The following is a 144179-nucleotide window of genomic DNA, read 5'->3' on the forward strand; positions in this document are numbered from 1 at the left end:
ATGCAAAACAAAGCGATGTGTTTGACCTGGGTTCTAACTGTGTAGCTCTCTTAAGTGTTCTAAAAGATTTCTGGACCAGAATTGGTTAATTAGCGCTTTGTGTTGCACTGTGTTACATATGACCTAACCAGAGATAAAAAGGTTTAAAGGTCTCTTGTAACCCTGCAATGCCATTTGTAACACAAAAATAACCCCCTTTCATTACTGGCATGCCACTGTAGCACGCAGGTTATTTTTTCCCTTCACTGCAATAAGGGCAGCTTTCGCATCAGAAGAATTCTTGGCAAATTAATGCGCTACCTCTTGGGCTAATTAAATTAGAAAGGATCAAAAATACAGAGCGGCTTTTGTGGTGGACACAATGTCGTGCTTCATGCATCTTGCTCAGAGAGGAATTTCTGCCATTTAGCCCCCTTTTGCCTCTAGCAGTGTTCTGGACTCTCTAACACAGTCAAGTTCCTAATTTGCCTCAATGAGAGAGAATTATTAACTGATAATAAGAAAAGGAGCATTCACAGCTTCAGGCTGGGCCGTGTGGAAAAGGGTGATCTACCCAGCACCTGAAGCGCATGCAATTTATTAATTCCTGCCTAAAACAATGCATTCAGGAGTAAAATTGCTGTGCAGATGACAAAAACAATTATGCCTTTGATTTGTTCATTCTAAAAATGTGAACTACTTTAGCTCAAATATAACCAGATTAAACAACTAAAGCAGTTGCTCACCTCTCTTTAAATCCAGTTTGGATTGCAGTGAGTGTGTTTTATGTCGAGAAGTTGCCACCGCCACTTAAACTGATTGTTCCTATTGAAATTGCTGAGTGCACAAGTGATTTTGACAATAATTAATATTGTTCTCTCTATACTATGGTCCTTTGTTTGGAAGATGACATTGATGATGGTGTTGCTATCTTTATGGGCATTAATCCCAGAAAGAGAGATGTAGGCTCCTGCAATCAATCCTTGCGTGACTATTTGCTTCTGTAGACTTTCCCTGATTTGCTGCTGTTTATAGAGTCTTTTGTTTGCAGGTCTGTCTCTTTGCTTTTTGGGTATCGTGGTAACTGATCAAAACAAGATACCTTCATTTCTACTTGTAGCAATGTCACTAATGGCCTATTGCTTCCCAGTTATTATTATTTCACAACAGTCAGAGCTCCTTCAGTTGATGCTTGCTAGTTTCTTCTGTTGTTTTTTTGGGGAATGACTGTAGTTATTAGTGAATCAGCTTGCTATCTTGAGGTTACATATGTCCACAGTTAATAAACCACAGGCTAAACTCTAGCTGTAACAACATTAAATTGACTGCATTTTTGTATAAAAATGATAAGATGAAAAAAGACATTGCAAATTGTCCCTGACCATACCTGTTGTATAGATCATTGGCTTGATCATAATTTTTGTTGGTTATAAAAGTTTTTCAAAGTGGAAAACTGCCTCCCTTTGTTCTTGTCTTTATGTATGTTGTGGACATCTTTGAGTCTTCACCCAATGTGAACTAGTCGTTGCTTTTGGGATCTTTGGCCTTTTTTTTGAGATTTTCATAGTATATACAAATACATGACCTTGAACTGTTTCAAGACTTCCATGGTGCACTGCTGTCTTTGCACTATGACCAAACATCCCTTCCTATGTGTAGGCTGGATTAGTCCCCAGTTCACTTGTGAAAAAAAATCAAAGTCAATTGGAGATCCATACAATGTGTCAAACCAGATGTATCTCTGAAAAATAGAAAACTGTCTAATGTCATTTTTTAAATTTTTCCTGTTTGAATCAAAAAATATAATTGCTAATCAATTAAATAATTACTTATTTGAAAGGCAGAGTAATAAAGAGAGAGAGAGAGAGAGAGAGAGAGAGAGAGAGAGAGATCTTCCATCTGCTGTTTTATTTCCCAATGCCTACTACAGTGAGGGATGTACCAGGTAAAAATCAGGAACTCCATCTGGATCTCCCATGCAGGTGGCAGTAACCCAAATACTTCAGCTATTGTCTGCTGCCTCCCAGGGTGCATATGCAGAAAGCTGGATCAGAAGAGGAGACAGGACTCAATTCCAGCCATTCTAACATGGAATATGGGCATCTCAAGTGGTGGCTTAATCAGCTATACCACAACACCTGCTTTAGGACAGTCAATTTTTTTTTCTGTTTGAATATATTACTTTTTAAAAAATATTATTTGGATGCTGGATGGTTGTTCTAATTCAGCATCATCTATTTTGATCTGATTGATCATTTAATCTTAGACTTTCTTCATTCTGTCTAATCCGTATCTCCTCTTTACTCAAATGCCACCTACATAAAGTTTGCTTAAGTTATTCCATATCACACATAATATTTTCCCTTCAATCCTTCTAGAATTTAATTCATGGAACACAAAATTTCACGATTGCTACATAATTAGGAATCTTGGTCTGGTCTCTGCATGATCTTTTGATTACCTAAGCATTGATATCATGTAGTATGCCTTCTTTTATTGCCCATAGCATCTAGCTTGGCATGACATAGATACTCATTAAAGTCTTTTTGTTTTGCCAATTGTTTATTTTTTAATGGATACCAGGGATCAGTTCTCTTGGCAAAGTTAAATGTTTGTGTAAAAAAAATGCAGATATATAGAGACTCATATAAGCTGGACAACTTTCTAAAGACAGGATATGAAGAGAAAATTGTATTACATAAAATTACCTTAAGAATCTTTCCTTGAGGCTGTGGCATAGTACATAAAGCTGCTGCCTGCAATGCTGGCATCCCATAAGGGCATTGGTACAAATCCTGGCTGCTCTGTATCCAATCATGCTCCTTGTTAATGTGCCTGGGAAAAGCAGCAGAAGATGTCCAAAGTCCTTGGACCCCTCCTGCACCCATGTAGTAGACCCAGAAGAGGCTCTTGGTTCTTGGTTTTGGTCTGGCCCAGACTTAGCCACTGTGGCCATTTGAGAAGTGAACCAGTGGATGGGTGATATCATTTTCTCTCTGTTTCTCCTTCTCTCTCTCTCTAACTGTGCCTTTCAAATAAATAAAAATAAATATATATAAAAAAAAACTTTCCTGGTCGGCGCTATAACACTGTAGGTTAAACTTCCACCTGCAGCAATGGCATTCCATATGGGCGCTGGATTGTGTCCTGGTTGCTGCATTTCCTATCCAGCTCCCTACTAATGGCCTGGGAAAAGCAGCAGAAGATGGTCCAACTACTTGGGCCAATGTACCTGGGTGGGAGACTCAGAAGAAGCTCCTGGCTCATGGCTCCAGGCTTCAGATCTGCCCAGCTCTGGCCATTGCAAGCATTTGGGGAGTGAACCAGCAGATGGAAGACCTCTCTCTCTCTCTCTCTTTCTCTCTTTCTCTCTCTCTCTCCCTCCCTCGGTTTGTAATTCTGCCTTTCAATAAATAAAACAAATCTTCTAAAAAACAAGCAAACAAAAAACTTTTCCTTAAGAAGCTACCACATTGGAACATGTTGATTCTATTACCTTATTGAGCCCAAAACAACAAGATTTTCCTCCAATACTGAAACAGATAGAGTTTGTTTGCTTTAATATAAATAAATAGTTGGATTGTTTTTGGGGTCATATTGGAGAAAAAACGGATTTGCTATCTCCAAATAGTGGCATCACCATCACTGCTGGAAGCTCTTTAGTATATGAGAACTGGGATGGCCTGAAGGAAGAGTGGCTTCAAGTCTTTTATTTCCTGCTCATTCTGTAGAAATAGTTGGCAGAATTGCTCTGCTACATACAGTCTTTTTGTTTATTTGTAGATATTTTTTGGCCAAGTTATGTATGGTTGTGTTCACATATAAATGTACAGTATGATGTACTCCAGTGTGCATTTGCTCTCTTGTTTCAGGAAAGTTCTGCTACATTTTTAAGAAGAGGTGTTTGGGCAGGCACCATGGCTCACTTGGTTAATCCTCGGCCTGCTGTGCCGACATCCCATATGGGCCGGGTTCTAGTCTTGGTTGCTCCTCTTCTGGTCCAGCTCTCTGCTGTGGCCTGAGAGGGCAGTGGAGGATGGCCCAAGTGCTTGGGCCCCTGAACCCGCATACGAGACCAGGAGGAAGCACCTGGCTCCTGGCTTCGAATCGGTGTAGCGCCAGCAGTAGCGGCCATTTGGGGAGTGAACCAACAGAAGGAAGACCTCTCTCTCTCTCTCTCTCTCTCTCTCTCTCACTGTCTATAACTCTGTCAAATAAAAAAAAGAAGAGGTGTTCAATACATGGACTTATAAATGCAGACATGGGGCTCTTCCTTTAACATGATACCTATTCAACATTCCTTTGTCTTCATTATGATGAGTTTCACGTGGTGATCAAGCCACATTGGACATACAATCCTTCATATGGAAGGGCTGTCACTCCCTTAAATCACAGGCAGGTTATGAAAAACAGTGATCAACTTTCTTGCTGTTCTCAAAGAGTTCTGTAGAATTTCCTTTATGTTCTGCAAGACAAGGGGGGAGAGAGAGAGAGAGAGAGGTGCTCAACCTCCCTGTTATACACTGCACTTTCCAATTTTGCTGTCATAAGTTATCTTAAATCTAGCAAGAAATCTGGCACCCTAAAAGTTTGGAAGACCTGAGACGGGAGGGGCAGTATAGGCTTAGCAGGAGGTTCGCCATCTTCAGAAAACAGGTTTTCAGATGTTGGGTTTGAAGGATTTATGGAGGTCTTTACCTTGCAGATTGTTGCCAATAACTTAGGGTTTGCTAAGATAGAAAATGACATTGATAAATAGGTATTTTGCTGCCTAACTATTGTGTACTTCTTTTTTTTTTTTTTAAATATAAAGGGTTTCAGAAAAAATATGAAATGTTTTCAGATGGTTGATATTTGTCTACAAGCTCTCATTTTCATATAGTGATTGCAGGTTAAACACATACTTTTACACATATACATTTTAAATCATGGAATGCGCATTCTGCCATAAATTTTTACTTTAGGAGTGTGGACTGCATGAAAGATGTCAGTTATTTTCTAAATGAAAGTTCTGACACCTTAACTTAGTCCTACAATCTCTTCTTGGTCCTCATACTTTTAAGAACTTACTTCCCTCTGAACATATATTGGATTCAGAGAAACAGAACATGCCTGACTACTTTCTTTCTGGAATGAGAATGCTGTGTTTAAAAATATCATCTGTATGTGCTTTATTTTTATTTCAACCATACGTGCTTTTATAAGTATTTGAAAAGAAAATATTTTAAAGATTTGAAATAGAAGGAAGGGAATATATGTGAGTTACAGCAGCCTCAGGGTAACAGTATCTCACACACTAATGATTCATATGGAGTTTATGTGTCTATTTATGCTGTCATTTATTTAGGGGAGCGGTGGCTACAGAAAGAAAGCCCTATATAGCATATTACCCAAATACCAGTGGTTTCTGAAGAGAGAAAAAAAAAAGAACACTCTGAACGTTATCCTTATTTAATTAGGAGCAATCATTACATAATTATTCACATTAATTCAGTTTCTTACAACAGTCTTACACTTACTGGCACTTCCTCTTTTTTTTCTTCTTTGTTCTAAAAGAAGGGAGGAGTGTTCTTTATTATTTGAAAGGGAAGGGGAAAAAGGCTTCTTTTCTGATGAAATGTGCACACAGATATCCACAATTCAGATATTTGGGGTCATGTGGTGTTTAATTGTTATACATGATTCTGTAATTATTTTACTTACAAACAAGAAATTGCATCTTTAAGGAAACCAGAAAACATGAATTCCTATCTCTGTCATAAATGCAGGATTTATATCAACAGAGTCTAGCTTCTGATTGAAGCAATGAGTACAGCATCCACGAAATCTATAAGTATTGGCATAAAACTAAATTTGTGAGAGGAACATAGGTTCTGAAGCCAGAACTGCTATAAATGAGTGAAGGGTGGTATGAATGTATGAAATGTTATTAAGTCAGCACAGTAGTGAGATATGATGGTACTTTTAAAAGTTTTAGAAAAATGAAATTAGAATTTAACTATTTTGGTGTAAAAACTTTTGAAATCTATGCATACAAGGAATCTTCAGAAAGTGCATGGAAAATGTGTATTATGAAAAAACTATGCAAGTCTATCAAAATCTGAGAGCAAAAATAACCTTATTTTTTAATTCTAATTTTCTGGGAATCCTCTGAAATTCCATTGCATTTTACTCAGGTTACTTACTTCTGTAGTCTATCTAGAATATTGGCTATTGTCTTTATGTGTCTCAATACTGTCTAGAAAATGTTCACACTAAACAAGCACTTTGATTCATTTTTTTTGTCATCATCCTAAGCCTAAAAGAAAGGGCAGATGAATCTGAAAAAAAATTTCAGAAGTCACTTGTGTGTGAATGAGAGATACTTAAGGGAGCTGAAAGAGTAAAAGTTGGAGAAATTAATTGAAAAATTATTAGTTCTTAAAATGCAGGGGCAAGAATAAATTAAAGCAGATGCACATTGGAAAGTTTCCTTTCTACTTTTACCCACACATCCATTTCTTTGCCTTCTGCAATTACATAGAAGAGAAGGAGAAAACTATTTCCAGGTGTCTTCACTCCGTCTCTCTGTTTCAGAAATGTCAATATCTGACTTTACTACTGACAGGGGACAGAGGAAGAGAATCTCATCTCTGTGATCCTCTGTGCAAATATAGTTACAAAATGGTGTAAAATAGTTCTTTTGAGTTCCAGATTTGTGACTACAAAATATTGAGTATTTCTTTTTTTCCTCCCTTTGCTTGAAAATCAAGTCCACCCTGTCTCGACCACATAAATAGAACAATTTTCCTCTGTGAACTGCTTGATGAGGCTGTGGCCAGATTCATATAAATGTCATAAAAACAGAGTACAGAATGGATTATTTTATGATTAAGATCTGTATGGATCTTTGTATGAATGCAACGTGCTTTGGCAGGGTCCTTCTGCACGCACACTAGTTTTAGTGTGTGTGGTGGAAAAAATGGCCTGCCACACTGTCACTTTAATGTCTTTCTGAAAAGGAACAAAAATCACTGTGCTCCACCAAAGGTTACAGCCATCGTACAAAGGTTTGGTCTGCAAACCAGTACAGCGTGGGTTCTATTTCTCATTGTGATTATAAAGAGAGTAAAATTCAATAAAATGCCACAATATTTCTCAGCACTTTGTCTTTAAGTGACATCATGACATCTAATTGTAACCGCAAGGTGAAACTTCCTTGTTCTCAAATTTATATAACAGGATTCAACTTTTTTTCCATATATTTGATGTATCAATGAGCCAAAATGTTTTTTCTCTGTATCATTCTCTTTCTTTAGTTCAGATCTGTTGGAGAAAAGAGAAGTTTAATTCAGATTTATTTTTTCAAAACATCAGACAAGCTGCTATCAGCATGTTGATGCCAAGATAGCCCTTTAATAAAGATTTGTGGTTTAAGAATTTCAACCAAAGGATTAATGTATTAAAGTGAATAATAGTATCCAGGCAGTAATGATGATGATGATCAGAGTTGGTGAAAGGAAGATTATTGATCACCCAGCTCTATCAGCCACAAGCAGGGCAGAGGAAAACAAAAGAGAGAGAAAAAGAGCTTAAAGGAACAACATAAAGTTTAGGAATGTCAGCTGATTCTGCTGCTAATTATACATCTTTGGCAAGAAGCCTTTGGTTATGCAGTAACTCTCCACTTCTCCGGTGGTCAGATTTCCAGCAATCTTCACCATTCAGAACCCAGCCGGGATCCTGGAATTGTACCTCTCAAAACATTAACTGTGTAGGAAACCCTTTCTTAGCTGGACATGGTCAGCTATCTCCTTGAAAGTCTATTGAATCAATTTTGTGTACATTTAAGATGGCTTATTTATTTAATATATTTGATTATCTGGATTTTGAAGTCAACTTTAAATTCTCTCTGGGTTTTAAAAGGAAGTGGAAACATGGAGAAGGTTAGGAAGGATGTGTAATTTAGCAACAAAAAATAAGCTTATTTGATAACAATAAATACTCTACGGGAGAAACTGCTAAATTGTCTTGCATTGTTAGAAGAGGGAAATACAGCTTTTAGCTGTGGAACCCTAGGAAGTTTTCATGGAGATGGGACATCAGCATTGAGTCTGGTGGAATATCTAGGAGTTGAAAAGTTCAAAACTGGGAGGTGGACATTCAGGAGGTCTTGAAGTAACGGAAGGGAGGTAACAATTGTGATGTGGGGAATTTGATTGAAGCATAAAGTGACTGTCGAGAGTTGCAGACAATGTGGTCTTAGCAGCAAGTAAATACTTGGCAATGGAGAGTTTTGAATGTCAAACTAAGGGGTTTTGAGTACTTGTAGTAGGCCACTAGATCTACTGGGAGTGATCAGGTTAGTTAGGGTGTCGGAGTTGTGTTGTAGGATGTAGGGGAAGTTGAGCAAGGTACATTATTTAAGCACTTATGTGACTTTTTAAATGTGGTATTGTTAAGACAGGGGGAATGATAAAAGGGCAAGCATACTGGGAGACTGTAAACAGTGGCATAGAGGATGCAGTGTTTGAGCTTCTGGGCACCCAGCTGATGACTAATGTGAGGTGTGGCTATCAGCTAATAACTGTAGGGTGGTCATTCAGAAATAGAATGTACACATGAAAGAACAAGCATCAGGACTTATCCTGGGAATTCGTTTGAGTGTCAGAACAATAGTGGAGGAGTCTGGGAGGTTCCAGAGAAAGGTTATGAGATAAGCAAGGAGGAGGCACACAGACTGCAGCACTGTAGAAGGGGGGAAGAGGAAGAAGAGGAAACAGAAAGAACACACAGAGAATATCACCTCTGTAAGCAAATCTGGATGAATACAATGCTGCTGAATCTTCTCAGGCACTGTTATAGAGATACAATCTTTTTTAAAAAAATAGAAGAAATCATTTGCACATTTCCTTGAACTTTTGTAATATAAACCTACGAATAACTCTCAATTCTCCCTTTCTCCCTCCACAGCTTATCAGTCACCTGTATACTTCTTGTTTGTTAGTTTGTTATAAAGATTTATTTATTTATTTGAAAGGCAGAGAGAGGCAGAAGCAGAGACACAGAGACAGAAAGAGTTCTTCCATCTGCTGGTTCACTCCCCAAGCGGCTACAATGGCCAGTGTTGGAAGCTTCTTCTGGAACTCCCACATAGGAGGAGGGGCCCAAGGACTTGGACAATCTTTCACTGCTTTACCAGGTGCATTATCAGGGAGCTGCACCAGAAGTGGATGAGCCAGGACTCAAACAGGTGCCCATTTGAGGTGCTGGCACTGTAGGCAGCAGTTTTACCATTGACACCATAGAACCAGGCCCTAGAATTACACTCTTAATTTCACAAAAGAAGCCGATATTCAGAGGGGTCAGGTAAATATCCATGATTATGCAGCCTGCAAGTAGCTGAGTTACAATTTATGTTCAGTTCTATAGAACTCCAAAGCCCATGCTTTTGTGTTTTAAATGCTGCCAGTAGGTTGAAGATCTAAGATAAGAGAAGGGGCTGTTTGATAGGTGTCCTTTGGTAGAATTGTGAAAGCAGAGGCCATTTTCTAAAAGAATAAACAGAAGGCAAATAAATAGTTTACATAATTGGTATAAAAATATTTTTTGTACAGTCATTACTTTTCTCATTTTAAAGGGTAAGTAATTTTAGCACAGTTCAATACTTTGATTAGATGCTACTAAAGCTGTATCCAACCGAAGTGTTTGTCTTTCTCATCAGAGACTTCTAAGGAAAAGCAAATTTTGTGTTCTTGTGCTAGGCCAATTTTGCTTGAGTAATATAGTTGTCATCTCATTGTTTAAAGGCTGTTGAAAACAATCAGAAGTCTTCTGTTCATAATGTTCCTGATAAATTGTTCTCTTTTTCTGAATTGTGTTGCTTTATTACCATTTATCTATATATTTGCAGTTTTTCTTAGAGGATTCAGAATTAGTCTATGATCATATAGTCCCTTCTCACTTACTGTCCTATTTTTTTCATTTTGATTTTTAAAAAGATTTATTTATTTACCCAAAAGGCAGAGTTACAGAGTGAGAAGTGGGGCGGGGGCAGGCACAGAGAGAGATCTTCCATTTCTGGTTCACTCCCCACATGGCTGAAATGGCTGCAGCTGGGCTAGGCCAATGCCAGGAGTCATAAACTTTTTCCAGGTTTCCCAAGGGGATGCAAAGGCCCAACCACTTGAACCATCCTCTGCTGCTTTCCCAGGTACATTAGCCAGGAGCTGGATTGGAAGTGGAGCAGCTGGGCCTCAAACTGGTGCCCATAACGGATGCCTGCACTGCAGGCTGTGGCTTAACCCACTGTGGTACAGTGCCAGCCACATCTTTTTAAAAAATTTTTTTTAAAAATTTGAGAGATGCAACACACACATACTCACTCAGAAAGAGAGAGATGGACAATGGCCACCTGAGGCTGGACCAAGTGGAAACTGGAAGCTAGGAAGTCAATCCATGTCTCCTGTGTATGTGGCAGGGACCCAATCACTTGAGCCATCATCACTGCTGCCTTCGAGGGCTTGCATTAGCAAGAAGCTGGAACTAGGAGCAAAGCTGGGACTAAAACTTGGGCGTTTCAATATGTGATGTGTGCTTTCCAACCAATAGGAAGAAAGCCTATTTCTGTTTTTGTTTTTAATACATTGCATTTCTTAGTATCACCTCCACTTCTAAAAACGAGATTCAATAATGTATTTTGCTACAGCAATAATAGCTGTTGAATGATGACAAGAAACTCAATGATACCCCAGTATTAATAAAAAGGCACCTAAAGATAGTGATTTGTGTTTGTTAATTTCAGATACAATAAGCAGTAAATAAATCATTTCTCCGTCTCATTGATGTAAGCTTTTTTTTTTTTTAAAGGTACTACCTTTTCTTTTTTCTTTCTTTTTTTTTTTTTATTTATTTATTTTGACAGGCAGGGTGGATAGTGAGAGAGAGAGAGACAGAGAGAAAGGTCTTCCTTTTTGCCGTTGGTTCACCCTCCAATGGCCGCTGCAGCCGGCGCACTGCACCGATCCGAAGCCAGGAGCAAGGTGCTCCTCCTGGTCTTCCATGCGGGTGCAGGGCCCAAGGACTTGGGCCATCCTCCACTGCCTTCCCGGGCCATAGCAGAGAGCTGGCCTGGAAGAGGGGCAACCGGGATAGAATCCGATGCCCCAACCGGGACTAGAACCCGGTGTGCCGGCGCCACAAGGCGGAGGATTAGCCTGTTAAGCCACGGCGCCGGCCCTGATGTAAGCTTTTTTTAATCATTTCTGTTCTAGTAATGGTGCAAATATGCTCTAATTTCATTTTTTGACCATACAATAATAGAAAATGTGGTTTGCAATACTAATGATCAAAGGTTTGTCCATAGAAACAGAATTGACTTTATTTACAGTCATAACACAGGGAGCAAGCTCTCAACTTGACAAGCCTAGTTTAGTTATTCAACTGGCATTGGCATAGCTGGCTAGGGCCCTGTGAAATTCACACACAGACTTGAGATGAAAAGTGTCTGTAAATCAGGTGTCAAGAGAAAAACCTGCTATTTTGTAGAAAGTGTCACCATCTCTTTCTTAACTCAGTGTTTCATAAAGAGTAGAATGGCTGGTCATTAATGTCATCATGTTTCCTTACTGGCAATGGTGATAGCAATATCAACCAATGCTATGTGCTTCTAGACATAGGAAAAAAAAGAAATCAAGAAGCCACCACTGATTTTTAAAAGCAGTAAGAATCTAATGACAAATTTCAAAAGTCACAATATTTTGCTTTATTTTTTGGAAATGTGTGGTTTACAACCTTGGCTATTTCAGTGTCTGATAAGGTTAGACCTCTTCGCTTAGCCAAAAAATGACCCACAGCCCACAAGTTATACCTAATGTTTTTAAACTTGCAAAATGACCCACAGCCCACAAGTTATACCTAATGTTTTTAAACTTGCAAAATGACTTTGGCTTTTAGTCCATCACATTTCATCCTACTATTATAATGCCGTAAATCAATTCAACTGAGTGCTATAATAAACTACAATCTTACACCATATATGATCATTTTCTTCATTCCTTCCTTCTTGGTTTTGGTGTTTATCGAAACTGGAGCTTTTTCTCTGTCATTTTTTTCTAGTTTTCTCAGGCTTTCTCTTCTTTAGTTTTCGCATTTACTAATCTTATCCATGTTTACTCATATTTTGTTCTTTAATAAAATTTTATTTGATAGCTCCCTAACCATCGAAATGCCACTAACTGGGGGCAATTCTCAAGGTATAGATTCAAGAGAATACTCATAACAAAACAATATGTCTACCGTTGTGTTGGCTGCTGGTACTAGATTTCCCTATTGTCATTATTTACAAGTATCTGTTGCTAGGAGAGCACGCATTTCTGAAAATAAAGTATTTCCTTTCAGAGAAGACTAGGCCTCTAAGAAATATTCCAAGACCACAGTAAAAGGCTCTAACTGTTGACTATGATGGGTGGATGTATCAAATTGAAGCCGGAGGGCATGGCCACATCATTATGACAATAACGTACGTTGTTAAGAAGCTCGAGGACCAACAAGTGAGAAAGTAATTCTCCATCAAGACTGCCAGCTGTTTGTAAGTGTTTGGAGACTGAGAGGACGACCACAAGAATCAGCAGCAGATTGTCAAAGCAACGGTGCAGAAGCCGACCATTACCATTAGGAGCCACAAGAGGCACAACTGTGTTTCCTGTGAATGATGAAGTCCTAGTTGAGCTCATTGAAAGTTTGCATAGAATTTGTGAAAATTTCTAGAATTCTAAACATTTTAAAGGACATTATTTTCTGACTATCTGGTTAATGAAATGATCTTTATATTTGTGAAAGGAAACTGTGATAGAAAATCATTTATGAAGCTCTCACTGGCTCAGATACTCTTAACTAGACTAGTAGTCTGTAATATGGAAAAGGGAAAAGGGGCGCACTATGAAAAGAAATACAGAAGACAGAGACTTTTACTCCAAAACCTTCACATTGGAGGTGGATGCAGATTCGTGCTTTTCTGCTGGCAGAATAAAACAGGGCAAAAGCATCTGTCAGAATTTCTTTTAAAAAAATAGAATAAATACTTTTTAACGTTTTATAAATATGCATTAGAGCATTTAATAATGCAAAGGGCTCTGAAATTAATTTAAAATCAAACTGAGACTAAGTTTCCTGTGTGATTAGCAGGGAAGTTGATTACCTAAAACCCCACTAACTCCTGCCGTCCTTGGCAGCCGGGGCGGGGTCCTTGAACTGCTCCTTCTTCCTGGGGATGGCTCCCATGGTGGTCACAGGGTCTGGCTTGCCTGCGTGCTGCTGCACTGTCTTCTCCCTCACTTTCATGAACGGGATGTAGGTGAACTCCTTGGTGACGGTGAACGGCACTGTGGGCTCCCTGCTACCATACTTCTCCTTGGCCCAGGCCAATTTCTCTCAAATGGCAGTATTGCTGGGCTCCACATGGCGTGCAAACTTGAGGTTACTGGTGGTGTATTTGTGGCCACAGAAGTGTTGTGTGCTGGGAGGAAGCCGGTCCAGAGCCTAGCATAGAGCTCTGTACATCTCGTTTGTGTGTCCTGGTAGAACTTCCTGAAGCCCGCTACCAAGAGGGAACGCAGCACAGGGCTCTGAATCACAAGGCCAGCTCACCAAGTAACAGGTGTGTCTGGAGGTGTGTGTGGAGTCAACAGGCATTTGATGTTGTTTTTAAAAGATGTGTTTATTATTTTGAAAGAATTACAGAAAGAGAGGGAGAGGCAGACAGAAAGAGATCTTCCATCCACTGGTTCATTCCCCAGATGGCTGCAATGACAAAGGCTGGGCCAGGCCAAAGCCAGGAGCCAGGAGATTCTTCCTGCTCTCCCAGCCCTTGGACCCCCTTTCACTGCTTTCATTAGGAAGGAGCAGGATTAGAAGTAGAGCAGCCCAGACTCAAAGTGGTGCTCAGCAGGCAGTGGCTTTATCCTCTACGCCACCTCTCTGCCCCAGGCATTTGATGTTGAGAGATGCCACCTGCAACATGGACAAGTGTGTGAGCTTGTGTGTCAGGGCTGGATCAGATCATTGCCCCTGTACACCAGCAGTCCCAGCTCTTGCTTGACCAGCTTCTATTTTCCACCAGTGTGGTCCCAGGAATGGTGGGTGGTGAGCACTGTGGTCAGCTTCACCCTGAGCTTTCTGTGTCTAGAACCTTCTGGGGCTGCACTCAGGTCCGCAATGGTGTCCTCCTTGGCATCATCATCCATGACCAGGTAGGTGTAGCTGTCCATCAGGGCAAGCAATAACACCCTCTCTGTTTCACTGTCAGCCTCTTCCTTACATACATGTGATGGAAGAGGAATCCCAGCAGGGCTGGCCCAGGTGTAGTCTTGAGGTCCCGAGAACAGCGTGGACTCAGGCACCCAGGTTGTGGCAAGGGGCCAACAGCCAAAGAGCCCACCACCAAGAACGAGATGGGCTGGACAGACAGCAGCTGTCAGAATTCTTACAGGAGTATTTAAATCTACCTCCATTCAAGAAGGTACAAAAGATTATGACAACAATTTGAGACTTGATTCATGGGTAAATCTATGTTTAGAATAATTATACTAAATCTGCAAAAGAGCTGTTATCAGTTTTATTCATCTTCTTTTCAGTGTCTTTCAGTAAATTAGTCCTTTTTAATTAAATAATAAAATTCGTACATAAAGAAATGACAGAATCCTGGCTGTCTCAACTCTACTAGAGGACTCAGCAGATGGTTCCACCAGGAAGGTATTGTGTAAGGCATATTTGGAGTATAGGTGGCTTGGGAGTTGGACAGAAATAGGCTCAAATAAAAGACTTTAGAAAAAATATATAGCCAATTTACCATGCAAAATATGAGTAGCATCTAATACCTAGGATTGTTTAGAGGATTACATGTGATAATGCCTACAAATTTCTGAACACACTACCTGACATTTAGCAAGGATTCAAAAAATAGCTGTTACAATTAGACTTGTTGTCTTGTGTTATGCTGGCTCCCCATAGCTCACATGAAGTCCTACTTTTTTTTTTCTTAAACATAAATTTACATTTAGGAAAGGAATCGAGATACTTCTGTTTGAAGGGGTTGACTGAATTGATCATGAATTGACATAAATTAAGATGGCTACAATTGTTTAATATTTCATAAATATCCATTAATTCATATTATATAATTATGCTCTTTAGAAGATGGAGATTTCTTCTATACTTTTGATAAGCTGTGTGTAGTCAGCATATACTATATTTTGGTGATTAGAATCTACTGTATTTGGGGAAGCATTTTAGACAGTAGAACTGTAAACTGGTCTAAGCATAAGATGGAAGAGTATTGGAGCACTGGGTGCTTTCACTTGGGGCTCAGGATCATCTTGCATATAATGACTTAGGGGATGATGGAATATTGCTTATTTACTAGATATAACTGAGATTCAGGGGAGTAAATTGATTCAGTGTAACGACTAGAGCTGTAACTGGAATCTAAAGCTCTTTGTCTTCTGGTCCTTTGGCACACTGTTTCTCTTTAGAATTCTTATTTACTTGTGGTGTTTATGACACATCTATTTAAATGTTCCCAATATGAAATTTTCTTGTGTTCAGAGTTGTTTTTAAAAAGACAAATTCTATGGACACTAGTCTTATTTCAGGCACTCTGGATAATGTTCACAGTTACTAGAAACAAGTGCTAGACTCTATAAATTCATCTCAAAATGAAGTTTAATGCTTACTAATGAAGCATCTTTTTCATGGTCCTGATTTTGCTATCTGGATGATTCATGACTTATCTATTTGATTTCAGCTCATGTGTGAAATCATTTTTGGTTACATGTAGTAGAGAATGCCACATGTCTTGAGGATGCCACTCAAGTATGGTCCCTTCAGTGTAATTTTTTTCTAAAAAAGATTTATTTATTTACTTGAAAGTCAAAGTTACACAGAGAGAGAAGGAAAGACAGAGAGGGAGAGACAGAGTTAGGTCTTCCATCCGCTGGTTCACTCCTCAACTGGCCGAAATGGCCAGAGCTGTGCAGATCCGAAGCCAGGAACCAGGAGCTTCCTCCAGGTCTCCCATGAGAGTGCAGGGGCCCAAGGACTTGGGCCGTTTTCTACTGCTTTCCCAGGCCATAGCAGAGAGATGGATTGGAAGTGGAGCAGCCTGGAATCGAACTGGCGCCTATATAGAATGCCGACACTTCAGGCCAGGGCTTTAACCTGCTATACCACAGTGCTGGCCCCTACCTTCAGTGTATTTGGAGGCGGCCCCAACCCCAGCACACTGTGAAACTTGCCATGACATCATTGGCCAGGCTTTGTCTGTCTATGATTAATAAAGCATTTCAGTTTCTATTGCTTTCTGTTTAGTGTCTAAAATAAATTAACATTATAATTTTTTTATTCCTAGAATTGAAAAATCATAGAGAAAAACACTTAAGTAGGAAACTGCTGAAACCAAGAGGTCTAGACTTACAATAGCTACAAATGTTTGAGATTTTACTTGAGGTTATGCAACCAATTTTCTCTGCAATTGTGTAAATTTGCTCTCATATTGACATGATATCAAAAAGACTGGGTAGAGTAAGTAGAAAATATAAATCAGGGTACCTGGCTATTTACACTGTGAGAATAGAACTGTTATTAATGTGCTGATTGTTATGTAAAATGAAACTATTAAAATTGCAGAGATGATTTAAATCAGGTTAATATCTTGAAGCTGTATTTTTTAGTCACATTTTGCGGGCATGAATTATTTTGTTCATCTTAATGATCTACAAGGAACTGTGATGATGTAATGGGAAAATTTCTCAGTGAAGATTGTGTACAATGAAATAAATTATTTTAGTCCTCTTGAATTTATGTCGATAACTTACTGTATTGTGTGCAGTAGGTTTGCATTACTCCATATTAGTTCCATTATTTGGGATGTATTTTTGGTGCCATGTAGGTTTCATGTGACACATTATTTCCTATAATAATGTATCTCTCCATTTCAAGACCAAGAAATACCCATAAAAGGCCCATGAAACTGTTATAAGCAGTCTCACAGTGGCTTTGGTATTATTCATAATACTAAGTATTATTTTTGAGACTCGTTAAGACTTTTTCTGTTTTAGAGAAAGGTAATGTCTTTGATGTTAACACTTCAAATATTAATTCATCTAATGTAACCCTCATAATAATATTAGAAGTTAGATAGTATCCCATTTTATAAAAAAAGAAATTGAGATGTGCAAAAGTTAAATGAATTGCACAAGATAACACGCTTTTAAGTGGTGTGATCAGTAATCAAAGTAGGCCATTCTGATGCCCTGTCTTGTTCATAATCATGCACTATATAGTTTATCACAGATGCATTTTTTAGTATTTATTTTTAATTTGTATGTGTCTCATAAATACAACATTAAGTACATAGTAATTCTTCCCTCTGTGCAAAAAAAAACCTAAGAGAAGTGTCCCTCAACTGTCTATACAAGGGCTGATCTTTGTTATTGCTTCTCGAAGGAGATTTCACTGCCCCCCCTTCCCCTTTTCCCTTCCTTCCTCCCCCTTCTTTCATTTTAGAAACTTAATTGTCTTTAAAGAAAAACCTAAAGATGTTACTTCTTTTGTGAGCTCTTAGATATAACTGTAACTTATGAGACATAGTAATATCTTCCTTTTAATATTCTAAAAGGAAGTGATTCTTGAGAGAGAACAAGTTTTACTATTAAGTTTCATGGCACAACTCTATGGGGACAGAGGTCCTGAATGAAAGTTAATACACAGTGACTCTTATTTATTTAACAAATAACACTCTTATGTATGACATCAGTAACCACCCCCCGCCCCGCTCCCCCAAGGCTCTTGACATGATCTGTCTCTGCTATGGAAGCCTTTTGGATCCACTAGGTTGACAGAGCCATAAGCAAAGTGGAGGTTCTCTCCTCCCTTCAGAGAAAAGTACATCCTTCTTCGATGGCCTCTTCTTTCCCCTGGGGTCTTGCCCACAGGGGGTCCTTTGCCAGAGTGTCTTGGCTTTTTATGCCTGATATGCTCCCCCTGTCTTTTCAGTCTGACTGAGGTCAGAATGCTACCTAAATAAATCATCCTTCTATGAATCTGCTGTGTGGACTGCTTCCCATGTTGGGGCCTTCTCTCCATTTTAATGCTGTTTGTTATTATTTCTGGACACTTAGTCTTATTAATATGATCACTTGTTCACTTGATCCTATCTATTTGGTATTTATAACACTTAAGCTGCTCTTTTTTTTATCAGCCAGCTTCAAGGATTTTGGGGTCCTATGGCATTTTGTTTAGCTGTATCCTTAGAAGTGAGTCCTTTGGAGAATTCGCAGGATGATCGTGCTTTGCATTTATGCCCTGAATGTTTTTCAAAATTATAGCTTTAGGGTCTTGGCAATTCTTTTTTTTTTTTGACAGGCAGAGTGGATAGTGAGAGAGAGAGACAGAGAGAAAGGTCTTCCTTTTTGCCGTTGGTTCACCCTCCAATGGCTGCTGCGGCCAGCGCACTGTGGCCGGCGCATCGTGCTGATTCGAAGCCAGGAGCCAGGCTCTTCTCCTGGTCTCCCATGCGGGTGCAGGGCCCAAGGACTTGGGCCATCCTCCACTGCCTTCCCAGACCACAGCAGAGAGCTGGCCTGGAAGAGGGGCAACCGGGATAGAATCCGGCACCCTGACCAGGACTAGAACCCAGTGTGCCAGCGCCACAAGGCGGAGGATTAGCCTGTTAAGCCACGGCGCTGGCGGGGTCTTGGCAATTCTTCACATTGTGCCCTCTTTCCCACCCCCTCTTCCTCTTCCCTTTCTTATTCTCAATCTTATTCTTTACTAAGATCTATTTTCAATTAACTTTGTACATATATGATTTACTCTATTAAGTATAGTGTTCAATGATTCTTATGAAAGAAAGATAAGGAAAATAGAGTAAAAGAAAAGATAACCAAAAATATAGAATAAAAGGCCATTCCTCAATAGTCAAGAGAAAAACTGTTCAGAATCATTGTTTCTCATAGTGTCAATTTCATTTCTACATGTTGCCTTTTAGGTGTTCTATTACTTCTCACAGATCAGGGAGAACATATAGAATTTGTCTCTTTGAGACTGGCTTATTTTGTTAAGTATGATGTTTTTCAGTTTCATGCATCAATTTTGTTGCAAATACCTGAACATTTTTAACTTCTGTATAGTATTCCATGGTGTATATATCCCATAATTTTTTATCCAGTCTTTTTTTTTTTTTAAAAAGATATATTTTATTTATTTGAAAGACAGAGCTACAGGGAGGTAGAGACAGAGAGAGGTCTTCCATCTGCTGGTTCACTCCTCAGATGGCTGCAATGGCCAGAGCTGCACCAATCTGAAGCCAGGAACCAGGAGTTTCCTCTAGGTCTTCCATGTGGTTGCAGGGGCCCAAGGACTTGGGCCATCTTCTACTGCTATCCCAGGCCATAGTAGAGAACTGGATCAGAAAAAGAGCAGCCAGGATTAGAACCGGTGCCCATATGGGATGCTGGCACTTCAGGCCAGGGCTTTAACCCACTATGCCACAGCGCCAACCCCCTTTTTACTCAGCCTTTAGGTGAAGGGCATTTGGGTTGATTCCATGTCTTTGTTATTGTGAATCAAGCTGTAATAAACATGGAGGTAAAGATAGCTCTTTCATATGCTCATTTCATTTCCCTTGGGTAGATTCCAAGGAGCAGAATGGCTATGCTCAGACCCCTGAAGTATCTCCACACTGTGTTCCATAGTGGCTTTACCAGTTTACATTCCCACCAACAGTGGAATAGGGTATCTTCAATGGCCCACTCTCTGTTCAGAAGCATGTTGTTCAGTCTTCATGTGTTTGCATATGTTCTGGGGACTCCTGAGTTGTTGATTACCAACTTCACTCCATTGTGGACAGAGAATATGTATGGTATGATTTCTATTTGATTGAATTTGCTGAGACTTGCTTGTGGTGTAGCATGTGGTCAATACTAGATAAAATTCCATGCTCTGGTGAGAAGAATGTGTAATCTGTGGCTGTAGGGTGGAAAGTTCTACAGATGTATGTCAGGTTCATTTGGTCTATAGTGTCAATTAACCCTATTGTTTCCTTGTTGATTTTCTGTCTGATTGATTTGTCCATTGCTGAAGAGGGGTATTGAAGTACCCCATTACTATTGTATTTGAGTCTATATTTCCCCTTAAATCCATTAACATTTATTTTAAAGAGCCAGATGCCCTGTAATTAGGTTTATATATGTATAAAATAGTCACATTTTTCTGTTGAATTGATCATTTAATCATTACATAGTACCATTTTTTGTTTCCTTTAACGGTTTTTGTGTTAAAGTCTATTTTGTCTGATATTAGGATAGCTATACCAGATTTTTTTTTAGCATGGCTTATCTTTTTCCATCCTTTCACTTTCAATTTGCATGCATTTTTCTTGATGAGATATGTTTCTTATATGCAGCAAATAGATGGGTTTTCTTTTTTAACCCAGTCAGTCAGTCTTTATATTTTAACTGCAGAGTTGAGACCATTTACATTCAGGGTGACTATTGTTAAGTAACAACTTTGCCCTGCCATATTTCTGTTAATAGTCCTTATTTTTTACTTTGAATTTCCTTTTTACTTTTACTTGGCAACTCTGTCTCTACCTTCTTTCATAGTGATGTTCCTGTTTCTGAGTATCTGTAGCACATCCTTGAGCATCTTTTGTAAGGCTGAGAGGTTGTTACAAATTATTTCAGTTTCTGTATGTTATGGAAGATCTTTATTTCACCTTTATTCATAAATAAGAGCCTTGCAAAGTATAGTATTCTGTGTTGATAAGTTTTTCTCTTAGGACTTAGAACATATCTTGCCATTCTCTCCTTGCTCCCTAAGGTTTCTGATGAGAAGTCTGCAGTGAATCGATTTGGGGTTCCTCTGAATGTGATTTGACGTTTATCTCAGGCACGTTTTAGAATCTTTATGTATTACTGTGGAAAGTTTTACTACAATGTGTTGGGTGAAGATCTTTTCTGGTCGTGTCTATTGGGAGTTTTGTGTACTTCCTATACTTCAATGTATTTTTCTTTCTCCAGATTTGTGGAGTTTTCTATTATTATTTCATTAAGAAGGACTTCTAATCCTTTCTCTTTTCATGCCTTCAGGAATTCGTAGGACCATATGTTGGTTGGTTTGTTAGTATTATGTAGATCTCCAACAGTGTTTTTTAATCTTCTAACTTCTTCTTTTCTTTGGTCTGACTGTAAAATTTCCAGAAGTTTGTCTTCTAGTTCTAATACTCTTTCTTCTCTCTCACCTATTCTGTTGTTAAGGTTTTCCACTGCATTTTTTATTTGATCTATTGAATTCTTCATTTCTAGTATTTCATTCTGGCTTCTCTTTAGTATCTTAATTTCATGGGAAAACTTTTCATTTAGTTCATGAATTTGCTTCTGATTGCTTCTAAGTAGTCCGATGATTAGTTTTCTCTTTTAAAAAAATATTTATTTATTTATTTGAAAGTTAGAGTTACAGAGAGAGGGAGAAAGAAAAAGAGAGAGAGGTCTTTCATTCACTGGTTCACTCCCCAGCTGGCCGCAACAGCTGATCTCTGAAAGATCCAAAGCCAGGAGACAGGAACTTCTTCCAGGTCTCTCAAGCAGGTTCAGGGGCCTAAGGACTTGGGCCATCTTCTACTGCTTTCCTAGGCCATTGCAGAGACCTGGATTAGAAGTGGAGCAGCTGGGACTCGAACCAGCACCCATATGGGATGCTGGTACTGAAGGCAGTAGCTCTACCCACTACGCCACAGGGCCGGCCTCTTAATTCCCTGAATTCCTTTTCTGTCATATCCTGGCTCTCTTCTTCTTCCCCTTCAACTACTGAAGTGTTTCTGTGTTCCTTTGGGGGAATCATTGTGTCTTCCTTATTCTTATTTAGTGCTCTTCCTTTGCCTTCCAGCATTTGTGTATTTTTTCTTTTTTTGCCTGGTTTCTGTTCTGTGGCAACTTTCCTGTGGGTACAGTTTACTCTGTTATGAGCTGCTATGGGTCTGTGCATTGTGAACAGGTAAACAGAGCCCGCCTGTGTGAGCCTGGCTCATTTTGTAATGGTGGTGTAGGTGGGTATGAGCTCAGTTGCATGGAGTCCTGCCTACTGGAGCCTGGCTCACTTCTCGATAATGGTGGGTGCAGGTTCCAGATCCCTGCATAGAGCCCTGCCTACTGGCACCCAGCTCATTTTTCAGTGGTGGTTGGAGTGGTTATGGACTTCCAATAGACAGGACTTCCTCTGTTTGCACAGCCTACATGGTGGGGAAAGAAATTTTTCTGGATTGTTGTGGCCTTTGTTCTTGGGTGGAGGGTGAGGTGAGGTGACCTCTGTGACTGATAGGTGTGTGCATGGGAGGCAGAGGCAGCAGGTCCCTGTTTATGTACAAAAATGTAACCAAACAAAGAAACAATATGGCTTCTCCTGCTGGCTGCAAGTCTGGTTGGGGTTCAGGGAGTAGGACGGTGGGCAGGGTGGTGCCTGACCTCTCCACCTGTTCCTCGTATTTACGCCCCTCCTTTTTTTCCTGTGTGGAATTTCAAAAGCAGTCTGCCAAGCTCTCCCTCCCACCACTATGCAAAGCTCCGTGGATTCACAGGTTCCTGTCTCATCTGGACGGCCATGAGCCAGCACCGACCTCCTGGATATGAGCCTTCACTGTTTCCCCTTCACACTTTTCTCTCAGCATGGACCTGGCTGGTCTCTGATATTCTCCTGGATTTTCTGCTGTGAATTTCCCAAAGCCCTATCTCAGGAATGTATATTCTCTCCTCCTTAATTATTAATTTTGCCCAGAGTGATTTGCATCATCTATTTTGTCGTCTTGGTTCCCCCATATAGATGCATTTACAAATCTCATTGGCCACTTTTGTTCTCATTTCTAATGAGAGTTGAAAGTTAATACCCATTCTTCACTTAGCTTTCTTGAATTAGCAGGCTGATTTCTTACCTTTGAGATGTGTTCTGAACTGGTTGCCCTCAGGAGACCCATGCATCTTGGGTGGAGGTACCTTGTACTGGTTGAGTATTCTGGGTTGATTGGATGTGGGAGGGATATTGATCACTTTTCTGACCTATTTACACTTGGTAAGCCATCATGAAGAAGTAGCAAGAGCATAGATTTTAGAATAAGAACAAATAGGTCCAAACCCTGGATTGTGCTTGCAGTGTTATTACATCAGGAAACTTTTAGAATTTCACTGAGCTTCCTTTCCCAGATTATAGAATTTCTATATACATTTAGTGAAGGAATATATAACGAAATCAGGAAAGTTAGTTTCTTTTCTCCCTAATTGACTTCAAGTAAGGATACAATCTCTTATCACCAAGAAATATCACCTTCTTTAGTACATAACATTAGCTATTATTTGGATATAGATGCATAATTTATGTTGTGGTGTGTGTGAACCAGGGAATTTGCTAATTTACCAGAATGTCCAAAGTATGAGTACCACTAGAATCATGCCCTTTTTAGTGGAGAGGTTTTCTGTTAAGAGAAAATTCTAATTCTCTCTCACATTTCCTACTACTATGCAAGCTTGGCGGTGCAATAGACTGTTCTGGCATGTGGACTGAAAGGGGAAGAAGTATGAGTTTCATCCAGTTAAAAATCATTCTGGAACTGTTTCAGCTCTCTTTTTCTATAATTTGGGACCTGGAAGTTGGATGTTCTTATTAACATAGTAACAGGGTAGAGGTATCCTGAAATTTGTTGGAAACTGCCAAATCCACAGAGGTCTTTGGATGAAGAATTTCTAAACCTGTATGAATTATGCAGTAATTTTATCCTAATCTGACTAATGAAGGACTCTCAATGTTATAAGGTAAGGATGCAAGTAGCTAGAAAATACTACTAAGAGTTGCAGCAGGTTACCAAAACAGATGCCTAATTATAAAAGTCTTTGTTACTAATAACTAGTCCTGTGTTTCTATAGAGAAAAGTCCAAATGTCTAATGTTTTCAAAGCAAATATTTGCCATATTTTACACTTTCCTGCAGGATTAGAGGTTTATTCAAACCAGCTAAAGCTCAAAATAAGACTCTTCCATATAAACAACAAACAATACTGTTCAAATACCAAAACACAATATCTTACCAGATTAAGTAAATGGTCTACATAATCTAAAATTTACATCTTTCATCTTGTCAAAAACAAATAGTTTGGAAGCAAGAGTGCAAACTCAAGAGTAGAACTGTTCAGATCAATGACCCTAGAATTCAATCAACCTCATAGCATTCTTCCAAGACTGAATAACTTGCGTGGCTACTATTTCCCATGTACAAGTTGAGATCTGGAATTCATTTATCTCCATATACCTCACTTTCCTACCACAATATTCAAATTTGGTAATATGGAGACTTTTTAAAGAAAACTTTTATATAAAGTTTTGAATATAAATAAATATATAAATTTTGAAAGTACAACTTCTGGATTATAGTGGTTTTTTCCCCCCATAACCACCCTCCCACCTGCAAACCATCCCATCTCTTACTCCCTCTCCCATCCCATTCTTCATTAAGATTCATTTTTAAATATCTTTATATACAGAAGATCAACTTAGTATATACTAAGTAAAGATTTCAATAGTTTGCACCCACACAAACACACAAAGTATAAAGTATTGTTTGAAGACTATTTTTACCATTAATTCTCATAGTGCAACACATTAAGAACAGAGATCCTACATGGGGAGTAAGTGCACAGTGACTCCTGTTGTTGATTTTTTTTTTTTTTTTTTTTTTGGACAGGCAGAGTGGATAGTGAGAGAGAGAGACAGAGAGAAAGGTCTTCCTTTGCCGTTGGTTCACCCTCCAATGGCCGCTGCGGCCGGTGCATCTCGCTGATCCGAAGCCAGGAGCCAGGCGCCTCTCCTGGTCTCCCATGCGGGTGCAGGGCCCAAGGACTTGGGCCATCCTCCACTGCCTTCCTGGGCCATAGCAGAGAGCTGGCCTGGAAGAGGGGCAACCGGGATAGAATCTGGTGCCCCAACCGGGACTAGAACCCGGTGTGCCGGCGCCGCAAGGTGGAGGATTAGCCCGTTGAACCACGGCGCCGGCCTCTGTTGTTGATTTAACAATTGACACTCTTATTTATGATGTCAGTAATCACCGAGGCTCTTGTCATGAGCTGCCAAGGCTATGGAAGCCTCTTTTGGGTTCGCAAACTCCGACCTTATTTAGACAAGGCCAGAATCAAAGTGGAAGTTCTCTCCTCCCTTCAGAGAAAAGTACCTGATATGGAGAGTTTTTATTGCATCTTCTGTTCGACTTGATTTTGAATTCATGATTGATGAACATATGACATTTAAAATACACATGGACTAATTATTTATTAAGAAGATGAAGTTTTGTTTTAATGGGAAAAGCCCCAAATGAAATTTTTCTTTATTCTTTCATCATGTATTTTGATGCTCAGACCTGTAATAAGGTTGCTTTGTTAGTCATGCAGTGATAAGTGAGCAGGACAATGGCAGACATGGAGTAGAGTAGAACACTGCCGGGCTTGACATCAGGAGTTCTGTGGCTTACTCCTAGCTTTATTACCATACATTTGTTACCTACGTGGCCCCAGGCTGGTCACAGCACTGCTTTGGGCATCGCTGTCCTCACCTATGGAGCTAATTATTAAAATTCTGCATGCTTAAACTCACAGGGTTGATGTAAAGATCAGATTAGGTAAAGCATGTGAAAATGGCTTAGTGACACATTAAAGTAAAATGTATCTAAACTTGTAGGTGGATATCCGAGTAAATGATCATTTATCTGCCAAGCCAAATGTCTTGATTCCTTGTCTTCAGACCTGGAACACTAAAACTGCTCTTCAGCATTTTCTTTGAGCCATTTCCTGACCTTTCACCTCATGCCAAAATCTTGGCCAAATGCACCTTATCTTTGTTCCAGAGGATCCTCTTTATAACTGCATTATAGCACTTACCACATTACACTGTCAGGATATGTCTCTGTCTGTCTCTTCCACTAGACAGTTTGCTCCTTGAGAGCAGTAGCAATCCTGTTTTTATTTTTGTGTCTTCCATTCCAAGCATAATGCTTGGCACTTTCTAGATGCTCCTAAACATTTACCAAATGGATCATAAAGCTTGGAGATTCTATGATGACTACTGTATTTTTAAACAAATATTCTCATCTAAAATGTTATTCCAGTTGGCTCATTGACAATTTACAATAAATATGACTTTGCAATTTTGAATTGGAAATGTTTTAATTTCTTAATTAGCTTCATACAATTTATGTTGCATCTAGGAGAAAGCAATAGGAGAATAATTATTTTTTTCTGCTTTTAATATTACTAGGAATATTTTTTACAAAACATGAAAATTCTTTGCAACTTTTTCCTTTTAAAGTTCTACTGAGCAGTTTATGGAATGGCAACCTGCCAAATGGTGATCCATTTTCTCAAAAACATCGTTTGAGACTATGCCAACCAGGCACACTGAGCTTATCTACTGCATCATAGTACAGTCACATAATTCGTGCAAAATTATGTTTGACATTAAATTATAAACCCTTAGCGTAATAATAAAAAAATAAATAACCCTAAAAGCAAATTAAAAATATGTTTTCACTGGAGCAGGTTATTAGCACACTGGAAACTTGATCCGTAGTAGGCAATCCATGGGCATGCTTCCATTTCTGGAGGGGTTTGAAATTTCTCTCTGTGCAGAGAAAAATCCCTAATTCATGAAAGGAAAATTAGCTAATAAAATAATTTTTTCCTCCTGAACTGCTCTGTTGATGAAAACATGTCCACTGCAATCATAGAAATGAGTGACTTTTCAAATAAAGTAGTTTGTGTTGCCATAAACAGAAGGATGGTAAGGCCATTGCTGTTCTTTGCCAAAGGAAAGAGTAGCCAGCTGTGTCCGGCTTTTTTTTTTTTCTACTGCAATATTCATATAAATAGTCTTTCCTTGGGACTGCAGTAGCCCACATCAGAGTCCATGAAAGAGAATTTGAGCTCCCTTTGAGTTTGTGCATCATGAAACCTAGATAACTAGTGAAAACAAAAACAGAAAGCCAGCAAACTTAAAGAGATGAGAAATGCTTCTACTTGATTGCACCTAGTAATTTTTTTTTTTTAAAGTTTTATTTATTCGAAAGGCAGAGTGACAGAGAAAGGAATCTTCTACACTCTGATTCACTCCCCACATGTCCAGAGCAACTCGGACTGAGTCAGGCTGAAACCAGGAGCCAGAACTTCCTTGGGGTCTCCCAAATACTTGGGCTGGGACCCAAGTATTTGAGCCATCATCAGCTGCCTCCCAGGGTGTGCTTTAGCTGGAACACGGATGAGAAGCCTAGAGAAAGATCTCTATCCCAGGCACTCTGACTTGGGATGTGGGTGTCCCAAGCAGTGGCTTAACCTGCTAAATCACAGTATGCCAAGTTTTTGTTTGTTTGTTTCAGTTGTTGACAAATTTGCAAGTTACAGATTTGAATTTTGATGGTATCTAATTGGCCTTCTTAGGTTCTGAAACACAAATCCAGGAACTCCTAAATTATCTGTGACTGATTTGTAAGCTTTAATTTTTGCTGATTTTCATATAAGCATAATGCTTGTTCTTGCTTATTTGCAGTTAAAAAGCAGCATTTTTCCTGTAGTTGAAATATACTTTTGCATCCGTATAAATGTTTATGAAAGATCACTTGTCTTCTTTTATAAAAACATCAAAAATGGGTATGTTGTCTTTCATGTAATGAGAAATAAAGTCCAGGAATTAGACAGACTGATCTGTGGGGAAGATACAAGAGTACATTTTACCCAAGATAACATTTCAAAATGATTGCCAGGTAACCTGCAAAATTGTAATGTGTTCTGCTGCCAATTTCATTTTAGCATTGGGAATTAATTTTCCAATGTGTTTTTGGATGTAAGAGGTGAATTAATTATTGCAGGCAGTATGATATCTTTGGAAGTCTGAAGTTAGACAGTGATTCAGATGAACATGGAACCAGTAATATAATTGGACTTAGTTCCTTTATCTTTCAAGGGCTCTTTTACATGACAACACAATACGCACACTGCTCCAAGGGATACCTTTGGCACTTCTACAATTCTAATTTCTATCCACACTCTCATTCATTGTTGATTCTTGGAACCTAAGCAGGACAGAGTGGGGATGGGGCAGAGCTTAGCATCCCTCTGCTTTGCTCAAGCAAACCCAAGGTCTCTCGTGAGCTCAAGGGGCATTTGCCAAAGGTTTCCAGAGACAGCTGTGGTTTTCTCAGCTCCAGTGCGAAGCTTCACTATGAGTTTAGACAGAGACTTGTGACATGGAGGACGGGTGACCCCCCCCCCCCCCATGGCATGCTAGGATCGATCTTGCAGTCTCACTCAGGAGCTGCACGCTTGGGCCTCCCACAAGCTTACAGCAGGCGCAAGAACAGAATCAGGTGGTTTGAATCTTCTCTAACAGACAAGTTTGGAAGGCTGTCAAGTTTGTCCTTGATATCAGAGATCCAAAAGGCAGTTGCAGGAGTGAAAATATGTCCTGGGCCCATAGAAAAGAATGAAGTGACAGTTACTTGTAAAAGAGCCTAATTTGTCTCCACTGGCAGTTATTTTTCCTCCACCATCCCCTCCTTCCCTCTGCTTTCTGATATGGATTTGTGTTTGGCTTTTTTCTTTCTGTTTTTCATTTGTGTAGCTTTTCAGAACAGAACTAGATCAGTAAGCATATGGTATTAGAGTTCATTTGATAATATTTGTAAAGAGATTCACATTCTGTCCGAAGTTTTCTCTCCCTTCTTTTTTTCCATACTAATGGATGTTAAAGGAACTTCAGCTGGTAAAGCAGAGATCATTAAAAAAAAAAAAAAAAAAAGAAACAAAGTAGTAGCTTAAATAGTGCAGATGGTTTTTCTGGGAGAGCAGGCTTCCTCAGCTGCGAGTCTGCTCGGTCAAAGGCTCAGTGGTTGCAAGTTAGCTGTGCTTGTATTTTGGCCTTTGAGTTCCAGATTGAACATCTCTCCTCTGGCCGATTTTTATTGCCATGTAATAAAATAAAATCCAAGGTACTTAAACTCTTTTTAATGAGGACTACCAAAATATTTTTAAAGTTATTCTGTGGCTCTCCCTTTGTCCTCTCCATATTTTAATGAGTTTCGAGAAAAAAAAAAAAAAAAAAGAAAAGCCCATTTCAACCATGTCTACATGATATAGACATAATGAGGGGAAGAAAAAAAATCAGGTAAGTGGTCATCTTGTTTTCCTGTATGTAAGAAAGAAAATAACCAGAATTTTTTTTTTCATTTTTTTCCTGCCAAATTAATTAAATTAACTAGGTGTTAGCCTTAAGATTAAGGCAGTCACAGCAGGTTTGAGAAAGAACAAAGTGACTTACTCATCATTTCTCTCAGTTACCCATTTACTTTCTATTAATCTAGTACTTTTTTTTTTTTTTTTTTTTTTTTTTTTTTTTTTTTTTGACAGGCAGAGTGGATAGTGAGAGAGAGAGACAGAGAGAAAGGTCTTCCTTTTTGCCGTTGGTTCACCCTCCAATGGCCGCCGCGGCTGGCGCATCGTGCTGATCCAAAGCCAGGAGCCAGGCGCTTCTCCTGGTCTCCCATGCGGGTGCAGGGCCCAAGGACTTGGGCCATCCTCCACTGCCTTCCCGGGCCATAGCAGAGAGCTGGCCTGGAAGAGGGGCAACTGGGATAGAATCCGGCACCCCAACCAGGACTAGAACACGGTGTGCCAGCGCCGCAAGGTGGAGGATTAGCCTGTTAAACCACGGCGCCGGCCCCCATTTACTTTCTTCTACCTTGATCATCTGTTTATTTTATCCTTGCACTTGGACACCAACATTCCCTTAAAGAAAACAACAAAAAAGAAATGGTCAAATCTATCTTTTGAAGATAGATCTTAAGCTGGGGAATGACATTTTCAAGTATGAGGTTAAATTTATGTCTAGAATACAAGGCGTTACAGATAGACTAAGCTATTCAGGGTACAAGGTACAGAGGACTGTATATGTTCATTTAAGGGGGACTCTAAGCAACACATTTTTTAAAAATACTACATTGACTACCTGATTACATGTCATTCTCTTGTTGGCTTCCTGTCCACTATAAAAGTAAAATAGACAGCTAGAGCAAGACCATGGCTAAATCTGGGTAAAATAACTTTGTGTTATTGAAATGAGATAAAATTTTTTGTTAATGACTCGCGCTTGACTTTTTCAATGAGAAACAATATGGTGTCCTCTTTGGGCATTCTGCGTGTAGTTATTTGAAGTTGTGCTAATTTTATATCAGATAAAGAAACTTACACATATCTTCCCAAACCAACACACACAGCAGAGCGCACTGGCTATGTCTCTTGCTAGCATATGGTATTCATCATTAGCAGTAGCGGCAGCAGCCACCTCTTTTAGTTGACTGGTGGAAAATAGAGCTCCAACTCAAATCTCTGTCTGCTCGCCATAGCTTTTTCCAGCTAAATTGGTACCACAATCTGTATGGTTTCATCACTCCATTGGCAGTTTAATATAAACATCTGTTTCCAGTCTTTTATATCCTATCTGAGATTTATTCAGTCCCACTGAGTTATCTATCCTTTTCTCCTTACCCATGTAGTTCCCTCGACTTTGAAATGATGATATATTTTCCAATATTTCCTTGATCTTTCACTCAGATGCGTGCATCATTAAATGCATTTAATTATCTTTTTTTTCCTCCTGGAGCCCAAACTGTTTGTTTATAATCTCTTCCATCCTTCTACACTATTATGCTCTTTACTCTTGTAGTTCAGCTTTTCTTGGAAATAAAGTAACATGACTCCAGATTTCAATGATGGAGGTGATTATTTCATTGTGATTGGCATCAACATCAAACTGTGAAGAATCTTATTCAAGTTAGATGATTTTTGTCTATGTTCCACCCATATTTTACATTTACCACTGTAAAATACAAGGATTTGAAGGCTCTGCTGCCTGGGATTCATATTATTATGCTTTCTCTTCCACTACATTTGTACTATTAGAGAGTAAGGGTATTTCTTGTGAGTTAATAACCTATGGTAGAAGCAGAAATCCTGAATCAAAGTCAGTAGAGTCTTTTAATTCAACTATTTGTTAAATGTCAGGAAATGTCCAGCCCAGAGGTCATTATTATTAAACCAAATAGAAAGCTTTTATTTTTCCTATCTTCTTTTTATTTTAGGAACTGGTCAAAAAAGATTGATGCTGTGGAAGTCACTAACTATAGGGAAATGGTGGAATTCTGTAAACAATTGGCAAGCAGAACTTTGTTCTTATTGTCCCATTAAGCTTAACATGAGGTGTTAAATTTAATGAAATGTGATGAGTGAAGTGTTATTTTCCTATTGGTTACTGTAACAGTCATTAATGAGTAGGATGCTCCCACTACTGAAAATAGAATACTGTATCCATGACAACACAGAGTTCAGCTTTTTCCATTTTCAGCAAATGGGACAGCAATTACTTAATATTTTCTTGATTTATTATTCTTTATAAGTGAGAGTAACAAGAGCACTTTTGAACTGGGCATTTAATAATCCAAATGAACTAAAATTTGTAACCACATCATTTATGTAATCAGTTTGTCATTCCTGCATTCCTTTAGCATTTGTTGAGATTCTACTATATGGTTGACATGAACAGAAATGGGTGAGACAGAATTTCTGCATGTAGTTCATGGGCTAATTAATGCTAGGGTTCTCACAACAAGTAGCACTAGTATCCCTGAGAACATGGGAGAAATGCAGATTTTCTGAGCTCGTCCCAGACCTACTCAACCAGATACACTGATCCGCCCAGCTATGTTTTAATCCACATGATTCTGGTATTACCTCAAGTTTAAGAACCACCAGTTGAATGGAGAATTTAATCACTTTTCAATCAATGACATCTTGCCTTTTATTTAAAATGATTGTAAAATGAGATGTTTCATTTAAGAGAGTTTACATCACACAGAACTTCAGAGATTCCATAAATATTTACTCTTTTGTTTTATGGTCAGGAAACGTAGGTCATGGATTAACTATACAAGATTTATGAAAAACTTAACGGAAATAAAAAAATCTGTAATGAAAATATTGCAAATTATATAGATCTCATTACATCTCCTCAGTGAATCCATTGTTTCATGAATCTTAAAGGACCATCCTGATCTCCTATCTTTCTGTAATTCTGCCATCAAATAAATAAATAAATCTTTTAAAAAATAAATAAAAATAAAAGGTCTGGCATTCTGGCACAGTGGGTTAAGCCACAGCCTGCAGTGTCAGCATCCCATATTGGCACTGGTTTGAGCCCTGGCTGCTCCACTTCTGATCCAGCTTCCTGATAATGCACCTGGGGAAGCAGTTGAGGATGGCCCAAGTGCTAGGGACCCTATGCCCATGTGGGAAATCTGAAAGAAGCTCCTGGCTCCTGGCTTCAGCCTGGCCCAGCCCTGGTCATTGTGACCATTTAGGAAGTGAACCAGTGGATGGGAAATCTCTCTCTCTATCTCCCCCACCCCTTCCCTGTTAACTCCACTTTCAAGTTAAAAGGAAAGAAAATGGAATATCCTTAAAATGGGATTATATATTTTAGTTGTTTGAAGGAATCATCAACTATCATATTTATTTTAAATTCCTGAGTCTTATTACAATGCTAGACAGATAAATGCTTGATAAACATCTAGCTCACTCATAAATTTAAACTTTGAAAAAAATAAATTTAAACTTTGAAAAAAGTCACTTAGCCTTTCTATGTATTTCTTATTTTACAAAATGAGATGGAATAGGGATTATAGAATGGGATGCTGTCTCATATCTTTTCCAATGTGAATATTTTTGCTATCCTATCTTTGGAAGCTTATGTTTGGTAATAAAAGTCTCTCTTTTTCCTTCCCTCTTCCTCTCTCTTACTCCTTTGTCTTTTCTTCTGAGTACATGTTTACATAACCAATTTTATTTCATGTACTTGTTTGTGTTTCTCTATTGCTTATTAACCTTGATTCCTAGTATAAGTACATCTCAGTTTTTCAGCACAATCATGGTTTTGAATCTTCGCCCACTCAGAACTGCATGTGTGTTCTTCCAAGCCATCTCTACCCGGAACTGCCTTTTCTTGAACACACCACAGGATACCTCACCCTTTCACTCTAAGGAGCCCATCTGTTCTGTAAAGTGTTCCAATGACAATAACCACCTACCACTGTGTGCTGTGCTATACTTATTGCCCCACCTCCCATCCTGTTGATCTTGAGAGTATTACTTAAGATGAGCACTTTTATTCTTTCTTTGCTTTTGAATTATGACTGCTGGCATGCTGCACAAGCTCACAAGAAATTATACTTCTTAAGTGAATCCAATGAATGAGGCAGAATCATTGATGACAAAGTGACACTGATACGAAGAGTGAGGTGCTTTGCAGGCAGGGCAATAGATTAACCAATGGTTTAGTATAATGGCAAGCTATTTTCGGCTCAGGTGTGAACCCTGTGGAATCTGTTCTCTTATTATCTGCTAGAGTTAAAAGCTGTAGTTCTACAACAGTCGGTCTTTTTAAGGTGAAGATGGTATCACAGACAGCATGGCAGAGACAGAATGAGATAAGGAATGATCAGCCCATTCAAACCTGGATTCAAACTCTGTCAACACCTTTCACTCTCTATATAATCCTACATTCCAGGGGTGGGGAAACTTTTTCTGTTAATGGCCATTTGGATGTTTATAACGTCATTCACAGGCCATTCAAAATCATCAACTTAAAAATCAGCCTGTTATAGATTCGGTACCTGCGCTCAGGTGTGGTGGGTAAAGCCGCTGCCGGCCATGCTGGCATCCCATATGGCAGTTCAAGTCCCGGCTGCTCTACTTCCCATCCAGCTTCCTGCTGATATGTCTTAGAGAGCAGTGGAAGATGGCCCAAGTCCTTGGGCCTCTGTGCTCATGTGGGAGACCTGGAGAAGGCTCCTGGCTCTGGCTTCATTTTGGCCCAGTCCTGGCTGTTGTGGCCATTTGGGGAGTAAACCAGCAGATGGAAGGTTGCTCCCACTCTGACTCTTCCACTCTCCTCTCTCTCTCTTTCTCCCTCTGTCTCTCTTTAACTGTGACTTTCAAATAAATAAAAATGAATCTTAAAAATTTATATAAAAATTAGCTTGCTATAGATTTACTGAATTATATTTACTGCTTGATATCTACCTTGGCAGTGCCAGACCAAATGATTCCATGGGTCTTATATGGGCTGTGAGCCAGATGTTCCCTGGCCCTATAACAAATCCAGTGACCCTTACAAATCTACTTTTTCTTTTAATTTTTTTTCTGATTTATTATATTTATTTGAAAGACAGAGTTACAGAGAGGAGAGAGAGAGAGAGAAAGAGGTCTTGCGTCCACTAGTGTACTTACTCCTAATTGGCCACAACAGCTGGAGCTGAGCTGGTCCAGGAGCTGAGCTCCTTTCAGGTCTCTCATGTGGGTGCAGGGGCCTATGGACGTGGGCCATCTTCTACTGCTTTCCCAGGCACATTAGCAGGGAGCTGGATCGGAAGTGGAGCAGCCCACATGGCATGCTGGCACTATAGGCCAGGGCTTCAACCCATTGCACCACAGTGCCTGCTGGCTGAATCTACTTTCTCAAATGCAAACTTGTTAAAATAGTTCTGAAATTTTAGGATTGCCATGAAAGTTAAGTAAAGCAATGGAATATTTGGAATGATCTACCAGAAGGTCCAGACATAGCAGTTCAACATATTTTTGTAACTGCAATTTAAACTGCTACCAAGAAATTAGAAAAAAAAAAAAACCTCTCATATCTTCATGTGAATTTTATCTGGGTCCTCAGAATCAATGTGCTGAACAATGAGTACATGTCCCCCTCAGCCTGCCTGTCCTGTATTCTACCATCAGGACATAGTACTTCTGTTGCTCAGATGTTGTCCCTGGTCAGAAACTCCTCTTTCTCTCACTCCACATTGCCAACCAAGTACCTAGTGGTTTTCACCTCTCATATTTATCCCTTCATTAAACTTAATTCTTTGCTTGGATCACTGTATAGTCTCTAAATCAGCCTCTCTATTCCCACTCTAGGCTGCAACAATTCACCTTACACTGCTACCATGGGAATTTTTTAAAATAAAAATCTTCCTCATGCTAGCTTTCTGTTTCAAAGCATCCAATGGTTCCCTGCAACGTTTTCAGATAAAAATCAAACTTTGTAGCATAATAAACAAAGCACTCTCTAGTTTGAACAACTACCTTTCTCCATACCCACTGACCTCGCATCACTACCACACATTTCTCTATAGGTCCCTTAAATACATTACTTTTTGTCTTAATTTGCATTGTACTAAAAGCAGAGCCAGAAAGGAGGACTTGACATGGGCCATATTTGGGTGGATGTATATAGGAGCAGAAAGACAGACAGAGAGTGTGTTTTTGTTAGGTCTTGTTATTGAAATCCCTATAATTGGCACTAGAGAGTTACTTCCTGAAACTTCTGAGGAGTCTCTAATACTTCCAGAATTGCTGGAAGGGCTGAGATTGAGTTAGCATCTGCCATCTCCTGTATGTCCCACTAACTGAAGGGTGTTTTTGGTGTGACATCCCCACACTTTCAGATTACATTTATAGGGACACAGTGGGCTTCCAGAACTTCAGAGCAGTCCCTGAAATGGGAAAGAGTTGAGACGGAGGCTAGTCCTGAGTTCACACAGCACTGTGGATCACAATTGCAGCAGATATCACAGGCAGGCCAAAGGGACATGTCATTGGGCCTTATAGAGATTGTTCCCCCCTCCTGTGCTTCTGTGCCTTTCCATAATTTATTACCATATGCCTAAGTTCTCATTGCTTCTTTCTAGGTTCACATAGTTAACTCACACCCATCTCTCTATGGGGAATTTTTTCCAAAGCATGAGAATTTTTGTAGGTCTTTCTGTTCTACATCTGCAACATTCAGGATGATGTCATAAAGCACTTACTATCTCACTTCCATTCCTAGGGAAAAAAGCACTTGGAGAATGGGAACCACTTGTCCTTGTATAGATTTTTAGAACAATTCTTGAATATTCTAGAACCAGAACCACTGTTTGTTGAATAAATGAGAGCATGAATGAATAAAAGAAACATCTTCCATACTAATCATTTTAAAAGATCATTTCTTATGTTATTTCTCTTATGAAAAATCATCACTAACTCTGCTGAAATATGGCTAAATTCTTTCATTTGGCTTTCCAAGGTGTCTATAATGTTAACACACACACAGCTTTTTAACCTGTTGCCTGTCCTCCATGTTGAAACTTTCACTCCAGCCACACCCCTTCCTCTCCTTTAAATAGGCTTCTGATCTCCATTAGCATGCCTTTGCCCACATTATTATGTGTTTTTTAAAAACATGTATCCAGTTTTTGACATATATTTTGAGGCCTAATCTAAATCCCTTTTTCCTAAAAAGAAAACAAGCAACAATTTCTCTGACAGTTTTTGTAATCATTTTCTTTTCCTTGAATTCACACATTTTTTGTTGCCCAACCATTCTTATTGACAGTGCCATGAATAGTTCATCTGCACACATTGAATCTCTTCAGTTAGATTCTGGGTCCTTGAGGTCAAATTCCCTGTCTTGTGCACATGTAGGGATGAGATTATGATTTTTGGTATGTAATCTAGTGCTTAGAATGGATTCTTTCATATATGGAAAACTCAGTATTGTTTCTTTATAAACACATATTTTAACATTTGCTTACATATTAGTCATTTAAACCACACTATGACTTTGCATGATCTGAGTAGAATTGCATACTATAAAGAGCCACAGCAGTGACCTGATTTATAAGGGACAAAGCAGGCAGACATTTGCTTAAAACTTTAGCAATGGAAATAAAGAATCATTTAGAAATCTTAAAAAAGAAGTGAATTTGTAAGAAGGGAGTATCTAATAAAGCAGTTCAAGAGCATCTCCCAAACAATCAAACTTTGATAAATATAAAAATAAGCAGAGAACATAATTCATTTATGAAAAATCTAAAACTGAATTGGTAATCCTATTCTGAAAATTTATTTATTTAAAATATTTGCTTTGGATTATATATTTTTAAAAGATTTATTTGAAAGGGAGAGTGAGAGAGAGAGAGAGATCTTCCATCTGGTGATTACTTCCCCAAATGTCTCCAAAAGCCAGGGATGGGATAAGCTGAAGCCAGGCATCTGGAACTCCATCCAGGCTTCCTTTGTGAGTAGCAGGGACCCAAGTTCTTGGGTCATCTTCTACTGCTTTCCCAGATGCATTAGTAGGGAGCTGGATCAGAAGTGGAGCAGCTAGGATTTGAACTGGTGCTGATATGGGATGCTGGTGTTGCAGGTAGTGGCTTAACCTGCTGGACCAAAATGCCAGACCCTATAATATTTTTAAAAGATTCACTTTTAGTTATCATAAAGACAAAACAATAGAGAGGAGGAGGAGGAAAAATAGGAAGAGGAAAAGGGGAGAGAGAGAGAGAGAGACAGAGAGAGACAGAAAGAGAGAGAAATCTTCCTTCTGTTGGTTCATTCTCCAGCTGACTGCAGTAACCAGCCCAGAGCCAAGCTGAAACCAGGAGCTAAGAACTTCATCTGGGTCTCCTACAATGGTAGCAGGGGCCCAAACATTTGGCTATTTTCTGCTGCTTCCCCAGGTGAATTAGCAGGAAGCTGGATTGGAAGCAGAGCAGCCAGGACTTGAACGGGTACTCTAATATTGGAAGCCAGTGTTGCAAATGGTAACTTGATCCATTGCACCACATTGGCAGCCCCATGATTTTATAATATTTTAATAAGGAAAGTGAGATGTAGTTAAATGACTTTAAAATATATTCAGCTTTTAAATAAGACTATTACATTATAAAAATAACCGGTATTTACAAGATACGGCCTTTTCTTTAGGAAGAATTAAAAATTGGAAAAGGGATTAAAATTTATTTATTTCTTGATTTATTTGAAAGGCAGACCCCCCCCCCCCCACCTCAGACACAGATCTTTCATTCATCGAATACTCCTCAAACACCTGCAACAGATGAGGCTGGGCCAGACTGAATCCAAGACCCCAGAACTTGATCTCAGCCTCCCAGATGCGTAGCAGGGACCCAAGTACTTGAACCATCATCACTGCCTCCCCAGGTCTGCATTAATAGGAAGCTGGTACTGGAGTGGAGACAGGACTTGAGCCTAGTAGCTATGACATGGGATGCTGATCTCCCAAGTGGTGTCCTAAGTGTGATACCAAATACCTGCTCCAAGGAATTTTAACTTTTCATATTTTCTTGAGAGTAGGAGGCTGGTGGTTCGAAATGAGTGCAGATTTTCACTGTGATACTTCTTTTTCTAAACCGCTCCTGGGATTTGTTTAATTAAAAATACTTAAATACTAAGATGTATCTTCCTTGATTTTTTTTTTTTTTTTGACAGGCAGAGTAGACAGTGAGAGAGAGACAGAGAGAAAGGTCTTCCTTTTGCCGTTGGTTCACCCTCCAATGGCCGCCGTGGTAGCGCGCTGCGGCCGGCGCACTGCGCTGATCCGATGGCAGGAGCCAGGTACTTATCCTGGTCTCCCATGGGGTGCAGGGCCCAAGTACTTGGGCCATCCTCCACTGCACTCCCTGGCCACAGCAGAGAGCTGGCCTGGAAGAGGGGCAACCGGGACAGGATCGGTGCCCTGACCGGGACTAGAACCCGGTGTGCCGGCACCGCAAGGCGGAGGATTAGCCTAGTGAGCCGCGGCGCCGGCCCTTCCTTGATTTTTATTCTTTCAAAAAGTGAAGCACAAGTATGGAGCATTGTAATACTGACATCTTAATGTTTGCTTTCTGTGACTTTCATTTACTGTTGGACCAGTTACAAAACATGAACATTATACACGTTTAAATGGACATTGGTTAAATCAGTTAATAGAGATGGACTAAGAGACTACATTGAAAAATAGGAAAATTATTTGTTAATGTTTAATTAATTGAACAAACTTTTGTTTAAATGATATTTATAAGCTTTAATTTTACCACAATGCAATTTTCAGGTGTGTATTTATGTTCAAAAACTATGATCAACTTAAGCAGGAGATTTGCTTATTTTAAATCAGAAAAAGAAAGAAGAAAGGATAAAAAAAGTCTCTCCCTCCCCCTACTTGGCTACCTTCCCTTAATTCTTCCAACATTAATACAATGTTGCTGACTATGTTATGTTGTTACTAGGTTGTGTCAAATCAAGAGAATAATTGGACATTAAGATTCATCTCTGAATACATTAATTAGATGATTTCTTTATTTCTGTCTTAAGTTACTAATGATTTCCTCTCCATAACTAGGGGAACTCTGTAAGAACTCATTATCCTTTCGGGATTCTATAGTTACTTTAGGATGATTTTTGGTGGCTGTGGTTGTTCTGGTAACGGTAGATTCTATATTAAGTTCCAAAAATTAAAATAGCAAAAAAAGAAAGGACATTATTTAGATTTAAAATGGGTGCCTTTCAGGGGGTTATTTCTTTTCAGATGAAATATGTTCCACAACAATGGTACCTATGGAGAGACATGAGGGCCCCATGAATACTAAAATGCTCATCAGGATGATTGTGGGAAGTCACATGTTCTCTAAATGCTGAGATTCTACAAATCTCCCCGCTGCATGCAGAAGATGTGGCCACGATCCTGAGCTCAGAGGTTATGTTGCTTGCTGCACTGGGAACTCACTGTGAGTTGCTTCTCAGCTGCACACATCCTTGTGTTTCTTGTGCCTTGCCCAGTGCAGATTATAGAAAGCACTCAATAAATGTGTCTATTAGCCAATTAATGAAATCACTTAACATCTGTGAGTCTAAGGAGTTATGCCAGGAATTATCGGCATCTTTTTGTTGACAGTGAAAACTTTTCCAAGAATTTATTTCTTCACGATACTTCAAACTACTGTCACTTGAGGACACTTCCTATAAAAAAAAACTTTTCAAATGAAATGAAAAGTTAAGCAAATGCTTTGTATCCTTTATTACTTCAGCATATAACAAATAAACCTATATCACATCTTAATCCAGAAAAGAAGAGTGAGTGATGTGCTCAGAAGGCACTATATGGAGTTCAGAGCTGATGAACTGATGGAGAGGCACTTCAAAAACAAAATCAACCTCATGCACCATGTGGCGTGGGTCCTGCCACCTTTGCCTCACATGCTTTGGTGCCAACCTCTACTTGACACCATAGATGTTACTCCAAAAATCTTCAGCATAAATTGAGTTATTTATACACGGGGTCACAGCATTCAATAAACAGTACACTTAACATGTTCCATTCTATTGAATCCAGTGAGAGAAGCATACAAGCAAATGGATAATGTCAACACAGTACAGTGTAGCACCAAGAGGTAAAAATGCGTTCCTTCTGGGAGTAGCATAGAATGGTGCAATGAAAAGGACCCTTCTGGATGCCCTGGGTTTCAACATGTAAAGGAAGCAGGGTATGAATACTCTTCAAGGTTCTTTTGTTTTCAAATAATACATCTGGAAATTTATCTATAATAAGTTTGAGTTTTCAGTGTGTACGGATTGTGTTAACAAGCTAACATCAAGGGATCCTTTTAAGAAATCTGTAAAGGAATGGATTCTTTCGCTACTTATTTTGTCACTGCTGCCTGTTTAGAAGGCATGTGCTCTTGAAGTCTACCAAATGTATTTTCAATCTTTATATATCCACTATAGGTAATGGCAAGATTATAGATTCTTTCCTTGAGTTGATAAGCAGGCTCACTCTGGCAACGAGATAGAGTTGTTGCTTTGCTGTTTAGTATTGCTACAATCTTATAGGTAGCATAGTAGTTTGTTAACAAGCAGAAACAATTCTAATAATTTAACTCAAATTTTTCTTCACCAGGTTGTTTTACTTGGCTAGTTTGAATAATGAAAATGATATGCTAAGTAACTCAAGGCAAGTTACAATTCAGCTACTGGATGAATTGTTTTGACAAAATTATAGATCACATATTATGTTTTGAGCAATATGTAAGGCCCTAGAAATAGAGATAAGGACCAATGTAAACTCAGTTTCTGGGGCTTGAGATGTGTTAGGGAAGACATACATGGATTGAATAATAACTCAGTAGATGGATAATGACATATTTATATAATTGTATTAACAGCCTAGAGCCATGTAATGTGATTGAATGGCTTTGTATGTGTATGTGCATGTGTATGCATGTGAGTATTGTCATGTAATCGTATTTACATTTATGGAGAATTATGCATGCAATGTAGATGGTATTGCTGACTGTGAATGGGAGGAAGTCAGTTAGAAATTTGAGAGAAGACAGCAGTGCTAGTTTAGACTAATGGAATGGCAGTGATGATGAGAGAAGTAGACAGATGATCCAATTATTACTTCAATAAAGGATTTAAAAGATTTAAGCATTAATATTTATCAAGTGCTTATAATGTGTCAAATGCTCTTTTAGGTGCTAGGGATACAAAAATTAATATATTTTTAAAAGTGCCCTCACTCAAGTAGCTCCCTGATGGTGGTGACATTTCCAAGTATGGTCAACTAGGCCTTTATATAAGAGAAGAAAAGAGAAGAGAAAGCACCTTATTTCAAGTGACTCATGTTCACTCAGTCACTTGTTGTATAGCATAGGACTTTTTACTGTCGATGATCATGTAAGAATCAGCAGAAGCAATGCATTTCGGTTTTTTTTTCATTTATTAAACTTTTATTTAATGAATATAAATTTCCAAAGTACAGCTTATGGGTTACAATGGCTTCCCCCCTCCCATAACTTCCCTCCCGCCGGCAACCCTCCCCTTTCCCGCTCCCTCTCCCCTTCCATTCACATCAAGATTCATTTTCAATTCTCTTTATATACAGAAGATCAGTTTAGTATATATTAGGTAAAGATTTCAACAGTTTGCCCCATATAGCAACACAAAGTGAAAAAACTACCGTTGGAGTACTAGTTATAGCATGAAATAACAGTGTACAGCACATTAAAGACAGAGATCCTACATAATATATTTTTTAAATTAATTAATTTTCTATGTTTTTTTTAAAAAAGATTTATTTATTTATTTTTTAACTAAGATTTATTTATTTGTTTGAAAGTCAGAGTTACACAGAAATAGAAGGAGAGGCAGAGAGAGGAGAGAGAGAGAGGTCTTCCATCTGTTGGTTCATTCCCTAGTTGCTCGCAATGGCTGGAGCTGCATCGATCTGAAGCCGGGAGCCAGGAGCTTCCTCCATTTTTTCCACCTGGGTGTGGGGCCCAAGGACTTGGGCCATCTTCTACTGCTTTCCCAGGCCATAGCAGAGAGCTGGATCAGAAGTGGAGCAGCCGGGTTTCTAACTGGTACCTTTATGGGATGCCAGCCCTGCAGGCAGCAGCTAAACCTGCTACGCCACAGTGCTGGCCTCAGAAACAATGCATTTCAGAACATTTTCAAAATATAAATACAAATTAAAGTTGGTGTTAATTTTCCTCTCCACAGCTTCCTAATTAAATTTGGTATAGACTGATATTTAAATAGATTTTTTTTTTAATTTTTGAATTCACAGAAACTGAAGAGTACTCCAGAGTGTGCCAACAAGTGATAAAATAACTTACCCAAGATTTTTCTTCTGGTAACCTAAAGTTGAGAAGGTTTTTGATAATTTAGTAGTTTGTAGTGGTAGCACCACTGTGGCACCTACACTACTTCTAGTCCCTCCTCTTACAAATAGAATTAAACTTAAATTGTCTTATTAAATGATTAAGTCAACTAAATTAGGAACAAATTAAATTGATGTTGTTTTATGAATTTGAATGTAGGGTTTTTCAAGCCATAAAAATTTTCTTTTTTAACTTTTTTATTATAGAAAATTTCAAACATAAATATATAGAGAGTAGTAATAATAATGATTTCCCTAGTCCCTGCATCACCTTCAACAGTGATCAGAATTCTAAAAATCTGGTTTCGTCTATTCCTCAATTATCTAGTTTTTTATCTTGTTGGAATATTTTAAAATAATTCCAGATAAGATATTATTATTTCATTCAAGAATTCTTTGACATGTGGCTCATTTGATATGGCTTTAAAAAATTTTACATAAAAAATTTTTACATGACTACTTCCATTTTGCTGTTATCACACCTAGCAACATTATTCAAATTTTAAAAAAATATCACTGTTTATACTCAAATCCCTCCACTTATTTGCAAGATACATTTTTATTGCTGTTTAACTCAATCGGGATTCAAACAAGATGCACACATTGTCACTTGGCTGTTATATTTTGGCCTTATCTGTACTCTGTGGAAGGCTTCCTCCCTCACTCCTCTCTCCCAGGCTTGCTTTCCCCTTCCGTTCCTTCTTTCCTTCTCATGCAGTCAATTGATTGGAAATAACAGCCATTTGTCCTGGGAAAGTTGCTCATTTCTTGAGCTGCTAGTTAGCTAGGTTCTCTGTGTATTTCCTGAAAATGGATGATTTAAAATTAAATCATTAAAATTCAAATTAAAATTAAATTAAATCATTAAAAACTTAGAGCTTTTCTGAAAGTGGGACTCCTCACAAAGGTTCCAGTGCTGGTACCAGTGGTTTATTGGATGGTGGCTCTATGTGACAGGAGTGAGTGAGGGAGAGTGAAACAGGCAAAGTCCATCTGATGATGGTTTATTGTTGTGTCTGCTGTACATAGCAGAGACCTTTGAGAAGCTCAGAGAACACTTCCCAAGTTTATCCATGTGTTCTCTGTTCCAGTTGGTTGAAGTTTTTCCTGGAAGCACATGCTTGCTTGCAGTGTATTATAAAGTCCCTAGAGGTGCGATCAGAAGTAGGCAAAGGGTTAACATGCAAGCAGCTAGAGGCATCCACTGGATTCATTTTAGGTGCTAATTTTTTTTTTCCAGGATGGAATATTCAGATGATTCTGTGTTTGCCTTTTGTGACACATAATGACTTGATTTTGTATGAGCCTGAATAGTGATGTCAAACTCTTAATGTTCCAATGACTTTTTTTTTTTTTTAAATAAAGCTAAGGATTTTTTTTTCTTTTATCCAGAAACCTTTTATTTAAGGTATACAAACTTCATGTATTTAATAAATACAAATTTAGGAACATAGTGATTCTTCCCACCTTACCTGCCCTCCCACCAGCCCTCCCATCCTTCCTCCTCCTCTCCTGTTCCCATTCTTATTTTTTATTAAGATTTATTTTCAATTAACTTTATGCACATAAGATTAACTCTATACTAAGTAAAGTGTTCAACAAACAGTATAAAAAAACCCTATTGATTCTACATTTACTGATGATCATGCCTGTATCCATCATTTCTTTCAGAATTGCAAAAATGGTTATTTTTCTAATTCTATCATTTTTCTGTATGTACTAGTTGTAATTCTTCTAAAAGCAACATTTTATTTCATTATTTAGTTATCTGTAAAATGTACTTTTCATGGGAAGGACTGGATAATTCTTGATATTTTCCTTCCTCTCTCCTTTTAAAATTCAATTTTCAGACTAATGGGATGGGGCCCTGACAACCTCAATCCATTGAGTTTCATTTCTTTCCCTGAGTAGTAGGTCAACATTCTCATACTATTAAAAACAGTGGTGGGCTGAGGATTATTTTGCTGTTGTTTCACATTATTAACAAATTATCAAGTACTCATGCTTAACAAAGGGGAACATAGGTATGAAAGGGTAAATAGATAATTCAGCAGCAGGCAGGAGATGGGAGAGGCAAAGCCAGCTTTTTATGGTGGCACAAGGTAAGCCAACAACATAATGCTGGCAGTGGTTTCATACTGACAAGATCATTAAGAGTTGCCTGTATAAATTAAGTTTTAAATCCCAACATTATGTCACATAGGTGCATTTGGAGCTCTTGAGTCTACAAATGGAAACCCACATCCTTTTCAATCCTCTTTTCCCAAAATGTTAAATCCTGAGTGTTATGATTCCAAATTAAATTGCAACCTATCTCACCTCACAACTAAGTGACAATCTCACCTTGGTTTGACTGGTACTTTCCTAATTTTAGCTCTCAAAGTCTTGAATTCTGGATACCCCCCTTAAATCTGAGCAAACTTTAATGGTTGGTGACCTTAGCTAAAAGAAACCTTTTTACTTAAAAGATATATAAATAGCCAATGTTAAGTTTAATACCTGAGTAATACAAATGCAATTTTCTTCATTTGGTGGCCCATTCGATAATTTCTCCTCTTACTCTCCTTGGACTGGACTCAATTATTCAAGTATATGAAGATATTTCAGAAAGTTTATTGAAAATGGAATTAAAAGATAAGGTTCTTTGGTGCAAAGTTTTCTCAATTTTTGAATGTTGTTTTTAAGACTCTTTGTATGGATCTCATTTTAAAAGTTTTATTAATATAAAGAGAACAGATTTCATATATTTAATATGTACGAGTCTAAGAAAATAATCATGCTCCTACTCTCCCTCCTACTGTCCCTCCATCATCTCCCTTCTTCCTTCCTTTCTTTTTTGTTTTTTCAACTTTTGCAAAAACATAATTTCAATCCACTCCATGTCTTTTGTGCTAAATAAGCTTATCTTTTACTCTATTTTCCATGAACTTTTTGAGGTACTCTCATATTCTATCCATTATTCATAATCATATCTTGAGATCAAGCAAAATCCTGAATGGGATGAAGAAGATTCAGCTGCTCCTCAGATTGCCTCCCTCACTAGCAAGAACTTCCAACTGTGGCTGCAACTAAGACAACTTTAACAAAAGCCATGTGGGGACTCTGCAGGAAATTGCTAGTGCCCGATATACAGACAGAAGGAATACAAGGTGCAATAATAAAAAAAAAAAGGTAAATAACAGTCACATGAGTAACTTGGGTTCCTATTTTACAGATACCTTAGAGAATGTATGAAAATGGAGCCTGTGCCAGAAACAATTGAGATTTTTGAACACCAGCTAACAAGTATGTCTGTAATCTGTCCAAAAAAACCAAAAGGCTTTGTTACTTTCTCTTCAATCTTCACATTCATGTGTGTTTCCTATTTGATGGTATGCATCAAAACAATGGCTCTTTAAAAGCTGTTTCATCTTTTGACTAAGAAGTTTATGAATTCTCAGGTTAGAGTTATGGCACACTAACACACGACCCTGAATGTGAATTCCTTCATCTTGAACTGGGTTCCAATGATAACTGTTCAGTCTACCTTGTGGGTCTTCTATGAGAATCAAATGAGATAATGTAAGACAAAATAAATTAAAAGCACAGTCATCTGTCTGCATCCTTGGGGGATTGGTTCCAGGATCCTTCCACAGGTACTAAAGTCTGTAAATGCTCAGGTCCAAATGCTCAGTGTTTGCATGTAACCCATCTGTATCCTCTTGTGTACTTTAAATCATCTACAGATTACTTATAATAATTAGTGCAATGTAAATGCTTTGTAAATAGTTATTTTGTATTGTCTAGAGAATAATGACAAGAAGAAAAATTATACATTAAGTACAGGCAATTTTTCTTTTACAGTAATTTCAATCTGTGGTTGGCTGAATCCATAGTGAACCATGGATATTCTGGGGTGACTGTAATAACACTAACTAAACGTTGGTTATGGTTATACAGCTATTACTTTATTAGGTCGGGGGTTTATTTCTTTAAAAAAAAAACATTTACTTATTTGAAAGGGAGAGAGAGAGAGAAAGAATGAGAAATCTTCCATCTGCTGGTTCACTCCTTAAATGCCTGGAACTGCTGGGGGCTGGGCCCTACTGAAGCCAGAAGCCCAGAATTCCATCTGGGTCCCATGTAGGTGGCAGGAATCCAAGCACTTGGGCCATGTCCTGCTGCTTTCCCAGGCTCATGAACAGGGAGTAGACTGAGAAGCAGAGAAGCCAGGACTGGAACTGGATGCTCCAATATGGGTTGCTGCTGGCATAAGCAGCAGCCAACAGCTTAACCTGCTGAGCCACAATGCCATCTCTTTGAGGGCTCCTTTCTATTTGTTGATGTGCTTCTCATAAAATATTCCAGATTTTTGACAGTACTCAATAGCACTTTATATTTTAGTTGGTACACAGTAGACATTCAGAAATATATACTTTTTAAATTTATGGGCTCAGACATCCTCATGTGTATTTGTTTCTAGGAAGAAAATAATTGAAGATTGTGCAAAATAGGGTTTTCAAATGCTCTGTCTATAGATATTTGCTTCCTTTGTACTGACCTGTTTTAGGAGAGGAAACAGACCTTGTTTATTCCTAATAATACAAATTTTACTGCACAAAATGTAGCCTAGTTACTGCCTTCGCTGTTTGAAACATTTTTCCAAGGAAAAATTCTCATTCTGGATTAAACTGGATGTCTAAATGGATTGATTTTCACCCTGAAGTCACTAAAATAATACTTTAATGCCACTTTTAAAAATATTAATTTTGATGTGGTTTTGAAAGGTGAAATGAATAACATTCTTGAAGCTAAAAATAAATGAAAGTCTATGACAATCATTTTACCACTTAAACTATAGATACTAGTACTCCATTTGCTCTTTTCTAATTTTAATAATGTAATGGCTGTTCAGAGACATCGACAATATATTTTTGTCAGGTTTATTATGCACAGATGCCAATTATCAGATTATTTTGGAATGGCTATTTTGGGCCCTCTGATATCTCTCTTTAAATTTGCTGAAGTGTTTTTGGTCATATATACTTTCTTTAATTTTACAGGGTCTGAGGGAAACAGACCACTTACTCTTGTGACAAAGAAAGAACCCAGGAAAGGGGCAGTGTCTCTCCCCTCACAGGTGATGGGGTTTGTATAAAGAATGCAGTGGATAATGGCAGGCTTGTCCTCTGAACAGATGGTGATGGTCTTGTTGCTAGGATAAGGCCTCAAGAATTTAGTTTTTAATTCCACATTATTTGCCTCAGTGCCATGAATATCCCTAGGTTTCCTGAGGCAAAGATACACAGAAAGAGTCACACACACACACACACACACAGAGAGAGAGAGAGAGAGAGGAGAGTGAGACGGCATGAGAAGAGGTAGCAAAGGCTGGAGCCAGGGCAAGGAGGCCATGGGGATAATGCCTGCTCAACTGTCTGCAATCACCTGGGTTTAAAAGGCAGGCAGGAAGGAAGATTGGTTTGGCAGAAGAACTGGGCCTTTGACGCCTTCCGTACCACAGAGAAAAGTGCCCATTTCTTCCAATTAGAAGTCTGTTGACTTTCCTAATTAAGATAAACACATTTCTGAAGGAGTTAGTTCTTACAGCATGACATTTATAAAAACAACTATATATACCCATGAGAATGTTTGCCAAGAATTTGGGCTGATGGTGATCATATGAAACGTTTTATAGAAATATTTTAAAATAGTTGCCTTTTAAAAAAGTGAGCGACTTTCATTCCCTCTAGACAATTAAATATCTAATTTCAACTCTAGGAGATAATAACTCAAGTGTGTTTTAAATAAATGAATGAACAGTTAGAAAAATTTTAAACACATAGCCCCAAAGCATGAAAACTGCTGTATTCTTTTATTGTTAATTTTCTTCAGAGAATTTCCAATCATGAGATTTTCAAAAAGATGCTTATTTTGAAGTCTCAGTTATTGGCTATCAGAGCAATATATGTGATTATATGTGATAGTCCTAGAGGCTTGGAGATCCTGAACACTCTGTGTTGAGTGAGGGTGTGGCTGGGTCAAGACACAATTCTTGCTGGGATTGTCAGAGCACCTGTGTGAATTGGTCCCTTCTATCAAATCATCCCCTATACGGCATGCACCTCCCCATGCACTTCATCAAACACACCCACACTGTAACTGACATCAATCCTTGTGTGAGAATTATTTGGATGCATCTTTAGTCATTCCATAAGGGACGATCTGATTTTAATGGATAATGTGATTGATGGCACTGTATGCAAGTCTTCCACCTAGGCTTGGATGTGACTGCAAAATGTTCATGTGTGTATGTTGAGTCAATACACTTTGGTTCAGAATAAGATTGCTTGCTGGAGCTACAAAATCTGTACCCCACTCAGAAGTGTCATTCATAATACAGAGAGGAGAGCTGTCATAGAAGCCTGTATTATTTAAGCTAGAAGTATAAATCATACACTGTTCTGTGTTTCAAAAGCTGTCAATCACACGCAGGTTTTCCATTTGTAGATTTGGAGGGAAATAATGCCATAGGTTTTCTCCCCTCCACATCTCTTCTAATGTCTGGCAGTTATGACTCCCCACAATTTTTTCCTCCCTTCATTGAATCACCCAAGATTTTACGGGCCCTTTTTATAAAAACATTTGTGTTTCTTAAATTCTTACCCTCATCAAAATTACCTGTTTGGTGTTAAGTTCCTTCAGGGTTTTCAAGTAAACTATTTGTATGGTCTGTTTGATTTAACTCAAGGTAAGGCGTTAATGACTTATTAATGACTTCTTAGATGATATATTTGTTTTCTAGAAAAGATTTTTAATGATGCAAAAAAATAATGACTAGTGATTAGAATTCTCAGTGGTACAGGAGAAATGGTAATAATAAAATGGAGAGAAATGGTAATAATAAAATGGAGAGAGAAACAGATAATATTGGCTGGAATGCTTTCCAGTCTTTCTCAGTCCATGCCATGTAGATTGTTTGTGTCTGGAAATATGACAGATATCATAATCTGGCTCTTTATTTCCACCAAGACATACTATAAAACATGTTTACAAAAAGGTAGACTTCATTTAAATAAGCAATTGTTGAAAAAATGGCCAATTACTAAACTATTCCTGTGATCAGTTTTCTCTAAAAGTCATTTCCAGGGTGCTGGCGTTATGGCATAGTGGTGAAACTATTGCCTACAGTGCCGACATCCCAGATGGATGCTGGTTCATGTCCCAGCTGCTCCATTTCCAATTCAGCTCCCTGCTAATGGGTTGGGAAAAGCGGTGGAAGATGATCCAACTGCTTGTTCCCCTGCCACTCATGTGGGAGACCCAGAGCTCCTGACTCCTGGCTTTGGCCAGCCCCAGCGCCTGCTGTTGTGGCCATCTGGGGAGTGAGCCATCAGATGCAAGACCTGTCTCTCCTGTCTCCTCCTCCCCCACCCAGAACTTTTTCAAATAAAGAAATAATTATTAAAAAATTATTTCCAAATTTATTTGCATGGAAATGAAGTCATATTTGATCTTAAACTAATTGACTTTAAACTTTGTACCACAAACATTGGATCTTCACAGAATACATGTTCTCAACGATTTTACATTCATCAAAGAAATGTATCAACAAATACTACTTTATTGAGTAAATCACAAGTGATTATATATATATCAAATTTTATTTCTGAATTTAGTAGATAGAGACTAGATGAAAAATGTGAATGTTTCCAAATAAAATTTTGTATTTAAATGTCTTCTTAAATTTAAATTTCTTGTATTTCAGGATATTTTACCCTGACAGTATCAGTTTAAATTTTTTATTTCTAACATTCAAAAGTATATGTGTATATCTGTATATGGTCTGATTAGAACAGCCAGATGACAAAAAAGACCATCTTATTTCAAGTTACCAGATCACTAGAAATTTGGATTTAGCAACTGTGATGCCCTGCTGAGTGTGGTCTTAAATTTCCTCTTCCCCTTTTACATATAGTGAATTCATGCCAGTTGCAGACTTTAAAATGCAGTTATGTGACTGGTACTTTTGCAGGATGACTAAGTTAGCTCCGAAATCAAAGAGTGAAAGTGAAAGGCCGTGGCTGGAGCTATGGACGTCATATTGGATTTTGTGGGACCACTCACTCTCGATTGAGACCTTACCACTGGCCATGCTCATTAATAAACATTGAGTAGAAGATTTGAAAAGTTATCTGTGGGGGAAGAGGAAAGCAAATGAAAGAGTCAGAAAATGGTATCTTTTTTAAAATTTGTTTTCTCAGTGAAAACCCTCTTTGTGTCTCAATTTTAATGTAGTGTACATAGTTTCTGACAAACCACAAACATTATGTGATACGGAGAGAAATGACACCATATTATCCAATGATTTCCTCTGAGAACACCTCGGGGGGTCTGGGCATTTACAATAAAACTCAGTAATTGTACTTCCTTCCTTGGTGGGTAAGTCCTGCAGAAGGGAGCAAACTGTGAAAGCGATGCCTGCTATTTTCTTGGTGAGGATGTTATCAATCTGTTTAAGTAAACTTTGTATTACCCAGAAGATTAGTCTCTGATTATTATTTTGCTTATGTTGTGTTCAAATCGTGTGACTGTTCTCTTAAATGAACTCCACTGCATGTCGATTTTGCAGGGACCTCTAAACAGTGGGTAGTTTAATTATGTACCACAGCTATAGATATTTGCGCACAGCTTTTGTGTTAAAGATAAAAGTTTTTAAAGCATATTTATTTCACCATAGACCATTCCAATTTAATAACGGGAGTATAAGTTTCTAGAAAATGCTTAGAGGAAAAGTAAGGACATTACTTGGTATTGTATGGTTTTATATTTGAGTATAAGAATCACCCTGGGGTTTATTGCTTGGGCATACCTAAAAAGCTTCACCCTGTATGTTATATAGAGTGGATACAATATTTTCCACAAAAAATAAACAACTGATGATATGAAGGAAAGTAATGGGCTAAATCTAATGACAGCCCAACTCCGTGTTTCAAGTGCAAAAAATAAAGGGAACAGATATGGGAAAGCTGTCTAGGTGAGAATTGTGGGTGAGATCAAAACCAGGAAGTCTAGGTAAGAAAGTTAGTAGTTTATCCAAAATCAAAACTCTTGTGATTTGTGCGAGTTGGACTAGTTGAAAGGAAAGTATGACCCCCCCCAAAAAAAGAAGAAAGAACGAAAAAGAAAGAATGGAACATGTTGCCTCTAGACTACAAGTCATTGACTTATAAAGGATCTGAGAGTAATTTGAGGAGGAATTTGCACTTAACCAAAAGTTCTGAAATTATGAGTTAGTAGACTGAATTCTGCATTTGAAGCTACTCCCTGAAGCTGTGAAAAGAAAGGAACAGTTCTTCCTAGAGTGTTTAAACAAATTGGTAATTGCTTTGATACATGCACACTCTGCTTCAATTCAATTCTGATAACAGACTAATCTGAGCCACTTGTCCCCTACTATTTTCAGTACTATTTTTGAAGGCCACAGAGATTAATTCACCTTGTGTCATATTATTTTTAATTTACTCTGGAAAAAGGAGAGATACTCATATATAATTCACCAAATATGTTGGAAAATTCTGCATGCAAATATATGATTCATGATGTATTAAGAGGATGGATGATTTCTGTGTCAGAACCTGCAGATAGTTCCCTGAGATATTACCTTTTTATTCTGTATAGGCAAATGATGTTGCTCTTTACCTTGAATTCCATGCCATGGAGTAAAATGTTGAGAGAAATGACAAAATAGAGAATAAGTAATACATACCTTACAGAAAAATGCACTTAGATTATAGAAGTTTCGTCCATGATACTATAACTGCTGGTTTACTTAAACAGCCCTATATGAAAGTAGGAGAACTGAGAAACCACTGTCTATCTCCCAAATTTTTTTATCTCCTATAAATTTTTGAAATAAAAGGACTTCAGGAAATGAATCTCCCTTTTAATATCAGCATGTTGTATAAATGACCCTCTCAACATACCTGCAAATCTTCTTAAAAAATACCTTTCAATGGTATTTGAAAGGCAGAGTTACAGAGAGGCAGAGACAGAGAGAGATGGAGAGGCAGAGAGAGAAGGAGAGGCCTTTCATCTGCTGGTTTACTCTCCAAATAGCTGCAACAGCCCAAGATGGGCCAATTTGAATCCAGGAGAGAGGAGCTTCTTCCAGGCCTTTCATGCGGGTGCATCTTCTACTGCTTTCCCAGGACATAGTAGAGAGCTGGATTGGAAGTGGAGCAGCCGGGACTTGAACCGTCACCCATACGGGGTGCTGGCACTGCAGGTGGCAGCTTCACCCGCTATGCCACAGCGCTGGTTCCCTCAGGCCATCTTCTGCTGCTTTCCCCAGACCATTAGCAGGGAGCTGGATCAGAAGTGGAGCAGTGGGGACTTGAACAGGAGTTCGTATGGGATGTTAGTGTTTCAGGCAGCAACTTTACCTACTTATCCAAAATGCTGGCCTCAGAAATAGTTTTAACTATTTGTCTTACCTTATTACAATAAAAATTAATGCCTTGAAGTATATGGCTCACATATAGAAAACTTAGAATATTGGGCATTTGTCTTGGATATGGTTTGAGTGTGTATTTCAAGAGTTCATGTCCCGGTAGATTGGTGCCCAATGGGGTGATGGCAAGTGGTGGAACCTTAACTGGAGTTTAGAGGAAGGGATTAATCTTAGAAGAGATTAAGTCTAGTCTCATGGAGTGGATTAGCTCCTCCAAAAATGGGTACTAAAAGGGAGCCTGGAGCTTCCCCTGTATGCTTCTCCATTGTTTGCCATTACTGCTTTAACATACACTTCTACCATTTGTGACACTGTCCACTATGAGACGCTCCTCAGAGCTGAGCAGATGCAGGTGCTATGTTCTTTAACCTCCATAACTGTGAGCTAAATAAACCCTTTTACTTAATAAAGTACCCAGCCTCAGATATTTTGTTATAACAACACAGACCAAACCAAGACAGATATTAGGCAGCAGAAAACATGGAAACAAAGATTGGGGAATGAAAAGATTTTGAAGATCTATATTATATAATAGCAAACATTTCATAACACTACTGTCTGCAGCAACTGGGAAGTAGATGTATTGACCCTGCTAGTCCAAAACTGGCTGTGAGAAAGAACCAGAATGTGCATGTGTTGCACTTAGCAAGGTACTACTAGAATGAAATGATCTCAGGAAAGAATAGACTTATTTATAAGTACAAATTGCTTCCTATGAATGTAAAGTCTACTGTTTTTGTAGCCTATGTGTGTACCAAAAAAAGCTGAAAAGAACTTTGACTGTCAAATTTCTAATAACACTTCTCAACTAAATAAACTGACAAAATCATAGAAAAGATAAAATTGGAAGGTTAGGAGTTCCACTTTTTGCCTGAGTTTTTCAGGAGTTCTACAGTCATCTCTTAATGTAATTGGCTAAAATAAAAATGACCTATAGTATCCAGAAAATAAAGAAACATTCATTCAAGAAAAAAAAAAAAAGAATGAGAGTGTTTGTGATATGTGATAAAAAACCACAGTCTCCTTCCTTCTCTCAGCTCAGTGCAACAGAAACTCTACTGCAGACTGGTATCTACCAGAATCCAGGGCTTCTTTTCCCTCCCATTGTTGAGCTATCTGATAAGGAAAAGATATCAATATTTGCCCTTCTGTTCCAGATTTACCATTGAGATTACATCCTGGCTGGTTATGGGTAATAATAGAGTCTGCTGCCATCTTATATGTATAAGAAGCCACCTTGGATGTGCCACTGCTGAGAACACCATGGATATGGTCATATTTTAGTGAATGTGGAGGTTGGGTTTCTACACTGGGAAAGGTAAGCTGAAGGGACCTGGGGTTGATGCTTTCCCTACTAAGTGCTTAGCTTCTAAGGAATATCACTTAGAGACAAGCCATCCTCTTGGTTTCTGTTAACCATGGTTCAGAGAACATTTTTTCAGATGTGGAAATAGGAAATGAGAAGCAAGTCATAGAACAGATATCTCCAACTTTATCCTAAAAGTAACTGAATTTATTTGTAATGGAGTGTCAAGAAATTCAAGGTTATAGGAATTCTCAGAGAGAGTAGCAGATGTAGTGAAAGGAGAATGATAGAATTATTGGTAATGTAGACTGAAGTGTAAGTCAACTGATTTTCTGGAATGGTGGAAAGGAGAAGTGGGAAGAGAGAATCGGAAAAACAACAACAACAACAACAACAAACCCCTCAAACACTGCCCTATGAATTATCCCTTGAAAGGAGTATGACATTCATTGGGTTGTTCTTTGAAGCAACTATGTCTCATGACATGGTTCAAAACAACACAGCAACAGAAATTAATGGAGTTTAACATCTGGGTGTGGATAGAGAAAAGACAATCAAAGACAACCAAGCCAAAGTCAGTGTCATCCTGGGGATATACACAATACCGCACCTCATAGAAAACAACACCAAAGGAAGCAGAGATGAGAGAAGGATTGAGAAGGAGAGGCAGAGAGATAGAGACACACACAGAGAGAAGTAGAAAAACATTAAAAGAAATAATGGTTGAAATTTTCCAAAATTTATTGACAAATAATAACAAACATTCAGGAAGTTGAAAGAATTTCATTTAACACAAACATGAAAACATCTATAAAAGGACAAGTCATAGAAGAAGGGCTAAAAGGCAAAAGCAAGAAAAATATCTTGGAAGCCACAAAAAAATATTCACCATTCACAGGAAATACCATTAAGATCTACAGATTACTTCTTAGTAGGAATACTGAAGGCCAAAAAGCAGTGGAAAAAAATTCTCAGAGCAAAACAAACAAAGCAAAAATACTAACACAGAATCCTGCATCCAGCAAAGTTTTCTTATAAAAATGAAGGCAAGATAAAGATATTCTCAATAAATAAAAATTGAGAATATTTGTTCCTGGAAGATATGATTCATAAGAAATATTAAGGTATCTCTTCAAGCTAAAAGTGAGTAACAACAGAGAACAATTGAAATTCAAACAAAAGAAAAATAAATACTGACACAAGAAATTATGTAATTAAAATCCAACAGTAAAATATATATTTATCTTCACTGATTCTGAAAAAGTTATATAAAGTACTATTCTGTAATGTATTATTATGCTCATAACATGTAGACATGTAATATATTTACCAAAAACAGCACAAAGTGGGAGCAAAACAGAATTGATCAAAAAATTGACTGCAGATTGTAACTTTAATCTACAAGAACAAATAAAGAGAACCAACAATGATAAAAAAAGAAAGGTAACATCAAAAAAGATAAATGTATGATTGTTATCTTTTAAAATTCTTGAAAGGATATAAATTGTAAAAGATACAATATATCATTGGATTTGTAATATCTATAGATATAATATATATGACAATAATATCTCCAAAAGATGGAAAAGAACTACTTTAACGTATCAATGTCTCATTGGAATTTAGTGAGTATAAATATGAAGCTGTTTTTTTAAATTAAGAGTATATAGTAAGTCTTATAACAACCATGAAGGAAATGATTCAGAAAACATACTAAAAAGTCATGAAAGAAATTTAGATGCTATCAAAGAAAATATTCAGTGAATGCAAAAGAAATCAGTAGCCAGTGCCACGGCTCACTAGGCTAATCCTCCACCTGTGGCGCCAGCACCGCAGGTTCTAGTTCCCCTTGAGGCATCGGATTCTGTCCAGGTTGCTCCTCTTACAGTCCAGCTCTCTGCTGTGGCCCGGGAGTGCAGTGGAGGATGGCCCAGGTCCTTGGGCCCTGCACCCGCATGGGAGACCAGGAAGAAGCACCTGGCTCCTGGCTTCGGATCCGGGCAATGCACTGGCCATAGAGGCCACTTGGGGGGTGAACCAACGGAAAAAGGAAGACCTTTCTCTCTCTCTCTCTCTCTCTCACTGACTAACTCTGCCTGTCCAAAAAAAAAAAAAAGAAATCAATAAATGATAAATAGAGGAGCAAAAATATTTCAGTATTATAGATAAAAAGCAATGTGGAAGACATAACTCAGGTCATATTCCAGGAGAAGGCATTTAATAGAGTGATTAGGTCTGCACTTGAAATACAGTCCATGTCAGAGTTCTACAGTTCAAGTGCCAGTTCCAGCTCTTAATTCCAGCTTCCTACTATTATACACCCATAGAGGCAGCAGGGGATGGATAAAGTGTTTTGCTATTTCCACCCATATGGTAGACTCCACTTGAGTTTCTAGTTCCTAGTTTCAGCATGGCCCAGCCCAGCCTGCTCTAGGCATTTGGATTGCAGTTGGGAGATTTCTCTTTTGCTCACTCTCTGTCAGTCTCAAATAGTAATCAGAAAAATGAAAAGAGAGGACATTACTACTGACTTTAGAGAAATAAAAAGAATTATAAAGGAATATTATTATGAATAATTTTATACCAACAAACTATTCAATTTTGACCAAATGGGCATATTCCAATATAAACACAAACTGCTAATCCGACTCAAGAAAAAAGACTGTGTGAATAGACCTGTAACAAATAGAGAGGTTGAGTAAGTAATCAAAAATTGGCCCATAAAGAAAGTCTCAGGACCAGATGACTTCACTGGCAGATTCTATCAAATGTTTTCATGACAGTTAATACCAAATTTTCATAAATTCTTTAAAAAAATGAGGAAACACTTCCCAACCCATTCTATGAGGCCAATATTGCTGATACTAAAAATTAGAGAAAGATCCCAAGGGGAAATCTGTAGATCAATATATATGATGAATATGGATAGAAAAATCATCAACAAATATTAGTAAATTAAATTCAAAAATGTATAACAGAATTATATCATGACAACGTGAGACTTAACCCAGGTATATAAGGTTAGGTCAACATCTGAAAACCAATAGAGCAGAAAACAAAAAAATTCCACATAAGCATCCAAATGTTCACCAAAACCATTGGATAAGTTCAACATTTTTTCAAAATGAAACACTCAATATATTTGGAATACAATGAAACTTCCTTGAACTGATGAAAGGCTTCTAGGAAAAATTCATTGAGACCATTTTTAATGATGAAGACAAGGATGCAAACTCTCATTATTTTTATTCAATAGGTGCTAGTCAGGACAGATAGTCAAGAACTAAAAGATATTCAAATTGGAAAGAAAGAAGGAAAACTGAACCTACTCACGAACTATATAATCTCATATGTAGAATATCTTGAGGAATTCACAAGATAACTATTAGAACTAAGAAATATGTTCAGGGGCCGTTGCTGTGGCATAGTGGGTAAAGCTGCTGCCTGCAGTGCTGGCAGCCCATATGGGTGCCAGTTCAAGTCCTGACTCCTCCACTTCCAATCCAGCTCTCTGTTATGGACTGAGAAAGCAGTGGAAGAAGGCCTAAGTCCTTGGGCCTCTGAGCCCTCGTGGGAGACTTGGAAAAACTCCTGGCTTTGGGTCAGCCCAGCTCTGGCCATTGCAGCTATTTGGGGAGTGAACCAGCGGTTGGAAGACCTCTTTCCCTCTCTTTCTTTTTCTCTATGTCTCTGCCTCTCTATAACTCTGCCCTTCAAATAAATGAATCAATATTTTTTTTTAAAAAAAGAAATGTGTTTAACAACTTTGAAAGACACAAAATTAATTAAGAAAAATCAATTGTGTTTCTATATACTTCCATAAACTGTATAAAATGAAATGAGGAAAACAATTAAATTTACAGTAACATTGAAAGAAATAAAATGTTTAGGAATAAACTTACAAAGATTGTGTAAAAATTTTACTCTTTAGCTTAGAAAATGTTGTTTAAAGAAATTAAAGAAAAACTCATAGAAATAGAAAAACACCCATGTTATTGCATTAGAAAATTTAACATCATTATCAGTATGCTCCTAATCAATCTACAGCTTCAAAACAATTCCTATCTGCATACCAGTTGACTTCTTTGTAGATACTGACAAGCTGATCATAAAATTCACATTGAATTTTAAAGATTCAAATTAAAAACAAACCATCTGGTAAAGGGAGGTTAAAGGTGGGAGACTCACACTTCCTAATTCTGAAACATACTATAAAGCAAGAGTAACCAAGACAGTGTAGTATTGGCATTGGGACAGATGCATAGATATAAAGAGTACATTAAGAGTCTAGAAATAAACACATTTTGACAAGTTTGGCAAGACAATTCAAATTGGGAAAGAATAGTTTTTCAACAAATGGTGCTGTGACAACTGGATAGCCATATGCAAAACAATGAAACTGGGCATTCACTTCACACTCTATCTAAAAACTAACTGCAAGTTGATCAAGCATCTTAAGTGTTAAAACTATTAGAAGCACAGTAGTAAATGATCATTATTTTGTATTTGACATTAAATTTTGAATATGTCAGCAAAGCATGAGCAACAACAAAAGTAATATATAAATTTGATTCCATCAAAATTCACTTTCAAGGATTTGAAATGATAAGCCACAGAATGGAAAAAAATAGAAATAATGTATCTGATAAGGGATTTGTATCTAGAATATGTAAAAAACCCACAAAATACAATAAAAAGAGAAGGTTGAAAAATGATAAAAGAAACTGAATAGACATTTCTTTAAAGATGATATACACAAATGGGCAATAAGCACATGAACATTGCTTGCTGTCCTCAGTCATTAGAGAAGTGAAAATCAAAACCCACAGTGAGCACCACTGTCACATCCACTAGGATGGTAATAATCAAAAAGATAGCAACAGTTGTTGGTGAGGATGTGCTGAAATTAGAATTATCATACACTGCTGGTGGGAATGTAAATTAGTGCAGCCACTATGGGAAACAGTTCGATGATTCCTAATGAATAAGCAAAGAAGAATATTTCTACTTTTAGGTATGTATCCAGAATAAATGAAAAATTTTACATGAATGTTTATAGTGGCATTATTCATAACAGTTAAAAGGTAGAAACAACTCAAATTTTATCAACTAATGAGTGAATAAAAAATGTAACATATCCATGCAATAGAATGCTATTGAGTAACAACAAAGGGAATGCTAGTACATGCTTTGACAAGAATGAGCCTCAAAAACAAAATTCAAGTAAAAGAAATCAATAATAAAAGACCACATATTGTATGATTTCATTTTTATGAAATATACAGATTAGGAAAATCTATAGAGACAGAAAGCAGTAGGTTTTATAGAGTCAGGAGGATTGAAGTAGTTATGTCATAACTAATGGATGTGAGATTTCATTGTGATGTGATAAAAATATTTTAAAATTGACCATACTGATGTTTGCAAAAATACATGAAATATATTGAAAACTATTAAATTTATACATGTTAATTGGGTGAATCTTATGATATGTGAATTATATCTTGATAAAATTTATACTGGAACAGGAAATGGATTATCTTCCCACTCAAGTCTGTTGCTTTACATGACCCAAGGTAGATGCCATCAGGTTCTGAGAAAGGCCTGAGCACTAGAAAGCAAAATGAGATGATAAACATTTAAGAAATTGGACAAATTAATGCAAGAGACCTCAATACTAAATAGGGTAAAAGAAATTTGTGGATAACTACTAGCTCAAGGCGTTGCCAATAAAGCAGTTCTAGTCTTAGAACTAACTGTGTGATTATAAAACAACCCTGTGTGATTATTAGACAAGTCCTCCAAACTTACATTAGCAGAACACAGTGAGAATTTCAATCTCTGAAAGGGGGTACAATTTTCAGTGCTCACTTCACATAAGGCCATGGAAGACAACAAACAGGGAAGAAAAATGTCCTAGAGAGTGTAGTCATGGGTAGTATATGCTGCACACGGTAGCTTCTTGTGCAGAGTTGAATCAAGGGTTTTGGAATTTACCCAACTATCATGATTTGGAGTTTCAGTAAGTCTTCCAGTAGAGTTTCATCATTTGTATGCACCTGTAATTGCTATGTTTCTACCATTTTCCTACTTTTACAGTTGGAGTCTTTATTGGAATTACTAAGTTTCTCCTCCATTATTGTAATTGTATATAGAAGGGAGGCAAAGAACTTGTCTTCTTAGTTCACAGGTGACGGACTACAAAAATCATCTTGAGTCTGAATAGAGAGAAATACAATAACTCAGTGATCTATGGACTTCAATTCAAATGCAATAATTGGGTTGTCTCTTTTTGGATTATTATTGAATATGTTCTATGTGTGGGAAAATAGATGGATATGCCTCTTGTGACCAGAGGTCAGATAGAAGCATAGACTTCAGGCTCTTCAAAAAGAAAATGCATGATCTCCTGTTCTTCATTGTCACCCAACTGCTTTTCCCCCAGCCTCTCACACATTTTGTTGGGGTCATGTGACAAGGCCTAACCATTACAATGTGAGTGGAACAGAGGTGCATCATGTTCAGTTCTTGCCATTAAAAAGCTCGGCAAATGCTTCTCAATGTTTTCTCCCAGCTGGGAGGAAGACAGTCTCCATGATGATGATGGGTTGAATATGGCAAGGCCGACTTCAGCCAAGGTCTTTGAGTGACTATGTGGAGGAGGGTGCTGTAAACATGTTTATCCACTTAGTACAATTATTAAATAATACAACGTTCTTGAATTTGCTTTATTACTCATTTTCAGTATTTTTTAAAAAAGAAAAGCAATTAACCTTCTCTAATATAACACTAATCATCAAAGTCTTCCTTGCGCTGCTGAGTTTTATAAATTTTTCTCCCTGGGTATTTAATATTTTTCATTGATTTGTGTACACTCCAGGTGGTGGCTTCAGTGACTTCTCAGATACTTATTTTCTATTCAAGGTGGTTTTCCTATTCTTGAGATCTATTTCTTTTTCCTTGTACTTCATCTTATTGGTAGCTTTATCTGGGTAAATTTTACTTGTATTCATGGTATTTTAGTAATATGGTTTAAAATAAAATGATAAACAGGAACATGCCCTCTAGGAAGTTATAACACGATAGATATAAACTGGACAAAAATGTGTTGTGAATACTCCTCTTGCCTTTTGAATGGTGATTCATACACTAGAAATTAAGAATTAAAATTTTTCTTCATTGGAAGTGAAATAACTTTGTGTGTGTGGAGGGTGTGTGTCTATATAAAATCTATTTAGTTCTAATAGCAGATCTGTGTATTTAGATCTTTTTAACAGCTAATTGGGAATACCATCCAGTAAACTCTATAAAGCAGGACCAACTGATACAAAGACCTGACAGTTTGGATTGACTCTGATTGTGAGGCCTACACACATCTTTTATTGGTCCTTGTATCATCTCAGTCATGTATTGCAATATTTTTTTCATGCCTTCCAACATGCAATGTTGAGAGAAATTTCTATGGAGTAGCATATTAAAAAATCCAGAGTGTTACTCATTTAAATAATTTATTTTTCAATCAGGGACATCAGTTTGATGGTTAATACACTGCATTCATTTTCTCCTTTTAAGAAACCTAGAACAAACAGGCTGCATAGTGTATATATAATTCATCTAGGTGTTGAAGTCTGAGCCTACATTTGTAAGAGAAAATTTCAAATGAGCTATAATTAATATGTCACTTTAGGTGGAGCAGTGGGATGAGGGGGTGGAAGTAAATGGATCTACCTGATGTTGGTGCAGCGTATGTGTGGAAAGGAGAAATTAAAGTTAATGCACAAAGAAAAGACCAGCTTTGCAAACTTATTTCTTTGAGTTCATGCCAAAGTCAATAGGTATATGAGTGAGTATCTCCTTCAGGAGGTGTGGAAAGCATAGGTTAAGTGTGATGGAGTACAGTACATTTCAAGAAAGGAAGTTTGAAGAGTGCATTAATCTGGAAGGGCAACTTTGTTTTTGTCAGCTTCATTCCCATTTCTTGGCTGAAATGTAAAGCTAGCATTTCTAGTTCTTAGTTTTTCTTCTGAAAAAAGAGAACCAGCAGCCATCTGTTGGTTCTACATCTACTAATGTAAGGTGATATATTAAAGGTGGAAATGCATAAATTTATATTCCAGTAAGTGCTTATGTGTGTCATCCAGGAGACTTTGATTCTGCCACCACTGTCATAGAATTTAGGTATGCCAATGTAGGTCAAAAGGGTTTCTACAGATCCTTACAGATTGATCTTCAAATACTTCCAATAGCATTTAGGTGGATTCCACATATATAGGAGCACAAAGGGTTTCCATTTTGTCACTGTGATAAAATTTTTACCACTTCTTTTTTACTTCTTGTTGATACTATCACTCAAGCATCATGAAGAAAAGTCTTTGGGGAATAGGCATTTTGTGATGCAGTTAAGATACTACTTGGGATGCCCACATCCCATATCAGAGAGCCTTAATGAAGTCCTGGCTCTATATCCAAATCAGCTTTCCTGCTAATGTGCTTACTGGAAATGCAACAGATGATGGCTGGAGTACTTGTGTCCCTGCCATCCATGAAGGAGACTCAGATTGAGTCCCTGGTCCCTGGCTTCAACCTGGCCCAGCCCTGGCTGTTGTGGCCATTGGGGGAGTGAACCAGCAGATGTAAGATCTCACTGTGTCTCTCTCTTTCTCTGTCTCTCTCTAACTGTGCCTTTCAAATAAATAAAATAAATCTTAAAGAAAATTTAAAGAGTATAGACTCCGGAACCAGAGGTATTGAAATTCTATTCTGGCTTTCATCATTCACTAGTTGGGTGTCTGATATGTTATATGTTTAAGTTTTATTTTCTTATTTATAAAAGAGAGCTCAGGGTTTACCTGACATTAAGCAAATATTAATAAGACAATTCATTTAAAGCATCTAGTACACTCCTATAATATCAGAGGTGAACGAGAAATGAATAGTGTTCATTTATTATTTTTGTTTTATTTTTACCATATGACTTTCAATCAGAAGAATTATGTATGACGATATTTTAAAAAGTTATAATAATATATTTTTCCTGTGGAAAATGTCTTAATGTAGTTAATGCTTTGATTGTTTTCATAGTTAGGGTTGTTGTAAAAAGTGGTTATTAATAAATCATTAAAATTTATAACTTAGAGGATACTTGTTAATATATGCTATAGTATGTTTGTGTAGCAAATTCATTTAAACATTCTTGAAACAAAGACATTCACAAACAAGTGCTACTGTTGAGTAAAAAGGAGACTATCTGAGGAAGAATAAATCAACTTTCTTCCTTTTTAAGCTGTATCAGGCATTTGTGTGTAAATTAAGACTTTTACCCAACCTCTGCAATTGTGGGAAAGTCCTTGGTTGTTAGGCATTAATTACGTCATTAGTTCCTTGTTCAACATTAATAGGTAATTGAGGGTTTGAGGAAAAGATGAAATGAACACAGGTTTTTGTTGGTGGTGATGTAGCAAAGATTTAAAATCTTGACTTGCCAAAAAATTAGAACAAGTGCCTACAGAATTTAGACAAAAAATTATCTGGGAAAAATTCACATTAGTAGCCTTAAGTGTCTAATGAATTTAATGCCATTTAGCTTGCATTCTCATAAACAGGTTTAATTTTATAGGAGTTTGTATTACGTGATATAGGAGTTGCAATTTCTGTGAGCTCCTTGAAAACAGTGTTCTGCTCTACTTTCCTCTCCCTTCATAAATGTTGGTGTTACAAAACTGTTAGTCATAAAAAGGCATTTATAGTTCTATATAATTTTCCTTCTTTTTCTTTTATTTTCGTTAAAAATGCCGTTTTAAAAGTAATAAAGCCCTTCCTTCTCTAAATCGTCAATCTTTTTTTCCTAAGGGAAGATTAATTTGTAAATATGCTAATGGATTTGTATAATATTAAAGTTTCTCAAGAAAAATTACATTATTTCCTATGAATGAACACATTTATCTTATTCAATTTATAAACTAATGGCTAAAAACCCCAAAACTGTTTCCTACTATGTGTCTTATAACTAAAATGACTGCAGGCACAGCCACAAACATGCCATTTCACAGTAAATTTATTGGATAAAATTTTTTTCAGTCCCTTTATTGAGTTTTCCTCATTTAGCTGTGTTTGGAGTCTAGCTAATAAAATGCAATTCCTCTCACAAAAAGGTGAAAAAGTAAACATGCCGCTCAAAATAGAAGTGATTTCTAAACAGGAAGTAGACTAGAAAGAACAAATGCTTCGTTTAAAAGTGCTATCAGTTGTAGGAATGCTGTGATGGACATGTTCCCATAGCTCCCTTTCATTAAATAGCAGGGTGATCTTTTGGATTAGGCAATGAGCTAGGGACTTAGAGGTTCAGTTAGATAGCTAAAGCGGACTTGCTTAGACATCATGCATGAGAAACTTAACCCCTCCTCATCTGTCGTGTTCCTTTATTGCTTATTTTCTTTTTTTTTTTTAACTTTTATTTAATGAATATAAATTTCCAAAGTATAGCCCATGGGTTACAATGGCTTCCCCCCTCCCATAACTTCCCTCCCGCCCGCAATCCTCCCCCTTCCCGCTTCCTTTCCCCTTCCATTCATGTAAAGATTCATTTTCAATTCTCTTTGTATACAGAAGATCAGTTTAGTATATATTAGGTAAAGATTTCAACATTTTGCCCATATAGCAACACAAAGTGAAAAAACTACCATTGGATTACTAATTATAGCATTAAATAGCAATGTACAGCACATTAAAGACAGAGATCCTACATAATTTTTTTTTTCAAATTAATTAATTTTCTATGCCATTTCCATTTTAACACCAGGTTGTTTTTTTTTTTCATTTCCAATTCTCTTTATATACAGAAGATCAATTCAGTATATAATTAGTAAAGACCTCATCAGTTTGTGCCCACACAGAAACGCAAAGTATAAAAATACTGTTTCAGTACTAGTTATAGCATCACTTCGCTTTAGACGACACATTAGGGACAGATCCCACATGGGGTGTAAGTACACAGTGACTCCTGTTGCTGATTTAACAATTTGACACTCCTGTTCATGGCGTCAGTAATCTCCCTAGGCTCTAGTCATGAGTTGCCAGGGTTATGGAAGCCTTTAGAGTTCGCTGACTTTGGTCTTATTCCGATAGGGTCATAGTCAAAGTGGAAGTTCTCTCCTCCCTTCGGAGAAGGGTACCTCCTTCTTTGATGGCCCCGTTCTTTCCACTGGGATCTCACTCACAGAGATCATTCATTTAGGTCTTTTTTTTTTTTTCCATGATATCTTGGCTTTCCATGCCTGCTATACTCTCATGGGCTCTTCAGCCAGATCTGAATGCCTTGAGGGCTGATTCTGAGGCCAGAGTGTTGTTTAGGACATCTGCCATCCTATGAGTCTGCTGTGTATCCCACTTCCCATGTTGGATCTTTCTCTCCCTTTTTGATTCTATCCCTTTATTGCTTATTTTCACCAGCTAGATGCTTCTATTGCATCAACTATTCCCCGAGTCAGGCAAAAATACCTTGGTGCCCTGCCAGTATCCCGAGATGACCTTAGTGACTGTTGGCTGTTGTCACTGAGAGACACTCTGCAGTAGGAGGTGACATTTGCATTACTTGGACACCTCCCTCTCAGCGAGAGTTGGATTCACAGGGGAAATAAGTAGGAGCAGAAGGCTCTCCTGATTCAACGGGAGATGACAGTAAAGGGTTATTATGGTGGTCTTATTTCCAACCATTTCCCAGAAGAGTATATCAGCAGGGTCTAGTGCTATGTGATAAAAGTGACTGGGCTGGAGTCCCCAAAAATGCAAAAGAAGAGCTATGGAAAGTCATTTATAACAAAGTGCTTCAACTTTATTTTTAAAAGCTGGATTTTATTTCTTCACCTTTTGGCTTTCATGACATGATTTAAGGAAAAGCAATTTGAATTCTTTTTGTATGGCTTTTGCTAAATGGGACCAACTGCTGCCTCATTGTGTGGCATCAGTATGTTTTGACCTTGCTTGATTATTCTGAATGCTCTTGATAGAGGCCAGTTTAAACTGGTTTAAGATGTGTAGTAAATATGAAGGAAGAATTGATTGGTTTGGGGAACTGAAGGATCCCGGGCTACAACTAAAACTAGACATTGCTGTGTCCTGGTGCTCACACTATCCCATTAGGCATTGACTGGTTTCCATTTATCTGCTCTGCTTTCCTTTGTGTGGTTTTTGTTGTTAGTCAGTTTCTACCTGTGGTCACCAGCTAGTCCAGTCCCGTACTGAGTTTCTCATTCCAAGGATATTAGCAAATACTAGATCTATCATCATCCAACTTGGAACATGTACCCACCCTTGAAGCTAGTGTGTAAAGATCAGTGCCAGTCAACCCATAAAGACTGAAAATGAGAATCGATAATTCCTTAGGGGAAAATAAGATGCTAATTCTAGAAGCAGGAAGGATATATGATATGCAGGCTAATAGAACATGTATGTCCACAACACCCTTATGAATTGAAGAGCCATGACGTGATAAACAGCCAGAAAAAAGGAACCCAAGTTTCAACACCACAAAAGGGGACATTTCTCCACCACATAAATAGTATTTAGTGTTGGAGTCATATCATGCAAAGTGATATAGCTGAATGAAATGTTGTCAAGGTACATCCAGATATAGCTGAATTTAACTTGGCTTATGAGCAGTTTAATAATTTTTCCAAAAGCAGAGAATGTGTTGTAGGCTTTTCTTGTACTTCTTGAAGAACATAGTACAGTACTGGTCACAAAGGAACCACTAAGCACATATTTCTGATGGATTAATTTCAGCTGTTTTTAGTGCTTATCACGCTGAAGGATTTCTCAGGGATTTTTCTCCAGCTATCCTCACTGAGTGTTACATTTACTTCCCATCTTTCCATGTTACTTGAGGGATCTGAATATGTCCTTTGAACGTGCCTCCAGGTTTCTGTGCTTTCTCTCACACCACCAACGCTCTGTCTGGCAGAAGCTGAGACCACGGCTGCTGTCTTTCTTCCATACTGAAGGGCTGTGCTGTGCACAGTATCACTTCATGCTGCTTTCCTGATCTGCTTTGCATAACTGCTTGGATGAAAGTACTTTTTATGGATAACCCAAAAATAGGGAAATATATTGAACACTGCTTTGCTTTAGCATATTTCATGGGTTAAATGCATTAAAATACTATTACAGTAAAACTACATAGAAAGCAAGCATTCTCAGGTTCTAACAATGCTCAACTAATTACAGAGCAGATTTGACATATTATAATTAACAAACAACCAAACTATTAGGACAGCTTCTTAAATCATAGGATTTTAGTGGTTCTTGGTTTAGTTTTTAGAAGGGGCCTTATAGAGACTATAGTCCAGGGATAGAAAATAGATTCATCTTGTGTGCCAAATTTGATCAGTTGGTGGTGGTTGCCTGGAGAGAGGTGTTAAGAAAGAATTTATGGCTAAGTCCAGACTCAGTGGGAAAAAAAGGGGCCGGGGTAGATTTTTTTTTTTATGTCTGCTATGGTTAAAGAAGGGGTAAGCAGCAGTACCATATGTACCACATAATTGCTGTCTCAGTACAGACTCTGTACATAGAAAATTAGAAAAACTTAGTACAAGTTTACATTCCTAGTTAGTAGCAGAGGTGTCTTTTGAGCTCAGTCCCTCAATATTTCCTCAAATATTCTTTCCAAATGGGTTGACTAAGACAGGCAGACCTGCAAAAGCAGTCCAAATAGAATCTGATGCACCATCCAATCTCAGTAACTATTTGCTAAGTGTGGCATTTAATTAAATTATACGTTCCTTTCCCAACCAATGAATCACCAAATACTTATTGACTTTGTACTGTGTGCGAGGTAGACAGGGAGCTTGGCACAGCTCAAGAGCATGCCATCTCAATCTGTTCCCCAGGGGTTGATGATCTTCCCAACAGAAGAGAGGAGTTGGATAGTGCCATGATTTATCTCTGCCGTGTTGTTTTGCTTTCATTCTCTACCAGTTTCGCTCACTCTTAGGCCCTGTTCTATTGTCTATAGAAGACACATAAGTACTTCACTACTATCATCCTGTATGTATATAGTCCACTTTCCTAAAAAAGTACTGTGCTTTGGGTTATATAATGAAGCTCATGAAAATGGAATTATATTATAGGGAATCAGCAGCACATTATGGGCCTGGTTTTTAATAACAGGTGTCTAACGTGTGCATACGACATGCAAAATATGCTGATGCAAATGGATGATTGCATGTGCAAAAATATGCAGATTAATGTGCAAACAGATGTTCAAATAATTTCCCATTATTGCATACCATTACCCTTTTTGAATGCACAACTGCAAACTTTGTATATGGGTATGTTTGCACTGTTTGTATGTCATGTGTGCAATCTATACACATCATCAAGGATTGGGCTTCATCATGTCCCTAACTAGAAACCTTAACCTTCCAATGTATTTTAGCTCCCTGAGAGAGTCCTTTGCAGGAAAATGAAAATACTATGCCTTACCATTAGAAAGCTCAATATCACCAGAAGATAAATGCTAATTTTTATCTGTCTCTCTTTGTTAGAAATGTGGTCCTTTCCTATCAATACAGCTTTTGATGTCAGTGTAATAAAATGTAAAATCTGCGCAGATTCTCAAACTGTCAAAACAACAGTATGCACTTAACAGAACTTATCTAGCTCTTGGTAAGTGCTTAATTTTTTTGTTTTGTTGGTTTTTCTTCTATCTCTCTTCCCAGAGAGTTATCAGTGCTCACAGATAACCCTAAGAAATATATCTTTGATTTTAAGGTAGAAAAGACCTTGAATCTTTTAGGATTTCTTTTCCCAGGGGCAATTTTAGATATCAGATCAAGAAACACAAAATAAAATAAAATTAGAATCTCATTTTATACCAATAATTTTAGATTATTTGTCCCAAATTGCTGTATTTCACTACTAAGTTGGTTTAGTTCATTTCACATAAATCATTGGAAAACTAAAATTGCAAAAGCTTGATATCTTTCTCTAATAGTTGTGTCTCTAACTTCATGTCTTATGTACTCCAAAGCATACATTTATAAGATAAAGTTTCAACATATCATCATTTTCCTCAAGCTGAGCTTAAGCATTATTTGGAACAAAACTTCCATGTATTTCTTCATCAATATATCATTTTACCTATCATCATTATTTTCAAGTTGTCCCCCAAAGAAACATTGAAATGGGTACAGACTCCCTTGTGTCTGTCCTAGGAGAATCAAGCAGTATCTTTGTTTAAATAACATTGAAATACCAAGTAGTTCTTGGGAGTAGAGCTATAGATGAGAAGACTGAAGACACTAGGGAGAATTACTCCAAAGAAACAAGTACGATGAATCATCTATTTTTATACAACTGGCGAAGAAACTATTAGAATGCCAAGTTTCATATATTGCTGCAATCTTAGAAAAAAAAAAGCTATGTGGCAGAAACTTTCCTGTAGTCATTACTATAAATATAAACACAGGAGTTATGTCAGAAAATAATATTTGAGATATAACATCTCATCTGTAATCTCTGAAGAAAAAGTTGTAGATGTTTTCAATGCTGAAACCTGAAGCAGGGTAAAGATAAGAGTTAAATGTTTGCTCTCTTTTGAGGCGCTCTCTCCTCTGATGCTACGTATTATTATGAGTTCCGAAGCATTAAATCTAAAGGCCCATCAACTCGCATCTTACAGCTCTGCCTGTCTGTGGACAGGACCCTGTCTGTCTGTTTCCTCTATTGCACTATTTTGTTTGTACTACTGTAATCATTTTGCTGGCCCAGATCTGTGTGGGTGTGCTGGCAGCTTTACAACAAAGTTACATGGGAACAGAGTTAAGGTTGAATATTTATTAGAAGAAGCCATCTGGCGTCAGGCTGTCTGTACAGGGGGGCTCGTTTCTTTAGTAGGCTCTCTTCTTTCTCTATAGCTCTTCCTCCCTTTCTCTTTCCTGCTCTTTCTCCCCTGCTCCTCATTTCCTTGTTCTGAAAAAGTTGAATGTGCCTCTCTAACTCATTAATTTTGTCCTTTGCACTTATGTTCTTAAAAAAAAAAAAATCTCTGGATCCCTGTGTTTCTTTTAAAATGTTTTCTCTTCCTCAGAGGCAGCTTGTTGCTGGCTTCCACAATGACAGTACCCACTGAGGGTCACCAGTAGAAGGCAGCAGGACAGCCACAGGGGAACAGTGGCTTCACTTGTGGGCTTCCATGGTGCCCTGAACATCCATTTTCTGTTTCTGCTTTTCTTTTTTTACCTCCAGTGGGCAAACTCATATAAAAGCACCTCTCTTTGCAGTCAGGCTCATTTCCACATAAGCAGAAAGAGAATAAATACTTCTTAGCTGTCTACCATCTTGCTCCACCTCAGCTCTTAAATTGCTCCCTAAACCATCTTCGAGAAGGTTAGCATTTTCCTGTCTTCTTTTTGTGTGAGTTTGGTGTTCGTTTTCCTCTGCTGTGAATGATCTCTCGCAGTAGCAACGCCTCTCTCTGCCTCTGTGTATCTGTCCCTCTCTCCCGACATGGCCTCTGTGCACAGCCCCGCTCCTATTCACGCAGCCTGTCCTTAGCTGGAGGTGTGCTTCCCAAGGTGTCACTCTCACCAGCCTGCTGGAATAACGTCCATGCCGCAGCACACGTGGTGTGTGACCCATGAAGAGCGGGGAAAGGCAGCTCATGAGCCAATGATCACCATAGCGATTGAAGTCATCCAGACATGGCAGCATGTTTTTGGTGAAGGCAAAGTGGACTTGTCAGTCTTCTTTTGCTGCTTGTGGGAGGATAGCCAAGTACTGAGCTAACATCAGTTAAGTCCCCTGCAAGTTAACTTCTTTCTCCTCCCTCTACAGTGTGGGAAAGTACCCAGGAAGATTCCCTGGTGTGAGACTGCCCTATGGAGAGGAGTTTCTTAAAGCTCTGGTATATCTGTAGTAATGCATTTGTGTATCACTGGAAGGGTGGCAATTTGTCTACTCAGTTCCCTAATTATCCAGAGTACAGGAGTTATCACTGGAATCAGATGGGAGAAATTAAAAGATCAGTGCAGCACTGAAAACCTCCAGTGCAGATGGGCTATCTGCAATCTGAAGAGTTCAACAAGCCGAAATCAAAGTCAGCTTAATAACACAATAACTGCTCTGTTGTAGAGAGGGTTCCCCCCGCCCCGGCCTGAACTCGATTTTTCTTCATTTTCTCAGGTGGGTTATGGACTAGCCAGTCACTTTAGTAGAGAGCCCTTATTTCAGGCAGCTTCGAATGCTTCATCATTTCTGAATGACTTTCAGCTCTGGGAGATTTCAGTGCTGGAAGAATTGCAATAAGCTCTGAAACTTTATCCGTTCTCAAGACTCTTCCGAGTCACTGGGGAGCTCCCGCTTCCACGGGTAATGGTGATCGCTCTTCTCTCTTAGAGAAGGAAGGTACCACCTCAGGGGTCACATGACAATACCAGAGAGGTTAAATCAACTTCCAGCTGAGGTTTTACAGATACGTGGGGGCTCTTGGAATGATATTACCATATTATTGTGCTCTTGCTCTTGTTTCCTTTGGCTCAGGAGGAAGGGCAGGATCTTGAGTAACAGATTTACCCAGGGAAAGCTTCACCTGATCCCAGCAAGACTGGGCTCCAGTGTCACCCCATCTTGCTTTAACGGGTAAGAAATGTCTCAGGCAGAAATGTTGTTGGTATTCTGAGACTTGTGTTTATCTTTAATTTTTGAAAGGCTTACTCAGGAACGGATTTCAACACAGGATCTCAGGGGAGGTGGAATAAGAGCAATAGCTATTAAAATGGAGAGGCGTTCGGGGAAATGACTGGCCATTTGATTTTTTTTTTCCTTCAAAAATCTGCCAAATAAAAGAGTTACCTGATTCGTACACAACTGGGATATCTAATTGTGCCTATTTTAAAGAATGTATGTACCACCTATATTTTCCTGCAAAGATTTAATTGCATAAAGAAGTAGCTTTAACCCTAAGAGTCACCCTAATCATTAAGATTTAATTATGGGTTAGTCACTGACGAATAGTAAGGAAAATATATGTTTTGCCATTCTATATACCTCTTTGAAGGGAAAAAAAAAGCCAAGATGGCTATCCCCTGGTGACATTTCTCTGTATGTAGTTGGTTTCTCAGGCTTCCATAAAGGAGGGATTATTTATTATTAAAGGATGGAACTGATTTCTCTTCTGAAGGACTTACAATCTTACACTGGAGACAAAAAAAAAAACCATGTTACTAACACAAATACTCAATACAATAATGACCAAAATGTTTTTAGTTTGTTGCTTGTAAATTTATTGATTCATTCTTTACCATGTGAGTATTGACTACATGCAAGGGACTATGCCAGGAGATTTGGTGTATTTGGAGCTAATTTGTTACAATCCTTGTCCTCAAGGACTTTATAGTATAGCTATTTTTTTAAAAAAATTTATACATTTTGAAAGAGTTACAGAGAGGGAGAGACAGAGAGTCGGGGGGTGGGGGGCGTGGAGAGAGACTGAGAACTTCTATTTGCTTGTTTACTCCCCAGATGGCTGCAACTGCCAGCTCTGGGCTAGATAGGAGCCAGGCACCAGCAGCTTCATCCTGGTTTACTACATTGAGGGCAGGGGCCCTAACACTTGGCCATTAGCAGGGAGCTAGATTGGATCCAGAGCAGTCAGGATACGTAGGGGTGCTCATATGGGATGCTGGCATTGCAGGTGGCTGCTTTACCACCTAGGCCATAATGCTGGGACCTAACAGTATGATTTTCTTAAAAGATTTATTTATTTATTTGAAAGGCAGAGCTACAGAGAGGCCAAGAGAGATAGAGATAGAGATAGAGATAGAGATAGAGATAGAGATACAGAGAGAGAGAGAGACAGAGAGAGAGAGAGAATGAGAATGTCTTCCATTCGCTGGTTCTCTCCCCAAATAGCACCTGGAAAAGCAGATTATGGCCGGAGCTGAGCCGATCCAAAGCCAGGAGCCAGGGGTTTCTTCTGGGTCTCCCACGGAGGTGCAGGGGCCCAAGGACTTGGGCTATCCTCTGCTGCTTTCCCAGGCCACAGCAGAGAGCTCGATCAGAAGTGGAGCAGCCAGGACTCGAACCGGACCCACATGGGATGCTGGCTCTGTGCTGGCTCCACAGTATAATTTAAGAGAAAGATAATTTCACTAATAATAGCAAACAGAATTGAGTGCTTACCAAAAGAATTAAAAGAGCAAGGATCCAGGTGAGATAGACAGGGAAAGGCATCCAGTTAGATTAATAGTTATTCTGGGCATTTAAAAACAATCTGTGTCAGAAAGGGCAACACACACAGAGAAAATGTTCCACCCTGGAGCATTAGATTCTCTACAGTGGTAGTGAAAATGAAACCAGGACTGTATTGAAGAGGAATTGGTCAAACTCTCAGGAGTCAGGTTGGGCATTGTGGTCTAGTAGGTTTAGTCACTGCTTAAGATGCTAGCATCCCATAAGGGCGCCAGTTTACATCCTGGCTGCTCCAGTTCTGATCCAGCTCCTTGCTAATGGCCTGAGAAAAGGCCCAACAGTTTGGGCCTCTGCCACCCATGTTGGAGACCTAGATGAAGCTCCTGGCTCCTGGATTTGACCTGGCTCAACCCTGGTTGTTGCAGCCACCTCAGGAGTGAACCGGCGGATGGTGAGACCTCTTCTCTCTCTGTCTCTCCTTCCGACATTGCAACTCTGATTTTCAAATAATAAATAAATGTTCTAAAACATAATTCATAGTCAGTAAATGATGGCTGAAGTACTTGAGTTCCTGCCACCTATCTGAGAGACCTGGATTGAGTTCCTAGCTCTTGGCTTCGGCTTGGCACAGCGCTTATGGTGGGCATTTGAGGAGTGGACGATCTCTCTCAGGGCCAGCATTGTGGCCACCTGTGGTGCTAGTATCACTTATGGGTGTAGGATTTGTCCTGGATGCTCCACTTCTTTTTTTTTTTTTTTTTGCAGTTAAACTTTTATTTTACTCTTTAAAATTTTTTTTGTTTTTTCTTTTCTACAAAAGGCAGGTGAGGACTGCTGATCTGCTATGGTTGGGTTGTGCAGGCCGGAGGGGGCGAGGCAGGGAGCGGGGGCAGCGCTCGCAGGGTCTCGCCCTGCCTCGCCTCCCGGGCCTGCCCTAGCTCATGTCGATGGTGTTGAAGACCCACTCTGTGAACTTCTTCAGCTTGTCCGAGGCGCTCTGGGACTCCTCCTGCAGCCTCAGGTGCTCCACTTCTGATCCAGGTCACTGCTAATCACCTGGAAAAGCAGATTATGGCTCAAATACCTGGGCCCCTACCACCCATGTAGGAGACCCAGAAAAAGCTCCTAGCTCCTGGCTTCACATGGCCCAGCACTGGCCCTTGGGGCCATCAGGGGAATGAACCAGTAGATGAAAGATCTTTCTTCCTGTCTCTCTCTCTCTCTTTCTATTTCTGAGTTTCAAAATAAATAAATATTTAGGAAAACAATCTCTCTCTAATTTGATCTCTCTCTCTCTTCCCCTAAAATAAATAAATAAACAAAATAAATAAAGTGAATAAATCATAAAAATACTCATAGGAGATTATATATAGAAATACATGTTTGGGGGCTGGTGCTGTGGCGCAGCGGGTTTAAAGCCCTGGCCTGAAGCGCTGGCATCCCATATGGGGGCCAGTTCGAGTCCCGACTGCTCCTCTTCCAATCGAGCTCTCTGCTATGACCTGGGAAAGTAGTAGAAGATGGCCCAAGTCCTTGGGCCCCTGCACCCATGTGGGAAACCCAAAAGAAGCTCCTGGCTCCTGGGTTCGGATCGGCACAGCTCTGGCTGTTGTGGCCATCTGGAGAGTGAATCAGCAGATGACAACCTCTCTCTCTCTGTCTATACCTCTCTCTGTACCTCTGTCTTTCAAATAAATAAAATAAATCTTAAAAAAAAAAGAAATACATGTTCATGTGTTTATGTATGTGTGAATCTGGAGGGAGGAGAGAACTTCCACTTTGACTATGACCTTGTCTAAATATGATCAGAGTCAGTGAACTCAAAAGGCCTCCATAGCCTTGGCAACTCATGACAAGAGTCTAGGGTGATTACTGATGCCATAAACAAGAGTGTCAATTTGTTAAGTGAACAACAGGAATCACTGTGCACTTACTCCTCATGTAGGATCTCTGTCCTTAATGTGCTGTACATTGTGATTTAATGCTATAACTAGTACTCAAACAGTATTTTACACTTTGTGTTTCTGTGTGGGTGCAAACTGTTGAAATCTTTACTTAATATATGCTAAATCGATCTTCTGTATATAAAGAGAATTGAAAATGAATCTTGATGTGAATGGAAGGGGAGAGGGAGCAGGAGAGGGGAGGGTTGCGGGTGGGAGGGAAGTTATGGGGGGGGGAAAAAGCCATTGTAATCCATAAGCTGTACTTCGAAAATTTATATTCATTAAATAAAAGTTAAAAAATAAAGATCACATCTTTCAACTAATACCACTATCATTTTGCTAGCCACAAAAATTACTCTGTACTAAACACAGTGTTATATGTTTATTCTTCATTTCTCCTTTTATTTTATGCAGAAAAAAAGTTCTTCATTATACAGCTGAGCAAATTAAATGCCAGAGAGATTAAAAAACTTGCTCTGCTTGGAGAGCTAGAACATGATAGATCAGGTATTAGAACCCACTTCTGCCTTCAAACTACATGGACAACCAGTACTTACCAGTTGGCTGACCATATGAGCAACTAATTGATTGGATGGATGAACATCTGAATGAATAAAAGATATGGGATCAGATGATAACAAACATAAGAAAGAATTCTTTAAATATTTCATCCTTCCCTCCCTATATGTGGAAGGATAGAGATGAGAAAGATAAGAGGACTTGCTGGTAGTTTCACACAGCCTTATTCTTCTCAGTCAAGAAAGACGTGGAGACGGAGCAAGGGCATAAAATGAAGTGAATAGGGGTTGAAGATTGCAGATTGGCATATGAAACTATAATTTGCAATAAAGAGGAGATTTAGAGGATTTCTGAGCACTTGTGAGGAACCCATTGAGCTTCAGGGTTTTGCTCAGTTGTGGGTCCTATTGTTTGTACTTTGTCATTAAACCAGAAATCAAATGTTGAGCAAAATTTCAAAGGCACTAAATAGGGTGGGAAATCACATGAAATAGATTCTATAAAGTCCATCACTGCTTCTAGCACTCTAATCTTTGCCTTATTTAAAGCACTGGACATTTGTGAATTTTTAATTTTTTAAACAAGGTAGAAAATTATTATACTTAATATACTTAATATATATATAATATATATAATATATACTTAATATTATACTTAAGTAATATAAAACAATCTATAGCTGTAAGTATTTAGCATATAATTTATAATATATCTGTTGTTGTTTACTCTTTTGGGGAAAAATAATCCAGAATTTCTCCCTACAGTCCATATGATAGCTCAGTGATTGGCTTGTTACCTTTCAATAGAATTATTACTCACCTTGTCTGTCAGACATAAAATATCTGTCAGTTATATATGTTATAGTTCAGTAACATCGGAAACATTTTAAGATTAAGTATTAGTATAAAATTTTAATAGTATCAAATTACATTTTTATACCAGTGATGGTCGGAAATGTCTATTATCTCAGTCATTAGTATAACTATATATCTAGTGTCTTATTCAGTCTTGTCATTCTCTCTCTTTTCTCTCTCTCTCTCTCTGGTGACTTCAGTTTTCCTATTAGGGCAGGGTGTTATGTTCTGCAAGCAACTGGAAGGGTTTAACAACCTCTAATTAAGAGTAGTTGGGGCAAAATGACTTAGGTTTTCTGGAGCAGCCCTATGCAGGCTATGGATGGAACAGAAGCCAGGTGCCCCAAGGCACAACAAGGAGGACAAAGGATTAGAAGTGGGTTGGTCAGGACACTGAGAACGTTCTGGTGTTTTTGAGAAGAGCACGGAGTTTGCTGAAAAGACTATGGGAATTTGAAACACTTTTTCAATTTTCTCACTCCTTGTAAGCCTAGGAAAGATGGCTTCCAAGGTGTCAGTACAGGGATCACTTAGTGGTCCATGGCTAAGACTGCCGTGAAGCTGTGGCTGAGAAATCTACCCGCTGACTCCTGTCTCAGGAGGTTGACATGTGTCAGTCAGAGCGTGACCAGGAGTTCCTAGGCACATGCTGTGTTTTCCTTTCCATCCTCAATTTAGAACCAAGATTATTATTTTCTTCTTATTGTTTTTGGAGTGTTCACAAATACTCATTTCTAACACATATATGTGTTATACAAAACATCCCTGTTTTAATTATTTATCATGTTGAGCAGCATGGTATTTGCTGAAATCCTTTTATAAAACATTCACCAGGATTGCCTAAAAAGGCATGTTGAAGATAAGAGTCATGCATCAGAGGGGTTTATGTTGATTCCTTAGCTACTCGGAAAAAGTCCCAGCTGTTTAAATCAGGCAGAATCAGACCTAGTTTACGAATTAGTGCATCTTTGAAACCAAACCATTTTTGGTACTTTTTACTTGGTCAAACAAAATATTTTTGTTTTTCTTGAAATTGTCTTCTAAGCACTAATTCCTTCAGGCTGTTGTTAGTTCACCAAGAAAGTAAACAACTGGGTTTAGCAGAGGCTTCAGTAAAGAATTAGTAGATATTTTAATGTCTAATAATGGAAAAGCTCAAGTATTTTATAATGATATATATATATATAATTAAGATCATTTTAGAAAACTAAATAATACTTATATAATGATGCACTTAAAACTTAAAATGGACTTATGCATTAAGAATTGTAAACTAATTTGATATTTATAAAACTTATTCTGTAAGAATTACATTTAAATTCATTTTTCACAAAATATTATGGCTATATATTAATAAAATATGGAAACCTTACTGCTTTAGTTTTATGCTCAGAAGTTATGAACTTTCGCCGGTGCCGTGGCTCAATTGGCTAATCCTCCGCTTTGCGGCACTGGCACACCGGGTTCTAGTCCCGGTTGGGGCGCCGGATTCTGTCCCGGTTGCTCCTCTTCCAGGCCAGCTCTCTGCTGTGGCCCGGGAGTGCAGTGGAGGACGGCCCAAGTGCTTGGGCTCTGCACCCCATGGGAGACCAGGAGAAGCACCTGGCTCCTGGCTTCGGATCAGCGCGGTGCGCTGGCCGCAGCGCGCCGGCCGCGGCGGCCATTGGAGGGTGAACCAACAGCAAAGGAAGAAAGACCTTTCTTTCTGTCTCTCTCTCTCACTGTCCACTCTGCCTGTCAAAAAAAAAAAAAAAAAAAAAAGAAGTTATGAACTTTCCCTAATACCTTTGAGGCTATGTTAATAAATTCAAAAGTATTACCAATAGGGAGCCATCTCTGTGGTGTAGTAGGTTAAACCTCCCATATGGGTGCTGGTTCATGTCCTGCTGCTCTTTTTCCAATCCAGCTCTCTCCTGTGGCCTAGGAAAGCAGTAGAAGATGGGCCAAGTTCTGGAGCCCTTGCTCCTGTGTGGGAGACCTGGAAGAAGCTCCTGGTTCCTGGCTCTGGATGGGCTCAGCTCCGGCCATTGTGGCCATCTGGGGAGTGAACTAATGGATGGAAGACCGCTCTCCCTGTCTCTCCCTGTCTTATCTGTGGTTCTGCCTTTTAAATAAATGGATATTTCTTTACAAAAGAAATTGTTTTATGATTTGATAAAATCTAGATCTCGAATATTTTTCAGCTCAAGCCCCTTAGTGCATGTGTGTTCAGTTTTTTCTTATACACAAGTCATTCTTTGCAGCTAACTTAGCTGAAGAAGCCTGGGAATAAAATATGAAACAAACTCTGTCTCCCCCTCTTTCTGTCTGTAACTTTACCTCTCAAATGAATAAAATCTTAAAAATTATAAATTGTCAATTATTTGGGGTAATAATAGAGGATAAATATTATAAATTAATTATCAATTATAAAAATTGTGTTACATGGGATTTTGAGTAATATTAATTCATAATTTTGTTTTAAATGCTAAGTTCTCTGACATTTATATATCAAATGTACATTTGTTTACACCAATGCTCTCCCAGATCTTTGAAAATATGCTATCTTTGGGGATTTGAGAAGTGGGCCAGTTGTTGGGGGCTCTCTTTCTGTGTCTCTGTCTCTGTTTGTCTCTGTCTTTATTGTTTGGACTCTCAAATAAACAAATAAACAATTACAAATACATCGCTACATTTCAGCAATATAGCAATTTTGTATACTCTGCAATGTGAGAGAAATGCTTCTTTTTAATCACTTTGAAGATAACATGAAGCTTTGTCTGTTTGGATCCTAGAAAGCCAAAGACAAAAGGGAGAGGGGTTTCTTTGACCTTGAATTGGAAAGATACAGGGCAACACCTGACAAAAGACAAAATGCTAGTGATTCGAATGTGTCCTGTAAGTTGTATCAAGGTGTGCTGTGGACTTCATCATTTGCATGTGATGTGTGCTCTGGTTGTCTTTCCTGTTGGCCTTTCCATTCCACAGAGCTTCTAAAAAATCAGCAGGGACAGTGCTAATTAATTTATAATGTTGTTTTGTGTTTCAGAACAAGGTACCTCAGTAATTAAGTGAAATATTTATGATGAATACAAAACAATGCAAATGTATTTGTTTGCCTGAAAGCTAGCTTGTTATTTATTTAGATTGATATTTTGAAGGATTCTTAAACCTAAATCATAGTGTGAGGAGGTGCGATGGTTAAGAATCGAGATGCACACAATTCTATGTGTTGATGTGTTATAATCTATTATTTTACATTGGAAGTCAGACAAAGGGTAGTTATTAAAACTTTGATCAAATTGTTAAAGAAGTTGTTAGCTTTCTTTGATGAGGAGAATAAACTATAGTGCGGGTGGATCAATAATATATTGTGAAATGAAAATGTGTAACTCAAATGTACTATATTTGCTCCATGCAGTTCCTGAGGCAAAAGCATGTATGTGTGTCTGCATGTGCATTGTGTGTGTGTGTGTGATGATAGAAATATAGACTAGTCACAGTCCAATGTACTATTTTATAATAAATATTGTAACCATATTTCCTTATACAATATGCATTTAATCTGGATTTATCTCAGTCTATATTAAATTAAAAGACTGCTGTACTTTTAATACTAGCAACTAAACTACTCTTATTCTCCCAGAGTAAACTAATATGGTTTATATTGTAGTCTGAGTAAATAAAATGTCTTCATACTCACAGGTAGAGGATTGAAATATTTACTTCCCTTGGGAACAGGGCACATTCAACTCATCTTTCAAGTAACAATAACTTCAACTGAATACTTGCAACCTTAGTTACTGCCATTCTCCTGGTCTCTTTCATGATAATGGTCATCACTATTATAGTGGAAATATTGAAAAAAAAAAACAACTAAATACCTCAAGGAAAGCAAAACAGAACCTTTTATGTAAAACTCAAGAAAAGGAAAATTCCAGCAAATTGTTTGTGTATTTTCATTCCTTTTTTTTCTTCCTAAAGATTTATTTTATTTATTTGAAAGGGAGAGAGAGAGAGAGAGAGAAAGAGAAAGAGAGAGACCAGAGAGAAGTCTTCCATCAGCTGGTTTTGGAAGAAGTCTTCTATCACCAAATGGCTGCAATGGCCTGGGGATGGGCCAGGCGGAAGTTAAGACCCAGGAGCTTCCTCCTGGTCTCCCAGGTGAGTACAAGTGTCCAAGTACTTGGGCCATCCTCTTTCTACTTTCCCAGGTACATTAGCAGGGATCTGGAATGGAAGTGGAGCAGCCAGGGACCTGAAAGAGTGCCAGTATGGGATGCTGGCAATGTAGGTGGCAGCTTTACCCACTGTGCCACAATATTGGCTCCAGTTTGCGTACTTTTTTATGTTTTTTTATTTTAATTTATTTATTTGACAGATAGAGTTAGTGAGAGAGAGAGACAGAGAGAAAAGTTTTCCTTCTGTTGGTTCATCTTCCAAATGGCTTCTCCGGCCGGAGCTACGCTGATCTGAAGCCAGGAGCCAGGTGCCTCCTCCAGGTCTCCCATGCAGGTGCAGGAGCCCAAGCACCTGGGCCATCCTGCACTCTCTTCCTGGCCATAGCAGAGAGCTAGATTGGAAGAGGAGCAACCAGGTCTAGAACCCGGTGCCCATATGGGATGCCAGCGCCGCAGGTGGAGAATTAACCAAGTGAGCCAAGGCACCAGCCCCCCGTTTGTGTATTTTCAAAGAAAAACCTTTTGAAGCTGCTATATGGGAAATGCCTTACTTACACCAATCATAGTATTCTTATTATGGGATTGTACAGAGCTATGCACATTAAACTCAGTAATACCTGGTATTGGAGACCGTATTGTGACAGAGAACATGTTATTAAAGAGTATGTTCACAAATGAAAATTACAGCTAACATTAGTCATGATTACTATGTGTCAGACACTAATCCTCACCAAGATCCTGTAGCAATAAGTACCAAAGTCAAACCACTTGTAAACGAGGCACTGAGATCAGAATCCAAGTATCAGGCCCTAGAACTTTATTATTTTTCCCGTCATCATGTTAAAAATCTGAGTTTCAGGTCTATAGCAAAATCAGGGAAAGGAATAAATGTTACCTGTGGCCTGCACTGTCCAGTATGGTAGTCCCTAGTCGCATCAGGCCATGTAAGGTGAAATTTGAAACACAGCCCTATAAAACATAGATAAGGTCCTATCAATTTGTTCTTAAACATTTGACTTCATCTTAAAAATCATCAAAATTCCTCTGTACCTCCTGCAAGAGCCTTCACCCCATCACTATCAATTTGATAGTATCTATATCCTCTCTTCATCCTGAGTATAGCAGAATACTTCACAATTTCTGGAACTTGCCAGGTTTTCCCATTTGTGGCTTCTAGTTCTTCCACTTAGAGTGTTTCCCTCCTTGTCTGCCCAGCACAATCTTTCTCTGCTTGAAGGCCCATCTCCAACTTGAACTTCTATTCATAGTCAGGGTTACTGCATCTTCATTTGTTTCACACTTCATCTGTGTTTTTTCTGCCAAGTTTTGTATTACTTTGAAGTTGTTATTCTATTAGTGTAGTGTCTCTCTCCCCAGCCAGACTGTGAGGAGCCCAGAGACCTTAGTGCTCAGCACAAAGTAGGCCCTCAATTATTTTTCAATTGTGGTGAAATAGGAATAAAACATAACCAAGAATTGAAATCTGCAGCTTGAAGATCAAAGTCGACGATGAATCCTATGGCTGGTATTCCCTGATGCTACCTCTTTCATTGCCGTTTCTTGAATTACCCCCTCTCTGAGGATTCTGCCCTTAATCTCACTCTGCTTTATTTTTAAATGCACACTAGAAAACCCAGGGACCACAGACCTGTCTAAGTTAAAAGGCAGTGTTTGTAACCACTGGATAATGCCGCTGTGTTTCTAACTGCCACAACTTGATCTGAACTTGGTGGGAAAGACCTATTCTGAGTCTGCTCACCAACCTATCAGCCATGCACATTGCGGGGTGAGCACTTGTGATTAAAATGAGGTTACACTGTGGTTCAGTAGCCCTTGTTCATATGTCTTCTACTTTCTCCCCTAACCTCTTGCATTACAAAAGTCATTTGTGTAACAGCATTCCTTAGTCATAAAAATGACATTGTGTGTCTAAAGCACTATCCCACTAGGTGAGATGCTGAGCTGGGTTTGTAACACTGAGAAGAGGAAAGTAAACACAAAATAAGTCATCCCTAGATTATAGTTCATCTAGGGGGCATTTTTACAAAGACATACTTAGGGAAAAGTTTGCAGAGCTATTTAGAGAGGAACAAAAAGGAAGTTTATTTGAGTGGTGAGTATAGATTAATGAACTAAATACCTCCTCTAATATGCACCCAGAATTTAAAATTTTATTTACTTGTTTTAATTTTATTTCAAATGGAGAAGAGATGGAAGGAGAGAGAGAGGGAGAGAGAGAGAGAGAGAGAGAGAGAGAGAGAGAGAGAGAGAGAGAGAGAGAGAGAGAGAGAAAGAGAATTACATCTGCTGGTTCATGTCCCAAATGCCTGCAACAAGGTGTGGCTGGTTCCAAGCAAAAGCTAGGAGCTGAGAATTTAATTCAGGTGTTCCATGTGGGTGACGGGCTCTCAATTACTTGCACATTTTTCTGCTGCCTCCCAAGGCAGCACTCAGAATTTGGAGGTGAATTAGAGTTAGTGCTTTTGCTGTTCTGTTTTCTTCTTGTTCTCATGTCAGATACGGTTAAAAAGATATTGGAGCATCTTGAGGCAGAGATGAGAGTAAGCTCAAAATTCAGCAGCTTCTTTGAGCAGGAACTAGGTACCAAGTTCTAGTCCAAGTGCTAGTAAGCAGGGCCACAAACATGAATACAATGTGATTGCTGCTTTGGCTAAACTTACAGCCTTTTGGGGGAGCAGTTCTTCCCCTGAATCTTAAACAACAAATCATCATGAGGGCGTGCATGGAGCGCAAATAAAATCAATATTTATTCTTTAACTTTAGTCTTTACCATATGCTAAAATTTTAAAGAGGATGACACACTGTGGGGGTGTGGCTAAAATAATTAGAAACAGGACTTAATTCTTGTAAGGACTCTCACTAGGGAAATGAATGCTAAGTTGGAATGAATAGAATATTCCATTCTGTTTTCTGTTTTGTTTTGCTTTTTTTTAAACCAAGATTTACTTGCCAGCACCCCACAGGTTTAGACTTAGGGAGCAGGTAAACAGATGACAGCGAATTTGAAGATGGCAGTTTCATATGTGCAATTGTCCAAAAAAATCTTTTTTCACTTGCTTCATGCTTACGGATATGGACGTCCATCAGCTTTCAATTAGTCAGCTTGCAAATCTCTGCCAAGTGGGCCAAAGTTCACAGTGTGCTCTGACGGAGTGTTTCTAGCCAGGCCAGATTCTGCCCACCATGAGTAAAGGTACACTGCCTTTCAGAAGCCAGAGTAGCAAAACAGCATTGTGTTTTCTGGGGGAAGGTTGCAGCCTGCTTTGCATTCAGAAAATGAAGCTTTGCACTTGGGGGAAAGAGATGCAAAGGAAACAAAACAGAATGAAATGGAAGCAAAATGTTGGCAAAACTCAAATTGCATTGGATTTATACTTATTGGATTTTTTAAGTAAGCTGACAAGAAAAATTACCTTCATTGCAAATCACTGAAGGGCTTTTCTATAGAATAAACACACTCACAGAGAAGAGCTAATTCAAAGGAAGCTTCAATATGTTAATATAATAATTAAGCAGTAGCACAACAGGCAGCCCCTTTCCAAGGAACACAGCTGCCTCAGGTGGGGGATAAGGTACAAGGCCGAAGGCTAAATGACTTGAACCACCTGAGATTGGCTATAATCATCTTAAAATATGATGTGAGGTGAGCGTTGCCCTCACTGGAAGGTATTTACTCATGCAAATAAGAGGAAAGAACCAAATTTTCTGTATTTTGTGGGCAGTCTTTAAGAGTGGAATTATTGGAATCAGCCTGAAAACCTGGAAACTCGAATGCCTCTAATTGGAACCTAAGCTTTTTTGTGTTCTTGGTGGTCTTTTTCTGAGTGTCTCATTGTCTCATCCTTTTATTTGAGACTTCCCCTGGCCAAATTAATTTTGTATGGGAAACTTGTACATGCCATTTAGCTCATTGGTTATGTGTGTGTGTGTGTGTGTGTGTTTAAAGTGGTTTTTCTAAAGTAACTAATCAGCCTGGTACCTGGGAAGCTTCATTTGCCACGAAGCATGTTAAAGCAGTGCTTCTCAAACTTACTGTGTACTGAGATGTCTCAGATTTTGTTAATACTCTTGATTCAGTAAGTTTGCAGTGAAGGCTGAGATCCTGCATTTTGAAGTGCTCCAGTATAAACAGCAAAATCTATTAGGTTTTTTAAGTGTCAGGGAGATATGTGATGATAGGAAAATAAAGGTATAAGATACGAACTGAAGAGCAATGAAAAGAACAGTTTTCCAAGCAGTTGTCTTTTCTTTCTGGTTGTTGATAATTAATCTGATAAGGTAGAAATGAAAAAAAAACAAAAAAACAAACAAAAAAAAAACCATGCACTTGCTGAGACTTCTAGGTAAGTAGAGTAGTCTTATTTTTGGGTCTTGGTGATACAGGTGAGGACAAGAGAACTCTATTTTGATATAAATGTCACAAGAAACTTTCAAGCCAGTGAATTATTGCTTTGGGACTTATTAGCAGCTAGAGTTTAGTCCAGGCAGGTATTGACTAGAAATACATCCAGAGACAATGGAGACTCTGATTGTACCGGAATGAGCAGAATGATCTTTGTGCATGCTTGATGTTCACAGAAACTTGACACTTTTATATGTGTGGATTTCTTTCAGACCCTAAAAGTATTGTTGCGCGTGAACTCTATGAATCCATAGTTACCTGAAACTGATGAGGAAAAGCTTTTCTCCAAACTCTTTGTAAATAGAAACAAATGATGTTTCCATTTCCCTGTTTATTTTGTCTTGTTTTTCAAACAAGAAATGGCTGGGTGGGAAAGTGCTGTAAGGACCCTGAGCATTCAAGGGGAAACATTCTGACCTTCCAGCCTTTCCATGTTTAATTCTGGTTATGTATTCAGCAGGAATGGTGGCCTGGTCCACATGTTCCTAAGGATAAATAATTTCTTCTTTTTTCTTATTTATTTATTTATGAGGTAGAGTTACAGACAGAAAGAGGGAGAGACAGAGAGAAAGTCCTTCCATCCATTGGGTCACTCCCCCATGGCTTCAATGGCCAGAGCAAGCTGATCCAAAGCCAGGAGCCAGGAGCTTCTTCTGGGTCTCCCACATGTGTGCAGGGGCCCAAGCATTTGGACTACCTTCTACTATTTTCCCAGGCCATCATTAGAGAAGTGGATTGGAAGAGAAGCAGCCAGGGTGGCTGGTGCTGTGGTGGAGCAGGTTAAAGTCCTGGCCTGAAGCACTGGTATCCCATATGGGTGCCAGTTGAGTCCCGGATGCTCCTCTTCTGATCCAGCTCTCTGCTATGGTCTTGGATAACAGTGGAAGATGGCCCAAGTCCTTGGGCCCCTGCACCCGTGTGGGAGACCTGGAGGAAGCTCCTGGTTCCTGGATTCGGATCTGCATAACTCCGGCCGTTGTGGCCATCTGGGGAGTGAACCAGCAGATGGAGGACCTCTCTTTCTCTCCCTCTCTCTGTAACTCTGTCTTTCAAATAAATAAAATAAATCTTAAAAAAAGAAGAAGAGGAGCAGCCAGAACATGAACAGGTGCCCATATGTAATGCTGGCACCACAGGCAGAGGCTTAGCCTACTACGCCACTGGACCTGAGAAGTAATTTCTTCTGGACTTTTCTTTAGCATTTGACCTTCTTATTTTTTCAGGTTGAACCAATCTCAATTGTATTTCCATAAAGCTACAACAACTGCCCGATGAACTGAAGAGAAGCACGGTCTCATATACTTATTAGTTAGCTCTCAGAAATATTTCCTTGTATTACTAATTACTTCACATCCTCTTTGCATCTGCTTGGTTGAGTTCCCTGTGGTCTCTCATCTGGGTTACTCTCCTTACAAGTGGAGAGGTATACATCACCAGTGTGTGTTTTCCCCACTCCAGTCCATGAGAATGGCACATCCATGGAGTTGTGCAGTGTGCACCATTTATAGCCCTACACAGGAGCTTTCTCCCTAACAGTAGCCTTCACTGGTCCAGGAGTGACCCTTGTACCACTTCCCCAAATTTGCTATTACCAAACTTAAACAAACAAACACACAAAAGCAATGCTTAATTATCTCCTTATTTCCCTCAAGCCAAATACCTCAATCTGGGAGGTGATTCCAGTTGAAACTAATTCTGTAGTTTCAAGTTCTGCTATCATACTCGAGTCTAGAACACTGCTGGTCTTCTCTGGCACACATGTGTTCATATACATCTCCCTTTGTACACCACTCCTGCTCCTAGAATTCTACTCAAATGTCCCTTTGTCTATGAGTTCTTTCCAATGTTGCTGGAAAAAATTAATTGTCCCCTTTTGTTTTGATAATTCTATCCTCCCATATATATACATCTAGATATCTGACCACATTGTATTGTATTTGTGCCTATGAATTATATTTGTGCCTACGAATGCCACAGAGTTTTATTTTTTTTTTACAAAAATATTTATTTACTCATTTATTTATTTGGAAGGTAGAGCATCAGAAAGAAAGAAAGAGAGAGAGAGAGAGAGAGAGAGAGAGGTCTTCTATTCACTGTTTCATTGGCCAAATGCCCACAATAGCCAGGGCTGGGCCAGATGGAAATCAGGAGCCAGAAACTCCATCTGGGATTCCCACATGATGGCAAGGGCCCAAGCACTTGGGCCATCACCTGCTGTTTTAAAGGTACATTAGCAGGAATCTGGATTGGAAGTGGGACATTTGGGACTTTAACCAGCAGTCCTGTACGGGATACCAGTGTAACATGCAGCAGCTTAACCCAAGGTGCTACAATGCCAGTTTCAATTCTATTGTTAATTTATTATTTTTGGAGCCCTGGCATGCAATTTTGCTTTGACCTCTGAGTTCTCAAAATTGTCTCTGCTCATCAGACAGGCTAGGGTGGCAACCTTCTCCTTTCTGGAGTCTTCTGCATATGGCATCCCTTACATTGCATGTGGGCTGCTGAGAGCAGGCTTCTCAAAGGAAAGGCAGCAAATAGGATACTGGATGCTGCAATCCATGATCATAACTTCCCCAAACCTCTCAAGCCCTCTATGTCATGTGAGTTGGTACATGCCAGATAATCACCATTATTGATTATTTTGACAATAATATTTATGCTAATATGTCCTGTTAGTACCAGATATTAAGTATGTCCCCGTGTGATCTTAAAAGGCAGATGTAGCCTGAAGCTAATGAAGGTTTAAATTTCAAGGTTATTAGGACTCCTTCCAGTGCTCTGTTTTAAAATTGCTCATTAGGGACCAGCATTGCGGTGCAGAAGGTAAAGTCGCTGCCTGTGATGCTGGCATCCTGTATGGGCCCTGGTTCATGTCCCACTAATCTACTTTTGATGCAGCTCCCTGCTAATGCACCTGGGAGATGGTCAAATACATGGGCCCCTGCAACCTATGTGGGAGACCTGGATGAAGCTCCTGACTTCTGGCTTAGGCCTGGCCCAGATCCAGATCTTGAGGCCATCTGGGGAGTGAACCAACAGATGGAAAATCTCTCTGTCTCTGTCTCTGTCTCTCTCTCTCTCTCTCTGTGTCTCCCTCTGCCTCCGTAACTGTGGCTTTCAGATAAATAAACACATTTATTTAAAATTATTCATTAAATAATGTGTAATTCTCTTTCTAAACATAATTATATATTTACTATATTAATAGAGTTGTTTATTTTTCTTTTTAAATAGCTTCCCAAATTGCATAAACCTTAGGATCTACAAAACTATATCTGTCTAGCCTGGCCCTATAAAACAGGCTACATCAAACATTTTCATAACTCCAAAAGTGTGTCCAGAAAATTTAATCCATGAAAATGCAAGGTTGTATGATTGCAAAACCTTGAAAAAATGGTATTTCTCAGTTGGCCAGCTCTGTCACAAAACCTAAGATGCTGAGAGGCTTTTTATGAACAAATAACAATATGCTGACCTGAGAGGGTCCCAGATGACTACAATCAATCACTTAGGAAAATCTGTCTTGCCTGGTCCACCTTTGTGAGAACTGGCTCTAGGTGAAAACTGGTAGCTAGTCACCAGTAGCGTGATCAAATATGAATGATTGTTTTAGCAGTGCGCTTGCCGATTTTACACATGAGAACCAAGGATCAGAGAAGTAATTTGCCAAAATTGCATAACTAGTAAGTGATTTGAAGTGGATTCCAAATATAAATTTTCATTTACTTTTGCTAATTAATTTAATTTAATTTTTTAAAAAAATTAATTAATTTATTATTTATAAGGGAGAGAGAAAGAGATTTCTCACCCACTGGTTCACTCCCCAAATTCCAGCAAAAGCCAGAGTTGAGCCAGGTTGAAGAGAGTAACTGGGAACTCAAGCTAGGTCTCCCACAATAATGGCAAGAGCAACTGCTCAAGTCATCACCTGGTGATTAGCAGAGGGCAATAGCAGGAAGCTGGAATCATCATTCGAAGCTGTGACTCAAACCTACGTACTCTGATATATATGTATCTCAATTGATGTCTTTCTTTAAAAATATTAATTCATTCATTTTCATCTATATGAAAGAGAGAAACAGAGAGATCTTCCATCTATTGGTTCACTCCCTAGATACCTGAAGCAGCTGGAGCTAAGGCAGACTAAAAGCAAGAGCATGGAACTCCATCTTGGTCTTCCACATGGATTGCAAGGGCCCAGGCACTTGCCTCCCAGGCACATTAGCAGGAAGCTAGATCAGAAGTGGAGCAGCAGGGACTTAACCATATGTCTGTTGGCACAGTTAGTATCCTAATTGGCCTGCCACACATCCACACCGCTGATGGATTTTATGTCTAAAATATCTGAAACACAAGTTAACAGGGATCATAATCAATGACTTTGTTCTACCACTTGGCCCCTGGGAGCAGTGAGGACTACAGAACATCATGATAGGGGCCAGTGCTGTGGCATAGTAGGTTAAGCCTCGGCCTGTGGCTCTGGCATCCCATATAGGTGCTGGTTTGAGTCCTGGCTACTCCACTTCCAATCCAGCTCCCTGGTGATGGCCTGGGAAACAGTGGAAGATGGCCCTTGTCCTTGGGCCTCTGCACCCAGATGGGAGACCCGGAAGAAGCTCCTGGCTCCTGGCTTTGGATCTGCCCAGCTCCAGGCGTGGTGGCTATTTGGGGAGTGAATCAGCAGAAGGAAGACCTTTCTCTCTCCCTCTCTCTGTAACTCTGCCTCTCAAATAAATAAATAAATCTTTAAAAAAAAACATGATAGAAAGATTGAAACCTATTGTAGTTCCTATAAGCCCAGACTGCTACTCAAACTTTAGAATTAGGCTTGCTTATATACTTACTTTCAAAAATTCTTGCAAAAAGAAGACCTCAACCTATCCATACCCATCTGGTTACTGGTATGTTCTGTTCTCACACTTGCCACAATTTTCTTTTGCTTAAAATTGTGTAGTTTGGGGTAATTGGCTCCTTTACCCCTTTCTGTTTCTCTCTTATTTATTTATTTATTTATTTATTTATTTATTTATTTATTATTAGATTTATTTACTTGAGAGGCAGAGTTACAGAGAGAGGGAGAGAGAGAGAGAGAGAGACAGAGAGAAGTTCTTCCATCTGCTGGCTCACTCCCCAGATGGCCACAATGGCCGCAGCTGGTCCTAACTGAAATCAGGAGCCAGGAGCATCTTCCTGTTTCCAACGAGGGTGCAGGGGCCCAAGCACTTGGGCCATCTTTTATTGCTTTCCCACGCCATAACAGGGAACTGGATCGGAAGTGGAGCAACTGGGACACGAACCGGTGCCCATATGGGATGCCAGTGCTGCAAGTGGATGCTTAACCTACTATGCCACAAGTGCCAACCCCGCCTCTCTGTTTCTCTCCTGCTTTTTTCTTTGAAGCCTTTCTTCACATCTGGTTTCTTTGACCTTATAAGTTCAAGAAACTTGCCCCATAATCTCTTCTCACCCAAACACAATCCTCTGTCCAGCTTTCACCTGGATATCCCTAACTTGGCAAGAATTGGCAATATGCATCTTGAGCAAGACTTGTGAGCCAAACCATAATAGTGCGCAATTTTACTTATAGGTGGTAGTCTCTGTTCTGATTCATAAATTATGAAATAGCTACCAGTGCAAGGAAAAGGTTCTGAATCGATATTGGATTCATAATATTCAGAAACCTAACATGTATATCAGAGAATTTTTTCTGATAAACATTAATTGGTCTGAATTTCAAAGTTCAATCTGTTGATACAAACCTTCCTCAAATATATTACATTTTCTGTAATTCCCTTGATGGAATACACTGAGAAAACTCTTAACAATTTCTGAATCAATTAGGCTCATCACAGCAATCACAAACAGGAATTCTCTCACTCTAGAGTATCTGTATGTTAATGCAGAATAAAATATTTGCAATTCGTGGTTATTATAGTGATGTTTGACTTAGCATAGTGATTGAAGTCCCTATGCTAAATGACCTCAGTGTGCTGCATGACCACTTATTTTAACTGTTTTGACTCCTTTCTCAGTCTTCTCCTTCACTGTGATGCTGCCAACCATTGCTTCTTGCTTTCTTCAGTGTGTCTGTCTCCACCACAGGTTGTTCCTCTCCCTCTGGAGCAGCAGTTCTTAACAGAAGTGCTGCATGAGACATTGCTGACTGTCACAATTTAGGTTGAAATGCTTCTGGCATCCAGTGAGTAGAAGGCACAGATGTTGTTAAACCTCTTATGCACAAGATGACATCTACAGCAAAGAATTATCTGTCAAAGTGTCTAAAATGCCCAGGATGAGAAGTACTCCTTGAGGATTTTGAAAACCTAAGTAATCTCTAAAGGAAAATCCAAGAGTTTGCTTATTGCTATCTTAAGTATATACTAGTCCATGGTCATTGGTAAAATCAGGTAAAATTTCATTTATTCTTTTTTAATATTTGCTTATTTATATTTATTTGAAAGGAAGACACATAGAGAGCAGAGAGAGAGAGAGAGAGAGAGAGAGAGAGAGAGAGAGAGAATCTTCTATCACTGGTTCATTCCCCAAATCTCAAATGCCTGCAACAGCCAGATCATAAGCCCAGAACTCCATTCATGGCTCCCATGTGGATGGTAGGTACCCAAGTATTTGATCCATTATCTGCTGCCTCCTGGACAAACCAGGGCAAAGCTGGAGCAGAGGTAGAGAAGCGTGGACTCCAAGCAGGTATCCCAAGCTTCAGGAAACCAGATATTCTCATGGATTGATGTCTCTTAGCCTCCAACTGAGTGAGGCAGTATTTTTGCTTTTAAGTTAATGTACTCAGCACCCACACTACTTTTCTTGAAAGAACAGTTCATAATTTTTTTCTCTTTTGTGATTACTTGGCTCAAATGTCACTGTTACAGTAAAATAATATCATTCTTGTAAATATTGTGGTATATAGTGTGTTTCTATGGGATGTTCAGATTTCTGTTTAAAACTACTTATATGCTAATACCAACCTAATGGTTTAAGTCATATGACATTTTTCTTCTGTGACTTGATAATACTGGGAAAATAAATGACCAACAGAATAACTCTCTGTATATTTTTAATCATATTTCTCTGGGAAAAATGATTTTGATTAACAAAAGGGTAAAATAGCTACAGTGACATACAATTTGTATTTAATTTTGGTTATTCATTTTCATTTTTATTTGAAAGGCAGAGAGAGAAAGACACAAGACACTCTCTCTCTCTCACACACACACAAATACAAACACACCTAAAGAGAGATCTTTCATTTATTACTTCACTTCCCAAATGCCTGCAACAGCCAGTTCCGGGCCAGCCGTAACCACAAGCCAGGAACTCTGTCCTGGTCTCCCACATGTGTGGCAGTGACCCAAATACTTAAGCTATCATCTGCTGCTTCTCAGATTTTGCACTAACTGAAGTGTAGTGGAGCAGAGTAGCTGGGATTTGAAGCAGGTAGTCCCATATGTGACAGAGGTGTCCCAAGGAACAGCTTAACTGCCTATGTCACAATGCCTGCCCTGTAACATAGCTGTTTATAAAGGTGATTCGACCAAAAGTCAATTGACTTCCTCTCCTCTTCTCCTGGGTTTTCCACTAGTCAGAGGTCACTAGCCCTGAAGGGAATCTTGGCTGCCAGATTTGGTTCTGACTGAACGCTACAAAGTGCACACATTTTGATATGCTCATTTAAAGGTGTTTGACTCAGGAAACTGTTTCTTTCACAGTTGTAAAATAAAAACAAATCATAGTCTCTTAATGTCAGTATAAACTCAGAAAAAGTTTGTCCTGCTTTACTAGATTAGGGAAATATTTTATTTAAGAGAAGTCACAGAGAGAGGTAAATTATTTTTCTATAATACTATATAGCATATATAGCATATATCTCACTATACATCTTGATATGTAGCTATGCATAAGATTAGGAAATGCTGTTTTGAAAAAATGCGTATTTGCCTACTTTGACTTAATTCCCATGTATTTTACCAATTATGTACATATATTTAGAGTAACAATAATGAAGTGTAAATGAGCACATGTGTTCTACCACTGTTTTAATTAAATGTGATGTGCCGAAATCAATTTGATATTAAATGCAGAGTGATAGGTGAAATTTAAGGTATGTACAGTACAGTATAGAAGTTTATCTTCAACCAGCATTTCCAAAGAAAATCTATGATATGACTTCTAACTATAGAAGCCTCTTACTGAGCTTCATGCCCATGAAACTGATCAGATACAATAACTTAGAGTGATACACACATTTGGAATGGAAAATTGACAGAAAAAAATTGTGAATATATTCATGTTATTTTTCTTGTTTTTTTGATAATTAAATAAATTCCTAAAATAAAAATAATTCCCCAAACTGCAGGTTTTTTTCTACTAGTGTTATTTTTTAAGTTATATTTTACTTTTTATTTAGTTTTTCATTAATTTTAACAGATTCAATATAATTTGTACATGCAATTTTTTAAACTTTTATTTAATAAATATAAATTTCCAAAGTACAGTTTAAGGATTACAATGGCTTTCCTCCCCATAACTTCCCTCCCACTCACACCCCTCCCATCTCCTGCTCCCTACCCATTCCACCCACATCAAGATTCATTTTCACTTGTCTTTATATACAGAAGATCAATTTAGTATATATTAAGTAAAAATTTTATCAGTTAGCACCCACACAGAAACACAAAGTGCAAAAATACTGTTTCAGTACTAGTTATAGCATTACTTCACATTGGACAACACATTAAGGACAGATCCCACATGAGACGTAAGTACACAGTGACTCCTGTTGTTGACTTAACAATTTGACACTCTTGTTTATGGCGTAAGTAATCTCCCTAGGCTCTAGTCATGAGTTGCCAAGGCTATGGAAGCCTTTTGAGTTTGCTGACTTCGATCTTATTTAGAAAAGGTCATAGTCAAAGTGGAAGTTCTCTCCTCCCTTCAGAGAAAGGTACCAACTTCTTTGATGGCCCCATTCTTTCCACTGGGATCTCACTCACAGAGATCTTTCAGTTAGGTCTTCTTTTTTTTTTTTTTTTTCTTTTGCCAGAGTGTCTTGGCTTTCCATGCCTAAAATACTCTCATGGGCTCTTGAGCCAGATCTGAATGCCTTAAGGCGTGATTCTGAGGCCAGAGTGCTGTTTAGGGCATCTGCCATTCTATGAGTCTGCTGTGTATCCCACTTCCCATGTTGGATCGTTCTCTCCCTTTTTTATTCATATCAGTTAGTATTAGCAGACACTAGTCTTGTTTGTGTGATCCCTTTGACTCTTAGACCTATCAGTGTGAACAATTGTGAACTGAAATTGATCACTTGGACTAGTGAGATGGCATTGGCACATGCAACATTGATGGGATTGTATTGGAATCCCCCGGCACGTTTAACTCTAGCATTTGGGGCAAGACTGATTGAGCATGTCCCAAATTGTACATCTCCTCCCTCTCTTATTCCCACTCTTGTATTTAAGAAGGATTACTTTTCAGTTAAATTTAAACACCTAAGAATAATTGTGTGTTAATTACAGAGTTCAACCAATAATTCTAGAACAAAAAATACTAAAAGGGATAAAGTATTAAATTGTACATCAACAGTCAGGACAAGGGCTGATCAAGTCACTGTTTCTCATAATGTCCATTTCACTTCAACAGGTTTCCCCTTTGCTGCTCAGTTAGTTGTCGCCGATCAAGGAGAACATATGATATTTGTCCCTTTGGGACTGGCTTATTTCACTCAGCATAATGTTTTCCAGATTCCTCCATCTTGTTGCCAATGACCGGGTTTCATTGTTTTGGACTGCTGTATAGTATTCTATAGAGTACATGTCCCATAATTTCTTTATCCAGTCTACTGTTAATGGGCATTTGGGTTGGTTCCAGGTCTTAGCTATTGTGAATTGAGCTGCAATAAACATTAATGTGTAGATGGCTTTTTTGTTTGCCAAATTAATTTCCTTTGGGTAAATTCCAAGGAGTGGGATGGCTGGGTTGTATGGTAGGGTTATATTCAGGTTTCTGAGGAATCTCCAGACTGACTTCCATAGTGGCTTAGCCAGTTTGCATTCCCACCAACAGTGGGTTAGTGTCCCTTTTTCCCCACATCCTCTCCAGCATCTATTGTTGGTAGATTTCTGAATGTGAGCCATTCTCACTGGGGTGAGGTGAAACCTCATTGTGGTTTTGATTTGCATTTCCCTGATTGCTAGTGATCTTGAACACTTTTTTATGTGTCTGTTGGCCATTTGGATTTCCTCTTTCGAAAAATGTCTATTGAGGTCCTTGGCCCATCTCTTAAGTGGGTTGTTTATTTTGATGTTGTGGACTTTCTTGATTTCTTTGTAGATTCTGGTTATCAGCCCTTTATCTGTTGCATAGTTTGCAAATATTTTTCCCTCTTCACTTTCTTGTTTCTTTTGCAGTACAGAAACTTCTCAGTTTGATGCAATCCCAAATGTTAATTTTGGTTTTGACTGCCTGTGCTTCTGGGTTCTTTTCCAAGAAGTCTTTGCCGGTACCTATATCTTGCAGGGTTTCTCCAATGTTCTCTAATAATTTGATGGTGTCTGGTCGTAGATTTAAGTCTTTAATCCATGTTGAGTGAATTTTTGTGTAAGGTGAAAGGTAGAGGTCTTGCTTCATGCTTCTGCACATGGAAATCCAATTTTCCCAGCAGCATTTATTGAATAGACTATCCTTACTCCAGGGATTGGTTTTGGATCCTTGATCAAATATAAGTTGGCTGTAGATGTTTGGATTGATTTCTGGTGTTTCTATTCTGTTCCATTGATCTATCCATCTGTTTATGTACCAGTACCATGCCATGCTCTTTTGATAACAACTGCCCTGTAGTATGTCCTGAAATCTGGTATTGTGATGCCTCTGGCTTTATTTGTGTTGTACAAGATTGCTTTAGCTATTCGATGTCTCCTGTGCCTCCATATGAATTTCAGCATCATTTTTTCCAGATCTGAGAAGAATGTCTTCGGTATTTTGATTGGTATTGCATTGAATGTATAAATCGCTTTTGGGAGAAAGGACATTTTGATGATATTGATTCTTCCAATCCATGAGCATGGAAGATTTTTCCATTTTTTGGTATCCTATTTCTTTCTTTAAGGTTTTGTAATTTTCATTGTAGAGATCTTTAATGTCCTTGGTTAAGTTTATTCCAAGGTATTTGATTGTTTTTGTAGCTATTGTGAATGGGATTGACCTTAGAAGTTCTTCCTCAGTGGTGGCATTGCCTGTGTATACAAAGGCTGTTGATTTTTGTGCATTGATTTTATATCCTGCTACTTTGCCAAACTCTTCGATGAGTTCCAATAGTCTCTTAGTAGAGTTCTTTGGATCTCCTAAATAAAGAATCATATCATCTGCAAAGAGGGATAGTTTGAGTTCTTCCTTCCCAATTTGTATACCTTTAATTTCTTTTTCTTGCCTAATAGCTTTGGCTAAAACTTCCAGAACTATATTGAATAGCAGTGGTGAGAGTGGGCATCCCTGTCTGGTACCAGATCTCAGCGGAAATGCTTCCAACTTTTTCCCATTCAATAGGATGCTGGCCGGGTGTTTTTCATAAATTGTTTTGATTGTATTGAGGAATGTTCCTTCCATACCCAGTTTGCTTAGAGTTTTCATCATGAAAGGGTGTTGTATTTTATCAAATGCTTTCTCTGTGTCTATTGAGATAATCATATGGTTTTTCTTCTGCAGTCTGTGAAAGTGGTGTATCACATTGATTGTTTTGCGAACATTGAACCATCCCTGCATACCAGGGATAAATCCCACTTGGTCTGGGTGAATGATCTTTCTGATGTGTTGTTGCATTCTATTGGCGAGAATTTTATTGAGGATTTTTGCATCTATGTTCATCAGGGATATTGGTCTGTAATTCTCTTTCAGTGCTGCATCTTTTTCTGGCTTAGGAATTAAGGTGATGCTGGCTTCAAAGAAAGAATTTGGGAGGATTCCCTCCTTCTCGATTGTTCTGAATAGTTTGAGAAGAATTGGAGTTAGTTCTTCTTTAAATGTCTGGTAGAATTCAGCAGTGAATCCATCTGGTCCTGGGCTTTTCTTTGTTAGGAGGGCCTTTATTACTGTTTCAATTTCTGTCTCAGTTATGGGTCTGTTTAAGTTTTCTATGTCTTCCTGGTTCAATTTAGGTAGGTTGTATGTGTCCAGGAATCTATCCATTTCTGATAGATTTCCCTGTTTGCTGGCACACAAGTCCTTGTAGTAATTTCTGATGATTCTTTTTATTTCTGTGGTGTCTGTTGTTATGTTTCCTTTTTCATCTCTGATTTTATTGATTTGGGTCTTTTCTCTTCTTTTTTTTTTTAGTTAGTTGGGCCAATGGGGTGTCAATTTTGTTTATTTTTTCAAAAAACCAGCTCCTCGTTTGGCTGATTTTTTGTAATGCTTTTTTGGATTCAATCCTGTTGATTTCTTCTCTGATTTTAATTATTTCTCTTCTCCTACTGGGTTTGGGTTTGGTTTGCTGCAGATTTTCTAGATCCATGAGATGACTTGAAAGCTCATTTATTTGGTGCCTTTCCAATTTCTTGATGTAGGCACCTATTGTTATAAACTTTCCTCTTACCACTGCTTTTGCTGTATCCCATAAGTTTTGGTATGTTGTGCTGTTATCCTCATTTACTTCCAGAAAGTTTTTGATTTCTCTCTTGATTTCTTCTATGACCCATTGTTCATTCAGGAGCATGTTGTTCAATCTGCATGTGTTTGCATATGCTCTAGGGATTCCTGAGTTGCTAATTTCCAACTTCATTCCTCTATGGTCTGAGAAGCTGTATGGTATGATTCTAATTCTGTTGAATTTGCTGAGACTTGCTTTATGGCCTAGTATGTTGTCAATCCTAGAGAAGGTTCCATGTACTGCTGACAAGAATGTAAATGATTTATGTGTAGGATGAAAAGTTCTGTAGATATCTGTTAGATCCATTTGGGCTATAGTGTCATTAAAATCTACTGTATCCTTCTTGATCTTCTGTCCTATTGATATGTCTATTTCTGAGAGTGGTGTATTGAAATCCCCCAGTACTATTGTACTGGGGTCTAAGTCTCCCTTTAAGTCCCTTAACAAATCTTTTAAATAAACCGGTGCCCTGTAATTAGGTGCATATACGTTGATAATCGTTATGTCTTCCTGTTGAATTGATCCTTTAATCATTATATAGTGCTATTTTTTAAAAAAATTTACTTATTTCTTAAGAGGCAGAGAGACAGAGAGAAAGCTCTCATATGCTATCTCATTCTCCAAATGCCCACAACAGCTAGGGCTGGACCAGGGTGGGAGGCAGGAGCTGTGAACACAACCCAGGTCTCCCATGTGGGATAGTAGGGACTCAGTTACTTCAGCCATCACTGTTGCCTCCAGAACCTGCATTAGATAATGATGGAGTCAGGAGCCAGAGCCAGGCACCATGTCCAGGTACTCTGATATGACATGCCGGTATCTTAACTGCTAGGTTAAATGCCTGCCCTTGTAGATTTTTAAAAAAATAGTTTAATATTTCACAATAATGTTTTCTAGTTTTCATTTTCCTTTGGAAATTTACTATTTAACTTTGCTCATGTTCAAAATGTTTGAAGGCTGTGTTAGTGTTTTTACGTTATTATCATTTTTGAAACAAAAATATTATTTATGTGTCTATTGTTATAAAACTTTTAACAATACTTATACTAATATACTAATACTAATGCTTATAACAATACTTTCAGTGTAGTCTCTCCTTAACATCAGGTTATGATTGCATATTGATACATCTATTTTAAATTAGAAATTATAGTTTTAACTTGAGAAGAAAACTCATTTCTGTCTACTGAAGGAATTCTAAAGGTGAACTTAGAGGAAGCCACTTAAAAAGAATGGAAATAATGATTCTTTAATTCATTTTTACAGAAAAAATACATTGATACTGTCTCATGGAAAACATGTTTGTTAGAAAACTGCACTTATTACATCTAAAAAATCATTGTAATATGAAAGCACTATGCAAAAAACATTAAAACATATAAAGTTTTCTTGTAGTTGGAGGAAAAACATTTCTTTTAAATAATTTGACTTAACATTCCTCCCGTCTTTATATAGAGGTTTTTAAGTCATAAATGAAGCAATCTTTCCTGGAATAATGCTTAACAAAGCTAGTTTAAGTGCATTTTGTGAATTAGGTCTCTTTCTCAAGGGTTGAAATATAAAGTACTGATATTGTAACTTCAGAGTCAAAACCTTCAGTAATCATTTGTTTTTTATATTCCTTTTTTCCTGATAACGTGTCTTCTTAGCCACAATTTTTACCAATGTTTACATGCAAACAAGCAGTTGTTTTTAGTATCTTTCCACTCTCATCATGAAAAATATATCTAAGTTTAACATAGCCAAGAAATATTAATATGAAATTATTTTGATTACTATGCTGGAGTCCCTTTCTTTGTTCATTCCTATGTTTTAGAACCTTCTCTTTTTCTCCTTCTTACACTTAAATTCGTATCAGATCTAGAGGAGGAAAGAATCGTCTCTCGCAATTGTTCCCTTCAGCTCAGTGAGATGCAGATTCTCTGAGACAAGTTCTGAGCTTGTGTTATTACACAGAGCTTACCAAAAGTTGGAGATTCAGCCTAAAGGGTGCAAATATAGATGCCTCCATTCCACTGTAGCTGCAAACGCCAGTATAAAGTGAGTGCCTTGCACATTGAGAAAAATCTGCTCTGAGCTTCCCTAAGACGATGCTGAAATGCTGCATTACGAATTCCAAAATGAATTAATGAAGAACAACACTGGAGATGAAATGTATATGTGTGTGTATCACAGCTAACATGGCAACTGGAATACAAAGCCTTTTTTTCACGCATTTTGCCAGCCATAGCATAAGCTTCCCACAGAGGATGGGGATTAACAGCCTGTCTCCTTTGGGGTGGGGGGAGTACGAGTCGAATAAAATGTAGAATCTGCAAATGGAGCTCTGAAATGATGTAGTTAACGTTACATATGTAGTCTATTACGGTAACTGGGAACATGTGTGTCATAATGTTGGGCAAACCAATTCTAAAAATGGGAGAGAGTAGAACAAAAACTGACCCCCAAATTTTCCTCAAGTTGCATGATCCAAATGATCCACTGTTAGGGAAGATTTTGATAGCAAATCACTCACTCTCTCCTTTCCACCGAAGTCATCTCTACCCTTTTCATTCTTCCATTCTTTCTTTTCTTTTTTCTTTTTTTCTTTTTATTTATTTGAAAGGCAGAGTTATGGAGAGAAGGAGACACAGCAAGATATTCTATCTGCTGGTTCACTCCTACAATGACCACAACAACTGGGCCTGGAACTGGTCAAACTCAGAAGTCAGGAACTTCATCCAGGTCTCCCATATGGGTACAGGGACACAAGTACTTGGCCAATCTGCTGCTTTCCCAGGCCATTAGCAGGGAGCTGGATAGGAAGTGGGGCAGCTGGGAATGGAACCAGTACCCGTAAGGGATTCTGGTGTCACAGGTGGCAAATTAACCCACTATGCTTCAGCTCTGGCCTCATCACCATCCTTTCTATCCCTTCATACTTTCTCCCTCTTACTTTTTTTTCAGATATAGATTTTTTTTTTATTTTTTCTATTTGAATAACTAATTTTCTCTATCATACCAGAGTGCCAGTATGTCTTTCAGAATTAACTAGGCTTTTCAGAACCCATGAATATGTTTAAAAATCATGAACTTGAAATATTTCCCAAGAAAAACTAAAAAAAAAAAAAAATCATTTGACACAGGTCCTGAAAGAATGCAGGAGACTGGAAGACATCAAGGCTGTTAGACCTAAGGAGACATTGACCATGCACTTGGCACCTTTATCACTTACATCACTGGGTAAAACCTTGGATGCTGTTTGTGTTCAGGTGTTCATAGGTCTTTCTGGAATGAATCATTTCACAGGAATATAATGGGGAAAAGGGAATAAGTGCAAATGCGGAAATGATGGCTCAATTATAGCTTCAGGAATTATTAAGTGCAGAGTAGGAAATAAGTGATAGAAAAGTAGAGCACATAAAAGAATTATACCAAGTATTATGAGAAAGAAGGAAGGAAGTTTTAAAATTGAAGTTGGAGCAAACAAGGTAGGTTGCACACATTTTGGTAGACATGTACTGATGTAACCAAGTTAATTTTGGAATCTTGTAAAACATTTTATTCATTCTCATTGATTTGACTGATGACTTCTGTTTGCGCACAATTTATTGTCTCAATTTGCTATCTAGTTAGGATATGAATATATCTTAATACAACAAGCTTTTAAAATTGTGTTTTTCCTTGACTCCTGACAGGTGCCATAGCAACTGTTGTGCTTTAATTACATTTTTTGGCCTCTCACCCCTTTTCATTTCCTGGGGATTCCAGAACACCAGTTGAGATGTTTCTTTACTGACAAGGATGGGGTTGGGAGAACACAATTGATAGTCATTGAATAGATGGAAATTTAGGCAGAAGTTGAGTATCTGGTACTCTGGGATTGTTCATCCTGTCAAATGCTCCTCACACGATGGAGAATAGGTGAATCACCATTCCTCCTTCCTTCCTTCTTGCACTGCTACCCCAATAGCTCTAACAGACATGGAAATTTACAGGATAAATGCCAGGTTAAACTTGCCAAGGGAAAAAATAGCACTTCTAAGTCTAAATCCAACCGGTTACTGTGTCTTTCCAATCGTTTCTCTTAAATGTCTTTACAACATTCTTTATCTCTGTGATTCTTATAGCTAAGCGCACACCTCCTTGACTTCCCACTTATCATTTTCCATAGCCTCTTTCTGCTCCCGTAGGCCCTGCTCTTCCCTTCTCTGGCCTCTTCTTACTTTAATTCATTGTATGAGCATTTTTAAAGTTATTATTTCTGTGAAACCTCTCTTCCAATCTACAATTTCATCTTCCCTCCTTGAAAGTTTAAAACATTTTTACCATATAAACCAAATATGCTTCACTTAATACTCTGTGCTCTCTCATAATTTTCCTCTTTTTAATTTACACACTTTTCTCCTAATCATTACTTTTAGAACCCCTTAATCTGGCCAAATAGCCCTACTATTGTCCAAACGTAGTTCATGGTTCCCCACTCCGCTGGCCTTTCCCTCAGCAGTGATAGAACTAAAAAGCCTGTTTCCTTCACTTGTATTCCTCCATTTTCCATCACTGTAACCAAACACCTGAAGAGGAACAGAGTATGGCTATGACATTTGCTTGGCTGTGATGCCAGCCCCTCAGCAGATGGCATTATAGTGCTGGGGCCATGTGCAAGGAGACATGACAAGGTGAGACAGAGAGCCACAGAGTGGCTCTTGTAACCTCTCACTAGGACCCAACTCTTAAAGCTCTCACCACTTATTAACATAGCCACACTGGGGTCCAAGCTTTCATCACATGAGTTCCCAGGCAAGAAACCACATCCAAACTCTCCTACCACGTAACAAGTTCCGTGAGGTTGTGTTGCATGGGTGTGGAAGCTTTTTCTGCCAAAGGCCATTTGGGTGATTGTAACATCATTTGCAGGCCATTCAAAACTATCAGCTTAAAAATTAGCCTGCTATAGATTTGTTGAATTTCGAGTCCTGCCTGTGGTTGCTTTGGGAGGGCCAGACCAAATGATTTCACAGACCTTATAATGCCTGTTGGCCAGATGGTCCCCACCCTTGCTTGATCCTTCCATTTAAGTAATAATTTTTGAAACTTTTATATTTATATTTATTTATTTATGTTTTTAACTTTTATTTAGTAAATATAAATTTCCAAAGTACAGTTTATGGATTACAATGGCTTCCCCCCCCCATAACTTCCCTCCCACTCGCACCCCTCCCATCTCCTGTTCCCTCTCCCATTCCATTTACATCAAGATTCATTTTCAATTCTCTTTATATATAGAAGATCAATTTAATATATATTAAGTACAGATTTCATCAGTTTGCACCCACACAGAACATAAAGTGTAAAATACTGTTTCAGTACTAGTTATAGCATTACTTCACATTGGACAACACATTAAGGACAGAGATCCTACGTGGGGAGTAAGTGCACAGTGACTCCTGTTGTTAACAATTTGACACTCTTGTTTATGGTGTCAGTAATCTCTCTAGGCTCTCTAGTCATGAGTTGCCAAGGCTATGGAAGCCTTTTGAGTTTGCCGACTTCGATCTTACTTAGACAAAGTCATAGTCAAAGTGGAATTTCATTATCTATATCTGGGGTATCTTTTTAATTAAACATTTGTTTATTTGAAAGAGAGAGCTATGGGACAAGGAAAGAGAGAAAGAGAGAGAGAGAGAGAGAGAGAGAGAGAATGAATCTTCCTTCACTGATACACTCCCCAAATGGCTGCAAAGGCCAGGACTGGGCCAAGCCAAAGCCAGGAGCCTAGAATTCCATCTGGGTCTCCCACATGAGTGCCGGGGCCTAAGTACTTGGGCTTGTTCTCCCAAGGACCTTTAGCTAGGAGGTGGTTTGGAAGTAGAACAAGAGGGAAATACAGAGAGAGAAGGTGAGAGAGAGAGAGAGAGAGAGAGAGAGAGAGAGAGATTCCATCAGCTGGTTCACTCCCAAATATTTGGCTGCAACAGCCAGGGCTAGACTAGGCCAAAGCCAGGAGCCAGGCATTTCCTCCAGGTCTTCTATGTGGGTGCAGGGGCCATAGTACTTGGGCTATAGTCCACTGTTTTCTCAGGCCATTAGCGGGGAGCTGGATCAGAAATGGAGCAGCCAAGACTTGAACTGGTGCCCATATGGGATGCTGGCACTGCAGACAGAGGCTTACTTAACTTTCTAGGCCACAGTGTTGGCCCAAATCTCAAAACGTTTTGCATCAAAAACAATCTTATTTCTCAATTGGACTTTTGAAGTTATCACATATATTTGAGTCTATACTTGCAAAAATGAATGTTTAAAAATATTTCTTAAAAATGCTATGATATATTTCATGCAAATAGATGTGAAACAACTGATATTGTAAGTTATTTAGCAGTTTATAAAACATTTTCTCATATCTTTGTTATTTGAAAATATTTATTGGAAAGGCATAGAGAAAAAGTAGAGAGGCAAAGAGACACAGAGAGAGCTTCTACTTGCTCATATCCAGGTCTCCCACGTGGGTGGCAGAAATCTAATAACTTAAGCAATCACTGCTGTACCCCAATGTCTTTATTAGCAGGAAGCAGAATCAGGATCAGATATAGAACATAGATGATTGCATGTAAGACACGGGCATCTCAACCATCATTTTAACCACTAGGTTAAACACCTGCCCCACATTTTTTTAAGTTAATTTTCCATTTGACTCTATGCATGTTGCATGTACGAAAATGAAATTATAGATAATTTAGGTCTGTAAGGCTTAGCTACAGCAAGGTAAAGAGACATAACCTTAAATTTAGGCCTGTGTCTTTTTAAAAAATGATTTATTTATTTATATGAAAGAGTGACAGAGAGAGGAGGAGAGACATAGAGGAGAGATCTTTTTTGTGTTGGTTTGCTCGCCAAATGGCCACAAAAGTTAGGACTGGGCCAGACTAAAGCCACGAGCCAGGAATACCATCCAGGTTTCCCAAGTACTTAGACCATCACCTCCTGCAAACCAGGAAGCAGTGGCAGGAAGCTGGATCATAAGCAGAGCAACCAGGACTTGATTTCTGATATGAAATGCTGGTATCACAAGCTACGGCTTAACCCACTGTGTCTTTTAAACACCATTACATTCATGATAGATATGTGGATATGTTCAATAAACATTTGTCAGTCAATGAATATTGTTAAAGGTTGGGTAGAATCTTTTAAAATATGGGTATCTCCAGCACAAAGTTTTATTTGATGACAATATCAGTGGGTTAAATTTATGCAATAATTATGTATACTGTGATTCTCCAAATGTAGAATTACCTAAAGGTTTATCTTCACCCAAATCTCATATTCTGTATAACATGCTTTTGCTTTATTTTAAATTTTAAATTTGTTTTATTTATTTGAAAGGCAGAGAGACAGAAAGAGATCTCTGATCTGCTGATTCATTTCCTCAAATGCTTTCAGTAACCTAGGCTGGGCCAATCTGAAGCCAGGAGCCAGGAACTCAGTTTGGGCTCCTCATGGGAGCCCAAGGACTTCAACCATCACCTGCTGTCTTCCAAAGTTCATTAGCAGGATGCTGGAATTGGGAGTGGACCTGCAACTAAGATTCAGACACTCTGATATAAGATACAAGCCTCTTAGTGATTTCTTAAACACTGCACTAAATGCCTGCCCCCTAATATGCCTTCTAATGATTCAGACACAGGTTCTTTTCAAATTAAATTATTCCTCTGGATCTTGTCACTTCTTTTTTTTTTTTAACAAATTTATTCATTTATTTATTTGAAAGGCTGAGTAACAGAGAGAGGGATGACAGGGAAGATCAGCCATCTGCTGTTTCACTTCTCAAGTGCCCACAATAGCAAGATTTGGAACAGGCAGAACCAGGTGCCCTAAACTCCATCCTGGTCTCCCACATAGATGATGGGAACCTTAGTGCTTTAGCCATCATCGGCTTACCTCCCATGTACATTATCAGGAAGTTGGATTGGAAGCTCAGAGTAGCTAGTACTTCAATGTAGGATGCAGGTGTTCCAAGCAATGGCTTAACCAGCTGCACCACAACACACACCCCTAGATCTTTTCAATTCTAATATTGAGAGTGATGGGTATTAATGCTATAAATATGATGGGTAGCATTCTGATAGATATATGACTAATGAAGTCATAAATTTTTTGTTAGTTAATTTTGGAATGTATCTGGGTTAGTAAGTGATTCTTTATTTGCTATTAATTATATGATAATTTGTTAGTGGCCATATCTGAATGTTTCCTGTACTCTTGTATATGTTTAAATTAAAAATAGTATTTAAAACACCCTGGGCTATGCATTTCAGCATGATGCTTCACAGGTAGTTAAAACTACTTTAACAGACTTTATCTCTGGATTTCTGTGCTCACTGACAGTTTTGACCATGATAACTTTTATATTCAGGAGTTTATTTGATTTCATTTAAGGGCAATGTTAAAACACTGCCGCTTTAAGTTTACCAATCTAGAAAGATATTTGGATTTGAACAACAACAACCACAAAATAATCTGTGGAGGGTAATATAGAATGTAGGTCACCAACTAAACCTTTATTTACAGACGTCCATCACATTTCCTGTATTTTCCAGGAGCTATACCAGTGAATAGCTAAACTGAAGTTCTCAGTTATGACTATGAGTCCATACTCTTTTGACACTAGGAAATCATCTTTTAGTACTTTAGGTTCTATATGTACAAAATGGGAAGAATCAAGTGATTTTTCAAGTACCTGGTAGGATTTTATAGTTGCTATCTAATAACAATTTATTAGTAAGAGGCAATATAGGCACTTTACTCTGTTCATTGATATATCACACAGTAGCAGAAAGGATAGCATAATTTGTAGTAGTAAATTTGTGTTTTATAAAAGTTAACATATTATAGATATATTTAAAAATGTTTAATATGTATGATGGATATACCCTTTCTTTATTCTTTAGATCGTTCTCTTATGTGTATATTGTGGATATTAATGGCATCCACCTCATTGGGTTTTTGTGAGGGTTAAGTTACATTTCATCTATAAAATAGTTTGCATATTTCTTGCACAGAACATGCATATAGGGATGTGATTGTCATTATCATTATTGTGTTGTTATTGTGTTATTCAAGACCTAAACCCTACAAAATGATATTATGTATTCTATTACGGTAAGGTTTGATTTATATACTAGTTGTTCAGTGAGATTGTGGGTCTGTAGTGTGCTAAAACATGAAAAATCATATAATTCAGCCAAATAGATTTTTTAAGCCTTCATTAGTATTTTTCTTATTACACAGTCTTCAGCATTGTTTTAGATACAGCAAAACAAGTTGAGATGCTCACATAGTCCAGTTGTGGACGTATTTTATAGTATGGGCCTCATGAAATTTCTAGGAAACCACAGTAGTACCTCTAAAATTCTCTAGCAATTTAAGATTGAAGTCACTTCTGACAACTTTGGAAAGTACATAGTTGAAAGATACTTAATAATCTACAGGATTATCTTTTTCTCATGAAATTAATACATTTTTAAAGCAGCCGCTGTTTAAAATAGTTTTAAGGTTTGTATTTTAAAGATATGTTAAGTTGGCCTAAAATAGTATCTGTGCCTTCTTACATGGCTAGCTCGCTTTTGGAGCTGGTTGTGCCAAATAGGATTCAAACTGAAACAATTAGTTCCACAAATGACTGTGGAAGTGGCCTAGTTCACTCTGGACCAATGCCCCTCATTTTACAGTTGATAAAACTCAGTGTGTTGCACAGTGTCCTTGGGACAACTTTAATGGTGTGCTTGAAGGAGGGCTGGTATTTCTGGGTCCACAGCATGCTTTGATCATGCTTCTAATAGTAACAAATCAGGGAGCTCATATCTTGTCTTTTGTGGCTGTGCTTAGACACACACATCAGGAGGACATAGGAAAGCACAATGTAGCATGCAGAGAACACAATGATTTGATGTATTAAGAATGATGGCCTCAGAAATTAGAATCCTCACGCATTGTTGGTGGAGATGTAAAATGAAGCAGCCACTTTGAAAAACATGACCCTGCAATTATGGCTATAACACTTCTAGTTGTATGTCCAAGGGAAATGAAAGCAAATTTCCACACAAAATGTACACAAATGTTCATAACCAGCATCCTACAGTATAACCCAAAGTGGAAGCAACATAAATACCCGTCAACTGACAAATGGATAAACAAAATGTAATATATTCTTATGGTAGAATATTATTTAGCAATAAAAATAAAACAATGAAGCCTGCTGTCATACATATGAACTTTAAAAATAATATTCCCAGTGAAATGTCTAGAAGAAAGCAAACCCATATAGATGGTAATAGATTGGGGATTGCCTAGGGCTGGGGATGGCTTGGGGTAAGAGGCAATGGGGAATGATTTTTGGTGTATACAGAATCTCTTTTCAGGATGTTGAAAATTTTCTAGACCCAATAGTTGGGCTGGTTACACAATTATATGAGCATACTAAAAACATTAATTTATATACTTTAAAAGAGAAAATTGCATGATTTTTGAATTATGTCTCAATAAAGCTGTTATATTTGTGTAAAAAAAGATTGAGTTGCTATATTACATGTCCAGTTATTTCAATAATTTTCATAAATCAGACTATCACAAGCATTTTCAGGTTTCAAGTTCAAAGTAGTTGAAACAGGCATTTTCAAGAACAATATTCATTGAAATGTATCAAAGCGTAAGTGCACTCCCTAAAGAAACACTTTAACTCATGAGCTTAAATAATAACCAAATTTAATTCATTCCAGGTACATTCTCATTAAAGAAAGTGTTGGCCAAAATGCTGAAATAAACATTTAGCTACTAAGCGAACAAATTAAACTCCTTTATGATTTAATTACACCAGTGAGTATTTCTCTTTGGAATGTGTTTCTGCTTTGATACATTTCAATACACACCATGAATTATGTTGAATGATGGCATTTCAGAATGTGTATGTATGCATATGTATTTTCAAGTTGCATTTAAAATTTTATTTAGAATATGTATGCATGTATACATGCGAACATTCCAATTTCTATGTTTGTGTGTATGGATACAATACAGAAAGATATAATCCCATAAGTCCCATGCAGTGCAGTCATATTGTGGGGTATATATTTGCCAACTAGTTGCAAGCATTAACAGAAATTTTCTCTCTGCCTCCTCTGCTCTTTATTCCATATATATATATATATATATATACACACACATATGTGAATATGCAAATATTTGATAATGTTTATTTATCAAGTGATAGACCCATGGTATTTATAAGAAGATATTTTGATCATTGCACATATTTTAAACCACTGGAGATATTTTAAGGATTTTTTATTGCTTTGAAAATATACAACATTTCATTGCTAGATGCATGCAGATTCATGGTAGTGATTATAGAGAAGGAATGACTAAAAAAACAAAACAAAAGAGAATTCAGCCCAAGTCTTCTCAAACTCTTTCAAATCTCAGAGCAAGGGTTTCAGTTAGTTGTTTTTTCTCATTGAATTCTTTTACCATGTTAATTTAAAAGGCAAAACTAATTTTTCTCACCCTAATGATAATCTAATGAGAAATGGGAACTTTCCCTTCCAAAAGAGAATTTATTTGAAAAATTACTGAATTTTTAAAAAAATGTATCTTTTTTGATCTCTCTCTCTCTCTCTATCTCACACATACACACACATGCCCACACACACATGCACACACACTCAATAGTGCCTTCATGTTATTTGTCTCTTACCTAATTTTAGCTTTAGCCAATATTGGTTATATATTTATTAAATGTGTATAAAATAGTCTGAAGACTCATATCACATCCTATTTTTTTCTTTTATTAAAAATATGTATTATATTTTAGTATATTTATATATTTGTATATATGTACATATATATATATATATAGAGAGAGAGAGAGAGAGAGAGAAAAAGAAAGAAAGAAAATAGTGAGAACAGGGAAAGTGAACTCCCGTATGCTGGTTCACTCTGCAAATGTTCTCAAAAGAAGGAGCTGGGCCAAACCAAAGTCAGGAACTGAGAACTCAGCACAAATCTTCCACGTGGGTGGCAGGATTCAAACTACCTGAACCATTACATGCTGCCTTCCAGGGGCTGCATTAGCAGGAAGATGGAGTTAGGAGCTGGAGCTGAGTATCAAACCCAGATACTCAGATGTGGGACAGGGCATCTCAATGATTAAGCCAATATCTGACTCCCACCCTTTTGTTCTACAGTTGGAAATTACCACACTACCGTTTCTGTTTTTCCCTGTTTTGCTCCTCTTGGAACATCTACCTTTCTGTGCCACTCAGAAACTCTCAGAGATATTTGTCATAATTATTTGCTGTCTCACAATACATGACTGTGTCATTTACTTATACCTTAAATCAAGATACATGACAAATAGGAGTGAGATGGCAAAATACACAGCAGGTAGAATCTTTTACAGTGTTTAACTAGATGTGGGATAGGCTTACATCTGTCTAATGGAAGCTTTCAGTTCAATTGATGTCTCACAGATCACAAAAAGATGCAATGAAGATTAGAAAAACAGAGTCTGCCTTCTCAAGGTAGGACACAGAATCTCAGTTTCAATAGGTAGAGAGAACACAGAATCAGAACCAAGGAGCCATAGCTTGCCCAAAAGGAAGGGCACTATCCTTCAGGCCAAATAATCACAGAATATAACGGGGAAGTTGACTTGCTTAAATGCCTTGGCAGACCTGGTATTTAGGGAAATCTAGCTATCATAAAGACTAAAAATTTTCTAAAGATAACAATAAACGATACATAAGACAAGTGCATGAAAGTGATGGCTAAAAATGGCAAGCACTTCATAAAAGAGGCCTCCAGCAGTCCAACATGTGTCCTGCTTGGAGCAGGACTGAATCTTCAGCATCCATGCCACACACTCAGAATATCATGTAGAGAATCCCAGATAGAATTTTGATTAGAATTGTCTGTATTTTTCTGGCCCCAAAGAGTTACTTAATCATTTTCATCTACCACTGTGTCATCTCACAAAGCGTCAACAGCTCTTGCGGGTTGTAGGCTGACCTATGGGCTAGATTTCATTATTCATTATTAAGCTTTTGGCTCCCAGAGTGAACAAAATGAGAAAACATGATACTACTAAATATTGTTCACACCTCACAACTTACATAGCATCTTTCCTCCATTTTTCCTCTTTGATGAATTCTTATTCTTTTGCTAAGGTTCAAGTAAAACACTACTCCCTATATGAAAGATTCCCTGGGGTTGGCGCTGTGGCATACCAGGTAAAGCTGCTGTCTGCAGTGCTGGCATCTCATATGGGCATCATTTTGAGTCCCAGCTGTTCCACTTCCAATCCAGCTCTCTCCTAGGGCCTGGGGAAGCAGTGGAACATGGCCCAAGTCCTTGGGCCCCTGCACCCACGTGGGAGACCCAGAAGAAGCTCCTGACTCCTGGCTTCATATCGGCACAGCTCCAGCTGTTGCAGTTGACTGGGTAGTGAACCAACGAATGGAAGACTTCTCTCTCTGCCTTTCCTTCTCTCTCTGTGTAACTCTGACTTTCAAATAAATAAATAAATCTTAAAAAAAAAGAAAAGAAAAATTCCTTGACATGCCAGCTGAATTATCTTTGTTCCTCACCAGGAACCCATAGCTCTGTATAAGTAATTCACTTGTTGTAATTAACATTGTTGGGTAGATATTTACTTCGATCTGGGATTCATTAAGGAGGGGGCCTCATATTATTCCATTTAGTATTGAGTCATCAGCACAGTGCCTCAATATGGCATATATTTAATGTGGAACCCATAAATAAAATTAACTGATTGCTCAGTTTCAGCTTTACCAAACAGTGCTCCTTGAAAAGCTGCTGGATTTGCCTCATTCGTGTGATCCAACTAGTACTCATATCTCCATAATTTCTGATCTTCATAGAATAGAATAGAATAGAATAGAATAGAATAGAATAGAAGATGAGGACATAGCACCAAGTTATGGTTTATCCATTAATAGTTCTTGAAGTCTTAAACTAATAATGTCTGAACTTCCCTTCATTTTGATGTGGAGAATTAGTCATCTGCTTCTTGTGACCTTCGACATTTCCTTTTCTTCTCAATTTTCAGGGATGGGGAGTTCTCTCACAGCTTAAAACAGGAATTTGTGGAGCATATTCAACTTACCCTTTGGAGTGTGTACCCCGCACCTGGCACCCTTTCCAGGAAATTTCCTCAACTCACTTTCTTCCACGTGGCTGCAGTTTAATGGTGCACCAGTCCAGAGATAAGCACTTGAACTAAGAAATCTCCTTCTGCAGATTTGGGTTTGGAGGCTCAAATGGTTGGACCAGAAAGGAAGTCACAAGGCCTAAGGAAGTGAGGAAAGCAGAGAAACAGAGAATTGAATAAACATGCCAAGAAGAGAAGGGGGATGAGACAAAACCATATCAGCAATGATGTAAACCAGTTAAGTCTACTATTTGTGGGTCCTTGATTACATACTTCCCTGAGACCCTGCTACATTCCCAATTTTGATGTATCAAAATAGCCTAGCATCTTAAAAAATAAATTTTCATTTCGTACAGGTAGCTAAATTTGGTTTTCTGATGGTTGACCACACAAGATCTAACTGATTTTCCAGGCACAGTGAAATGATTAGGAAATGACTGCACTTACCCTTACGGTCTGTCCAGTATCTACATCCTCACATCTTTGTGACTATCTTTATTTTATCCAAACATTTTTATTTTTATAAAAGGAGCAAATTTTATGTATTTAATAAATATAGTTCTTTTTTTTTTCCATTCCAACCCAAACTTTTATTTAATGAATATAAATTTCCAAAGTACAGCTTATGGATTACAATGTCTTCCCCTCTCCCATAACTTCCCTCCCACCCGCAACCATCCCCTTTCCCGTTCCCTCTCCCCTTCCATTAACATCAAGATTCATTTTCAATTCTCTTTATATACAGAAGATCAGTTTAGTATATATTAAGTAAAGATTTCAACAGTTTGCACCCACATAGCAACACAAAGTGAAAAATACTGTTGGAGTACTAGCTATAGCATTAAATCACAATGTATAGCACATTAAGGACAGAGCTCCTACATGATATTTTTAAAAAATTTATTAATTTTCTATGCAATGTCCAATTTAAAACCAAGTTTTTTTTTTCATTTTCAATTATCTTTATATATCGAAGATCGATTCAGTATATACTAAGTAAAGATTTCATCAGTTTGCACCCACACAGAAGCACAAAGTGCAAAAATACTGTTTCAGTACTAGTTATAGCATTACTTCACATTGGACAACACATTAAGGACAGATCCCACATGAGACGTAAGTACACAATAACTCCTGTTGTTGACTTAACAATTTGACACTCTTGTTTATGGCGTCAGTAATCTCCCTAGGCTCTAGTCATGAGTTGCCAAGGCTATGGAAGCCTTTTGAGTTTGCTGACTTCGATCTTATTTAGAAAAGGTCATAGTCAAAGTGGAAGTTCTCTCCTCCCTTCAGAGAAAGGTACCAACTTCTTTGATGGCCCCATTCTTTCCACTGGGATCTCACTCACAGAGATCTTTCAGTTAGGTCTTTTTTTTTTTTTTCTTTTTCTTTTGCCAGAGTGTCTTGGCTTTCCATGCCTAAAATACTCTCATGGGCTCTTGAGCCAGATCTGAATGCCTTAAGGGCTGATTATGAGGCCAGAGTGCTATTTAGGGCATCTGCCATTCTATGAGTCTGCTGTGTATCCCACTTCCCATGTTGGATCATTCTCTCCCTTTTTTTATTCTGTCAGTTAGTATTAGCAGACACTAGTCTTGTTTGTGTGATCCCTTTTACTCTTAGACCTATCAGTGTGATCAATTGTGAACTGAAGTTGATCACTTGGAATAGTGAGATGGCATTGGTACATGCCACCTTGATGGGATTGTATTGGAATCCCCTGGCATGTTTCTAAGTCCAGCATTTGGGGCAAGTCCGATTGAGCATGTCCCAAATTGTGGAGAAACCCTGCAAGATATAGGTACTGGCAATGACTTCTTGGAAAAGACCCCAGAAGCACAGGCAGTCAAAGCCAAAATTAACATTTGGGATTGCATCAAATTGAGAAGTTTCTGTTCTTCAAAACAAACAGTCAGGAAAGTGAAGAGGCAACCGACAGAATGGGAAAAAATATTTGCAAACTATGCAACAGATAAAGGACTGATAACCAGAATCTACAAAGAAATCAAGAAAGTCCACAACATCAAAATAAACACCCCACTTAAGAGATGGGCCAAGGACCTCAATAGACATTTTTCAAAAGAGGAAATCCAAATGGCCAACAGACACATGAAAAAGTGTTCAAGATCACTAGCAATCAGGGAAATGCAAATCAAAACCACAATGAGGTTTCACCTCACCCTGGTGAGAATGGCTCACATTCAGAAATCCACCAACAATAGATGCTGGAGAGGATGTGGGGAAAAAGGGACACTAACCCACTGTTGGTGGGAATGCAAACTGGCTAAGCCACTATGGAAGTCAGTCTGGAGATTCCTCAGAAACCTGAATATAACCCTACCATACCACCCAGCCATCCCACTCCTTGGAATTTACCCAAAGGAAATTAATTTGGGAAACAAAAAAGCTGTCTTCACATTAATGTTTATTGCAGCTCAATTCACAATAGCTAAGACCTGGAACCAACCCAAATGCCCATTAACAGTAGACTGGATAAAGAAATTATGGGACATGTACTCTATAGAATACTATACAGCAGTCCAAAACAATGAAACCCGGTCATTGGCAACAAAATGGAGGAATCTGGAAAACATTATGCTGAGTGAAATAAGCCAGTCCCAAAGGGACAAATATCATATGTTCTCCCTGATCGGCGACAACTAACTGAGCAGCAAAGGGGAAACCTGTTGAAGTGAAATGGACATTATGAGAAACAGTGACTTGATCAGCTCTTGTCCTGACTGTTGATCTACAGTGCAATACTTTATCCATTATAGTATTTTTTTTGTTCTAGTACTATTGTTTGAACTCTGTAATTAACACACAATTATTCTTAGGTGTTTAAATTTTAACCGAAAAGTGATCCCTGTTAAATATAAGAGTGAGAAAAAGGGAGGAGATGTACAATTTGGGACATAGATACAGTTCTAAGAGCATAATGATACTTCCCATCCTACTTCCCTCCCTCCCTTGCTCCTACCTTCTCTCCTCTTCTTGCTTATTTTAATTTTTACAATGAAATACTTCCAATTTAATTTATAATCCAAGCTTAACCTTCCACTGAATAAAAATTCAACAAGTAGTAAGTAGAAAAAGCACTGTTCCTCAGGCATATAGAGAAGGGCTATAAAGAATGCTCAAATCTCAAGCTGTCAATTTCACTAATATGCATAACATTGTTTTGTATTCTGTGTATTAACACAAATCAGGGAAAACATATGATCTTTTTAGGACTGGTTCATTTCACTAAGCCTAATAGTCTCCAGCTGCGTCTATTTTGTTGTAAAACAGGGCCTTTAATTCTTTTTTATGGCTGAGTAGTATTCTATCTATCTGCATATACCACCATTTGTTTATCCAGTCTTTCTAAATGTAGGCACTCAGAAGCCCCAGGGGAACCCAGACACCACCACTGCTCAGCATTGGTGTTACAAGAGACTTAGACTCTGTGACCAATGGGCAGAAGCAGATGGATCTAACTGGCAGGTATTAGGAGGCAACAGCATTATTGCAGTGTTTAAGGGAGAGCTATGTGTACATATAAATGTATCCTCGTTCTTCTAACAGTAATATCAGAAAAATTAGTAATATCCCGCTCCTGGTATATACCATGGCAGTGTTAACTCTGAGACCTGGAGATGTTTTTATGCTTAGAGAAGATGTGTATGTACCTGAAGATGGAGGTGGGGGGAAGCCAGTGAGGGAACACCAGCTCTGGGGAGGTGGAGGAGGAGGAGAAATTAGGGCCAAAGGTGGAACTCACTTGAGTGGCTGGTTTTGAGCAGAAGCTGGCTCCTATGTGCTCACAAAGAGGAAAGCTTAGAGTCATGCAGGGACAGGGATTGGCGGTTTTACCTGGCCTGCGGTAGATGTAGGATAGGAAACGTCTTTTATTTCCTGTTGTGAGTATAAAACTCCGCTCATGCTCCCCTTAGCTTTTGGTCACTTTAACCACTTATTTGCTCAATGAGCTTAGTTGAATGCCTACTGAACACAAGGTCTTGTTTTACAGTGTTGTAAAAACAGATGCAGTCCTCACTCCTGTGGGGGCTCACAGCCTATGTGGGGTGACGGTGAACAAGTGGAAGCCGTGCAGCAATCCTTGTTGATCACAGAGCGTGATGACTGCCGTGTGTCTCCTGTGTGCTGTGTCATCACGTGCTCCGCCATTTCCTTTTAGAGTGAAGTCTTTTCAGGCCAGGGGGCATGTATGCAAATAGCATCAGGCACCCGTTCATAAATTTTAAAGATCCACTTCTCGTTCTATAACTTTTCCTAAGTAGTAAACCCAGGAAGTCTTTATGTGTTTTCTTGGTTTGGAGTGATTTAGATTGGTGAGTACAAGTGATGCCAGCTGAGGGCATGGGTGGCCTGGTCTAACACAGGGAGAGGGCAGGAACTGGACTGGATGTCCCCTGGACCTTCAAGGCCCAGCAACATCAGAAGAGAGAGAGTGTATTGTGCTTGTTAGCATTGAAAATGATAAAGATTCATATCAGGAAGTGATGCAATAGATTAAGGAAAAATCTTATTTCTTCATTTTCTTAGCAGGGATTAATGGGGCTGAGGGATGAATAGTACTGACATTAGGGATTTCAGGATGGAGGCAAGGGTAGAAAGTGCCCATTTCCACAGTTGTTCAGTCCTCACCCTCACTTTTGGCACCAGCCCTGCCCTGCAGTTACTATCCTAGACTCACCTGAATGGAATGTTTGTCCTGGAGATTTTTTTTTTTTTCATCACAAGCTAAAAATTACTTTATACCCTAGAGCAATAATGGGAAAAAAAGTCAGTGTATAACATTGAATTTATTTGGGAAAGGTGTTGAGCTTGTTTAAAGAATCACACTATTACAGTTTTTTTAAAATTTATTTTATTTACTTGAAAGTCAGAGTTACACAGAGAGAAGAAGAGGCAGAGACAGAGGTCATCCATTCACTGGTTCACCCCCCAATTGGCCACAACAGCTGGAGCTACTCTGATCTGAAACTAGGAGTCAGGAGTTTCTTCTGGGTCTCCCACGTGGGTACAGGGGCCCAAAGACTTGGGCCATCTCCCATTGCTTCCCCAGGCCATAGCAGAGAGCTGGATCTGAGATGGAGCAGCCAGAACTTGAATTAGTGCCCATATGGGATGACAGCACTGCAGCAGTGGCTTCACCCGCTATGCCACAGTGCAGGACCCACATTACAGTTTTAAAAGCATGGCAGCTGGTGTGCCCAAATAATGAAAGAATTAATGTGGACCTGGGCAGGAGCACAGAGTAAGAGCAGAATGTAGGAACAGACATTCCTTGATCCTCAAAGACCTATTGGTGAGGATGGATGGCTGTAGTTTTATGTGTGTGAGTTTACGTTCAGATTTGTCCAGAAATCTTTAGTTTGACATTAATTATGAAGTTCTCTATCATTTTGGCTTTGCCTGCTAATTACTACCTCAGAAGTACTTTTTCCCGTCCTTTATTTCCAAATTGGAAGTTGAATGGCATGACACAAGCATTCATTTATCAGATGTGTAGCCCCATCATGTGTTCAGCCTAAACAGAGACTAATTTCTCACAATTATCTAGCCAGTCAACACATGTACACTGACCATCTGGAGCAGAGGTGAGCAAACTATGGGTCCCTGACCAAAGCTAGACTGCTCACTGTTTTTGTGTGACCTGTGAGCTAAGAACAGTGTTTGTGTCTTAAATTGGTTGAAAAACTAAATTTAAGAGATTACTACTCTGTGACACATAAATATCATTTGAAATTCAAATTTCAGCATCCATAAAAGCCACACTCAATTGTTTGTGTTTTGACTGTGCCTATTTTTGAATTATAACAGTGGAGTTCAGTAGCATCGACAGAGATAGTGTAGCCTGTAAAGGTCTAAAATATTTGTTGCACAGCCTTGTTTAGATAAAAAAGTTTAGACTATGTTCTATTGTAGGGACAGGACAGTATACGTACATCTGGAAATAGAAAGAAACATGGTCAGAGCCCTGCCTTGCAGGGATTCACAATGCTGTTAATTGGAATGAGGTGAGCCCTGGGTGCTGGGGAACCTAGTCAGTGTTCATCACCTGAACTGGAAGAATTTGGTAAACATCTAGGATAAAAGGAAGATATACCATGCATGGCCATCCATTCGATAGTGAATTTACTGGTTTCCCAGAGGAAAAAAAAAGGCTTTTTAAATGAACTAGAAAAATCTTTGATCATGTTTAAGTAGGGTTATAATGCAGTCACACATAAGTGAGTTGAAAAATGGCAATTTTAAGTGCAATGAAAAGATTTTTATTTAGTTGTAAAAATTTTTGAAACCCATGCATAGTTTTTTCCTAATATACATTTTCATGAACTTTTTGAAGACTCCTCATATGTGGATTGAACATATGAGATACATTTGTTCACTGTTACTAGATAAAAATCTTTAAATATTGATATTCATGGAAAAGAACAGCAATGGAAAGCTTATTCTTGTGCTGTTTAGTGTTGGGTGGCTTACTCTGAGTCAAAATTGTATCAATCAGTAAGAGTAATAAGGAGATGAATACAATTATTCAGGCCCCATCATCCCCTGTGGAGTTAATACTTAATCTGGGCAGCCAACACACAAAGCCTCTCCAAACATGAACAAACTACCCGCTTTGTGCTTTGAACAGTGGTTAGAGAAGTCAGAACCCCATAGACCTGGATTCTAGTTCTTAACTATCCATTACTTGTTGCATGACCTTAATGAATTATACCCTAATAAATGATTCATCTCTAAAGAGGAAAAAGCAAGTTATCTGTGTGGTGTAGGACACAGCAATACAGGATGGTTATGACAAGGCCTTGCGTGTGGTACCATAGAGTACATGTGTATCCTTGCTATTTTTCCACAGAAATTACCATTTTAAAAAAGGCAAAAATGTGAAGATTATGTATTTTTAAAAAGATTTACTTATTTGTTTGAAAGGCAGAGATACAGCGAGAGAGGAAAAGAGAGAGAGAGAGAGAGAGAGAGAGAGAGCGATAACTTCCATCCTCTGGTTCACTCCCCAAGTAGTCAGGACAGCCAGGGCTTGGCTATGTTGAAACCAGGAGCCAGGAACTCCATCTGTGTCTCCCACATGGGTGGCAGGGACCCAATACTTGGGTCATTTTCTGCTACTTTCACATTAACAGAGAGTTGGACTAGCAGGAGAGAAGCCAGGACTTGAATCAACCCTCTGACATGGGATGTCTGTGTCTTAGGCAAGGGCTTAACCTACTGTGACACCATACCAGCCCCTGAAAATAATACAAAGAACTTTTTAAAAAAGATTTCTCTCTTCCTTTCCTTCCTTCCTTCCTTCCTTCCTTCCTTCCTTCCTTCCTTCCTTCCTTCCTTCCTTCCTTCCTTCCTTCCTTCCTCTCTCTCTCTTTTGAAAATCAGAATTACAGGGAGACAGAGGGAAAGACAGACAGACAGAGACCTTCCATCTACTGGTTCACTCCCCATATGGCTATTGAGGCCAGGGCTGGGATGGGTCAGGTCGATGCCATGAGCCAGGAGCTTCATCCTGGTCTTATTCGTGGGTGCAGGGGCTCCTGCTCTTCCCAGACCATTAACAAGGAGCTAGATCGGAAGTGGAGCAGCCAGGACATGAACTGTTGCCCATATTGAATACAAGCGGCTGCTTTACTAGTTTTGGCACAATACCGGCTCCCTAGTCTGGTATTTTGAATGAGAAATTTTGCCAGTGACTCTGGGAATTTGCACTAAAAGACAGCAACAACAACAAACACTTCCCCAGATGTGGAAATCATGAAAGTCCATAGAGATGAAATGATTGTGAAATCTGTCAACAGAAATGTACTAATGCTGCTCTTCCGAAGGAAACAGAATTTTGAAAAATGTAGGAAAAATATCATCTGAACAGAATAAATCAAGGTACTTGTGGTAAGTCAACTTTTCAGAAAATAGAAAGTTTTGTGGTTCAAATATATAATTTATATAATGTAATCTTGCCAGTGTATATTCCATATTGTTTTTCTTCTGATTAAAACAAGAATGAGCCTCTCAATATGTTACAGTAGGGTTTCCTTTCCACTAAAATTATAATTTCTTTTTACATTTTTCACGAGTGTTCTGTTTTTCCCTCATCAAAGCATCCGTCCGCTTTTATTCTACTTTAGACACAAGCCCCAATGTTTCATAGACATGAGCTAAGAACAGTCTTATTGAGAAGAGAGAAACATTTAGAATAATAGGAGTTGTTACATGCACAGTAACAAATGAAATACATCTTTTGTAAATAACTCCCACCAGAAATCTTATATTTCCAGGCATCTATGCATATACCTTCATATAACAACTTTTGCGTTCGTAAAACATTCATTGAAGGCAGCTCTGCAGTTTTATAGAAAAACAACGTGCCAGGGATGCAAGAATCTTGCCAGTTCTGTGAAAAATGACACCAATTAAAGCTTAAATTGCTTGTTTTCTCATAAGGTACATATTTTCATAACTTTGAAATCAAATAATTGCTGCTTTTATATTAAATACAATAAAACAAAAAGGATGCTAGTTTAGAGGAACTGCTACAAGCATTTTAATATAATTTTCCCACCATTTAAAGTCACAAAATATGGAAAACAAGTCAAGTATGCAAAGTTCCAAGGAGATAGAGAAACTCCTTCAGATTATTACATCATTTGTCTTTTGTGTCAGGAAATGTGTATATGATTTCATTGTTTGATTAAATGCCAAAAAAAGGCACATTGCTCTTATCTAACTGATTACAGATTTTATTCATATGAAAAAGTATTTGTTAATGCTTTACCATTAGGATTTTTTTTAAGTTCTAAACATTCATTTTAAAAAAAGGAAAAAGAAAGAAAGAGAAATCAAGAAAAAAAAAAAACAACCTTGTACCTTTGCAGGCTTTATTTCTTTATTTTACATTAACAATACATGGTACTCAAATTTCCCATAGTGAAACCCAGTCTCTACTTATTTCATGTCTGCAAACTTAGCAAACAGTTCTTTGCTGACTGGGTAGACTAAATGTGCCTGTGTGTGTGCAAGTTCCGAAATATATCATATCAATTCTCAACAACTTTATGAAAAATAATCTTAACACGTTGGGGTACCTAAAAAAAAAGGTTTTAATAAGTGTCTCTGAGGTATTGCTAATCAGAGGGGAAAATACAATGTAATACCTGCATCAAGTGCTGTAAGTTGACATGCCTCAATTTAATATATTTACATCATAATTCTTTAATATACATATATATATGTAAAGCTTATTTTAAGTTTCATAGGCAACATAAAATAGTGATTAGTAAACTTGCTACATTTATTAAAACATGTAAAAATGCAGAAATGCTGTCACATTGAGGCTTTTATTTGTATCGGGGGTGCCTGAGTGACAGCTATGGTTTCAGAGTGAGATACCATGTGCTTTCCATGGTATAAACTGACTGTCTGCATTAATAATAAGCTTGTGCTGAAGCCAATTTGAGGCTACATCTAGGGATTTCAAGGTCATTTGCCAATGGCCTGGCCTCCATTAACTTCTTCAGTAAAAGTCCCAGTGATCCTTATTTTGGCCTTGAGTATGGGTTATCAAAATCATCCCTCTTAATATTTCCACATAAATAGCTTGTTTCCTTAAATAGGCATTATGTTCTGTGGGGACAATTTCTGAAAGCATCTCAGTTCCATAGAAAAATGCATTTGGAAAAGTCTGTTATTTTAAAATATATCTATATTTGGAAAGAGAAGGGTTTAAGAATGCTTTGAGTATTTAATTAGAAGACGTTAGAGACAGCTAAATGTTCCTCTTGTCAGGGGGAGCATGAAGTGAAATAAAACAGTGAGATTTCCAAATATTGGGACCCTCAGGATGCTAAAAGATAAGCAAGAAAGTGGAATAAGTCATTATGCAATGTTCATATACACATGGTCATTTCTTAAAAAAGAAAGTAAATTACTTAAGATACTAAGTGAAATAATTGGATATTAACCCCTAGAACTTGCTTCTTGACTGTATATTTTGGGAAAGGGCCCCCTCCTTACCAAAAAATTGTTATTTACATTAAAATGTGTAAACAACCAAGCACTTTAGCAAAGAAGGCTTGGAAGAGATTGGTGAGAAAGACTAAGGAGAAATAGACCTTATTTATTGTGTTATTTAAACCTGAGTTACATTACACCATCTTACATTTAAGAGGCAGCCTGCTAATGCAAGCAAGGGTGTCTCCCGCAACGAGACAGAGATTAATGCCATGTGTACTGATGATGCTCCACCACAATTCAGAATTCTGTGGCGCCATGACGCCCCTGTTTTACATGGTGGTTTGCCAAGAGAAAATTACTTAAACCAATTGTGAATGCATTCCTTTTTTACTTTTTATACAACCACATTTATGTAAGTAAATAGTATAATGAATATTTTTGAAATGATCCATCATTTTGAATTCACCTAGTTTGTATAAAACGCAATGTACAGTTTTTTTTTTCTCTTGAAAGAAAGACTTTCACATGGGAATGCTCAATTTTTTTTCCCCTATGAAAACGATTTCTCATAGACAACCAACCACAACTGGAATAGATTCTTTTAAACATATTGTAATGTGAGAATTTTCTTCAGCTGGAGGGTGTTTTATTCTTTAAATTGAAAGCCGTTGTTTCTCAGAACTAGTATGACATTGTAATGTATGATGTGCTAGTCACTCTTTATATGCAGAAATTGATATGCTTAAAATACATATTAAATATTGAAATGTTATGCGATATTTGAAATTCCTTCAGTGTTTTCGGGTTTGTGGACTTGACAACTGGTATTACCTGTTACACGTACATGTGGGGACTGCAGAGTGGAGAAGATGGTGCCTTGAGAATGATTATTTTTTTTTTCAGCCTAACTTGTTGATTAAAGATGATGAAGTTAGCAGCCAATAGTTTTGGGGCAATAATATATGTATCATAAAACCATCACTTCTCACATTCAACAATTAACACAATTTATTCATGAACAGCACAAAAAGACAGTGAATGTTGAAACTAAAAGTTATATCATTTCTCCTTGGGGAGTAGTCTCCTCCAAAATAGAACTGAGATCATTTATAGGAGGTTTTGGTGAAACAGTTTTCTGGAGTTGTTCCTTATATTTTTCCAAAGGGTGATTTAGTTTTATCATCCAGTGGAATATGTGCATATGTGTGCAAATATGCACATGCATTTCTTCAGTAAGTATTAATGCTCATTGATATTGCCAATAAAAGTGTTAAATCGATATGTTAACTTTTTAATTAATATAAAGAGAATAGATTTCATGCATTCCATAGCTACAGTTCCAAGAAGACAACCACACTTCCCTCCTCCCCCTCCACCCCCAATCCCCAAGGAAAATTTGTTTTGACGCTTTATGTTTCTGACCCGAAAAACACTTTGTTTCACCTTTATTTGTGTTGAATGAGTGCACTCTTTACATTGAAGACTCCATTTTCTTATCTGTGGAGTAGTATTTAATTTAAGGGAGTGGTTATTAAGAAAGACTTTGATAAATTAAATTTGTAAATGCTTCATACAAAGTAAATCCACAAAAATTATTCCTCTTCCTCATTTGCTTGCTTTTCTTCACTCGTTCTTTATTCTAAATATGTGGATTATGGATGAATTACTTCATATTATTACTTTGTGCCAAATAGATCATGTTTTTTCTCATATGGGGTTGGCCAAACTGTCTGGTATTTGAAGCCCTTGACTTCATTAACTTGGGGAACCAACAGGTGAAGACACAGTGTGCTGGAGATTCATAGGTATGCTTGGACACAGTTTAGTGTCTATTATTTAGTTATTAACTAATTCCCCCTCCAATTTAATTAAACTTCTTTTGACTTTAACAGTATTTCTTGCTTTCATCTTCATCAGAGCTTACATCAGTGTATGTAGGTTTATATGAGTGGTAAGAATGTTACAATGGGTTTTGAGCATCCAATGTGTTTAATTTTCAGTGCTATGTATTCTAACACATCAGTGTACACATCAGACTTTTTCTTCAAAGAACATTTATAATATAATTGCCAACGTAAGTCAAAGGAGAATGAAATTCTAAATGCCATGCCACAGCAAAAAAGAGTAGATTGTACAGGTGTGTTATTTGCTGCACAATTTCAATCCTACTTTTTATTTCAGAACTATTTTTTCCTCCAGAAATGGTATGGGTCACACCTTATTGAAATCCAAGTTGGGTCCTTATTCAAATCCAATTTGTACAAAACTGAAAATTGGACCTCACTGTAGCATATAGTGAGCAATCAATATATACAAATCAAGAGAAACAGTTGTCTAGCTTGTATTGTCTTCCATGAGCTCAACACTGAGGCTCAACACATGAATCCTTGTTTTTTTTTTTATTATTTATTTAATTTATTTATTTAGACAGGCAGAGTGGATAGTGAGAGAGAGAGAGACAGAGAGAAAGGTCTTCCTTTTTGCCGTTGGTTCACCCTCCAATGGCCGCTGCGGCTGGTGCACCGCGCTGATCCAAAGCCAGGAGCCAGATGCTTCTTCCTGGTCTCCCATGCTGGTGCAGGGCCCAAGCACTTGGGCCATCCTCCACTGCTTTCCCGGGCCATAGCAGCGAGCTGGCCTGGAAGAGGGGCAACCGGGATAGAATCTGGTGCCCCAACTGGGACTAGAACCTGGTGTGCCGGTGCCGCAAGGCGGAGGATTAGCCTGTTAAGCCACGGCGCCGGCCGGGTTTTGATCAGTTCTAAATATCATGATGAACTACATCATTCTAATATTTCCCATGCTATAGGTATTAACTTATGCTGCTGTGACTATGCTAGGTTATTAAATTTCTTATTCATCTTGGTATCTCCCACCTTCTGGGAAAGGGGCTTATATATAATAGGTAAGTGAACCGAATCAACAAAGTGAAGGAAAGAGCTCAATAGTCCAGTTTTCACATAAAACAGTGCATGGATTGAGACAAGTCTGTTGAATTTCAGATGCCTGTCATTGTTGCTAACTGTGCATGTATTTTTTAATCTTCATCATTCTAGCATTACAAAATGGAATTTTTATTGATCAAGTAAGAATACCTGTGACCATGCAAGATTACATTGGAAGTTCCAGAATGGTCATGCTGATATGACAGTCTCAGTCACTCCAAGCAGATTCCCTGAATGCAACACAGTTTATTGGGTGTAAAAGACTTTCACGTGAGCTCATAATCGTTGTTCACTCTCTGTGTCCTTCATGAACAGTAAACATCTCACGGCAGTCAGAAGTGGCATGGGCCCTCAGACCATGAATCAAATGTCTCTTAACTCTAGTGCTGTGCTTGTTCTCAGTGTTTGTCTTTATCTTTCCACTGCCTGGCAGCTTGGCTGCACTCACGCAAAGAAAAGGTATGCACAGTTGATTTAGGACAAGGGTTTCTCTATAGCTAAAATCTGCATATATAAGCATGTTTGTCTTCAAAGTCTTTGAAACATTAACATCTTATTCATTGTGATATACAATTTAGCTGCTTGGAATATATGACTGTTTGGAGAATGTCTTTAGAAGTTTCATGATTGTGCCATGTGTTTTGTAAACACAAATTTCCCAAGATTTTCAAGGTCATGGATTTGATCTATGACCCTGATGTCATGATAATTTTGGAATGTTTCCATACCCATTCCTTGGATCTTTCCCTTGCTCATGTATAACCACTTCAGTGTTGGCTCATCAACTGTGCACAGTCCTGCCCCTTTCCTGTGAGAGTAAACATTTCGTCAAATAAAAACAGTTTCATGACTAGGGTTTCCTTGGCCAGAGTTAAAATAAAAGCTTTCCCCTTATGTAATTAAGGCAGAGACAACTGTAGACATGTTCTAAATCCTTAAAAGTTTCAATCCTCCCACAGTCCTAATGTGTCCCACTGGAGCCAAAATCATCTTAATTATGTATTCTAGGTAGAAGGCAAAAGACCAAATCCCTCTTCATACAGACTGACTTCAAAGTCTTTCAAATCTCGTCTACAACTCCTTGTTTTTTTTTTTCCTTTCACTTAATATTAAGTGTTCTATCATTATCCTTAAACCTTCTCTTGATGTACCACTTTTTATTTAAAGAAATAGAAATTGGCTGAATGAATCAGTGATTGAGACCATTTTCCCCAATGTCCAATTCCCTCCTTGGGAGTGATGCATAACCTGTTAGTAACATATTTATTGCTTGATTGACTTAGTGAAGGTATATTTCTAAACAACATGAAGGATCTAGGTAATAGGGCAATGGGACATACACCCATTGACCTCCAGTGATTTTTAGGGATGTAAAATTAAAATGGCATCCAAAAACACCTATAGAAATTAGCTACTAAAATAGGTTATGGATAATCTTAAAGGTGTTTGTGCATAGTAGAGGAGGTATGTAAGTGTATGTTTGAAAAGAAGTGAGTCTAGTGAGATTGATAAGTGAATATGTCTAATTATTGAGAGCTTCCTATGTCCCAGTCTTCCTATGTCCTAGTGATAAGGTAATATAGCCATTATAGTCTATAGGATAGTGGTGGTGATAGTACCTGAATGAATAAAGATGCAGTCATATTTTGATAACTGTTGGAAGAAAATGAAATGGAGCTATGACAAGGAAACAGAGGGACTCTTGAAAAAAGACTCTGAAATGGTGTGAAATCATGTAGTCAAAAATGGAAAGAGGAGGCATGGGTTGTTTGTAGCAGCTTAATCTGCTGCTTGGGATGCCAGCATCCCATATCAAAGTGCCATCTGAGTTCCGGCTACTCTGCTTCTGATTTGACTGCCTGCTAATGTTCTTGGGAGGCAATGGATGATGGTTTAAGTAATTGATTTCTTGCCATCTACATGGGAGACCCAGGTGAAGTTCCTGTGGCTCCTGGTTTCAGCCTGGTCCAGCCTCAGCTGTTCCAGACATTCAGAAAATGAACAAGTGGATAGTATCTCTCTCTCTCTCTCATGACTCAAAAAAAAAAAAATTTTAAAATGTAAAGAGCTCTTCAGAAGAAAAATGTCAAGTACAAAGAATCTGGGGATCGGAATGCATTAGGGCACAGGTACTTGTGTTGACCATGTGCTGAAAATTGTTTTCTTAGCAGCATCTGGCTTTGTCTTAGCATCATCTTAGCATCATTTACATGCATGACTTTCACTAGCTCTTTTGCACATATTTGATTGTTGCAGAAAAAAAGATGACTCACTCAAAATAACTGATTAAGAAGAATTTAATAAAGGGATTGGTGACAAAACTATGGGGAGTATTTTCAAAGGCTGACGCAGTGCCCAGTCACTAGAATGAGGAGATAGCCTTTATCAACACGGATATAAAGGCAGAAATACAAGGAGCAGTAGCAGAAACTCAGGAAGCATATGTAGTAGAGAGGTCAGCTGACTGGAGCTGTGATCTGTAATAGAAGAACACAGTCAAGCCCTAGTTATCTGGAAGTGGGCAGGAAGCAGTGGAGGAGTTAAAACCTCAGCAACACTCTAGTCTGGTCCTTGGTGGATTCATATAGAAGCCGGAAGATCAGGAGAATGGGTTGATACCACACGAATAATTTCTAAGTCACAAAGGAGGTTGAAAAAGATGAACATTAGCTATGAAAGATATGAAAAAAATATTGGGTATACCTCCCTTCGTAACTGTCTCAATAGTCCTGGGCACTGATTCAGTTGGGAATCAGGGTGTCTTCCAGTGGACAAAGTATGAGGAGGTATCACAGTAACTCAGCAGATGATTGGTAAGACCACATGGTAACCTAGTATCAGGGAGTGTTCCTGTTGCTTCCTAAGTAACTTTGCTCCTGAATAACTTCACTGAAGAATTACACCTCAGGAACGGCATTGTGGCATAGCCTGCAGTGCTGGCATCCCATATTGGATCCTGGTTTTGTCCTGGCTGCTCCACTTCCAATCTAACTTCCTGCTAATAGCCTGGGATACACAGCAGAAGATAGCCTACATGTTTGGGCCCCTACCACTCACATGGAAGACCCAGATGAAACTCCTGGCTCTTGGCTTTGGCCTGGTTCAGCCCTAGCCATTGTGGTCATCTGAGCAGTGAGTCAGTGCCTGGAACGTCTCTGTCTCTCCCTCTCTCTCTGTAAATCTGACTTTCAAATAAATGATAAATCTTTTTTTTTTTTTTTTGGACAGGCAGAGTGGACAGTAAGAGAGGTCTTCCTTTGCCGTTGGTTCACCCTCCAATGGCCGCCGCGGTGCGGCTGGCACACTGCGGCCAGCGCACTGCGCTGATCCGAAGTTCAGGAGCCAGGTTTCTCTTGGTCTCCCATGGGGTGCAGGGCCCAAGTACTTGGGCCATCCTCCACTGCACTCCCGGGCCAAAGCAGAGAGCTGGCCTGGAAGAGGGGCAACCAGGACAGAATCCGGCATCCCTACCGGGACTAGAACCCAGTGTGCCAGCGCCACTAGGCGAAAGATTAGCCTGTTGAGCCACGGTGCCAGCCATAAATGATAAATCTTAATAAAGAAAAAAGAATATGTCTCATGAGCAGAATAGGTAGCCTCTTTTGGGTTATTGTTTACCTGTGATTGAATGTCTCTTAGATCTTTATGTTTCCATTTTTAAGAATGAAATCTTTAGAAGCTGAAAGCAACAGGATAGTGAAGTGTAATTTTAGTCTTATTGGTTTCTCATTTGCAGCACTTGAGGGTTAGAAATCAAACTAACATCATTTTCTTGGATTCCATTTTGGATTTATCTCATAGTACACTCCTTTAATGATGTTCTGGTATCTGCTTAGCAGTTTATGGTGCTCCAATCCCATACCAAAGAGTAAGAGTACATCTATCAGCTTGAACTGCCATAACAAAACCATAGTCTGGGTGTCTTAAACAACAAGATTTTATTTTTTCACTGTTCCAGAACCTAGGAGGTCAAGCCCAATATGCAGTTTGGTTGGTTTCTGATGCAGCCTTTCTTCCAAGCCTGCAGATAATCACTTTCTTGGTGTGATTTCACATGGCTTTTCCTTAGTGTGGAGAAATGAGAGAGAGAGAGAGAGAGAGAGAGAGAGAGAGAGAGAGAGAGAGATGGATATGGATAGATTCTCATTCTTCAGTGATTTTTCTTCCTATAAAGACCCTAGTGCTGGGGCTGGCGCCGTGGCTCACTTGGCTAATCCTCCGCCTGTGGCGCCGGCATCCCATGTGGGTGCCAGGTTCTAGTCCCGGTTGCTCCTCTTCCACTCCAGCAGTCTGCTGTGGCCCGGGAGGGCAGTAGAGGATGGCCCAAGTGCGTGAGCGCCTGCACCTGCATGGGAGACCAGGAGGAAGCACCTGGCTCCTGACTTTGGATCGGCGCTGCACTGGCCGTTGTGGCCATTTTGGGGAGTGAACCAACAGAAGGAAGACCTTTCTCTGTCTCTCTCTCTCTCACTGTCTAACTCTATCTATCAAATAAATAAAAATTAAAAAAAAAAGACCCCAGTGCTTCCAGATTAGGGCCCTACCCTTTATGCCTTCATTTAGCTTTAATTACCTCCCTGAATGCTCTATTTTCAAATACTCTAACTTCGAAGATTGCAGCTTCAACAAGAGGATTTGTCAGGGATGCAATTTGGTCTCTGACAAAGAGAAGTGCTGTTTTGGTTAGGGCTAGGACCAGCTGACTAGGGCTAGAGCTGCCATAACAAAATACTAAATACTAATTGCCAGCACTGTGGTGTAGCTGGTTAAACCGCCATCTGCATGCCAGCAAACTTGTGAGTACCGGTTTGAGTCCCAGCTGCTCCACTCCTATCCAGCTCTCTGCAAAGGCACCTGGGAAAGCAGAAGATGGTCCAAGTCTTTGGACCACTGCAACCATCTGGGAGACCCAGCAAAAGCTCTGGCTCCTGGCTTTGGCCTGTCCCAGACCTGGCCATTGTGGCCATTTGGGGAATGAACCAGCGGTTGGAAGATATCCTCTCTCTCTCTGCCTGTCCTTGTCTCTCTGTAACTCTGCCTTCAAATAAATAAATAAATATTTTTAAAAAAATACTACAACTGGGGCCAGTGCCGCCATAGCTCAATAGACTAATCCTCCGCCTGCAACGCTGGCACACCGGGTTCTAGTCCCGGTCGGGGCACCGGATTCTGTCCCAATTGCCCCTCTTCCAGTCCAGCTCTCTGCTGTGGCCCGGGAGTGCAGTGGAGGATGGCCCAAGTCCTTGGGCCCTGCACCCCATGGGAGACCAGGAGAAGCACCTGGCTCCTGCCTTCAGAATAGTGCAGTGTGCCGGCTGCAGCGTGCCGGCCGCAGCGGCCAGTGGAGGGTGAACCAGCGGCAAAAGGAAGACCTTTCTCTCTGTCTCTCTCTCTCACTGTCCACTCTGCCTGTCAAAAACAAAACAAAACAAAACAAAAACAAACAAACAAACAAACAAACAAAAACTACAACTGGATGACTTAAACAATTGAAATGTGCATCCTCCCGGTTCTGGAGACTAGAAGTTCAAGATCAAAGTGTCAGCAGGGTCATTTCTTTGGAGGCTATTTCTTGGCTGTAAATAGCTGTTTTCTTTGTGTTTCTTTTTGTGGTGCTTCCATGTTATTGTGTGTCCTAATCTCCAGTTCTCATAAAAACACTGACATATTGGCATTGGCATTGTGTTGCAGTAAGTTAAGTACTGCCTGCCATTCTGGCACCCCATGAGTACTGATTTGAGTCACAGATGCTCTGCTTCCAGTCCAGTTCCCTGCTGGTGCACCTGGGCAAGTAGCACAATGTGGCCCAGGTGTTTGGTCCCCTGCCACCCATGTAGGAGACCGCAATGGAATTCCAGGCTCCTGGTATCAGCCTGGCCCAGCCCTGGCTAATATGGCCATTTGGGGAGTGAACCAGTGGATAGACAACCTCTCTCTCTCTCTCTCTCTCTCTCTCTCTCTTTATATATATATATATATATATATATATATCTTAATCTCTCTCCAACTCTGCCTATCAGATAAATAAATAGGGTGTTATATTGCATCAGGGCCCATTCTAACAACCCCATTTGAATTTGATTACTTCTTTAAAGCTCCTAGCTCTAGTTGTAACACCATATGTTTCAAAGGACTGGGGGTTACACAACTAAGGAACTCTGTTGAAAGACAATCTCCAGTTACCCTGAATTTGAAAGTGTAAGTGTCTTGGGCCATCACACCATCCTATTTGCTTGAAAGCCTGAGTCAGGGAAAGAAGGTACAGCAGAAGCACAGAATCCATCAAGCATGAGCATTCTCCCCACACAATTGCTTCAGAACAGTGCTTCATGCTTCATTAACTGACCCTTGCAGAGCAATAATCCAGCACCTTTGTCTCTCTACCCTCCACACTGGAAACTTCGTGTAATTTTATTTGATGTTCTAGTTTATGACAAATAATGGAACACAGAAAACAACTACACCCTGATACCATTTCATACTGTACTGTGGACCCTCAGGTAGCTTGAATTGACCACGACAGCATCATTAACATTATGGAAATGAGTAGCAGCTAAAACCCACTCCTCACTCTGCAAGAAAACCAGTTGTTAGTCATTTTCCAGCACACTCAGCTATATGCTGTGTTCTCTTCAGGGGACCACTGTTCCCACTGTTCTCTATCATTTGTCTCAGTTCCTTGTAGTACTTGCCATTGCTTCAATCTGTTGATTCTGACAGATGACAAATGGCCATTGGGGTTTTAAATGAAAAAGGCTCAGATCAATAGAGTCATTTCATAGACAGTAATCAATTTGTTATAACTTCTGTTTCATAAATTCCAAGACTGCTAGGATGCTATGCAGTGTCCTCATAAATTTGATTATTATTACTTTCTTATATTAAAACACATGCACATCTGCTTGCTTAAATATGTAACTCATTAAATAAAAATGAATATTTACATAGATTTTGCAGATTACTAAGTGTATTCAGATGTATGAAATTATTTGATCAAAACAATAACCTGGTAGTATTGATAAGAACCATCTCATTAATCCCATTTTTTGATGAAAAAATTCAATTTCTGAAAGATTAGGTAATTTTCCTAAAGTTATATACTTGGTAAGTGAGGGAATAGGAACTTGAACCTGTATCTTGTGACTCTAAATCATTATAATCCATGCTCTTTCTAAAATACACAAGGTACTAGCATATTTAACTTGCAAGATCTCTCATAATTTTTTCAATGAGTGGCCCTTTAAAATTTCCTTACTTCTATGTGTTTATAGTCTTCTGATATTCTTGTATATGACTTTTACTTGAAAGAAAGTGTATTGCTTATTTATTTTTTATTTTTATTTTTTGATAGGCAGAGTGGACAGTGAGAGAGAGAGACAGAGAGAAAGGTCTTCCTTTACCATTGGTTCACCGTCCAATGGCCAAAGCGGCTGGCGCACCGCGCTGATCCGAAGGCAGGAGCCAGGTGCTTCTCCTGGTCTCCCATGCAGGTGCAGGGCCCAAGCACTTGGGCCATTCTCCACTGCTTTCCCGGGCCATAGCAGAGAGCTGGCCTGGAAGAGGGGCAACCAGGACAGAATCCGGCGCCCCGACCAGGACTAGAACCCAGTGTGCCAGTGCCACAGGTGGAGGATTAGCCTATTGAGCTGCGGCACCGGCCGCTTATTTATTTTTCAAAATTATATGTTTAAGATTTGACACAGGCTAGCATATTATTCATGAAAAAATGGTTTTAAAATTGTGTAGAACATTAAAAATACTAAAATATGTGTTTGCTCAATAATTACAGACAATCTTCCCCATTACAAGGTTATAAAAGAACTCACTGACAATTCATTTTTAGTGCTTTAGTCTTTACTTCTTCACTCCCTCTCTCCCTTCCTTTCTTTGAAAAAATATTGATTAATTTTGAATTTATCTGATTCTTGGAGTATATGAAGTGTGGATCCAATATTTTTTAAAATGGTTATCCAGGTGTCTCATCAGATCACGTTATTTATGTGATACTAATATATTCTTCAATTATTTAGAATTTAGGATATATCTTAGTAGATTATAGTAGTAATCTGCTTTATCTTCTGTCATATTTCCTTGAATATTCTTTTGTATTTTATAATTATCTTGTCTAGTTCTTCAAACAAAAAGCAATATAAAACAAATGTAAAAACTCATTATTGGGGGAAAGTTGTACTTAAAATGTGCAAGTTAAGACAAATTGGCATCTTTTTAATGTAGGGTCTTCTCTTCCATGGGAAATTTGTTTTCCATTTGTTCAAGTTTTACTTTTTGACTTTCAGTTACATTTACAAGATTTCTTCATATGGGTCTTGCATATTTTTAAAATTATGCCTGGGTATTTAAAAATATTTATTTTTATTTTATTTGAAAGGTAAAGACAGAGAAAGATCTTCTATTCACTGATATACTCTGCAAATGACTGCAAATGTCCAATATAGTCAGTTGAGCCAGGCAGAAGGCCAGTGCTGAGATCTTCATCTGGGTTTCCTTTGTGGGAGGCAGAAACTCAAATACTTGAGTCATTATCTTCTGCCTCCTATGGTGCAGAAATCTGGATTAGAAGAGGAGATTGGACTTGAATGAGGCACTGTATGAAAAATGCAGATGCCCCAAGTGGTATTTTAACCACTGTGCAAAATGCCTGCCTTGTTAACTTATTTTCATTTTTTTAAAGTTCTCTTGGTCAGTACCTTTCATTTGATGTTCATCATAGTGATAATAATGGGCATTAATTTTTCTCTAATGCTAGTGTATTTCAAATAAGTATTATTTTGAATAGCTTGAGAAGAATTGGAATTAGTTCTTCTTTAGATGTCTGATAGAATTCAACAGAGAAGCTGTCCAGGAGGGAATCCTCACAAACTTCTGTGAAACCAGCATCACCCTAATTCCAAAACCAGAAAAATAAACAATGGAGAAAGCAAACTTTGGACCAATATCCTTATGACATAGATGCAAAAATCTTCAACAAAATACTAGCTAATTGAATCCAACAACACATCAGAAAGGTCATTTACCCTGTCCTATTAGGATTTGTCCCTGGCATGAAGGAATGGTTCAACATTTGCAAATCAATCAATGTGATACATCACATTAACAAACTGAAGAGCAGAAACCATATGATTATTTAATAGATGCAGAGAAAGCATTTGATAAAATATAACCTCCCTTCATGATAAAAACCTTAAGCAAGTTGGTTATAGAAGGAACATACCTCATAACAATCAAGGCAATTTATCACAAACCCAGAGCTAGCATCTTGAAGCAAGACCCCCACATTACAACTTACACAAAATTTCACTCAAAATGGATCAGTTTCTAAATCTACAATGTGATATCATCAAATTACTAGAGAACATTGGGGAAACTGCAAGACATTGGCATAGGCAAAGACTTCTAATAAGAGACCACAGAGGCCAGTGCTGCGGCTCACTAGGCTAATCTTCTGCCCGTGTCGCTGGCCTGCGGCCTCAGGTTCTAGTCCTGGTTATGGCACCAAATTCTGTCCTGGTTGCTCTTCTTCCAGTCCAGCTCTCTGCTGTGGCCCAGGAAAGCAGTGGAGGGTGGTTCAAGTGCTTGGTCCCTGTACCCGCATGGGAGACCAGGAGGAAGCACCTGGCTCCTGGCTTTGGATCAGTGCAGCGTGCCAGCTGTAGTGGCCATTTGGGGGGTGAACCAAGGGAAGGATGACCTTTCTCTCTGTCTCTTTCTCACTGTCTAACTCTGCCTGTGGGGGGGAAAAATTATACCAAACTGAGGAGCTCCTGCACTGCAAAAGAAACACTCAGCAAAGTGAACATGCAGCTTACAGAATGAGAGAAAATATTTGCAAAGTATGCAACTGGCAAAGGATTAATAGCTAGACTCTATAAAGAGCTCAAGAAACTCAACAACAAAAGAAGAAATCCAGTTAAGGGATGGGCAAAGGACTTGAACGGACATTTTTCCCAAGAGCAAATTCAAATGATCAATAGACACATGAAAAAATGCTCAGGATCCCTAGCCATCAAATCAAAACCACAATGAAGTTTCACCTGATCCCAGTTAGAATAGCTCTCATACAGAAATCAACAAGCAACAAATGCTGGCGAGGGGAAAAAAATATCCTAATCCACTATTGGTGGGGTAAACTGGTGCATCCATGTGGAAGACAGTATGGAGATACCTCAGAAAATTGAAAACAGATCTACTATATGACCCAGCAATCCCACTCCTAGGAGTTCACCCAAGGGAAATGAAATCAGTGTTACCTATATCCCCATGTTCACTGCTGCTCAATTCACAATAGCTAAGATATGGAATCAACCTAGGTGTCCATCAACTGATGACTGGATAAAGAAATTATGGCTTATACACATTATGGAATATTAGGGGTAAAGAAAGTGAAAACCTGTCTTTTGCAACAAAATGGCAACCATTATACTTAGGTAAATAAGCCAGTCCCAAAAGACAGATATTATATGTTTTCCCTGATCTATGATAACAGAGTCTAAAAAATGTAATGTGGTGGGGTGAAATTGACATTTTGCGATTTGATGATTGTTTACAGCCCTTGTCTACTGTTGAGGAATAGTTTTTTTTTTTTCTTACTATTTGTTGAACTGTTTACTTAGTGTACTGTTAATTTTTCAAGTATAAAGTAAACTGAAAATAGATCTTTGTAAAAAAAAAAAAAGAATTAAGAGTGGGAATAGGAGAGGGAGTAGGAAAAAGTTTGGGAGCATAGGCAAGAGGGAGGGTGGGGTTGAAAGTATCACCATACTCCTAAATCTGTATATATTAAATACATGAAATTTGTATACCTTTAAAAAACAAAACAAAACAAAACAAAAATAAGTATGATGTTAGGGAAAGACATATTCTTATTTATAAATTCCTATTTTTTACTTTTATAGAAAGCAAAAAAGATTAATAGATTAGATACATATGGTTCATGGCCAAAATCTATATAAAAGAAAAAATAAACAAAAGTTTGGAGACTCACATTGTGGAAAAAAGAACTATTGTCATAAAGGTATTCCAGAAATCAACAATTAAAAAATAGAAAAGTTTGTAAAAAGAAAATGTATCATTGGCTCTTAAAAACATGAAAAGGTACTCAAATGGGGCTGGTGCTGTGGTGTAGTGTGTTAAGCCACTGCCTGCAGTGCCAGCATACTATATGGGCACAGTTGGAGTCCTGGCTATTTCACTTCCAATCCAGCTCCCTGCTAATGTGCCTGGGAAAGCAGTGGAAGATAGTCCAAACGCTTGGGTCCCTGCACCCTCAGGGGACACCCGGAAGAAGCTCCTGCCCAGCACTAACCATTGCGTCCATTTGGGGAGTGGACAGGCAGATGGAAGATCTCTCTCTCTCTCTCTCTCTCTGCCTTGCTGCTCCCTCTCTGTAACTCCACCTTTCAGTAAATAAATAAATTTAAAAAAAGATGCTCAATAACCTCCCACAGTAAGATTAAATTTATTAAGCAATATAATGATATCAGATATTTTAATTTATAGATTAGAAAAGTTCAAAAAGTTTGTTAAAATTCCCTGAGGTTGTAGTGAATTAGAAATTAGTATGGCACTATGAAAGGCAGTTAACTGTATCCATTACTTTAAAAAATACAATACCTCTCAGATCATGAATTTTACTTCTGTTAATTTTTACAACAAATATGCTTGTACTTGTGCAAAATGAGCTATAATTGGGTGACCATTGCTGTATTATTTGTAACAGTAAAATGCTGGAAATAATCCAAGTTTCTAGATTAATTACCTATATTAAATGGATATTTAAGTAAATTATGTACACCTATTCCATAGAATACTATGCAACTCTTAAAAAATGAGAAAACAACAAGATTTAGATCATTGTACTACATTTGCTTAGAAAGGGGGAGAAATGAGAACACACTTATATCTATGTTTAAATATACATCATAACATTCCAAAGTTGTAGCAAGAAATTCATGAGTGGTTACTTGCTTGGCTGATGGTGTCTAACAAAACAGAAGAGGGACTGAACTAAGAAGGAAAGTTACACTAATACTTTTTTTTTAACTTTTATTTAATGAATATAAATTTCCAGTGTACAGCTTATGGATTACAATGGCTTCCCCCTCCCATAACTTCCCTCCCACCCGCAACCCTCCCCTCTCCCGCTCCCTCTCCCCTTCGATTTGCATCAAGATTCATTTTCAAATCTCTTTATATACAGAAGATCAATTTAGTATAAAGATTTCAACAGTTTGCACCCACATAGAAGCACAAAGTGAAACATACTGTTTGAGTAGTAGTTATAGCATTAAATCACAATGTACAGCACATTAAGGACAGAGATCCCACATGAGGAGCAAGTGCACAGTGGCTCCTGTTGTTGACCCAACAAATTGACACTCTAGTTTATGGCGCCAGTAACCATCCTAGGCTGTCATCATGAGTTGCCAAGGCTATGGAAGCCTTCCAAGTTTACCGACTCTGATCATATTTAGACAAGGTCATAAAAGACAGAGTGAGGATAGTAACCAATGATCCTAAGAGTGGCATTTACCAGGTTTGAACAATTATACAGCATTAAGTGGGGAAGAGGACCATCAGTACACACAGGTTGGGAGTAGAGCCATTGGTGGTAGAGTAGAGGTTATGATTACAAAGGAATGAGGCCTAAGTGCACTAGAATGGGCCTAGAACAAAGGACAGAGTCATTATTAGAGGAGCTAAGAAAGGTGCTGTCTAAGCTACAATTAAGTTTTCTGATTGAGAGGCAAATAGAACCTGATAGAAGGGGCTTGATAATAATCTGTTGGGCTTTAGGCCTTGTAAATTCAGAGGCCCAGACCTATCTATCTCTTCACATGGGGTATATCCTAAGGGAGGTGATACTTTTTAAATGTACTTTTTAAATTATTCAATTAAGTGAGTATTGTCTATCTGAAATTATATATTATGATATATATTTTTCTATGTTTCCTTTATTGATTGGTTAATGATTAATTTAACTGTTTATTTTTTTTGTCTTTTCAATATAATTTTCTTTTATTAAACTTTTATTTAATGAATATAAATTTCCAAAGTATAGCTTATGGGTTACAATGGCTTCCCCCCTCCCATAACTTCCCTCCCGCCCGCAACCCTCCCCTTTCCCGCTCCCTTTCCCCTTCCATTCATGTAAAGATTCATTTTCAATTCTCTTTGTATACAGAAGATCAGTTTAGTATATATTAGGTAAAGATTTCAACATTTTGCCCATATAGCAACATAAAGTGAAAAAACTACCATTGGATTACTAATTATAGCATTAAATAGCAATGTACAGCACATTAAAGACAGAGATCCTACATAATTTTTTTTCAAATTAATTAATTTTCTATGCCATTTCCATTTTAACACCAGGTTGTTTTTTTTTTTTTTTCATTTCCAATTCTCTTTATATACAGAAGATCACTTCAGTATATAATTAGCAAAGACCTCATCAGTCTGCGCCCACACAGAAACGCAAAGTATAAAAATACTGTTTCAGTACCAGTCATAGCATCACTTGGCTTTAGACGACACATTAGGGACAGATCCCACATGGGGTGTAAGTACACAGTGACTCCTGTTGCTGACTTAACAATTTGACACTTCTGTTCATGGCGTCAGTAATCTCCCTAGGCTCTAGTCATGAGTTGCCAGGGCTATGGAAGCCTTTAGAGTTCGCTGACTTTGATGTTATTCCGATAGGGTCATAGTCAAAGTGGAAGTTCTCTCCTCCCTTAGGAGAAGGGTACCTCCTTCTTTGATGGCCCCGTTCTTTCCACTGGGATCTCACTCACAGAGATCATTCATTTAGGTCTTTTTTTTTTTCCATGATATCTTGGCTTTCCATGCCTGCTATACTCTCATGGGCTCTTCAGCCAGATCTGAATGCCTTGAGGGCTGATTCTGAGGCCAGAGTGTTGTTTAGGACATCTGCCATCCTATGAGTCTGCTGTGTATCCCGCTTCCCATGTTGGATCTTTCTCTCTCTTTTTGATTCTATCAGTTAGTATTAGCAGATACTTGTCTTGTTTGTGTGATCTCTTTGACTCTTAGACCTATCAGAGCTATCAATTGTGAGCTGAAATTGATCACTTGGACTAGTGCGATGGCATTGGTACATGCCATCTTGATGGGATTGTGTTGGAATCCCCTGGCACATTTCTAACTCCACCATTTGCGGCCAGTCCGATTGAGCATGTTCCAAATTGTTCATCTCCTCCCTCTCTTTTTCCACTCTTAGATTTAACAGGGATCACTTTTCAGTTAAAATTTAAACACCTAAGAATAATTGTGTGTTAATTACTGAGTTAATGATTAATTTAACTGTTTAAAAAGCCAAGTTACAGAGAGAAAAGGAGAGGCAGAGATACCTTTCACTTGCTGGTCCTTTCCTGCAAATAGTCATAACAGCAAGGGCTGGGCCAGGCCAAAGCTGAAAGCCAGGAATTCCACCTGGGTCTACTACGTGGGTAGCAGGGCTCAAGTAGTTGGGCTGTCTTCCGCTGCTTCCTCAGGCACGCTAGCAAGCAGATGGCTCAGAAATGAAGCAGCTGAAACTCAAACCAGTGATCATATGAGATGCCATCATCACAGGTAGTTGCTTAACATGCTGAATCACTAAGCCAGCCCCTGGATTCATTTATTTTTGAGAACAAAGATTTAGTAGAAGTTCAAGTTTCTTACTTGACTGTTCCTTTTGCTCTTTTAGCTACAGCAAAGCTGAGAAAAAGAAAGGGAAATGGGGAAATTGTTACTGAGGTTCCATAGAAAAGAGTTAATGAGGGAAGACCTAACATAAGATATCATAGAAAAGGATTCCAAGTAGTATATGGAATTGTCTATTTTTAAGATTCTTTGAAGTAAATTCAACTGAATTTGAATCATTATATTTTTCTCCATTAATTTTAGTTTAATGTAAAATTATGATATCCTTACTTCTAGGGTTTATAATAAATTCATTAATAATATTCAAGGTTGTTTTTTAAAAAACAGATTTACCTGCCTTAAAAAGATGTGCAACAGGTAGTTCGGATGCTTTCAGTGGGAGTCTTAATTTTCTAAAGCCAAGTTCCTGTGAAAGCAGAGGAAATTCTCAGTTGCTCCATTCCCACCTCATAGATTGCATTCCTTGGAGAGCACCAGCCAGTGGACAGAGGATGCCTCCAAAGGACACAGGGCCTGGGGGAGGACCTGGGTTCAACAGCAGTTCTGGGGCTTGTTCTGATGTGCTAATCCTGTGACTGCTTCTTGGCTTTGCCCATAGCCTTGGCTTTGACTCTTGGCTTCAAATTTGGGCCTTGGCTTGGTTAACTCTGTGACTTCTGGTTCTGAACACTGGCCATGACCCCAGAATAAATACTTGCAGCAACCTCATTAGAACTGCTGGTCTGTGGGTCTATCCTCGTTTCCTGGCCCTAGGCTGCTTCTCTAATGCCAGCTCACAAACTTGACACTTTGTCCAAAGCTATATTGAAAAGAACTTTAGTAAACTGTGAAGGACTATACAACATTAGAGCTTAAAAATATTATTTGGATTCTGCCTTTTGCAGAGACTGTAATAAGAAATCCAAGTGTATAATGATAAGGGGAAAAGATGTCACAAATCGAGGACCTGGCTAGAGATCCATTACTCCTGGATCTGTATTTGAAATATTAGCTTAATATGTGGTCAATGTCTTCACTCCATTAAGAAAAATATTATCTTCGAAATTTGTCTGCTGTAATTGCTTCTCTCCTGTTTTTCAGACCCATATAACAACTGCCCCCTGGACTCCTCCCTGTAGATGCTTATCAGGTGATTCAAATGGGACATGGCTGAAACTCAACTCATCCTATTCTTTCTCCTGCTTCTGTTCATCAACCTGACCCCACTTTCGCACCCTTCCGCTTAAGGAATGGTGGCCCACATATTAATTGTCACTGTTGGAGACTGGCCTTCAGCATTGGTTCTCTCATCCTCATCCCCAAATCACAGTCATTGCATTTACCTGCTGTGACTTCTTTTCTCTTCTACTGAAGGTCAGCACTTGAAGGGGCAATAGCCGCTGTCATCAGGCTGTTCTGCCTACTTCCAGTCTTGCCCCCATTGCAGTATTATATGGAAGAGAGTACTATTTTGAAAACACACATCTGACAATCTAACTTTTCAAGTAGCATTTCCAACACCAGGAAAAAGTGTTCTTTCATTGTCTTGTAGGCAAATATTCCTCCAAATTCTTCAGATTCAATCCTTCAAAATCCCCAGGAATTTTCCCTTAAGATTCAACTTCTTTAGGACTACCTTAGATGTTTCTTGTCTTTGTGCTCACAAAATTCCAGTTCTGCAGTGAAAGGATTTATCACAATCTACTGCCATTGTCAGATTTTTGTCTATCTTCTCCACAGTATATCAGGCATGGGAGGGTAGTAGTAGCATATATTTTTCAAATTATCATATTCTTAGTACCTGACATGTGCCAGGAATACAGTAAGTATAGAAAAATTATATGTTAAATAATTGGTTGAATATATAATTAAAATGAAAAGTAAAATAATTCAATTACTAAAACAAGGAAAACATCTATTGGGTTCTTGAGGATGGTTATCTAAAAGACAGATGAAGAACAGAGATACCTGGAAAAATGCCAAAGATTAACACATATACAAGAATATAGAAGAAGAATTTTCTGTGGAAAGGTAGAAAGAGAGATACAGAGAGAATGATATGCCCTCACGCTTTATTCTCTAAGACATACACACACACATACAAAATTAAGAGTGCAAATTCAAACATAAGTAGATTTATTAGACTTAACAATTCTCATCTCTCTTTTCTTACAATACAATAGTACAATGGGGACAGAACTGGAAGCAGGGAGACCAGCTTGAAGACAATGGTAATTGTACCTTTAAGAGGTGATGTTGGCCTGCAATAGGAGACAGAAAAGAAGTTACAATGGACATCCTTGAAACATCTTTTTACAATAATTATTTGAATCCCTGATGTGCATTAAAAGTTCTCATGTTATTGAAGCTTTGCCATAATAGATGTAAATGGAATGCTGCCTTTTGACACTTTCTTATACTTACATTTGATTTTGTTGTACATAAAAGTTTATCAAATATTACAAGGGATCCTGGAAAGATTGATTGAAAATGCACATTATCTTTCAATTTCACATTTCCATGAGCTTTCTGAAGTACCTTTTTAGACCTTTAGTAGAACTCATTGTCAATCAAATGCTAGTTTTTCAATTTTCAAACTAGACTTAGGAATATTGGCAAATAATTTAGGCTGCAAAATCCCAATGTTTGTGCATTATTGTGATTCATCTTTATTTGGTTGAGAAATTTCCTGGAGGCCAGCATTATGGCATAGCTGGTAAAGCCTCCACTTGCAATGCTGGGTTCCCATATGAGCACTGATTTAAGCTCTGGCTGCTCCACTTCTGATCCAGCTTCCTGTTAACGCAAATGGGAAAGCAGCAGAAAATGGCTGAAGTGCTTGGGCTCCTGCACCCACATGGGAGACTCCTGGATTCAGTCTGGCCCAGCCTTGGCTATTGCAGCCTTTTGGGGAGTGAACCGGTGGATGGAAGATCTCCCTCTCTGTCTCAGCCTTTCTCTGTGTAACTGACTTTCACAGAAAAATAAATAAATCTATTTTAAAAATGAAATTTTATATAAATAAACTAGGTATTATTTATTCATTTGAAATACTATTTTTGTATCATATATTTATTATTACATATTACATTATTGTACACTGTTTTTCTACTTGAGACCCTTTAACAAAGAGAATTGGGACTTAGCTAATCTTAACTGATCTCAAGCTGGAGAAGCCCCAGTAGAATTTCAGCTATACAATGGTTTATAAATACAGCTTTCCTAAACTTAACCTCACCTACCATTATTTCTCTATTTCTTTTAATGAGTTGCATGTTACTTCTATTCTAAGGAAATAATGAAAACAACAGTTTAGATCTCCATCCACATATCTCCTCAATAACAAAAGTCTTCTGAATAACTCCTTTTTATAGTTGTCATGTGTCTGTACATGAAGTCATTATTACAGCTATATTATTTAATGAGATGCAGATATTAAAATTGGTGCCTTTCAGAACAGTGGGGCAGGAAGAAATTGCCAGTAAGAAATTTATGTTAAAATTGCTTTCCATTCTCTAACTCTTCTGCTTCATTGCAAATCAGGGTCTTTCAACTTGGGCATGATTGATGTCTGTAGCTTGATAATTCTTTGTGTAAAAGTTGTCCTGGGCATTTCAATATATTCAGGACTATCCTTTGTCCCTACCTACTGGAGACCCGCAGTGCTACCCCCCATCCCCCACTATGATAACCAAAACTGTGTTCCAACATTGCCCCATGTCTCCCGGCAGGCATAATTGACCCTGGTTGAGAGCCAGTGCTCTAAGGTTTGGAGCTCTTTTAATGCTGTTTACCCAACTTTCACATCGTCCAGGTTTTGGGGTAGTTGCTTCAAAACAGTTTTCTCAAATTAATAAGTACAGTCCTCTCTTGTCCCTGTGTTTTAAATAGATGTCCCTGAAAAAAAAATTCGGGGACTTACTATGCATTCACTATGGTGTGAGGTATTGTGGTTGGCCTAAAAAGAAGCACATAGTCTGTGCTAAATAACTTTTTAATCAAGTTAGAGAGGGGAGATCAATACTCAAGGAACATGAGAAACTAATGGAAGACAGGATATATTGGCAACAGACTAAAAGGCAAAGTGGTCACATTCCAAATTGTGTGGCAAAAGCTATCGTGATGTTATCGATCTTCTGATTTGATGTTCCCTTGAAGGTTCTATGACCTATTTTGACACGTCAGCAGTGGTGAAATGCTATTTATTAACTCAGAGCTCTCTGCTATGATAT

General features: G+C 38.5%; 1 pseudogene; it reads right to left on the bottom strand.

Annotated features, from left to right (window-relative positions):
* Positions 1 to 13167: 13167 nt before the first annotated feature.
* Positions 13168 to 71022, bottom strand: LOC133762900 (hydroxyacylglutathione hydrolase, mitochondrial-like; annotated as a pseudogene).
* Between the last annotated feature and the right edge of the window lie 73157 nt (positions 71023 to 144179).

This window comes from Lepus europaeus, chromosome 1 (genome assembly GCF_033115175.1).
Source record: "Lepus europaeus isolate LE1 chromosome 1, mLepTim1.pri, whole genome shotgun sequence".
Taxonomy (NCBI): domain Eukaryota; kingdom Metazoa; phylum Chordata; class Mammalia; order Lagomorpha; family Leporidae; genus Lepus; species Lepus europaeus.